Source organism: Pteropus medius, unplaced genomic scaffold (assembly GCF_902729225.1).
Source record: "Pteropus medius unplaced genomic scaffold, Ma_sr-lr_union100, whole genome shotgun sequence".
Classification (NCBI taxonomy): Eukaryota; Metazoa; Chordata; class Mammalia; order Chiroptera; family Pteropodidae; genus Pteropus; species Pteropus medius.
The window spans coordinates 2,028,336-2,172,514 of NW_024349800.1; the positions used below are offsets into that span (position 1 = coordinate 2,028,336).

The following is a 144,179-nucleotide window of genomic DNA, read 5'->3' on the forward strand; positions in this document are numbered from 1 at the left end:
GCAGGAAGCAGCCAAGGGAGATACTCCTTCAAAACTATAAATTCCCTACAATTTCCTACTTGAGACCTCCTCGACCTAGAAAAACAGAACACAGATAACTGTCATCCCATCTGGAGCTATAGATAGCTCGAGGAAAGATCTCACTTTATCTGGCTCTAAGGAAGCCAAGGGAGCAAATGGAAAGGGCAGAATAAACTGTCATAGTCTCCTAGACTGTCCTAGCAGGACGGAGCCTCCGAAGATCATTTGGCCTTTGCTGAGAAGACTGAGGCCCAGAGAAGGAAAATGATTTGCTCTGAATCACACAGGCAAGTTGTAGCAGAGCCTTGCTTATGGCCCAAATTTTCTCTGTCCTATAATCAAACCTTCCATATTTCCTCCTTACCCCACCAACACAACACGTGTGTGTGTATAAACACATACATATATATGTACACAGATACATACACACATATGAAGGATTGTCAATGAATGCACTAATGACAATTTAGAAAATGTAGAAAACAAAGAAGAAAATTAAAATCATCCAAAATATCAAAATTCACAAATTATATTTTGGGGTATTTTCTTTTATTTCTTTATGCATATACATAATACATGAATAGTATACAATAATATGTTTTTAATCATTAAATTTACTAATAGATATAAATTTGCAATCTCTTTTGTTTACCACAGTATCAAGTTATATCTACAAGCATTCTTCCAAAACATTTAATAGCTTTAAAATACATCACGTGCATGCACCATTGTTTATTTAACTATTTATTTAACATAGATGAGCTTGAGATATTTTTATTATTTTGCAATTTAAATATCACGGCAATGGGAAATTTCTACCTCCAGCCAAAGTGAAGTAATAGGGATCAGATTTATTCTCCTACATGCAAAAAAAATTTTTTTTAAATAGTAATTTTTAAGAAATTGGTCCAGGCAATGAAGGACAGTAATCCCTGAGAGATGGGAAACCACCAAAGTGAGCCAGCCCTTCAGTTGCTCCAGATTTCTGCCTTGAGAGAGTGTCCAGGTCACAGTGTGAGGATGGGTAACCCAGGTGGAACTTGATGCATTTCCTGAATTGAGCAGAAGGAGCTGGAAGTCCAGAGAAACCAGGTGACAGAAACACGGAGAGATTTCTGCATAGAGAGCAAACCCTGGAGATCTTCAGAAGGTCTCTCTGGAGTCCTTAGGAGAATGTTGATTAGCACATGTGAGGAAATTAGTGGAGGTTAGGGAAAGAACTATATTTTAAACTAAATAACACATTTATATATAACTCATTTCAAAAGAGAAATCAAAAAAGGAAATTATAAAATATCTTGAACTGAATAAAAATAAAAACAATATATAAGAATTTGTGGAATGCTGTAAAGGCAATGCTTAGGAAGAAATTTATAGCATTAAATGCCTATATTAGAAAAGAAGAAAGGAATCAAATCAATGAGCTAAACTTCCACCTTAAGAAATTACAAGAAAGAAGAGTAATTAAACCCAAAATAGGCATAAGAAAGGAAACAATAAAAATCAGAGTGGCAATCAATCAGATAGAAAATAGCAAAACATTTGAAAGTCAGTGAAACCAACAGCTGGTTTTCTGAAAAGACCAATAAAATTAATAAACTTCTAAACAGTCCGATAAAAAAAAAAAGGGACAGCAAACACAAATTACCAGTAACAGAAATATGAATGGTAACATTACTACAGATTCAATAGATAATAAAAGGACAAAAAGGGAAAATTATGAGCAACTTTTGCCTGTAAATCCAACAATTTAGATGAAATGGATAGACTCCTTGAAGTATACAAGCTATTAAAGTTCACACAAGAGGAAATAGATAACCTAAAGAGCCCTATATACACCAGTAAAGAACTGGAATGTGTGGTTAAAAACCTACAAAGAAAATTCCAGGCTCATATGACTTCACTGGAGAATTCTACTAAGTACTGAAGGAATAAATAATATCAATTATACACAAACTTTTCCAGAAAATTGAAGAGGAGGAAATACTTCCCCTTTGTTCTATGATGCCAGTGTTACCCTACTACCAAAAGATACAGACCTTAAAATAAATGAAAACTATGAATCAATATCAAGGTAAAAATTCTAAATAAAATTCTAGTAAATTAAAACCGACAATATTTAAAAAGATAACACATCCAACTAAGCGGAGTTTCTCCCACTTATGTTTTAACATCTAAAACTCAATCTATACAATTCACAATATTAATCAACTAAAAAAGAACCATATGATCATCTCAGTAGATACAGATAAAGCATTTGACAAAATTCAATATGCATTACTGATTAAAAAAAACTTCTCAGCAAACTAGGAATATAAGTAAATTTCTCCAACCTGATGCAAAGCACCTTGATTGGAAAGTAAGAAATAAAACTGTCTTTATTAGCAGATTTCATGATTCTTCATACAGAAAATCTAATGGAATCTATAAAAATCTACCAACTAAAAAGTAAGTTTAGCAAGATTGCAGAACACAGATTAATATGAAAAAAACAATTCTATATCTAAATACTATCAATTCACAACCAGAAACTGAAATTTAAAATCTGTACAATTAACTCTTATAACTCAATAATAAAAACATAACCAAAGTTAAAAATAGGCAAACAATCTGAATAGATATTTTCCCAAAGAAGACATAGAAATAGCAGATAAGCACATGAAAAGATGTTCAGTGTCATTAGCTACCAGGAAAATGCAAATCAAAACCACAATGTGATACCACTTTATAACCATCAGCATTACTATAATAAAAAAGAAAGATAATCACAAGTGTTAGAAAGGATGTGAAGAAATCGGAGCCCTAATACACTGCTGATGAGAAAGTAAAATCATGCAGCCACTTTGGAAAACAGTTTGACAGTTCCTCAAAATATTAAATATAGCTACCAAATGATCCTAAAGTTCCATTCCTATGTATATACCCAGGAGGAATAAGACACATTCACTCGAAAATTTGTATACGAATGCTCATAGGAGTATTATTCAAAATAGTCATAATGGGTAGAAACAACCGAAATATCCATCAGCTGATGAATGGATGAACAAAATATGGTATATATAATAAATGAAGTACTGTTACATGCTACAAAATGAATGAACATTGTAAACATTATGCTAAGTAAAGGAAGCCAATCACAAAGGACCCCATATTTTATGATTCTATTGATATAAAATGTACAGAATAAGGAAATACAGAAACAGAGAGCAGATTATTTGTTGCCTAGGGCTGGAAGCAATGAGAAGGAATGGATGAGGGATAAGGGGTGATGGTCGTACAACCCTAAATACAATAAAAGCCATTGAACAGTATGTTTAAAATGCATGAATTGTATGTTGAGTGAATTAGATCTCAATAAAGCTGTTAAAATAAATAAGCAAATGAAGTCGGTGTGGTCTCTAAGGGGTAGGATTCCCAGGGATTGGTCCTGGTCCTTGTATGAACTTCATGGAAGTCATGGACGAGCCCCAGTTGATGTTTCTTCCTTCGTTCAACCTCTCCATTCCTCCCGTTCTCTCCATTACAAGCCTCACATGTCTAGATTTTAGTAACCCATCACCTGAGCTCTTGTGTAGGTGCATGGCAGCTATCCTCACCAGAGCCTCGAAGGAATTTGCCAAAGGCTATCATGGAACAGTAGCTGTTTCTGTCCACCCAACAATAAAGCAGGGTTCTCAGACTGGCTAAGGAAATTACATGCATTTCCTTTCCTATGGACCAGTCATCTGGAAGGTGAGTGAGCTGTGCTGGCCACCAAGATTACAGGAAGGGACACCTGCCTCAATTACATACAGCGGAGCACTAGCCTGACCTATGGCTGCCTAGGAGAGGGTATGAGTAGGGCACCAAGAATGAAGATGGGGAGTGTTGTCCCCAATGTGCTGAACACCCAGAGAGAGGAGGCCAAGGTACTTTAGGAAATGAAGGGGTGGCACGCAAGAACCACTGTGGAAAGGAGTAGCAGCTCAGCAGACAGATAGCTCCCTTGAAGCTGGAGCAGGCTGGCCCAACTTACCCAGTTGGCTGCCCGGAATCTTCTAGACCAGAGCTTTGCCCTTGGGTAAGCAGAGAAGAAATCTACCTCCAAAACAGGAATTGTTCCCCAGCCTGAGATGAATTAGCTGACATCTTAAGGGAAAAGAAAAGAGCCCCTTTCTGGGCTTGAGACATTCATGCTACCAAGGTGGACAGAATGTATCTAGAAGGGCGGCTTCCCTCCTCCCTCGGATGCCTGGCATGGGCCTATGGTCAGGGGTCCTCTGAAAAGAGTGGCCTCTTCCTGGATCTCCCCCTTCCTGCCTCAGCTCAGAACAAGAAGGGCAGGGCCAGCAGGCCAGGGAGTGGTCAGTCTCCTCTCAGGGCTTCTGACTGTCCACATGGGCTAATCGGGGACTCTGAGGGGCCTCCTCACAGGAACCATGTTAGTTCTCTTCAGCCCTGAATACCAGGCTCCAGGGAGGAGGCTAACAGAGGGAAGACCCCAGAATGCTGTGTCCTTACTAATCTTCTTCTTTGTGCCAAGCACTGAAAACATTTCCCTTGATTTTAAGGGCCTAATTTTACTTAATGGGAGATCAGAGATACAGGAATGTGTTCATGCCATACAGAGTGCACACAGAAAGAACACCAAGTATCCTCAGAGAGGGCTTTGACTCTTATCCCTGGATTATAATCATATTGCTCTCCATTTATCTGATGAATGCTGTTCTCATCTGCCCACCTGCTTGTCTCCCTACCAGACTGAGCTCCTTATGGGAAAGGACCGTGCCTTAAATATCCTTGTACCCCAAGTGCTAGGAAAGAGTGCAATCCAGAGGACCCTTAGATAAATGTACTAAATACAGAGCTGGGATCCAACTGACCTCACTGTGTCCATGTCTGGTATTTTTCTACTCTGCTGGAAACTCCTGGATAAACAGGGCTACAGGGCCACAGGGCAAGACAAAGTCACACTGAGGTCTGAGGCTCCCGCTACCCAAGCCTCCTCCTGCCTTGCTCCTCACAGATGCCCTGAACAGGGCCTGAGACTCATGTTGCCTATTCCTGTACCCTCACCTTTATCCTTCACAGGTATTCCTTCAGTAAACCTCCGTCTTGGTATCTGCTTCTGGAAGAACCTGAACTGACACGAATGGTGACACAAGGGCTCTAAGAAGGGGAATTTTGCTGGGGGTATTCATAAGGCAGGGTAAGGGAAGCAAGCTCTTTCCAAGGAGCCTTAAGCATCCCATTGACGACTCTCTAAGGAGGCTCGATCAGGCCACTCGACTACCTCGTCTACTTGATGTGGTTACAAAGCTGGAGGTCTGGATTGGATTTTAAGATGAGTCACATTATTCAAGGGGTTAAAGATGTGGTTTTGGTTGGCAGATAAAGTGCAAATGAAGAGTGCTGCCTAGTAGTTCATTCACTTAGAAATACAAAAGAAATTCCGGAGGTGACAAGCAGACAGCACACACTCTGAGGTGACATCAACATTGGTACCTCATCAATTCTGACATTCCCAACTATTACCAGACTGAAATTAGGCACCATCCTGCAGAACTGAAAACAAAAGTCAATCTAAAAGACACAGAGGATGAGAAGGAACCTCATTTGCTATGCTGTTCCAACTGTCCTTCATCCTTTTCCAAAAGAGGAGCATAAAAGGGACCTCGGGAATAAAATCCAAGTCTTGGGACTGGTGCGTGAGTAGCTGAAGAAAGTCAGGAGGGGCTACCACCAGGAGAGCTAGGGCAGTCTCAGGGAGTGAAGGGAGCAACCTGTGAGTCAGGTGAGAGTGTAGGCACAGCTGCCTACTCTCGTCATAGTTCTTCTATGACAGATGACATGCCTGAGGGATGGAGACCAATCACAGAGCCACTCACCTGTGACCATCAAGCCCACTGCTTAGTCTTAAACAAGAGAATGTACAAGTAATATCGACAGGAAATTGGAACTTGAAAACAAAATAACAACTGGGTGTTAACCAGAGAGAATGATGCGTTCCTACACATTTCCCAATTTGCCTTAGTTACTAAGTTACTAAAAAACTAAAAACTTAAAACTAAATTCAGAATTTGAATGCCTTTACCTCTGTTCCTTTGTTCCCTTCTATCAGTTTTGGCCTTAATTTTCAATTACCACTTTATGTTTTTCAACTTTCTAAGTACCAAGGTGAAGGTACAAATGTTTATGTATATAAGAATGGCTAGGCCTAGGGTTGTAACATCGCACCCCCATCCCTCAGGGCAGAAGGAACTGTTAGAAGGGGAAGCTCAGCAAAAGATTCAACAATAATTTGCTTGGTAGTTGTCGTTTTTCTGGGTATGTTTGTCATACGAAAAAAATTGTTTGTGTGTGTGTGTGTAGCTGTTTGATTTGGTCAGCATTGATCAGCATGGGCCCCTCAAAGCATAGCCTACTTGTCACGCTTTTACTGGTAGCACAAGCCTCCAGCTCTGCATTGGACAGGGTCTGAGGAAGTTCTGTGCCGACCCAAACATTCAAAGAAGTAGGTGCTAAGAGAGAGCACACAAAATTAAGTCTAACAATATATTCATTCATCCAATATTGATTGCTGTTTTCATACTAATATTACCATACTCCACTCTGGCATTTATAAAGACAAACCAGATGAAGGATTCAGTTTAGCTCGGGTTCTGTGGGGGGTCCTCTGTGGTCAGTCCTGTGTGGGGAAACTGGCACCACAGGTACAATGCATCTGACAGTGACAGCCTTAATTTCCAAGGCCAAAAACTTCCAAGCACCTTCACATCTATTCCCTCTGAGAGCCTTCCAGGTTGTCGTCCTGGAACTCCCTGTTCCATATTTTTATTATGCTGATAAATGTTCACACCTTTTTCCCCCTTATCTCAGATCTAAAGGGCCAGGGCCTATGGAGTAATCATTCGGAAAGAAGAGGTCGAAAGCAGTATTTAAACCCAAGGCCTTAATGTGGCACAAATTTTCAAAATCTTTAATCTAGTATGTTCACTTTTAAGAATTTATCCTGCTGATATACACACACACATATGACTAATGCATATGTGGTTAATATATATATAATTATTTTAGCAATATGTATAACAGAAAAATATTGGAAATCTAAACATCTCTTAATGGGGAGCTGGTTCATTATGGTACAGGCACGCATGCAACCATATGAAGCTTTTAAAAAGAAAAAGGAAACTATTTAATGATATATAAAAAGATATAATTTTAAAAAGAAAAAAGCAAGGTACGGAACAGTGTATACAGTATGCTACTGCTTCTGTAAAACAGGGGGACCACATATGTGCATGTGTATAAAACGTCTCCAGAGAAATCCACTAGGAGAGCTTGGTTGTCTCCAAGGAGAGAACTCAATAGCTGGAAATGGTGGTAGCAGGAGACTTTCAATTGTATATTCTTTTGTACCCTATGAATAACAAACCATGATAATGTATTACGTAAAAATAAACCATAATTTCAATTTTAAATAAGTTAATTAAAGGTATCATGATATTGCTACTATTCCTGTAAGAGTCAGCACTGTTCCACGTACAACTGGACACTTGATAAAATAATCTTATGATAACTATAATACATATCTGGATTCTTCTCTGGAAAGTAGAAAGGCAGGAATTGGTGTGCTCATTTTACAGATAAAAAACATAAATGAAAGGGTTAGAGACTTCACTCAAGATCCCATAATGAGCTACTAACAGTTTTAACAGTGCACTGTACCCACCCTTCATAGGTTCAGATGGAATTTCAGCTTTTACTCTAACTCTGTATCTCAACTGTGTGACCTTAAGCACTATTTCTCACTGAACTGAGTATTTTCATCTGTAAAATAATGAGGTTGAACTAGGTAGGCTGATTTCAAGCTCCAAAATTTTATGACATCTTGAACTTAGGAACAAGAACCCTAAAACAATATCTCAGGCCTCTTTCATCTGTCCCCTTATGAGAATGAATCAATATGCTCATAAGAGTGGAGTTGTCTCCAGAAAAAAAACCTCTGCTCTTCTCGTCACAAAATCTCCAGAGAAAAGAAATAGCGGTGCTGAACATTTCAACATGACACAGGGACTCTGGGATTCTCTGTTAAACTAAAAGGAAAGCTACCCACAAAATCCTTGTACGTACCCAGGAAGATCGAATGGAAAATAGCCTTTCACATTAGGAGTTGCTTAGCCATCTTCAAATAAAGATTTGTGTGTCTAACATGCAGGTTAACACAAAGGTTCAAAGCATAATTAAGTTTAGGCCCAAAGAAATAAGGCTCTACGTAAGCATTACATGCAGACAGGAAATACTTTCCATGGTTGAGGTCCTCAGTGATGTTCCTTGTCACATTTTTTAGTTGGGAGAGCGTGTCTACACTAGAAAAGTAACTTCATAAAGTTAGAAAAGCATTCAGTGTTGTAATCGATTAAGCTTACAATAAAGATTACCGTACACCTAAGTGAGGATACACATAATTGTTAAGAGCTTTGATGACTTGAAATAACTGGTGAGCAATTCATTTAAATGATATAATGGATTTAATTTTCATCCAGTTGAATCAAGCATTTCTGAGACAGCTGAAAAGCAGGGAGAAGGGAAGATAGAAACTAGGAGGAAATGACTTCAATGGGCCCCTGACTCAATTAACCAGACCTCTGCTTCTCCAGCAAGGATTCATTCAACATCTCTTCAGTGTTCAACCCCTGCTGGGCTATTTTATCAGTGAGGAAGGATCCACTCCTAGGAATGCTGGATTGATCAGATCGGAAGCTCCATTTGGGCGGGGAATGCTTCTTTCTTGTACATCCTTTAGCATTATGTCCTAACACAGTATTAGTAAATATTCATCTAATGACTGTGTTTTCCCTTTACCAAGTGGGGATACTGATGAAAATGAGGAAGGGCTTTGGGGCAAATGAAGGGCAGTATTTAGTGTTGTGTTCCTGAAGGGAAAGGGCCACACCAAGTGTCAGGAAAGAGGCAAAGGTTGGAAAGATTGGCCGAACATGGAAAGCCAACTTCTGCACAGCTAGCCTTTAGTTACTCTCCAGGGACAACCAACGGACATGGGAATAAGTTGAGTATGTCTAAGACGTTCTCTCTACTCTTTTCTGCTAACGCAAATTGTTTCTCTTTTTAAAAGCTAGTCCAAACCTCATCTAGTTCCCTGTGAAATGAAAAAAAAAAAAAAATGCCTATGGCTAATTATTGCTACACTTAACTAGCTTTGCCTGCAATTTCTTATCTTTTTACTTTCTATGTGATTGTTTCTTGTAAACTGCATAAAGCTAGATTATTTTCTGAAAATCCAATCTGAGACATTCTCTCACAGATACTGAGTATGTATTCTGGTCTCAGTTTCCTTAACTAACTATAAAACATTAGGTTGTTATAATGACTAAGTTAATACTGACAAAGCCGTTAAAATAGGGTCTGGCACACACTACACATTCAGTAAACATTAGCTATCATGTATTACACATTCAAACATTAAGTACTAATATGTATATTAAACTCACCTCTTAATTTTATAGATAGAATGAATAAATAGATGTGGGAGGGATATTGTTGATATATTTGGGCTTCTTAAACCATCTTGTTTTGTTTGCTATTCACCATGGTTTTTCTTAGTTGTTTTTTTTTGTTTGTTTGTTTTTTTTAACTTTCTTTTCTGCCTTGTAGTGGTTTGATCAAGGTTGCCTTAATTCCATTTTCTAGTTTGAAAAATACCACTTTGTTACTATTCATTAATAGTTATCCTTAAAACTTAAGAATGGATCCTTAAGGTATAAAGGAGGTCAGTGCCTCCCAAGCAATACCAATGCCTTAATATTCTAATCTTCCTCTCCCATGTCCCATGTTATTGTCTAATATTATATTTCCACCTTGTTTTAACCATATTCCATTAACTATTTTTCTCTTGTAGTCTTATTTAGATTTGCTAATGTGTTTACTCATTACTCAATTCTTTGCTCACAACTTCCTTTTGTATCCATATCATTCTCTTGGGTTCTAGTTCATTCTCATTCAGGAATATCTTCTAGCAAGTACTGTTTGCCTATCAAAATCTAACACTGCGAAGTTGAATCTCTCAATCTAATAACTTGCATGAGGAAAAACCAGACTTAAACACAACTCTCCCCAAATTCATCACTACTATATTCCTTTACTTTGCAAGGAAAACAAAACGAAACAAAACCCTGCCCTGAACAGAGTGTTAGAAACATTAATTTATCTATTTTCTACTTTTGGATAGAAATCAGCAATGATCCAAACTATATGATCTTTAAATAGAGCTAGGCAGAATGTGTTGCTATAAAACCTATATTTCTGTAAAACTGTGACAAGCTGCATTAAGATTTCAGCCTTAAGTTACGCTATCACAGGTTTTATCTTAGCCCCACCTCCTCCTTCAAGCTTTTGACCTGTTTAGATAACTCAACACCATGTACTGAACATGAAATTGCTGTTATGTGGATGCTGTTTCCAGAAATCAATGCTGCCAAATGTTTTCAGCAGATATTCTTCAGACTTCAGTTAATATCAAATAGCTATAACGAACAGTGAACTTGAGGTTACCTAGAAGTGCCTTCTGTAGTTCAGACATGGACTTGGAAAAGGCATGGAAAAGTCAGGGCTGCTCAAAATTGGATGTCACATAAAAGAAATTACAAAATCCTTGTAAGGTTGTGATGTAGTTCTTAGGTGATCCAAATGGAAGTAAACAATGTCATGTGAAGTCTGGAATTTCAATTACGCGCCCCTATAGTTCTAAAGCTATAATATGGAGACCAATAAAAAATTCCCTGCCTGCTGTCACTCCTGAGCCCACCTGGCCCCCTATTCAAATAAAGACATTCATAAGAGAATGTCAATCTTGCCATCTCCTAGTAATCTGGCACCCAGAGCAGCTGGACCCTTCCCTGGCCAGCACTAGAATGATGACAGCTCTACAATCTTGCCATAAAATGTATCCAGCCTAGGTGTGAAATGCTATAAAGGATCCTCTACCTATTCCCCTCAGAGATCTTAAATACAATCAAATTAGAACACCCAAAGTACTTTTGGTCTGTGTTTGCTTATAACCTTGTAGAATTGTCTTTTCTCAGTCCCCTTCAATTTTGGACCAAGTAGCAGCCATACGAAAACTTTTGCACTTGCCGTGAAATTCCCACTAAAGAGTTGCAATTATTTCTTGATGGCCATTATTTTAAAATCCACAGGACGAATTCCCTTTAGAATTTAATTATCCTGGTGTCCTCCATTTTGAAAACTTGTTCATATATTTTATTAGGAGCTCATGTTCCAACAATTTCGTTTTTGTGAATCTAACCCAAAGAAGTAATTCTGTTATTATTTCAAACTGGAAGAAGAAAAACCTGGAATTAAATGTCCAAGAACGAGAGAATTTATGCAAATGTGGCACATGAGCTAGATGGGTTCACAATGCACATTGATAATGTACCATGAAAGCGTTTCGTGACAAAATGATGAAAGCACTGTTAAGAGTGGATTTAGAGTGGAGTTGGCTCTGGCTAAGCCATATGAAATTCTGACTTGTCCAGCTTGTATGACATAGTTGTGAAGTCAGTGGAAACACACTTAAATGAGTTGACTTCCATGACTATTTTAATTTTTACCTTGGACCAAAGGATTCAGAAGATATGGGCACAGGTTCCTGGGAATGGGGAACACAGAGGACAAGGAGGGCATATGGTGATTAGCATTACCGCCTTGGATTGATTTTCAAGCTCCCTACAGAGAGTTTATGGGCAAAAATGAAATCCCATTATTGCATGTTTTCGTAGGGCCATGTACCTCTGATTCGCTGCACTTACCACAACTGTTCATCTTCCTTTTTGTTCTACTAGTTCTATTAGGGCAAGATTTCTCTTAATTTTGCACACTACTTGACACATAGTCATAATAGCTGAGGGAAGGCAGAGAAGGGAAAGAGGAAAAAGAAGGTAAGGGGGAAAGGGATAGAAAAAAGGAGAGAGGAGGAACAGAGGGACGCTGTAGATCCAGGTGACAGTACACTTATCAATCTAGGAAAGCACTCTGTGGCCGCCTGGAACACTGTGAGGCCAAGAACTGGTGAAACCAACAGGAAGGCAGGTATGCCTTGGCACCTGGCAGCTTTGTACCTAGGGGATGTATCAGGACACGTCATCCCAGGCAAGGCAGGATTCTCTGGCAGGACCAGCAGCGGTGCATGTGACAGAACACTACTGAGGCGGGCAGAAGCCCAGCAAGCCTGTCAGGAGGACAGCAACATATTCAGGCATGGACTTGTTTCTGTATTCTCAGTATTCTGAGACCAGGGATACGGGACATATCAGGAAGGGGATGAGAAACACCCGCTAAGTGTAGGCAGAGGTCTGGAGCCAGTAACGTGGAGGTTCGGCCCCAGTGTGATCTGTCTGAGCCTCAGATGGTTATCACTACGGACATCTGAAACACCCTAAGACTAAAACAAAAGTAAGGTTATCAAAATGGTACTAATTTTAATGGCTGTAGTTTCTCCCCTCTAATGTTCTTAATTAATTACTTCTATGATTAAACAAACATGTAATAGGAAAAAATGTACCTTATTTAAAGAACTGCTATTTTCTTTGATCAATTGCTAAGAATTTGTCATCTACTGTTTCTGCCTTTTCCCCAATTGTAAGAAAACTGAGTCAAATTCTGTGTTCATTCACAGTAACTATATCAGTATAGTGGTCTAGATAGTTGCTTTCTTCTCATTCTACACGGCCAAGGGCCATAAGAAAAAAAAATCTCCTGCAAAGCCTTTTCTATTTTGTCTACCCCTGCTGACATGAATCTTTACCATACAAGTTCGTTTTTAAACACATACCATCCTCCCTAATTATGTGTGTGAATTAGTTTTTCAACTAGACCAGTGAGTCTCAATGAGTGGTATAAAGAAGAGAGAAGGAATCAGATGATGAAAGGATAGGTTGACATCAGAACCACTTGGATGTGACCTTTCTAAATTACACACAGCAGCTAACCTGTGCCCTCTCAAACCACAAGCATCACTGCCATTGGGAGATGACAAACCCAAGGTAGGAGAATTAGGAGGTAAAAAGGATTAATAACCAGTGATGAGAATATTTTCACTCAAAGTTTAGAATGAGAAGCTTATCTGTTTTAATCTTACATCTAACACTTACTCTAAAATCTTTATTCTTGAATGACTATAAAAATAACCTTTCTTTCAACATATGAATATTAAATATATGCTAAATGATAACAAATAGAGCTCAGTAAATTTCCTTTAGGTCTTATTTTTCAATTAGACTTGGGAGTTCCTTTACATTGGGAGTTTCTCCACCTCAGCACCAATGACATTTTGAACCAGATAATTATTTATTATGGGGTGTTTAGGCTAAGTTGTGGGTCCCCCCCAACACCACTCATATGTTGGAGTCTTGACCCCAGTTACCTCAGATGTGAATGTATTTGGAGATAGGATCTTTAAAGAAAGTGGTAACTGAGGTAAAATAAGACTAAAAGGATGGGCTCGGATCCTGTATGACTTGTATCCTTATGAGATTAGGACATAGACATGTGAGAGCAAAGAGGAAAGATCATGTGAGGACACAGTAAGAGGGTGGCCATCTGCAAGCCAAGAAGAGAGTTCTCAGAGGAAATGACAACTTGATCTTGGACTGTTACCCTCCAGAACTGTGAGGGGGAAAAAAAAAGTTTCTCTCGTTTAAGCCACCTAGTCCATGGCACTATGTTATGGCAGTCCCAGCACACACTCTATGGGGGTTGACCTGTGTGCTGTAAGATGTTTAGCAGCATCCCTGGCCCTCTACCAAATGATACGCGTGGTAATCCCTCAATTTGACAGTTGTGACATTACCGAATGTCCCATGAGGGGAAAAATCCTCCTCTCCCCACTGAGAACCACTGTTTCAAATGGCCTCTGGTCATTTTTGTACTGCCAGTGCTCAGCACGGTGACTGCTACTTAAACAAGTAGACAGTCAAGTATTTACTGAATGAATTCACTTGCCTGGCTCTCTTTCTTGGTCTCACAGCTTCCTTGCAAACTCCTTTTGCTGCAATTAAAGTAGTAATTACTTTCAGTTTAATTTACAGCAGACTGTGTACTTTTTAATAAATGAGCGGTTTTCATTTTAGTATAATTTTTGGTAACTCAGAGACATAAGTATCACATTAATGTTAAACCCTATGTTGTCTGACATTGCTCAGTCATGGCACATCAGATCCTTTGACAGATTTCAGTGTGTGGTGCTGCTTTTAGTTTCCGTAAGGTGCCACTCGTGATTTCAGATGAAATGACTATGACAAATTCTCACAGAATGATTTGAAGCTTAGGGAACTCATAAAGGAAACAAATAGCCATTTAAGTGTTAAAATGCCTAACTCTAAGTCATAATGAGACTCCACAAACTTTCCAGAAACCCAAGAGCATACCAAAATGCCAAAGTCAATGGAGACAACCTCTGGAAAGGGAAAGTCACAAATATCCTGGCACATTCATAAATCTGTGCCTTAACATTGCCATATTTGCTATCGTGTTATTAAAAGCTGACGTGTTTGGGTTGGGAGGCGGCAGGGGGATGGAGGCTGACTCTGACATGCCAAAGAGAGGCATAAGCAACTCTGGAAGGAACTGGTGGATATTTTGCAGAGATAACAACTTCTGACCAACCCCTTCCAATGAATTGTAGCTTATACTCAACTAGTCACATGACACTGTTTCAAGGACATGGTTTTAAATTGATATAGAGTCTATTCATTTACTAAATTCATTTATTGCATTCTTTTTAATAGCTGGAATTCAAAGTGTTCAAAATCGATTTACCCAAGTGAAAAGAAAGACTAACAATAATAATTTTTAAGTGCCGTTTCCAGAAACTATGCTCAATGTTTTAAAGTTATTGTTTAAATTAACTTTAAATGTAACTTTAAATTATAATACTAACATCCTATTCCGAGTAACGCATAAGACATGGGTCTAACAACTATCTTAAACTTGGGCAACAGCCATCACCTAACTGCTATAACGGGCACGGTGGAATCCAGGCATTGGGTACTTACACACACCAAGGATGTGAGTTATGACATCCTGCCTCTCCAAAAATAAAGAGGCCTTAACTCAACTGTAACTTGTAGTAGGCAGGTTGGAGAATCCTTTTCTGAAGTTGGTTTCTCCATGGAAGAGAAGGAGAATGGCTTAAAGACACTATGAATTCTAGAAATAAAACCAAATAAAACACCTCTGCCAAAAAATCTGTGTACTCTGCAAAGCTGGTGAACTTTGTCAGTTATTTTTAGAGAGATGTTTTAGAGGCAGGGGGTAACTGACCAATTGAGGATGTTTTGTAATTTTTTTTTCTGGAAAGGCAGAAGAGAATGAAAATCAGTTTAAAATAATATTTAGAACTTAAAATCTTCACCTGGGCACTTATAAATATGACATCTATATGGCAACAAAAAGTATCATATTCTGATCACTGCATTGGAAAAGTCAGCCAAAGCCCACACTAATTCCTATTCCGTTTATTTCTAGGCTCGATCTCGGCACTTTCAGCTGATCTTGTGCGACGATTGTGTCCTGGACTTATTTCTGTGTCCTGAAGATCATTTCTGAAAACAGTAAAAAGAGGAAACAGCGTCTTAGAAAATAATGATCATTATTATTCTATAGCGGTTTCTCGTTTGCAAGTGCTTTCACAGGTATTTTCATTTAAACCCCCAATTAGCTCTCTATTCCACTAACAAATCTATTATAATAATTTATTATTATTACTATTCCCACTTTACAAATGAGAAAACAGTAACTTAGCAAAGATTACAGACATGGGTGATAGAAGCCAGGAACTGAACCCCTTTCTTCTGAATCAAAATCTAACAGTTTTACATTTCTGCTTAACATGTAGAAAGATGCAAAAAAATAAAATAAAATAAATCTGCTCTCATCCTAACAAGGCAAAGCCAGACAGTCTAACAAAATCATAACGTTTCTTGATCCTGTCAGAGCTGAGGCTCTGACAAGAAAACAGAATTCCAAAGAGAGATGGACCACAAGAATTCTCTCACTGTTGGCAGAGCGCTGGAGAAAGAGGTTGTCAGGTAACATTTAAATGAATTTTGAAATATGGGCTAGTACTGAAGGCTACTGACACAGGAAAGTTTCACACATACTTGCAAGTTCTTTTCCAGAAGCCTCCGTCAAGTGCTCATGAGAAAAATGGGGAGGGCAGAAGACTGAAGAAAGCCCACTTTGGTGGCATAGGTATAAAGTAGATGACTGGGGGTGACAAGGGTCAGATAGAAAGTCCTACCTCTTCCCTGGACCCTTCTCACCTATGAAACTAAAGCTTTAAGTTGCCGAGGGAAGATCAGGAAACTCACTGCCCATGGGGCTCAGGCAAAGACCCACTGTGCAGAGGGAAAATCTCTCTGCCTGAGGGAGAAGGGTAGGAAATCTTTTGTAAGTACCTAAAGATTCATTATCGTTGGGGAAATGGTAGAAAGAAAAACCTCTACCTCTCCAGGAGGCAGAAAACCCTCTTGGGCTGATGATGATCTAGCACAACACAATACAGAGCAGAGATTAGGTGGCAGCAGTCTGATTACCATGGGAGGAGGGAGGATGGAGAGAGTGCTGAGAAAGCCCCATCCCCCTCCAGGAGTTGAGAAAGCCCCATCCCTCTCCAGGAGCCAGGCAATCAATGAATAAGCAGGAGCAGTGAACAACTGAGGGAGAGAGAGGTACAGACATGGAGAAGGGATACCTCTCTGGAGTGCTAGCATGCAGAGATGGCTGCAAGGTAAGCATGAGCAAAACCTGTGAGCAAAACCCTCTGGCAATCCAGCCCCCATACTAAACACAAGGTACAAGCAGCCCACTGCTAGAGGAATCTGATGCCTGATTCACTGAACATCACGATGGTAATAAGAATACTTCGACCTAGGTCAACTCCCCACACTGCCTGACAGAAGAAGCACACCTGTTTTCCAGGCATAAACACTACTGACCTCAATCTCTATGGTCCTTCACGGTATGTCTAGCATTCAAGCAAAATGTATGATACACAAAGAAAAACAAACAAACAAAAAACCCATTGTCAAGAGATAAATTAATCGACAGAGACAAAATGACCTATATGTTAGAATCGTAAGACCTGGATTTTAGATAACTATAATTACTACACTAAAGGCTTTAGGGAAAAGCTGGACAACACACATCAATAGATGCTACAGGGGTGGCTCTAAAGGCAAAGATCATTACTGTCCCTCTCCATACCTCCCAGAGTCTGCGAGGTTCCCTCCCAAGATGTCAGCATTGTGCTTTTTTCATCTCCAAAAAATCAGTGTGTTCCTTTCCATTAGTTCCTTTCTATTCGCTGTTTTTTCAATCATTCCGTACTCACATCCAGTCCTTTTACCCGGAAGCGTCAGATATGAGAGGGATAAGCGCATTTTTATAAAACTTACAGAGACTCATAATGTTCCCCATTTTGACCTATGTGGGCCGTGGTAAGGAGACTCGGTGAGCAGTGTACCCAGCTGCTTGTTCATTAGCCTTTTGATCTAGGACAGGTGCTGACAAAATTTTTTTTTAAAGGCCAGATACTTGGGACTTTGGGGTCCATATAGTCCCTGTCACAACTATTCAATTCTGCTGTTGTAACATAAAAAGAGTCACAGACAATAGATAAACAAATGTGTCTGGCTGTGTTCCAACAAACTTTATTAACAAAAACAGCAGACTAGACTGGACCAGTTTGCCAACCTGTGACCTAGAACCATGTTGATCTAACAACAGAAACCAGGTGGCTGAAGCAGAATTAAATCTGACCCCTCTTAGCTAAGCTGCCAGTCAGAGGGTATACCAATCTGGACAGTATAGGATAGACTGCTGCTGGGAGAATGAAAGAGGTATAATGTCCAGCAAGTGAAGAAGGAAACCTGAATTTCTGAAAAAGATAAGTATAACCCCAACATTCTTTTTGTCCTGATTGTTATCCAGAAAGTGGCTAAAAGGAGATGATCCCTTTCTGGGGACAGCAGCATTTGGTGATCAAAATATCTTACTAAGGTGTGTGGACCAAGAGGAGGTGAGGGAGTTTTTTTTTTTTTAAGGATAGCCATTCCAGCATCCAGCAATATTAGATGCTTGGCACTGGTAAGGAAGATAAAAGTCCATCAAATCCCTTGACCATCAGCTTATTGCTGATTCCAGTCAATCTCTTTGGAAAATGGCCCTTCCTATTGGTATCTACTTGAGTGACTCTAATGATTTGCTCAGCATCCTCTAGGTTTGCAGAGCCACAGAGGGATGGTGGGGGGTGGGCAGGGGGGGGTCTTTAATCTGCCAATTTGTGACCATTCTGACCATCTCTATGACCTGATTTAACTAGTCACCTCCTCAATCCATATCTTGCACCATTTATAAAAATTAAATTGGTCACAGACCTAAATATAAAACCTAAAATTTCTAAAACATAAGAGAAAATCTTTGTGACCTTGGACTAACAAAACATTTCTTAGGTAGGACACAAAAAGCACAAACTATAAAAGAAAAAATTGATAAATGAGATTTTATCAAAAATTGCGCTCTGAAAAATACTGTCAAGAAAATGAAAACACAAGCCAGAGTGGAAGAAAGCTGCAAAAACACATATCTGATAAAGAACCCTCAAATCTCTATAATTATAATAATAATAACAACAACCACCACCACCCAATTTATAAAATAGGCAAAAGATGAGGGGATACTTCATTAAAACATAAGGAAGGCAAATATACACATGAAAAAAAAATCTACATCATTAATCATTAGGGAAGACCAAATTAAAATAACAATAAAATACTACTATATATCTACCAGAATGGCTTAAAATTTCTTATAGGTTGAAAATACTAGGTAATCCCATAATGCCACTCCTAGAAATTTACCCAAGAGAAATGAAAACTTATGTCCAAGCAAAATACTGTCCTCAAATGCTTATAGCAGTTGTATTCACAACCTCTCAAACCTGAAAACAACCCAAATGTCCAATGACTGTTGAATGGATAAACAACTGTGACACATTCATATAACGGAATACCAGTCAGTAAAAAGGAACTAGTGATACATGCAATAATATGGATGACTCTCAAAAGCATTATGCTAACTGAAAGAAGCCAGACACAAGAGGCTACATTCTTGTACAAGAGAGCAGGGGAAAGAGACTGGCTTGAGCTCTTCATCGTGGTTCATGGGTGGGGTCACAGTGAGTGAGGGCTCCCTCGCACAGATAGGGGCTTGCATAGTTTCCCAGGGCAAAAGGAGGGAGCTGGGATTTCTCATCGGTTGGCCCAGATGTGGGAGAGAAGGGGAAGAGGGAAGGATGAGATTTAAAAGCTGTCAGCAAACAACAAAATAATGGAATCAGACTCTATTACAGGGTATAAACTGATGAAGAACTCAGTCCAGAGAATTGCTTTGTAGTGCTAGTTCACAGCTGTGGCACAGTGGGAAAGGCACTAGACTTGGGCTTTGGAGATTCAAGACAATTTGCCATCCCTCTGGGCTCAGCTTTCTCATAAACCAAAGTGAATAAAGTTTCTTCTGTACCTTGTAATCACAGGGATTAAATAATAAAATGGACATGAAAGTACCTACATAGGTGACTAGCGCATATAAGGAATTTCATAGATGTTAGCTCAATGACATTTGTCTTCTCCGATACTCAGAAATAGTTTTTGCTGATTTTCTTAGTATTCACTTTCTAGAAAATAATGGCACAAAAGATGCAGGCTTCCTTGGGATAAAACTATTTCTGTCTCTAGATAAAAGTCTATTAAAAAGAATGAGTCTCTTTGGTTTTATCAATGGATGATAGAACTCTGGTTTCTTTCGATTTAAACAAAAGGGAAAATCAACATGCTCTGTGACAGAACTGGTGTCCAAAAATTTCTTCACAGGCAAAAGGCATGAGCTAAATTTTAGAAGAGAAAAAGTAGAAAGGATAATAAATGTAAGAACTCATATTTGGGTCCAGAAATGATTTCCCAGATTCAGGATGGGAAGCCATAGTTTAATGGCAGCAGGGGGATAGTAGATTCAAAAAGAATGGACAGTGAGAGATGGTCAACAAGCAAACAGATTAAACTTAAGATTTTGTGAAGTCAAATATGTGATACAAAAACAATCAGTGATAACCCTGGATGTGTTCTGCATGTTAACATTGAATATAATTCTTGGCTTAACACTTTAAAAGAACATGACCCAACAGACTAGAGGCCACAGAACATGCCTGGGACTTGCAGAGTCAGGGAGCTTCCCAAGTTCTTTTGCTTAAGGAATCAGCCTTCTTTCCATTATAGGCTAGGCTGCTGATGAATAAGAAATTGTCTGGAGGCAAGTCTTAAAGTCTATTTTCTGTCTTAAAGTCTATTTTATCTGGTATTAATATAGCCATTCCAGGTCTCCTTTGGTCATTGTTTGCATGGTATATCTTTTTTCTATCCTTTCTCTTTCCACTAATTTGTGTCTTTAAATCTAAAGGACATCTCTTGTAGACAGCATGTAGTTGAATCAGGGTTTTTTAAAAAATCCATTTTGCCAATCTCTGCCTTTTAATGGAATGTTCAATCCATTTATACCTAATGTATTTACTGATAAGGCAGGGTCTATGCATGTCATTTTGCTATTTGTTTTCTACATGGCTTATGTTCTTTTTTTGTTGTTGTCGTCCCTGTATTTACTACTTTCTTTTGTGTTAAATATTTTCTAGTGTACCATTTTAATTCCATTGTCATTTCTTTCACTACATTTTAAATTTTATTTTCTTAGTGGTTACTCTGGGGATTATAATTAACATACTAATCTATAACAACCTACTTCAGATTAACACCGACTTAATTTTAATAGTATACAAAAACATTGCTCCTAAGCAGCTTTGTGCCTTTCTCCTTTCTTTCTGCTATTATGTCATACAAATCATATCTTTATACACTGTATGTCTATCAACATAAATTCATAATTATTGCTTTGTGCAGCTGTCTTTTAAATGAGATGGGGGGAAGAGTTACAACAAAAATGCACTATACTTTCTTTTGTACTTACTTACACTTTTATGTTATCTTTATTGGTGTTCTTTATTTTACTTGGATTCAAGTTACTGTCTACCCTCCTTTCATTTAAGCCTGAAAGACTCTGTTTATATTTCTTGTAGGACAGATTTCCTAGTGACTAATCCTCTCTAATTTTTTCTCTTCTAGAAAAGTTTTAATTTCTCCTTCTCTTTTGAAATAGTTTGCTAGATACAGAATTCTTGGTTGACAGTATTTTTTCTTCTAGCACTTTGAAATGTCATCCCACTACCTCTGGCTGGCCTCCAGCATTTCTGATGAAAAATCACCAGATCTCTTGTAAGTGATGAGTTGCTTGTCTCATGCTTCTTTCAAAATTTTCTGTTTTTGACGAAGTCCACTGAGCATCTTGCATGTGTAGATTAATGTTTTTCATCAAATTTAGGAAGTTTTCAGCCATTGTTTCTTTATGTATTCTTTCTACTCCCTTCTCTTTCTCTCTTTATGGGATTCTCATTATAATATGTTGATATTCTTGTTGTTATCCCACAGGTCTGAGACTGTTCATTACTCTTCATTCTTTTTCCTTTCTGTTCCTCAGACTGAATAATCTCAATTGATCTATCGAAAAATTCACTGATTCTTTCTTCCACCTGCTCGAATCTGCTGTTGAGCCCCTTAGTGAAATTTTCATTTCAGCTATTAAGCATTTTCAACACCAGAATTTTTTAAAAGGTCATTTCTATTTTTATTGGTATTCTCTATTTGGTGAGACATTGTTCTCCTACTTCCCTTTAGTTCTTTAGACACAATTTCCTTTAGTTCTTTGAACATATTACAACAACTGATTTAAATGTTTGTCTAGTAGTCCAATGTCTAAGCTTCCTCTTGGACATTTTTACTGGTTGATTTTTTACTCCCTGCATATGTACTATAGAATCTTGTTTTTTTTGTCTCATAAATTTTTGTTGAAAACTGGACATTTGTAATATACTATGGTAATTCTGGAAATCAGATTCTTCTCCTTCCTTAGGGTTTGTTGATGTTGTTGCTTGCTGTCATTGTTGTTTAGTGACTTTCTCAACTAATCCTGTAAATATGCTGAGCCCTTGGTTGTCCTCTAGTTGGCCTCTTCCCAGGCCTAGATTGGGCTTTTCATAGCAAAGTTGCTGGTCCCAAGATTGAGTGTTCTCCAAGGACAAAGCCCACTGTGCAAACACTCATCAAGCTTCTCTTTCACATCACATGACCAAGCCCAGCATGGACGTGGGCCTCACTGTGTGAACCCTGGGAGGAATGGTTCACAGGGGTGGAGAAGGTGGAGGTGGGGAGACTCCAAAGTAACCCTAACCCCAGGTGTATTCAGTTGTAAAAATTTATCAAGCCGTACACCTAGAATTTGTTCACTTTAAAGTGTGTATATTAATGTTAAACTTCAATAAAGTTAAACCCCCAAAGAAAGACAAACTATTAATAGTCCTCCACTAGAAAATATGACAGGCTCAGAAGCACATACAAATGACTCCTTAAGGGATTAAGATGAAATGCTGATTATCAACAGAGAAAACAAGTCTTCCTTTTCTGATTTTATAAGACTATTAAGAGAAAGCTATTTCCTAACATTTTCTTTTTAAGGCACTATGATATACAAAGTTAAAAAGATTTGTAAGTGGCAATCCTTATCCATTCACAGGTTCCTGAAGCCATGTAAGCACATTCAGATCCAATAAACATTGACTGACACATTCATTCACTCAGATATTTGCTGAGTGCCCACTGTAGGCTACCCAAGCACTGCACTAGGCGCTAGGTAATCAAGATCCAATGAACATACTCTTTGGAAAGAAGGCAGGTATTAGTGCAAGGTGCTGCAGGAGCAGAGTCAGGGCCTTCCGAACAGAGCTATGAAGAAACAATGACAAGTCCTATCTAGATGAAAAAAGAGGAAAAGCAATTTGGGCAGAACAGTAGGTGCAAAGGCACAAAGACAAGACAGCATGACTCTCTGAGGCAATTCTGAGTAGTTCAGATTGGCTGAAACAGAGTGGCAGGGAGGGGAAGGGAAAGGAGGGAATGAAATTCCATGAGCCAGCAGATAGGCTGAGGACATAACGGGGAGAGCTTGGATGCTGGGGAGCCCCTGAAGGACTTTAAAGCATGACAGAGAGAACACAATGTATTTTAGATCTCACTAGCAGAATAAACTGTAATGACTAGAGACAGAGACACAGTTGGATGGCTGTTGCTAAAAGCTGGAGAAGAGTCCACAGCCTGTAGCAGCCTATGGTACACAGGGGGTGACAGACATTACAGAGGTAATCTACTGTAGTGCGGCTCAAAGTGGGAGCCCTAGAAGCAGCATCGCAACACCTGGGAACATGTTAAAAATGCAAACTATCAGGCCTCGCCCCAAATCTACTGAATCGAAATCTCAGAATTGTATAGAGCCGACTAATCTGTGTTTCATGAGTGTTCCGGGTGATTCTGATATATATATAAGTCTGAGAACCACTTACCTATAGGACTTGCAATCTACTCTGTGTGAGAGGTAAGGGAGAGTGAAAAGTTGAAAATGATTCCTACGTTTCTGGCCTGAACAGTGGGGTAGACTGTGATACCACTATTCACTGAAAGAAGGGGCAGCGAGAGAGGGCAGGTCTGGAGAGAAGGGAACTAGACTCTTGGAGGCTGACATATTTTTCCTATACTTTATGTATAAGGAAACATGAAATGACATACCAGGACCAATTCCCTTAGTTTTCATTCCATTCAATGTGAATATATCTTTGTAGCTCAAAACGGTAAGATGAACCAATATTTACAGACAGAAGAACCAAAGACCAGTCTGTAGAAAATAAGGGTTTTTTTGCTGCTTTATATGGAGCACTGTGTTGCTAACAGAACCTCTCAAACATTTAAGGAATTAGAAAAATGTGTTGGAACTAAAATAGTATGTTCTAGAACTAATATTTCAAATATGCTGCTGCAGTACCACCAAATATGCCTATAAGTATAAGATAGGTATTTGTAGAACTGCCAAATTTTGCTTTAACATTTATTATCGCTGAGGATCAGGTGATGGGGTTTGTTTTCTAAGTGCTTTCTTATACTAATAACTTTAAGAGGTCATCATTATCAAGAATGGGCTTGGGCTCAGGAATTCTGGGCCACAGCTTGTCACAGCCATTGGTGTCAGGGTTTTAGTTCAGCATAAACAAGCTAAGTCCTAGTATAAGAGGGCCACCTTTCCCAGAATTCAAAGTTAAATAATACTTAGGTGATAGTAATGCAGCCCAAATCTCAAACTTTCATAAAACACTAGTTTGAGCCACCAAATATCTCATTAGCCTGAAAAAATCTACTCATATGCATTCCCTGAATACAGCACACTTTTCCATTCTCCCAGAAATTCAGCTATGAAACTACAAAATATCAATAGTACAGTAAAACTCTTTGGAAAGCAGTATAGCTTAATGGTCTAAAGTGCTGACTTTTGACACATTAGGCTAGAATCTCAGCTCCATCACTCATCACTTATTTCTAAGTGATGTTGGGCTGGAGATTTACTCCTTTCAACTTGTTTCCTCATTATATAACAGACACAATAGTACATCATAGTGTTGCTTTGTTATTTAAATGAGATCACCTATGTAAAGCATTTATTATAGATTAGAATTGTGTTGACACTGGAGTTACAATGTTGAACCTACAGATCAATAGGAAAGATGGACAAACGGTCATGTCGACGTGCTGGAAAGAGCACAGAGTGATGCAAGAGCCTATAATAGGAGGATATGATCCAGAAGGCAAGGCCAGAGAAGACTTTCATGAGAAGCAGGTTTTAAGTTTAGAACCTAAGGGTGAAAAGGGATAAACCAGGAGAAGAAAGAGAAGAAGACCATTTTGGATGGAGGGACAACACTGTTCAAAGGCCCTGTAGTGGGACATGAAGGAAGGACCTAAGAAGTTGGTATCATTGGAGCAGCAAGAATGCATAATTGTGTAATAAGACATGAGTTTGGAGGAGACCAGATCATCCAGGATGTTTCGGGCATATTAAAGCGTCCCTTCTCAATCCTAAAAGGAATAAGAAGCCACAGACAGTGATCATATTTTCATTTTGAAAAGAGCACTCTAGCTGTAGTATGGAGAGCAGGTTGTAAAGAAGCCAAAGAAAATGAGGAGAGACAAAGACACGATTTACTCTCTAATGAAGACATAATGGTAACATGAATTAGGGTGATGAGAGGGGTAGAAATAAATTAATGGATTTCAGAGATATTTAAGAAGTAAGATCTCTAAGACTGGTCACAGACTAGACACATAGGCAACAGAAGACAAGATGTTAAGAATGACAAGGTTTTTTTTTTTCACCTTAAGAAATTGGCTGAAAAGGAATACTGGAAAAGGATCATGTTTTATTTTGTTTTAAAAACTTGTAGGGGGTGAGTGGAGAGTAGATAAAGTCAAGCGTTCAGCTTTGCACATGTTGATTTTGAGGTGTCTTAAAAATATCTAAGAAAGAGACATCAAATAGGTAGTTGATATATGCACTGGAGCTCAGGAGAAGTACGGGCAGGAGAAATAAATTTATTAGGAGATAAATTTAATCTTGACCAACATCAGCAATTAATGACTTTGTTGAGCAAGAGAAAAACCAGGGTACTGTACCTCATAAGCCAAAGAAGAGAGGCTTTTAAGAAAGGTGAAGAAGTCAACAGTATCAAAGATAGCTCAAAAGTCAAAGATGAAGTCTAAAAAATGTCTTTTGGATTTAGCAACATGGATGTCTTCAATGATTTGAATGAAAGCTATTTCAGAATGATGGGGCTGGCTGAATATGTTAAAGAGCATGTAAGTGGGAGATGAGGAAATGGAAACTGCAGGTAGAGATCACTGTTAAGGACAGCAAGATACGATAGTAGCTACAGGACGAGATTGAGTGAGATGAGAGGTTGAGTGAGGTACTTTTTCTCTGTTGGTTGCTCAGTTGGTTTTAAGATGGCAAAGACATGAGCACGCTGAAGACCCAAAGAAAAAGATACAGTTGAGAGTGAGAGGTTGCCTATGCAAGAGAGAAAGGATAAAGCAAGTTCCTGACAAAAGAATACAAATGAGGTAGGAGGAATCGGCATCCAATAGGAGGCAAGACATCCCTTTATTTACCAAAAAAAAAAAGGATATGAGATTAAAATATGTACAAATATAGACAGATTTATATGGCTTCTATTTTCTCTATAAAGCAAAAGAAGTCTTCAGCTGGGGGTGAAGCCACTGAGAAGAGTTCAGGTTTCAAATAATCCTTGTAAAGAACAGGACAGAGACATGATCACAGAACCATTAAAACTGCTAGGTGGTTTTGAGGGCCCTCTTGAGATATGTGATCATGAAATTGCAGTGGAGCAAATAGGCCCTGTAGTACTATAGATCACTCCCGTAGGCAACGATTAACAAAAATGCATTAGTTTTTGGCACTGTTCCTTTCCTCCTTATCTACCAGTGGAACCAGGAATAGGTCCCCCTCCAACATTCTCATTTCCCAGACTGATTCATAAGTGGTATAGGAGAAGAAGTGAAATTGCATTTATTCTACACTAAACATGTCTTATGACTGGAAACATCTAGAAAAGGATTAAAAGTTTTCTAAAGATTCAAGCCAGTGCTTCAGGCCAAACTATTAACCAATTTGACATTAGGAAAATAGCTTCTGACAAGTAATCAGGGTTATTACACTGGGATTACATTTCTAAGCAGAAATATATAGAAACAAGTAGTAAACTAAAAATCTTTACCTTGATGTGTGTGAATTATTACTTTCTTAAATCAGAAAGTACAAATACTCTTTTGTTTGAAAATCAACTGCACAGAATTATAATTTCTTAGGTCGAAGTATAGGCTTATCTTTTGATGATAAAAACTCACTTATGTGATGCTTCCCAGGCTTCCTCTTCTTCAAGAAGATCTCTTATGATGTCTGAACTGGAACTAAAAGGACACACATCAATATTGCCAGACAATAAAAAGACTGTACAGTTCCATTTATATAAAATTCTAGACAAGGAAACTAATCTATAGTGACAGAAAACAAACCATCAGATCAGTGATTACCTACAAGGGGCAAAGGGTGGGCAAGGAGGGATTACAAAGTGGCAAAAGGAAACTTTGAGAGTGACGAGTAGGTTCATCATCTTGATTGCGGGGATGGTTGATGGTTTCAGAGCTATATACATATGTCAAAACTCATCCCATTGTGTACTTTACATATTTGCAGTTTAGTATACATTAATTTCAATAAAGCTATTTTTAAAAACCTTAATAAATTAGCAATAATAATGAAAAAAATCACTAAATCTTCAATAAATCCCTCAACGTAAAACCTGGATTCAAATGGAACACAGTCATGAGCCTTTTCAATTCCCCAGGGCAACCAAAGATCAAATCGTGTTTTAAAAACTGACTCTAGTTATGAGATTCACAAGAGATACTAAGTTCCTAAGTGGCTTTTAGTCCCTCTGTAAGCAAAGTAAAGTAAAATTTAATTAATTTGAACTGTGCTAATAATGGAATTTGTTAAAATGCAAACTGGCCTAAAGTGCATTGTATTTTTGGTCTATCTGTGCAGGGTAAATAAAATTATAGAGGGCATGTATTATTTCTTTAAAGAAAAACCTGTTTTAAGGTTTTAGCATTTTGTTCCTACCCAAATAATTTCCTACCAAATATTTTTAAAGGATATATGTGTGTGTGTGTGTGTGTGTGTGTGTGTGTGTGTGTGGTATGATACATAAATATGTATACTACGATATAAGTTATTACATATATACATATATATACATATATACACACACACACACACATATATACGTGTGTGTGTGTGTGTGTGTGTATAAATCAAAAAAGCATTTTTTAGACAGCCACAACACAGAGTGTTCATGGGCACTGTATGAGACAACTCAGAAATAGCAGTCACTCTCCCAGGGTGGAGAAGGCTAAAACAAATAATAATTCTCAAGTGAGAAGCAATAGGTCAGAAATGTTAGTGCCAATCATTTTTCTAATGACACTCTAATAGCTAAAAAGAGTTTAAAAACTATGTAGATTTAAAGTGTCAATGAATCATGTTCAACCACTTCTGACAAATCACTTTGAAGCAATGTTTATCTATGATGCCTGAACAAAAAAAGAAAATAACAGTCAATAAAAACAGTTCTGTACCAAATGCTTTGCTCAAGGGATTTCTACCCAAATTCCTGAAACTATCAAGGAGCTCTATGCTGGGCCCCCTCTGACTGTGGTTCATGTGTATAATGGCCTCTGTGTGGGGATTCCAGTCACACTTCAAGTACAGTGACTCTCTAAGATAGCCAGCACAATGGTTCTCAGGCTTTTCAGGATAAGAATCCTAGCATTTGTGACTTGAGAAAATACATAATAATAATGAAGCATTACAAATTCAGTAATATTTTTAGTTTATATTTTATTCATTATAGCAGCACATGCATACATTTTTAAAACAGTAGCACATGCGTTTGTGAGACACTCTATTATGTCTACAGGTAATTCTTGTTGTGCATGTGCTTCTGCAGACCTAATGCAATCACAACTTCAGGTCCCTGGGCTGGTAACCATTGATCCAGCCTGTCAGAGTACCTAAGCATCTACTACTCTTTACACTGAGGGTGCTCAACTGCTCAAATGTAACTGCCCCTGAAAATAATAACATTACTTTACCATTGGTCATTTTCACCTTAGGGTAAACTGGCTTACAACAAGCTTTCCCATTAAACAGACAGCTAAGTGTAGTTTTTATTAGGGGAAAAGAGGGAAAAGCAGGAGGCCTTAAGGAGATCCAATGCAGATTTTATCAACTTTTTTATTTTCCTAAGAGACAAACCCACATAGCCACTCACTAGGGAGAGCACAGACCCACTGCCACCCCTGTTCCCATAGAAGCAGTCTAAACCTTTATGACCCCAACCTTTGTTATTCCTTACTTTGGTGATAATTACTCCAACTTTATAAAGAAAACTGAAGCTCTTTTAACATAACTATGTCATTCCCTTTCTCTACTTCGAGTTCTATCAGTGCCCTCATCCATTCTTCTGTACCTGGCTAGAGCTACAGCAGTATCTCTCAACCTTTTTTCATCATTGCCCCTAATCCCATCCCCACAGCTTTTAGACATTTTGTCCAAATTACGCCCCCCTGAAATTTTAATACCACAAATATAACATATATCTGTTTTTATACTGTATATATATCTGTGCTTTACAGATAAAAAGAGTAAAACATTTTGGCCATCCTCTACCCCTAAGAACCAATTTCTACTCCCTAGGGGATAAAAATGACTCCTCTTGAGAACCTATGAGTTAGGAGAATTGGGATTAGGGGGTGGTCATGTGGCTCTGGGTCCTAGTAGGTATCACATAGCTAAAGAAATAAAGTCAGCTTCTTGCCGATACCCCCAAACACAGACATGAAATTTTTTTTGCCCCATTTCCCGTTTGCCCTGAGAATACTTGCCAGCAGCACTTGTAGCTGCAGCATCAACCCCGACATAACCCACAGATTACAGTCCTAACCTTACTCTCAAAGTTTGCCATGAAATATCTCTTTTATTATTATTTTCGCGTCACGCAAGTGTATCAATAGTCTTTAGAAACAAATTACAACATTCTATTTATATTCTATTACATCATTCTGTTTTTAGTAGTGGTATTTCCATTTACAAAATATAGTAATTCTCGATCGCTGAAAATGTCAAATCCTGGAAAACATACCCTATGCGTGATGTTAAATTAATCCTGGCAGCAAGCTGCACTTCTTTTTTTTTTTTTCTAAACAGGAAAAGGGTTTAAAAAAACACACAGGAAGGTTATGAAGCATCCCTACTATTCCAGCTAAGTAAGCAGAATGGCCAAGCCTGTCAACTAATCTAGTAATCTGTGATCAACTTACCTAGGTGCTTTCAAATCACCAGTACAAATCATTGGTTTGTTAAAGGAAAATATCTGCGGTATGTTAATGACATAAATCTGAGAGATTTTTGCTATGCTGCCTCAGTGAACACAGATCGTAGAAGAGGTTAACAAAAAACACATCTCAAAAGATGTCTGCAATCTCCTCTTCCTCTGTGACTTCAATGCCAATGACCAACCAGGCTCCACAGCTCTACAACTGCCTCAATTCTCATTACCCTTCCTTCTACTCTGGCTCAGTCACTAACATGAATAACCACGTCAATAAACTGAATGATACAATGGGTGGGAGGATTGACACTTACCTAAAATGAAGTTTCAGGATTATCTGCTCTATATGCTGCTTCAATCCTAGTTACCACTGAGAAATGGAAATACTAATACAATTAAAATACCAGACAGAACTGTTCATTCCTTTTTAAAGGTGTATACTTACTATATTCTACTCAAAAGCCACACTTCTGAAATTAAACACACTGTTTCACAGATAGGATTCTACAAACAGAATTAGACTACTGAGCATAAGAGTCAGTGGTACTCTCTTCCTTGTGGACAGAGTAATTAATATTTTTGAAGTCAGTCATTTTAACATGCCTCAGAGATTTAAAAAAAAAATCCTTTAATACGCTTTTATGACATCTAAAAAATCCTCCACAAAAGAAAAGAAATTACTCATTCTTGGGTCAGAGCATACATAAGCCTACACAGCTACAGCATGTAATTCTGGGACAAGAAACATTTCAGAATAAACTTCGGCTTCTTTGTTTTGGTTTGGAACATTCTGGTAGACCAGGCGACAAGCTGGATGAATACAAGGTCTGGTACATTAAAGTTACAGTTCCCTACGGAAGGGTGTTCATATTGTGCTCTCTGATATCGCCATCAGTCCAGGCTAGAATGGATATAATTAAATAGATTAAATACAATTGAAAAAGACTCATAGGCAAAAAAATATATAAATCTATATAAATCTTGAATTCTATAAAATTCCCAACTTCTGTTCAGGAAGATTCTAGTAGGACTAGTAGGTCAACCACAGTTAATATTTCATACCATTTAGACCTCATTTTCAGCTCAAACTTTCAGAATCATAGGATAAATTGGTTTTTGTTGGTTGGTTCGTTAGTTGGTCTTTGGACTAGTCTTCCTAAAATATTTAACTCTTGTCATTCTGACCAAAAGTGTAGCAAAACATCTTATCAGGCAAAGGAAAAAACTATTTTTCCATATTTCTTTTGTAGCATCTCATTTCATTCTACTAGTCAAGATTTTATCCCCAAAACAGAGAAGTAATATGCCAAATATTTCTGGTAAAGGTATGGCTGGTAATGCTATTCGAAGGAAGAAAACAAACATTTTAGTGTTAGTGCTGCTCTGCCACTTATTGTGTAACCTTGGACAAGTTACTTAATCTTTCCAAGTCCCAACAGCCTTACCTATAAAGGAAGGATAATAACACATGTAGTTCACAGGGATATCTTTAAGATTAATCAATAGAAGGAGTTCCAGTCAAGATGGCAGAGTAGGTAAACTCTGTGCTTGTCTCCTCCCTTGACCACATCAAAATTACAACTAAATTATAGAAAATCAAACTGGAGAACCAGCTGAAGAATAGCTGAACAGAAGTCCTATAACTAAGGATATAAAGAGGAGGCAAGGTTGAGACTGTTAATAGGAGTGGAGATTCGAAATGGGCTGGCCCCATACCTACTTGTGGTGGTTGAGAATTGGGAGAGATATCTCAGCTGTAGAGGTTCCCCCTAAGGAACAAGGGGTCCCAGCCACACGTCAGCTCCCCAGCCCAGAGCACCAGTGTCAGAAAAGGAGCCCCCCACAACATCTGACTGTGAAAATCTGCAGGGATTCTGTCCAACCAGGTGAGAGGGAAGTCTGCTGGAAACCAGGTGTCCTCTTAAAGGGCCCACACACAGACTCGCACTGCTTACAGGTACTCACCCTGGGTTCTGGGTGAGGAACTGCAGCTGGGGAGGCTCCAGAGACATACAGGGAGAAACTGAGCTGTGCGGCTTTGGGGCAAGGGCTGGAGGGACAGCCACCATTGTCCCTGCGTGGAGCCTTCCTCCCACACAGCCAGCAGGAGAGTACCATTTTTCCTGTGTTGAGCCTTCCCACCATACAGCAAAATCTGAATCTGCATGAGCCTAGTGAACTCCACTCCCTCCACCCTGATGACTCCCTGAGACCCTGTCCCACCCAAATCACGTACTGCCAAAAGCTCTTTCAGCAACAGGCAGCTGCCCTTACACTCTCTTGCAGTATTTTTTTAATACTCTCAAAGATCCGCTGGTCCCAGGCAGGTGGTGGCTGGCCTAGGTGTGCTCTGTGTGCCTTTTGCTGAGTGGCCCCAGGCTCAGCACTGAAGCCAAATCTGAATCTACATTAACATGATGAACACAACTTGCCCCACCTTGGTGACTCCAAGACCCACCCCTACCCTCCACCTGACTGCCCCTCCTCCTCCCCAATCCGTGTACCACCTGAGGCTCTTTCAGCAGCTGAGCCTCACAGTCAGCTGGTGACAGGCCTCAGGTTGCCCTGGGCCTTTTGCTGAGCTGCCCCAGCTCCAGCCCTGGTGGCAGCAGACCTCGGTTTGCAGTGTGGCTTCTCTCACACACCTCCAAGTCTAGCACAGGCAGCTATCAACCACAGATTGCTTTGTAGCTACTACCATATCACCCCAGGTCAGTCACAGGCAGCAGCTGATCTTGGCCTATACCAGAGCCCCTCCCAAGAGGCCCCAAACCAATATACTTGATGGCTGGCTTCAGACCACAACAGAGCACTACCTAATTAGTCCCACAAGTGACACACCCAAAGGGTGGTCTCAGCAGGCACCAGAGCTCACCGGGGCAAATCCCATTCCATGAGGTCAGCCACCACAGAGCAACTTATACACTGTGGTTCCAACCAATCCTCACAGCCAGTTCGCCTGAGGGTCAATCCTACCCACTGACGTGCCAACAGAAATCTAGGCTCATACTACAACAGTAGGACACACACAACCTACACAAGGGAAATTCCTGGAGAACCTAGCTCAGGGAGACTACACCACTGGGCCCCACAAAACACCTACTACTTAAGGTCACCCTGCCAAAACTGGAAGACATAGCACATCTACCTAATACATTGAAAGAAACATGGAAAGGCAGCCAAAATGAGGAAACAAACAAACAAAAAACTTGTCTCAAATCAAGGAACAAAAGAAAACTCAAAAAAAAAAAAAAAACTAAATAAAATGGAGGCAAGCAATCTACCTGATGAAGTGCAAAATGCTGGTTATACAGATGTTCAAGGAACTTATTAAAAACTTCAACAAAGGAATAGGAAGCATAAAAAAGGACACAGAAACCATAAAAAAGAACCCGTCAGAAATGAAGACTACACTAGAAGGAATCAACATCAGATTAGATAAAGCAGAGGATCGAATTGGCAATTTGGAAGACAAGGTAGCAGAAAACACCCAATTGGAACAGCAAAAGGAAAAAATTTAAAAAGTGAGGATAGTTTAAGGGACATCTGGGACAACATTAAGCATATGAACATTTGCATCATAGGAATACCAGAAGAAGGAGAGAACAGGGATTGAAAACCTATTTGATGAAATAGTGACTAAAAACTTCCCTAACCTGGTGAAGGAAACAGACATACAAGTCCAGGAGGTGCAGAGTCCCAAACAAGACGAACCCAAAGAGGCTCACATCGAGACACATCATAATTAAAATGCCAAAGGTAAAAGACAAAGAGAGAACCTTAAAAGCAACGAGAAACACAGTTAGTTACCTACCAAGGAGCTCCCATAAGACTGTCATCTGATTTCTGAACAGAAACTTTACAGGTCAGAAGAGATTGGCATGGAATATTCGAAGTGATAAAAAGCAAGCAAGGACCTACAAACAATACTACTCTACCTAACAAGGTTATCATTTAAAATTGAAAGACAGAATAAAAAGAAAAAATTAAAGGAGTTCATCATCACCAATCCAGTATTACAAGAAACATTAAAGGAACTTCTTTAAGAAAAAAGGAAGAAAATAACAAATATGAATAACAAAATGGCAATAATTATGTACCTATCAATTAGCACTTTAAATGTAAATAGATTAAATGCTCTAATCAAAAGACAGAGGGTAGCTGAATGGATAAGAAAATGAGACTCATATACACACTGTATATAAAAGACCCATTTTAGGTTGAAAGACACATACAGGCTGGAATAAAGGGACAGAAAAAGATATTTCAGGCAGATGGAAACAAACAAACAAAAAAATTTGGGTAGTTATATCATACGTAGTAGACTTTAAAACAAAGGCTATAATAAAAGACAAAGAACAACATTTCATAATGATAAAGGGATCAATCCAACAAAACTATACAACTCTTGTAAATATTTATGTAACCAACATAAGGGCACCTAAATATATAAAGCAAATATTGACAGACATAAAGTAAGATATCAATATTAATACAGTCATCATAGAGAACTTTAACACTGCATTGATATCAAATGAATAGATCATCCAGACAGAAAATCGACATGGGAACAGTGACCTTAAATGACACATTAGACCAGATGGATTTAATTGATATTTTTAGAATAGTTGACCCTACAGCAACAAAAGTACATTCTTTTCAAGTGCACATAGAACATTTTCCACTACAGAGCACATGTTAGGCCACAAAACAAGTTTCAATAAAATTAAGAGGACTAGAATCATATCAAGAGTCTTCTACCACAATAGTATGAAGCTAGAACTCAATTACAAGAAGAAACAAACACATGAACATATGGAGGCTAAATAACATGCTACTAAACAATGAATGGATTAACATGATCAGGGAATAAATCAAAAGACATCTTAAGATAAATGAAATTGAAAACACGATGACCCCAAGACTATGGAACACAGCAAAAGCAGTCCTAAGAGGAAAACTCATAGCAATACAGGCCTATCTCAAGAAATAAAAAAAAAAAAAAATCTCAAAATTTTTTTTTCATAAAACAGAATTGAGTCTGAATTATCTGAACAATTGCCTCAGCACTATGCTTTAATTTGCTCTTGGAAACCTCGTCACTATGTGTTCTATTTTAATCTTTGATTTCCACTATTTCTATGACACCAGGATGCAAATTCATCAGAACCTGTTATTTATACAGCATGGCAGATGCACGGGGTACTGTGGGGTAGGAAAAATGCAAACAACTGCTATAAAAATCCTGTGGATTAAAGATTACTTACGAGTGGACTTTTTCTAGTAGTTACCTGCCACCCCATCTCTTCTCATAATTGTGGCATTAATTTGAACATGGTTGAGTATATCTAAATTTAAAAAACAAAAAAACAAAAAAACAAAAAAACAAAAAAACCTCCTTAAGGACAGTTCCAGCACTGGAAGATTGATGGAGTGCACACAATGCCCACCCGACAATGATACTTAAGTGCTGCCAGCTACTATGAATCCTTCATCAAACCCCTCTTTTTAGTCAACTGTTCTGTAGGATAAGCTAAAGCTTATATGCCAAATACTTTAGTAGTAGGCTGACAATAACATACAAGGTCAGTAAACATCCTAGGTTCAAAAAAAAAACAAAAAATCACTCAATGACAACTACAAAAATTACCATTTTGTGAGCAACTACTTTCACAAATTGTGATAATTTGTTTAAATACATTACCTTTATTTCATATAAGCATACTAGGTTTTATCCCTATTTGACAGATGAACAAAGGCTTAGAGACATTAAAGTAAAAAAGCAGGGAAGTAAGGCAAAGCTCATTATCTTTCTACTACACCTTGCTGCTTCAACTATTGGTAGCAGAAAATGATATTAATCCAGAAGAGTTAAGAATAGTACTTCTTCCTATACATTCATCAATAAAGTTTCTATCAGAAAACATCAACAGTGTTTATAAAGTATGGCTAAGAGTTTCCCTGCTCTCCAGTAGATCTCAAAAAAAAAAAGATAAAATGAAGAGCTCTTCAAATACAAGAAAAAGGTAATATCAGAACTTATTTATCAAGGAATACATGCTAAATTCTTTAAAAAAAAAAAAGACGAAACCAAAAAACAACTAAGTTTATGTTCCATTTACAAAGCATTAAATATGATCATCTAGTTTGCTTTTTAGAATCACTCACGGAGGTTAGCAGGTTAAACTATTCCATGTTATCAATAAGGAAACTCCAGCCCAAAGAAATTAAGTCAGCGAACATGCCAGGCACCCTTCTAGAAGCAAAGAGCCATGGCTGAGTTGAACTCCCACAATGGAACAAAGAAGACTGACTGTGAAGGAGGAGGATCTCAGGGACACGTATCTATTTCAAGGATTTGATGTAACAGTATCTTAAGTGAAGATACATTCCCCTCCCCCAGAACAATGTCCCATTAATCCAAAGGGCAGCAGATCTCATGTACCACTCAGTTTAAGCTCTTCTGAAAACACAAAAGACATGGAAGAACTATGCCATGTTCCCACATTTTCTCTAAAACATTTTAACAAAATTCACCACCTGAAACAAGATGAACCACATAGCTTTCAGAGATAATCTGAAGTTCATAAATGTTCCCAGACAAAACGCTATAATAAAATGCAAAACAGTAATGATGCATGATAATAGAAAAAGATTTTGTGACAACATTAACTTCATGAAATGTCACATTCTTAACAGTTAAAAAAACAAATGTAATGTGTCAACCATTCAAAAGTAATTATAAAGATTTTTAAAAATTACAAAGCTATTGCTGAATTACAGAAAGATACTTACAACTTAGCTTACTGTTCAGTTACCTGGATGTTTTCTTTACATACTGTTTTCTCTTAATTTGTCGGAAATATAAACATTTAGCAATTTTTCTAATAAATTCAATGTCCCCTAAATTACAAAATCCCATTAATATGTTTCTTACCTAACTGCCTGCATCAACCAAACTTCATTAACCAACTTATAACAATAACGATGAAATTGATAAAGATTGTGATGATTTCCAAAATATTATTTTAAAGCACCTACCCTTTTTTTAAAGTATATCAATATATTTACGTGGTTAAAAATGGAGATGACATAAAAAGATGTATATGAGAAGTTTTATTTCTCCTCTGTTCCCAGCCAACCTGTTCCCCCTTGCCTCCAACAAGTAATCATTTATTAGTTTGTTTATTCTTCTGGTATTTCTTTATGCAAAATAAACATATATAAGTTATACATCATTTCATCCCTTTTTAGAAAAGTAAAACAGAATGCTATCTATGCTGTTCTGAATTCTGGTCTTTTCACTTATAAACATTCTATATCAGTACATAGAAATTTTCCTTTTTTAACAATCACATAACATTTCATTGTGTGGATATACTGGTAGTTTAATCAACCAGCCCTCAGTGATGAAAACTTGAGTAGTTTCCAGTCTTTTGTTATTATAAACAATTACTCAATGAATAACCCTGTGTATAGGTCATTTTGTATATGTGCAGGTATATTTGTAAGAAATTTATCAGAATACTGGATAAAAGGCAAAACAATAGTACTTCTGGTTGATCTTACCAAATTCCTTTCCTTAGGGATTATACCATTTCTCCATGAATTTATGGCACAGTATATTAGCAAATGTTAAGATTTTTGCCAACTTCAACAGGTGAGAAATGGATTTAATTTGCATTTCTCTTTCAGCAAACTGTTCATGATTTTTGCCCATTTTACTACTGGGTTTATGGGTCCTTTCCTTCTCATCTCCAGATGTGCAAAAAGAATATCTATTTTTGATGTTTTAAAAAAGGTTCTACCAAACTCTTATAAATGATAAGAAAATGTATTAGCATGTCTTTCATTGTCAAAACATTTGTACAAAGTTATACCTGATAAGAAAGAATTCTAAAGCAAGTATCTATTTTATTTATCTTAATTTCAATTCTGGTTGCAATTCAAAATCAAATTTGTGTGATTCTTTCTAGCACTCCATATTGTCCTTTGTAATCAATGCAGGAACTCCGACCTTCTCTGAGCTGTACATCAGAAACTAAACATGCTGAGAAAACAAACAAACACTATCATCTATTTATCTGACTTTATCTGCTGACTAATCTCATTTGAAATTCTGGACCACAGATCTCAAATGGGCAATTCTCACTACCAGGCAACTATCCTATAACACTTACCTGGCATATTCTGTTTCCCATTCTCAAAAAGACTCATCCCTTCTCAAATTGCCTACCTGCCATCCTACCCCCATTTCCAGCTGACAATCCTGCCTGAACTACATTAAGAAAATAAAAGCAATCAGGCGGGAACTAACTAGTCATGGCTCAGTCGGATCTCCCACCCATTCTTCACAGCATCTGGAGTCATCCCTTTAAAGCATATAAACCAGACCATATCAAATCAGATTAATATTGAAAAGTCAATCGATCCCCAAATTGATCTATATATTTAATGTAATCTCAACCAAAATTCCAGCAGACTTTTTTTTAACAATTGACAATGTGATTTTAAAGTTTATATGGATATGCAAAGAACCTAGAATAGCCAAAACAATTTTGAAGCCCATGGCGGGCACCTTTGGCCTCCAGCATCATCTCCTTATGACATACATATAGTATCATTTTATATGTGTCAAGGAAAAGGGTTAGAAAACATTGTATTAAAGAGAGAAGCATACCTTTAGATCAATCACTTTAAATTCTTAAAAAAGTAAAGAAGAGTACTGTGTGATTTTCTTTTTAAGAAAGAGAAATAAAAAAAATATTAGGTTAATTCCAAACATTAGAGTCCTCTTGGTTCTCTGGAAAAATTCAATTTTGAAATATAATTAAATATTTGCACTTATGTTTAACTTATAAACTTAAAAAAGAAGACACCAATTCTGAGAGTCTAATGTAAGGGAAAATATTTTTAATTAGCAAAATTTTCACCACTACAACCAGATACTGAATCCAATTCTCAAGTTAAATGGGCAGGGGGACAAAATCATGGTGCTTCATTTTGTTTTCTTTAGACTTTCAGTATAAATGATTGATATGAGATCATAGTAACAATATACAGACCCATAAGGAGAAGCAAAAAAAAAGCAACATCTCGGGGATGAAAATTTCCTCTAGCACTTAAGAAGCTTTCATTTGATTATAAATTTCTTTGATAACAGAGACAGAGAAACTAGGTATGAAGCTCATGATGAGACTAGCATGTCTTCTGCACAGCCAGGTAAACTACATAATCTATACAGCTGCCCATCCTGAGAATGCGCAGGATTCCTGGCCAACAACAGCTTACTCAAACCACAGAAACCCAATAACAAGTAAAACTTAAGACCATAAAGCTGCAGTCTTATGAACTGTTCAGGAAGAGAATTTTAAAACTACCTTATATTGCTGGATTTTAGGCAGTGGACATTGAACCTCCCTGTGACTCAGTTTCCACATAAAATAAAGTATCTGACTAAATGATCTATGTGTATGAGAAAGAATTATCCCTCCCAAACTATATTTATTCCAACTTTTAATGTCCTGACACACATTTTTTTAAGTTTTTATTTGTACTATTACCCATATTCCAATAACAGGTTATAAATGGCTAATAAAACATACATACTAAGGCAAGAGAACCATACCAAAGCATTCATTAATAAAATCTTAAAGGCTTCTACACTGATTTCTGTAAAATTATCTAAAAGAATAAAAAGCCTCTGCATTTGAGGTCGATCATGCTTTAATGCTTGAATCTCTCTGAGATACAAGAACAATGTGCACTACTTATGTGGTAAAATCAATAGGAGTAAGCAAAATCAGCAATTTAGTATATACCCATGTTCCAGAATGTAACTATCTGTGTGAGAGTAAGGAGAACAGAGAATATGTGCAATTTAACACTGCATTTCCTAACAAGGCAACCATAAAACCTATCATCTAATCCCAGACACTTTGGAGAGTAACATATGGCACTATTAATAATGATGACAAGCTAAGAAATAGGAACCAGACCATCTCAGGTTAACCAGAACATATGGCCATTCTATGTCTAACTAATAGTTTTCATAACTCCATTAAAATACTAGTAACAAAGGAAGCAATGGTGCCAATACAAAAATTCTGGTAAAGCTCATGTTGTAATGGGGAAAAATCTGAGCTGAGATTTATTGGCTTCAACTCTATTCACATCACCTCTCTGGGCTTCCATTTCCTTACCGATGATATGAAGTTACTACATTTAGTGACTTCTTGAGGTACTTTCTAACTTGAAAATGTTTGTATTTTATCCTAATGTCCCTTTTCCCACATTCTAAAGGTCTCCAAGGACATCTGTTTCTCTGATTTAAAAGTAAAGGTAGTATGAAATGAGAAAGCAGAAAAAAAGCTGTGATTTTAACTTCCAAGGTGACTATAAGAAATTATAAACTTGATCAAATGATTAAAATACAAAATTCCAATAGCATGATATATAAATCACATATCATTTCTATTTAATTTACCAGAATAAAGCTAAAAGGGTTCTGATTCTGGCCTTTAAACACACACACACACACACACACCTAGAAAAAGCTCTTAACTGGCTGCCTGTGTTTGGGGGTCTGAGTGTGTTGATCCAAAATAACTGATTTCATGTTTAACATTTAGAAGGAACTGGTAGTTCCCTCAAGGTCTCGTATTTATTCTTCTCAAAGCATTCTGAAAAATACACTCTCGGCTACTCCTTTTTTTTTTTTTTTTTTTTTTAATGAAGAACTGAATTCTGAATTAGTCGAGATTATATCTCAGATTTATGAATCAAGCCAAATATATGCAGAAGGATATGGGACAAGATTTTCTATATAGTTTCTAAAATGTCTGAAAACTAAAAAAGGAAAATACACTCTTAAAAATTCAGTCTTAAGGAAGTATTACCATGGCATGCCAACCAAAACTCTCAACACTATGGTCATCACACCAAAACCTCAGGTGATGACCAGCACGACTATAAGCCACGACATGAAGGTATCATTGGATAAGTGTGGACCCTAGAAGAAACTGCCAAATTCTACAAGCGTTTTAGACAAGTAATAATCCACTGTGGAAATTTAAAACTCTCCTGATACAGGAAATTGGAGGGCTTGAATTAATTTTACAGAGGATCTTTATATCATGGCAGTTCATGAATTTGGTAAAAACAAAACTTTTTGCCACCTAGGATTGCCTCAGCATGCTAAAAATCAAGAATTTATTATAAAACAAAAACAAAAAGAGCTATTGTAATGAAGCTCATCAGATAACTCAATTAAAAAGCATAATAATAAAAACCCCAAAACGTGCCAATGTGAACTGCCTAAGAGTAAAAGAAAACTTTATTATCTAACAGCAAATATCTCTTGGCAATGAGTACTGGAGAAAAGATAAAACTATTTGTACTTTCACTATTCAAATTACTTTTGCAAGTATATATTCACTAAGAAAGGCATGCAAACCAAAGGAGATGAGGTATACTGTAAATTGTCTTTATGAAGAAATGTAAAGGTTGGGCCACATCCTCTGAGGTGAAATCATTCTATAAAGTAAAAATATTACCACAAGAAAGCAAAACTGATTTAAAAAAATAAGACAACAAGAAGGAAAATAGAATTCTTCTTCATGCTACATTTGTGGATTAAATTTTAAAATGTACAAGATAATGCATTTTATAGAATGCATTAAAACAGGGTTTATTAATTTATGTGACTAAACGTAACACCCAATATTAAATGAAGGGAAAAAGAATATTCAATAACTAAACTTATTACAACTCAGAAACAGTGTTCAATTTATCACTTAAGAATATAACATTTTGATGACTTTGGTTTTCTACTATTCAACACATTCGTTAAATATTTTCATACCAATATCCCTCTTTGTTTTGATGCTGTAATGTGCTTTCTAGAAAATAATGTTTTTATTTTAGAATAGTTTTATATTTACAGAAAAGTTGCAAAGATAGTGCAGAAGGTTCCCAAATGCCCCACACCCAGTTTCTTCTATTGTTAACATCCTACATTAGTCTGATCTATTATCACAATGAATGAAGCAATAATAATACATTACTATTAACTAAATCCCACATTTTAAATGTATTTCTTTAGTCATGACCTAATGTCCTTTTTCTGTCTCAGGATTCCGTCTCTGATACTACGTTACTTTTAGTCATCATGTCTCTTTAGGCTCCTCAAGATTGTGACAGTTTCTCAGACTTTCATTGTTTTTCATGACCTTGACTGTTTTGAGGAGTGCTGGTCAGGTATTTTGCAGAATGACCCTCATGGAATTTGTCTGATGTTTTTCTCCCAATTTGACTGAGATTTTTGAATTTGGGGAAAGAAGACCGCAAAGGTAAAGCGTCATTCTCACCACAGCATATCATGAGTACATGCCATGAGCAAAACATTGCTGTTGATCTTTATCTCTTGGCTGAGGCAGGGTTCATTAAATTTTTGTTTTCTTTTTCCTTCCTTTTCCTGACCTTCCCCATTCTCTATTCTTTCCCCTTCCTTCCCCTGCTCCCCTCTCTTTCTCTCCATCTTTTTCCAGCACTTCCTGCCTGCCTGCCCTGGAATCATCCATCTCTCCAAGAAGCACTGGTTCCTCCTTTTGGAGAATGTTGTTAGAAACCGAGATCAGTGCACTGTTGAAACTGTGGTGCCCTTGCTTGACCCTGGCAGTTGACTGAGCAAGGGAATACATGTGTGTATACTAGCTAACTTATACACACAGACCTATCAATATTTCTATAGGTATCTATATGAATCTATATTAAGCTAAACATCAGTTCATATTAAGGTCTCCAATTCTAATCCAGTACCACACGGACCATTTTAGCCTTCCTTACTTGTCTGTAATCTCCCACTCCAACAGTGAGAAATCTGACTCCCATTTGCCGTCCATTTTAAGACAAGGACACATAACTAACGTGACAGAAAAAAATTATACTAAGCTACAGATCAGTAGGAATAGAGAAAAGTCACCTGAAATAAGTCATTGAGAAACTTCAGCAAATATATATTTAGAGAAACATTTAAGGTCCACACGTCAGTATAATTCAAACTGTATAGATAAGTACACTTCGAAATACTACTTTCTAATTCTTAAGCATGAAGAACCAATTCTATGTTAAAAAAAAAATTAAAAATAATTACCATTAGATGTGCCCAATAGAAGGTTGGCATTTTTTTTTTTTATGATGTCTAAGGAGGGTTCAAAGTCACACAATACGGTCAGCTATTAATAAGGTACCTCCAAAGACTTCCCCAACAGAGACCGGCAGGCTTACTCTTCCACATCCAGAAGAGTAACTTCAGAAGTGGGATAGGATGTCTACGTACACCACAAGGACAAACAAAGCAGGATGATAAGGAAATATTCCCGATAATCAAAGAACTACGGGTGGTTCTGTGCTTGTGATTTTCTGCCCAAGGCCAAGAGATTTTTATTTAGTATGTTGATAGACTTCAGTTTGATGTGGATTATTTTGTACTTTGGTTTATTATCACACAAGATGAAAAAGTAAATTATTTATCATCACCAAGCACATTTTTTCCCATTTTGTGGACCCATTTGTCTCAGAGCTTTCTAGATAATCTATTCCTTTCTTCCCCAAAATTTGCTTGTCTATCACTTCTTCAACAGCCCCAGACATCCTTATCTTTTCCCGTCCTGGCAGCAATGGGCAAGTGTGTTTGGCAAACAGGTACAAGAGGTGCAATAAGCTCTGCAATGCCCATATACATTCCTACGTTCTCTTGGGATTAATATAACTTTATTAATCCAGGAGACTCCTGTCCAGGCAAAAGCCTACAGCACCCATTTGTATCAATAAAGCATATGTAAAACCAAACCATCTTCTTATCTTCAGTTGGAATCACTGTCTTGGCAGATTCCATTGGTGCTCTGCCCCTACTTCCTTGCCCTTACCCCCTCAGTGTACCAACTGAGGTACACTGTGCCTTTGTCTGATGCGTCCTCTCACATCAGAGCACATGTTGGAATCTGCTCTGTTGCCGGCACAAGAGGCTGGAAGCAGCAGAGAGCAGCCTCCTGTCCGTTGGGTGAGATAATTCAGGTATTTTAAACCAGCTCCCAGTTCCCAGGAGAATTAAACTCCAGCTGCTCACAGTCACATCTGATCTGAAATCATGCCCCCTTAAATGCTGTCTTCTCTTTCCTGTCTCACTTCCCCACTCCCTACAGTGGTTCCTTCACCTTCCAAATTAACCACTTTCACTTAAAACCTTGACTTGGGGTCCACTTCGTAGGAAAACAAACCATTCCAAGAACTGCATATTTCCACTCTTTCAAAAATGTAAGAGCAAGCCAGCTTGGTCATAGGAACAGTATCGGTCAGGAGAACTTGGGCTCTGAGGTCTATCAGACCTGGGTTCAAATCCTTGTATTGCCACATACTGTGCAACTCATTCAACTCCTCTGGCCTTTCATTTCGGCCTCTCTAAAATGGGTTTGCCTGTGGACCGAATGATATATGTAACACTCTAAACACTCAAATAACATTTGTAGAAACCACATACCATACTGCCTACAATAACAGAATTTTACCATACACTGTCTCATCAATATAACTTTATTAATCCAGGAGACTCCTGTCCAGGAAGATAACCATTGAGTCAAAAACTTCTCGAAAGAACCATCAGCTTTTCAATAGAAAGCACAAAAGGACATACTCCTAGCACTCATCTCAAAATTCTCTTCTTGCTGTATCCACCAATTCTGATCTATTAGGTTTACTCAATCCTAACCAAGATCTGCACTGAAAGACTTGCCTGAAACCGAACTCTAAAATCTAAGCACATATCTGAACCTTGCCCTTCTGGCTATTAGAGGCTACTCTGATGATTAAGGCAGGGTTTCCTCTGCCCTTCAATAAGCTATAAATTCAGCTTGGTCCTACCAACAGGCTGATGGTGCCAGTACTCGGTATTCCCTAGATGAATGTCTCAGTAGCACTTTTTGTCTTAAGATTCCCCCATCATTCTCCAATTTACTCAGAACTTAGAAAAGGCTAAAATTTAACTCTACTTAAATTTTCCAACAAATGGCAATTGAGATTTCTTCACATGTTATTGTTTTGTTTTGTTTTGTTTTTGTTTTTGCTCTCTTGCTCTTAAGAATTCTGGACAGAGAGCACTTCCAAAAATGACTGAAAGTCGTACCAAAATATATCAAATGCACGGCCAATGGTTAATTAGCCTTTTTGTCAAAGTGCCTGGTGTTCTGTACCTGTGTCTGTGCTGGACTTCCTATACAAAGTTGCTGCTACTAACAGCATCAGAGAAGAGGTTATCGTTTATGAACCAGGAATAGTCAAAAGTTAAAATGTATTCATTCACACTTTATTTGATTCAAGTTCTTTAATAACCAACACTTGGCATTTACAAGAAGGTTCACAGTAACCAAGCCGTAAAATTAGCTGGTTTTTGTGAGTATTGAAATCACAGTCCCCACCTCATGAGTCCATGCTCTCTAACACACCAAAACAGAAATAACCATGTTGGGTTGGTCCTGAACAGACTGACTGAAATAAATGAAAACTACACTCACCACCTCAATAAACCGTAACCATAAATCTTTCCTTCAGAAAATTTCTTAGTATAAACAAACTCCCTTGATTAAGGACAATAACTGTTTTCAAAGATTTTTTTAAATTTTATTGTAAAACCTACAAAAAATGACTCATAACATTCCCCCAGGTTTTCCAACTGTTATCATATTGCCGTATTTATCACTCTCTCTCTGTGTATACTCACACACATTATTTTTTAACCACTGAGAGTAAGTTGTAGCCATCATTCTCCTTTAACCCTTTAGTGTGCATTCCTTAAGAACAAGTACATGATAAAATTACCAAAATCAGGAATATTGATATAACATTATCTAATTTATAGACCTTATTCAAAGTTCTCCAGTTAACAAGAATATGTATCTTGTACCCCTTTGTTTTATAAATATAATCTTTACAAAATAAAAAAATTTCTCCAGTTGTGCCAAAAAACAATGTCTCTTTTTAACTTCTTTTGTCTAGAAAACTAAAGTGCACAAATATATTTTTTGTAAATAATGATTTAAAGGTTCTTCCAAAGAAAAGCACAACTACTATTCATTGCCGCATGAAGATATAGCTTCCTCTCTAGGGTCATAATCAAAAGTATCTTTTCTTATAACTTAGCACGCAATAAAAATGCAGTTTTCCTGCTTGCCAAAATTGAGGGAACAAAAGCTCTCTCTTCTTGATTAAAAGGAACAATAAGTTAATTTACAGAAATTTGGACAAGTCTCTTGAACTCCTGGAAATCATCTAGTAAGAAATTATAGTATAAAAATATAAAATTCTTGTCAATTTATCATGTCTTCAGGTTAGCAAGTGAGAATCAATATATAATTAATAATTCGTATTCTAAAAGAAGTACTTAAGAGTTAAGAACCACGTTAGCAACAAAACAGTTTCATCCTAAAAATTATTTGAATTGGATATAAAATATTGGATCTTAAAATAAGGATTATTCTTAGTTGTCAGTCTGCCATATTATAAAAAGTTTGAATATTACTCTAACATAAAAAAAAAACCAACATATTTATTCAACAACAGTAATAGCTATATTACAGCATGACTGCATGAATTAAAAAAACAATTCACAATATATCTGTACTCACATTAGACCTAAAACAGCATGACTTTTAAGAGAAAAAAAGGCATAAAAAATGATAGAACAGTTAGACTCTTCTGTTTAAAAAATGTTCATTTATCTATCCATCCATACTTCTATCTTTATAAGAATATACATATAGAAAGTATTAACATGAAGTTATTTCTGGCAGATGAAATTAGGAAATTTTATTTTTTTGTTTACCTAAGTTTTCTAATTTCCACAATAAACATTCATAACATCTAAACTTAAAAGTATTTTTGAAAATGTAGGGCTTTACAATGAAATCAAAAAACGACTATCAAAAGAAAAAAGTGAGAAAATTTTTATAAATAATAAAAGGGATAAAGAGAAATATACTTCACTATACAAGGAATAAATGTAATTTTAGAAGGCTGATTCATGATCTGCAATGGACAAGTGTAAAAGAACACAGATAATTTACCAACTATTACAGCATCAAAAATAACAGGATTATAGAATTTTAGCGTTGGAAAAGATCTCAACAGTCACTAAGTGTAGTGCCCTATCTCCCTTCCTTCGAATGCTTAATGTTGGACCAGAGATAAAAACCACTTATCTCTGATACGCTGATTCTACTAAAAGCATTTGGCTACAATGAGTGAGTCCCTTTTCACTCTGAATTCTCTTTCTGATTCTATGGTGTTAACTACAGTAATCAAGTGGCAATCTCTTTGACTTTTTAGGTTTCAGAGTCACTATATAACACCAGCGACAACCAATGATTGCTAACTTTGAGACAGCCTTCTGCGTGGTTACTACCAACCAGTATTATAAGCTACTTTATGAGTTTTTAGTTAGGGGATGAAATTATGTTTGAAGTGAGTCAGGATCTTATTCATATTCAAATACTGCATTTCAAAAATCTAGAACAATAATGATGGCAAAAGAAACCATTATTTTATGTCACTAAGGGAGAAAATATTGAGGTGAATTTAACTATGATATAATACTTTTTCTCAGAATTTTTAATTTTTATACAGACATCAGTTTTTCTTACACCATTGTTATTTATATATAAAAAAAGAACTGAAATAAACTGATTCAAGTATTCCTAAAATGTCTTCATATTTGGAGCCCAACTCTGCATCATGTTTTGATTCAATATCTATAATGCCTGAGATTTCCCTCACACAGTTATCATCTGTACCACGGAGAGCACTGGAGATACAGCGTTTATCAAAAGTACTTGGCTACTGTCTCAAGAAATTTCATCTAAGTCGCTGAAACCCATTCTGCAAACTGAACTCATAATTTTGTTTCTTTCTTCAATCATGATGCATGTGACTAGAAGGTAAGCAGCTTTGGTTCAAAGACATTAAGAAATTTCTGACAAACTGATGTGTCACACCCTAACAACAGTCCTTTGCAGCAGGTCAATCAGCCAGGCTGCTATTAGTTTGAAATTTCTTCCATCTATTCCGAGGGATTTGGCCATTTCTCCTGCCTTCAATTGATCATGTAATAAATGTTGATTAATAAATGTTCAAATGTAGTGCGTCTTCAGATACTTGTGGATATCTTTTTTTCTTATAAATCACTTGACTGTTTTGCAAGAAAATATGAAATTGTAGTTGTCTATCCAATGATGAATACTACCCTTGCGAACATCAAACTTAAGCTCTGCTGCACTTCCTGTGACTTTTTTCACACATAATAATTTGTTGAAGATATTTTAAAAGACAATCTAATGTAATGTTAACAATTCATGTAACTCAACTAAAATGATGAAAGTCTGGAGAACCATGATGCCCAGGCACTGGCAAGTACATCATGACTACGAACTGGCTGGTAGGAACTATAAGACACCATTGATTATAAGACACATCATAATTTCAGGCAATAAAATGTAAAACAGAAAATGTAATTTTGAATCAAAAAGTCATTCATCTAATAAAGGTCTTATAGTAGACCCTTAGCAGGAGATTTGTTTTTTTAAATGAGTGATAAACTCAATTCTTAAGGATTTGATGAATAATAATAGGAATAAAAAAGACAGTCAAATAACTATAATATAAGATAGGATCTGATTAAGATAAACTGCTATTGAATTCAGATATACTGCTATAGGAATTCAGATACACTGCTACAGGAATTCACAAAGGAGTCGAAATTACTTCCTGCTTACTCAGAATAAGAGAAAATAGAGACCAGAGAAAGGGCTAAAAGAAAGAGGCCAAACAAGAGCGAATTTAAGGCATGATTATGACTGATGAAGCAATGTCTTAGAGGAGGTGGATGAATTCATTTTAAGAAAAAAATGTCTTTAATTATTGATGGGAAAGAAGAGTCTTTAGAAATGTCTTAAGAAATATGTCTTCTCTTACAATTAACAGGAAAGAAGAGGTCAGAAATTACAAGAAACTGTAAGATGGAAAGAAAGATCTGGAAACAGGTTGGATTAGCTGGCCTCAGGGAACTGGGACACAAAGTGTCCACTGAAAGTGAGGGAACAGACACAGGCAACTAGTTTGGAATAGCGCCATGGGAGATGAAACAAGGAGTAAATTAGAAACTGCACCTCAGGAGTAAATACCCAGCTGAGGCCAAATTAAATGAATTTTGAACAGAATTCATCAGCCCAGACTCACAACTTTCTCTAGCAAAGTTCAGAACAGAAGTAGGAGAAAAAAAGATAAATTGTGGGATTTACTTTATGATATTAGATTGAGAATTAGAATGAAGGAATTAGGGCTGCAAAAATTTCTGAAATGTCCAGCCATACTGTCACAAGTTCTGCAGCATTACTGAAGAAAATTTGATTTGGTCTTTATAAAAATAGACTAACGATCATATATTCACCAGACTCTCACACCTATTACCTCATTTCATCTTCCCAACAGATCTGAAATATAAGGTATTTTTATAGATATGGAAACAGACTTAAAAAGACTGAATCCCAAATCACCCATTGGATCCTGACCCAAAGCACTTCAACTATAAGCCTACTACTTTTCCTACTACACCATAGCTGCTTTGCTATACTTACTCCTTGACAGTATACTCTTAAGTCAGTTGCCAAATGGTCTGTCCTGGTATCAAATCAAATACTAGTTAAGGTTCACTTCATTCCCACTCCCCCTTTAGCCTAGTTTCTAGGTCTTATATAAGGAAGAGACTCTGCCTTTTAAACTTAAAAATCTTGGATTGACATACAATAGCCATGATATGGAAGCAACCTAAATGCCCATCAACAGACGATTAGATAAAGAAATTATGGTTCATATATACAATGGAATATTACTCAGCCATTAAAAAAAATGAAATCCTACCATTTGCAACAACATGGATGGACCTAGAGGTTACTATGCTGAATGAAATAAGTCAGACAGAGAAAGATATATATGATTTAACTTATATGCAGAATCTAAAGAACAAAAAGAACAAACTAATCAAAAACAGACTCACAAATAGAGTGGACAATTTGGTGACAGACAGAGGGAACGGAGTTTGGGAGGCTGGGAGAATGGGGTGATGGGTTAAAGAAATACAAATTAGTAGTTGACAGTTGGACATGGGGAGCATGGCAGAGGGAATGCAGTTAGCATTAATATGATGGTGGAAGGCCTGGGGAGGGAGGGAGCAATTGGGGAGATCGTTTTATGAACTATATAGATGTCTAACCAATGTAGTGTATACTTGAAACTAATTTAAATAAATAAATTTTAAAAAAATCTTAGACTGACAAAATGACAGGAAAATGAAAAGATAGGTATAAAAAAGAACCCAGATAAAATAAAAATTTTTAAGATTAATAACATTTTTCACAATGTGTCTCATACTTATTCATACTTAAGATATGAGTAACAGACACTGTCCACTTTCTCAAGGGCAGCCAGGCAAATCCTTATATGTAGTCTCTAAAGCTAAGCTTCCCAAGTATACAAGCAAACTCAGTGACTTTTCCCCTTGTTAAAATTGCAATTAGAAACATCCCAAATGCCCATCAACTAATAAATGAATAAATAAAACATATATCCATACAATGAAATATTATTCCACAATAAAAAGGAATATATTACTAAAACATGACATAACATGGATGAACCTTGAAAACATTATGCTAAGAAAAAAAAGCCAGTTACGAAAGATCACATATTATATGATTCTACTTATACGAAATGTCCAGAATAGGCAAATCTATAGAGACAGAAAGTAGAGTAGTGGTTGCCAGGGGCAAAATGAGGAGTGACTGCTAATAATTATGATGTTTCTTTTTGGGGTGATGAAAATGTTCTAAAATTGCAGTGATGCTTGTACAATTCTGTGAACATATTAAAAACCATGGAATTGTACACTTAAATGACTGAATTGTGTGGAACGTAAATTATATATCAATAAAGCTGTTAAAAAATGGCAATTAGGAGGTAGTTCTACTGGTCATGGGTGGATATGTGTGTGTACAGACATATACACATGGATAACTAATTAAAATGTGAAATAAAATGTAAGAGCTTACTTTTTTTTTAACTTAATGGTTTTATAAGCCTCTCAGTTGAGTGATGCCAATAAGTGTCTGAGGCCAAGACCTCTGACATACTTATTCTATATCCCATATTGTCACCATCAGATAAGTATACTGGCTGCCATGTGTTTCTCCTTTCACTTTTTTCCATTCCCACTCCAACTTCATAAAAATGTCTCATTTTACTCCAGTGTTCTGAAACATTCAGGAATCCTGTGACTATGTTTAAAAAGTAACTTACTCCCCTAGACTCTGGTGTTCCTCCTTTTTTATGCTGTATTCCTATGAGACTTGTGTTTAAAAATAAATACTATCCACTGCACTTGCAAGTATGGCTTTATCTAGAGTAACTGTGCAGCAGTACCACACTCTTGGAGAGAACTCAGGCTACCATGTGCTTTTGCCTTACCCAACATGAGATACAATGTTTTGACCTTGAAAACATTAGGAGTGACTTGATTAGACTTTCTTTTCCTAATACTTGATTTTGAGTAATTTGAAACTAGAGCCTTAGGAAAGCAGAGGGTCTTTGGGTATATTCTTTCTTCTTAATTTAATGATTCAGATTAGACATAATCTATCATTCTAGATAATTTAACAATTTTAAAATATTGAACAAGTAGCAAAGATTATGTAGGGAGAGCTTTTCTATAGCTTTAGGTATTTAAGTAGAACAATGGGGAAAATGTAGATATCCTTTACCTCCTTCCAACAGAAATTAAAGAGTTTGGTCAATCATCATACAGAAACACAAGAAAACACTGCATACACACACAAACACACACAGAGACCAGTTATAAAACGAGGTAGAAACATTGGAAGTATTTGTGATACAAAGTAAATTGCCAGAACATAAAATAGTATATATAATAATGATTTAAAACTTAAAAATACATCATCTTTTTAAAAAATCATTTGGAAAATGATTCACCTCCAAACCTCTCCTTTTTAAAGTTTCCCCATATCTACTTGCTCAATTAAATTTCTCTTTTTTGTTTTAGTCTCCTATGCACTGTCTTTCTGGTCACCACTATTTTCTAGTACAGTTGTCTTTACCTCCTTCACTCATTGCTTAGATGAAAATTTCATTGCCTATCATACATACTCTTTTTTCCAACTCCAGGAAAAATATCTATATATAGGTTACAGAGTAGAAACAAAGCCATGTTGTGATTGCTGCACATACTCTCCCACATCATGCCTTGTTATCACCGTGAAAGTTACAAAGCAGCAAAAGGAGACTGAAATGGAAGATAACTAAGGAACTGTACCATGCCTCAAAGTTATTTTCTAATTATTTGTGCCTATATACCTAGGTGTGCACAGGAAATAGAAATTTAAAACACTCAACTACTATGAGTTTCTTACCTATTGCATGAATCTGATTCTGGTGAAGAAAGAGTTTCTTGAATATCAGTACAACTAGAAGAATCGTCAGGTCTATCAGGCTCCAGTTTCCCCGGAGAGTCCACCTTTGACTGAGGGAAGTGGTTTGTTACCAAGGACATATCTGAGAATTTCATTTTATTATCTTCCTGTCCTAAAAGGGGGGAAAAAAAAAATGAAGAACAGAAAAAAAAAAGAAACATTTAAGAGTATCTTAAAATATACAACCTCTGTATGTTTATTTCAACAACACTTAATACTGCTATTTGTACTTAGTAAAATGGAAGTTTATGTAACATTGATTCCAAAACTCCAGTGACAGAGAATCAGAATCAACACTACAACGGCATCGTCTAATTATACTGTATATCCAGATTAATTAATTTAAAAACAAAATTTCTTTTAAAACCAGGAGTGGGGAGAACCTTGTAATTCTAATGAGGATTCTATTTACAGTATTACTAAAGAATTCTGCATATTCACAGATCAGAGAACACTGATAAACGTAAGCATAACAAAAAAGGATTAACGATTCCATTATTAAAAGAACCACAATATTTGTCACTCACTACTACAGTAGTGAACCACAATATTTGTCACTCACTACTACAGTAGTATCTAGACATTTTTCTAAATCTGTTACACAGAATCTAATACTCACTATGGAAAAGGAAAACCAATCAGACATAACCAGCATTTCTGCTTGATCCAATAAATTTCACATTTCTATGCATCCCTTGTCATATTATAGCCTCAATGTGAGGTCTCTTATTGCAGATAGAGATAAAGGCCCAGGAAAGCTGGAGAGATGCAGACACAAGGTAAGAGTGTGACATGCAGGGATGACCAAATATCTGTAGATATGAGTGCTGAAAATAATATCATCCATGAAGGATTCTTCAGTGCCCAAGACTCTCCTCATGATCTCTTTTCAGGACTCGGCTAGGATTTCAATAGTGCTGTCTTTTAGATTCAGAAACTGAATAAATACTATACTTAACATGCAAGCCATGAGTGCTAATAGTATAGAGCTCCCTTTCATGAGTTTCCTCATAAAGAAGCAGAGCTTTCACACATCATCCAGTGTGTTTATAGAGGCAAGTGGCCCTTAACAAAGGACACTAAACAGAATTGTCAAAATTTTATTATAAAAGAGAAAATTTACAGAAAAAGACATGCAACAAAACAGATGAAGGGTTTACTTGAGAGAACACACATCTTGTTCACCTATACTGGTACTTCAATGAGCAAGTTAATTTTAAAGAGCAAAAATTACACAGTACATATATTTGTATGATGCCAAACAAAGCCCAGCCTTTCAGCCAGTCTGTGCCAGTTATTTGTCTTCCTCTCTCTCACACTGTCCACCTCTCCCAGACATGTATATTCATGCACAGCAATCTCTCAGCAGCATTCATCTGTGAAGCCCAGAGAGAACAAATATTTATGTGCATATACACATATAACACAGAACCTCCGAGTACAAGCAAGCAATCATTTCCAAGCAAGATTCAACCAATGAACAAAAATGTTCTCCTAATCTGAGCTATTAATTTAAGCCAGATTTTCTCAGAAGCTAAACTTTCTAAGAATATGCTTTAATAACTGCATGAACAAATCCAAGTTGTTCACAAAGACCATGAGGTATATATACTCAGGCAGCAGCCTCCTAAATGATACCAGGAGAATTTAGAACAAAAAGATTATAATAGCACCTAAAAGAATAAAATACTTTGGAATAAATCTAACGAAGGCGGTAAAAGACTTGTATGCTGAAAAATGCAAAACTTGTTGAAAGAAATTAAAGAAGACACACATAAATGAAAGACATCCTGTGTTCATGATTGGAAGACAATGTTGTTAAGATGTAAAAACTAATTAAAACAATGTATAGATTCAATGCAATCCCAAAGGCACTTTTTGTAGAAGAAAAATCCATCCTAAAATTCGCATGGAATCACCTGAAACAAATATAAATTAATGCTGAATGTCAACTCTAATGGAAAAATAAAAATTTTAAAAATATATTCACATGGTATCTTAAGGGAGCCTAAGAGCCAGAACAATGCTGAAAAGAAAGAATAAAGTTGAAGGACTCCCACTTCCCAACTTCGAAATTTATTACAAAGCTACAATAATTAAAACAGTATAGTACTGGCATAAGGACAGACATATAGACCACCAGAATAGAACAGAATACAGAAATAAACCCTCATATATACAGTTAATTGATTTTCAACAAGGATGTCAAGAGCATTCAGTGGGGGAAAGCACAGTCTCTTTAACAAATAGTGCTCAGAAGACTGAATTATCTACATACAAAAGAATGAAGTTGGACCCTTCCCTTGCACCATATATATAAAATAACCTGAAATGGACTAGAGACCTAAATGTAAGAGCTAAAACTATAAAACGCTTAGAAAAAAGCAAAGAAAAATCTTCATGACACTGATTTGACAACTTCATTTATCTAATACCAAAAGCGCAGCCAATAAAAGAAAAAAATTGATAAATTGGATTTCATCAAAATTAAGCACCTATGTGCATCACAAGACACTATCAAGAAAGCAAAAAACCTACCCAGAAAATGTTTACAAACATTTGCAAATCATATATATATATGACATTAATATCCAGAACATATAAAGAACTCCTAAAACTAAAGAACAAAAAAATCCAAACCACCCAACTTAAAAAATGGATAAAGGACTTTAACAGACAATTCTCCAAAGAAGATAAAAGACTAATAAACGTATGAAAAAGTGCTCAACATCACCAGGCTCTAGGAAGATGCAAATCAAAACCAATGAGATACCACTTTATACTTACCACAATGGCTAAAGTAAAAAAACAAGTGTTAAAAACAAAAAAAAGCAAGGATATAGAGAATATGGAATTCTCAAGCATTGCTGGTGGGAATGTAAAATGGTATAGCTACTGTAGAAAATAGCTTGGTGGTTTTTCAAAAGGTAAACAAAATTACCAAATGAACCAGAAATTCCGCTCCCAGGTATATATACAAAAGAATGGAAAGCAGAGACTTGAACAGATATTTGAAAACCAATGTTTACAGAAGCACTGTTCACAATAGCCCAAAGATGAAAATAATCCATTATAGATGAATGAATGGATAAACAAAATGTGGTATATACATACAATGGAATATTATTCAGCCATAAATAGTAATAAAATTTTGATACGTACTATAAATTGAGGACCTTGAAAATAACGTGCTTAATGAAATAAGCTAACACAGAGGACAAATATATGATTCCACTTATATGAGGTACCTAGAATAAGCATATTCACAGCTACAGAAAGTAGAATAGAGATTACTAGTGGCTAGGGGTGAGGGGAAAAGAGGGTTATTTAATTGATACAGAGTTTTCATTGGAGATGATGAAAAAGTTTTGGGTGGTGATGGTTACACAACATTATACAACCTTGTGAATGTATTTAATGTCACTGAACTCTACATTTATGAAAAGTTAAAATAATATGGTATATTTTACCATAGTAAAGAAAAAAAATAATAACAGGATTTCCTTGAGCACTTTCCTCCATTATGATTCTGTTTTGTTACTGGCCCAAAGCCCTGGCAATAAAAATATAATCTCAACTTTTAAAATGGGTCAAAATTAAGGAATGTGCCATGTATTGGCATGCCAAGTATATTAGCTTTAGATTTTTATAGCAGAACATTCCATCCAAAATAAATACCTATAAGAAAAATAATTTATTCTCTTTGTAGGATAGCTAAAGATCTGCAACAATAAATCCTACACCTGGAAAACAACCTCAAGCTTAAACAACTAAGAAACTTCTGATTTATCATTAACTGAAAGGAAGACAGGTTTTATAAACTGTCTGCAGGACATTCTCCCAATCCTTTTTCCCATTTCAAATACCTAATAAGTCCAAAGTAAATACCTTTGGTTTAATTTTCTTTGTGTATTAAAAATAGAGAAATTCAATATTATTTGTTTTTAATTAAAGTCTCTTACCCATGCATATGGATAATAGTTTTTCTGTAGATTCATCTTTCTTTGTTACTTTTTTTTTTGACATTCCAACAGTTTTCTTGTATCCTTTTTTGGCCTGATCCACCAGAAGCTGAAATTCATTCTGATGTTTTTTACCTGAAATTCAGAAGATCTTCTCAGTAAAGCAAGGACTACAGAAGTTATATATGTATAATGGACAAACAGTATACAAGCTTGCTCAAGAATAGTGCCCTTGGGAATCACTTGCAATAAGTTTAAAAACTGGTAAGCACAAGAATACAAGAGGCTGGAAGATTGTGGAAGCCTTTCTTTTTTATCATCTCCCTTCTTCAGATACGAACATGGGAATATGGCATTCTTAATTTGCTGCTGCAGGTTTCTTCCCAAAACCCATACTCTTGAAAGGCTTTTGAGCCTGAAAAATATGGCTTTCTTAAATATATCCAAAAGACACAAAAGAGTACTAAGATGAAGAATATTAATAATATATATAAAAGCAGACGCCTCTGGGAAAGTTTGGTTATAAAAACAAAGGATATGATTCAATCCCCCTTTTTCTTTCATATTTCTCGCCTGTTTCCTATCAGAAACTCTTTAATATTTGAAGATCTTACCTCTACCACCAATCTACCTCATCTGAGGATGCTACAATCACATCAATCTGAATTTACTACTACTTTCGCACCTCTGAAAATAATTTATGCCTGACCTCTAGGTCACCATTAGTAATGTATATGAATTTACTTCATAAAGAGTAGCTAGTCATCGTTAGAGCATGACTTGAGGACATCTATTTGTGACTCTGAACCATAGTTCAAATAGCTGAGGTTGCACTTTACTGAAGCCATGGTTCAAAATGATGTTACAAATCCTATAGAAAAATATATTTTAGAAAGAAATCATACTGCACATGGTTAAAACAAAGTTTTGAGGCTGTTTTCAAATAGCGCTTCAAGTGAAAACTATGCATTTTCTAGGGTGACCTTTTCAGGATTCCAGCCATTCACTGCCTTTGAGCTATGCTATGGCTCTATAAATTGTAGGTAACTTGGCAATAGAAAATATTTCCCATTTAGATATGCAAAATCTTGGCTGGTGAACTTCAATTGATTTCCCTCCCCCACTGTGGAAGAAGCCAATTTTGCCTCCATTTGCACATTCATTTCAATATTCCTGATCAATAAATGTGACTGTTCTCTGGACATTAGGGAGACTTCTGCAAATTTCAAAATATTCATGTGTGTGGTATGTGTATGAAAACTCTCAGTGAAACTAATATGTTGGGTTGTAAAATGTCTGGTAAATTTTAAATAATAGACTGGTTAAAATTTCAGCAGAAGAAATATTAGCTGGCCATAAAGATTACTGGGAAAAAGTCAGTTCTTTAGAAACAGTTGAGATCCTATCTAAGATACAAGCTAGGTGATTTCTTTCAAGTCCTATTTAACTCCATGAATTTTAGGATAAGTACTTTGTACTTCTTAAGTTCCCCAGAATCAATGAGCTAACGCCATCACAGTTTCTGTTGGGTAAGGGTAACATAGCACTACGAGATCTCCGTAATTTAGTTAGACCTGGTCTAGGTCGCTTTCCTAGTGAAGCCACTCCACTGTGTACCTATGGATTGTGGATTTAAGAATTACACAAGAAACTTGCTTAAAGTAATCTCATTAACAGTTAAGGAGGTTTAATGACTTTATCTTCTGAAGTAATAAAATCCCAGTTTTAAGAGATTTTCTTTTTTAAATCTAATTACTCCTGCACCTGGGCTGGAAACCAAAAAGTAAATGGCAGCCACTGCTTTGACTTTGGCCCAAGAAGTCCAATAACCTCTGCTCAAAAAAAGAGAACAATTACATAAGATATGTAAATGTCAAATCACTGGGCTATACATCTGAAACTAATATAACATTATATGTCAACTATACTTTACTAAAAAAAAAAGGAAAAAATAACAATGCCAAGAGATTATGACTAATAAATCTGTTCCCACTTATCTCTTCACCTCACTTTAGGAGTTCTGCCATTTGGCAAGGAATACTTTAGAGTTTAAAATCTCAGTTCTACTGGTTAAAAGTTTTAAGTGGCTCAGATAGTTTTGGGAGCTGATGAATAAGCCCACATTCAACCAACTTATATTCTTCAAGATTTTTAATATTTCAATCATACCATCCTTTCTGCCACTCTAAGTTGAAATATCATAATCTTTCTAGTACCAAGGTAAGCCCTTCACTCTCTGACCACTTTAACTACTCTTTTTTGACTAGCTTCTACAGCCAGAGAATCTGTGGGTCTGCCCATGAAGGCACGGGTACATAAGACCAAAACCAGGCTCTCCCAGGAGTGGAATAGACTCAATCCCCTCTACAGAGATGCCCCTGATACTTTTTCATTCACCACTGTGAACAAACTTGACAGCTTCCAAATACTTAACTTTTCTGATGAGATCACTGGTGATATTAAGGAATGCTATTTTTTAGTATTATAATATATAAATGAAATATGCAAACACTTGGAACTCAATGAACCAATATTTTCCAAATAACCAACAAATAATGTTAAGGTTCATTCAAAGGACATGACAGACCAGTGGATTTTAACGTAACAAAGTACAAAAACTTCATTAATATGATCTCAAGTTCCACTGTAACTAATCTTTCTAAAATAACACTACTATATTACAGTGTCCTTTCAAAGAATATGCGCAAGTATCTAAAAAAATCTATTGAAACACTTTTCAATTCTCTATCTCACAGGCTAGATATTTTTCATATACTTTAAGCAAAACAACACATGGAAGTTTAAAAGCAGAAGCTGATATGAGAATCGAGATGTCTTATTAAGCAAACATGAAAGAGATCTGCAAAACAAAAGAATGCCACGCCTCACAAATTTTTTAAAATCAGGCTTATTGAGAAATAATTTACACACAAAAAACTCATCAATTTTAAGTGAACTATTTGATTTTTTTTTTTTAATGTATAGTCGTGTAACTACCAATACAATCTTGAAATAGAAGATTTAAATCGGCCAATAGTTCCTTTATGAACCTTTGTAGTCAGCCCCTCACCCTTTTTTTCCCAACCACAGGCCCTGGCAGTACCAATCTGCTTTCTATTACCATATTTTTGCCTTTTCTAGAACTTCATATACATAGAATCACACAGTATGCTACTTTTTTAGTTTGGCTTTCTCTTAACATAATGTTTCTGAGATTCACCCATGTTACATATGTCAGGAGTTAATTCTTTTTTATTGCTAAGCACTATTTCATTGTATATGGATGGATGGATCACAATGTATTTATGAATATTTAGGCTGTTTTCAGTTTAGGATAATATGAATAAGCTGCTATAAACATTTGCCTGTAATACTCCTTAAACTGTTCATTTACAACTGGTGGATTTTATTTTTGTAAATTATGTCTCAAAACTGATTTAAAAGATCTGTGTAGATATATGCCTTCTTCATTTCTCTTGGGTAAATAGCTAGGAGTACAATGGATGGTAAGTCTATGATTGACTTTATAACAAATTGCTAAACCATTTACTTAAGTGAATGCATCATTTGGCATTTTCACCCGCAATGTATGAGTTCCATTTGTCCTACACCCTAGCCTGCACTTGGACCTGCCCTTTTTTATTTTCTTCCATGAAAATAAGTGTATACTATTGTTTCATTGTCATTTTCATTTATATTGTCCTAAAGACTAATGAGGAATAAGACTAACTGTATCTTTTAATGTGGTTATTTGGTGTCTAAATATCTTCTTTGCTGAAGAATGTTTAAATCTTTTGCCTTTTTAAAAAATATGACATATTATTGAATTGTAAGAGTTCTTTATATAACATAGGTGCTTGTACTTGGACAAATATAAATTTTACAGTATTTTCTTGTAATCTGTGGCTTGCATTTTCATTTTCATATTTGTCTTCTGAAGAAAAAACATTTTTTCTTTTAATGAAGTAATTTATGATTTTCTTTCATCTTTTTCTTTTATGATTCATACCATATATAAAATTTCATGGAAACTTTGGCCTCATAAAATGAGATAGAAAGTATTCCATTTCAATTTTCTAGAAGAATTTGTGTAGAACTGGTATTTTTCTTTCCTTATGTGTTTCATTGAATTTACCAGTGAAGCCATTTAAATCTGGAGTTTTCTTCCTGGGAATGCAAATTTAATTTATTTAATAGATACAAGGCTATTCAGCTTATCTATTTCTTCTTGAGTAAGGTTTCATAATTTGTGTCTTTTAAGAAATTCATCCATTTCGTGTATGTTCTCAAATTTACTGGCATAAAATTATTCATAATATTCCCTTATTATTCTTTTGTGTATGGGTGCTGTTGATTTTATTCAATTTATTGGGGTGACACTGGTTAAAAAAATTACATGTTTCAAAGGTACGATTCAATACGTCATATGCATATTGCACTGTGTGTTCCCCATCCAAAGTTAAATTTCCTTTCACCATATAATTGGCCCCTTTTAACCTTATCTACCTCCTCCCATACTTTCCTTCTAGTAACCCATGCCCATGTCCATGAGTCTGTTTGTCTCGTTTGTGTGTTGCTTTGTTTTATATCCCACGCATGAGTGAAATCACATGGTTCTCAACTTTTTCTGACTTACTTCATTTAGCATAATCTCAAGATCCATCCATGTTGTCTCAAATGGCAGTATTTCATCTTTTCTCATGGCTGAGTAATATGCCATTGTACATGTGTACCACATTTTTAACCAGTCATCGAAGGGCACTTCAATTGTTTCCCTGTCTTGGCCACCATGACTAATGATGCTGCAATGAACACTGGGGTGCATATATCTTTATGGATACATGTTTTCAAATTTTTGAGGTAGATACCCAGAACAGGGATTGCTGGGTCATATGGTAATTCTATTCTTAATTTTTTGAGGAACCTCCATACTATTTTACATAGTAGCTGTATCAATTTACATTCCCACCAGCAGTGTATGAGGGTTCCATTACCCCTACAATCTCTCCAACAGTTATTATTTGTCCTGTTGATGATAGCCATTCTAACAGATGTGAGGTAGGTGGTATCCGCCAGGGAGTTTCTGTGATTTGCATTTCCTAATACATAGCGGAATTGAGACCTTTTTCATAAGGCTCTGCTGGGCCATTTGTGTGGTGTCTCTGGGAGAAATAAGCTCAGGCCTCCAAGCATTTTAGAATTAGAGTGTGTGTTTGTGTGTGTGTGTGTGTGTGTGTGTGTGTGTGGTGTGTGTGTGTAGAAGGTTGAGTTATCTGTGTTGTTCTTTGTGTATTTTGGATATTAGCCCCTTTTTGGAGGCATTACTTGGAAATATCTTCTCCCATTCAACTGATTACCTCTTTGTTTTGCTGATGGTTTCTGTACAGAAGCTTTTTGGTTTGAAATAGTTCCATTCATATGTTTATGCTTTTAATATCAGTAGGATACTTAGTTAAGTTCCCGTCTTTTAATTCTGATATTGGTAGTTTGTATTTTCTTTTTTGGCCTGATCAGGCTTGCTAGAGGCTTATCAATTTTATTTATCTTTATATAGAATTAACTTTTCCTTTCACAGATTTTCTCTATTATTTTTCTGTCTTCAATTTCATTGAATTCTGCTCTTATGTTTAACATTACCTTCCTTTTGCTTATTTTGAGTGGAATTTGCTCTTCTTTTTCAAGTTTCTTAAGGTAAAACCATAGATGACTAATTTAAAACCTCTTTTCTAATATAAGTATTCAGTGTTATATATTTCCCTCTGAGCACTGTTTTAGCTGCATCCCAAACTGATATGAAGTATTTTCATTCAGTTATCTATATATATCCTAATATGTTTCTCCTCATCCAGTGTATTTTTTAATTCAGGTATGTTTGTCATATAAGGAATTCCATTTGAGTCTTTTTTATATCATCCATTTCTACCCTCTGCAGGACCTCACTTTATTCTTTCTTCTTGATGTATGAAGCATATTTGTAAATGCTGTTTTAACATTTCTGTGGACTAAGTTATCTCTGTCATTCCTGGGTCTGATTCTATTAATTGATTTTTCTCCATTCTATGGATCTTATTTTTCTGCTTCTTTGAATTCCTGGTAATTTCAATAGAATACTAAATACTTTTAATTTTATATTCTTCGTTGCTACATTTTGTTTTATCCTTAAACTGCATTGTATTTTGTTCTGGAGGCTATCAGGCTACTTGGAATCAACAGAATCAACAGAATAAAAAGATAAGCCACAGACCAGGAGAAAATACTTGCAAAAGACATATCTGATAAAGGACTAGTATCCAAAATATATGAAGAACTTTTAAAAGTCAATTTAAAAAATGGGCAAAAGTTCTGAACAGACACTTCACTAAAGAAGATATACAGATGGCAAGTAAGTGTATGAAAAGATTCTCAACATGTCATTAGATAATTTTGCACATTAAAACAACAACAAGATATCACTACACACCTATTAGAATGGCAAAAATCCAAAATACTAACGACACCAGATGCTGGTGAGGATATGGAGTAAGCAGCAGGAATGCTCACTCACTGCTGGTGGGAATGCAGAATAGTACAGACATCTTGGAAGATAATTTCTTACAAAATTAAAGACACCTTATCCGGCATTCATATTCCTTAGTATTTACCCAAACTGAAAATTTATGTCTACACAAAAATCTACACATGAATGTTTATAGCAGCTTTTTCCACAATTGTCAAAATAAACAACTAAGGTGTCCTTCAGTAGGTAACTTAATGAATGAACTGTGGTACATCCAGAAAAATGGATTATTCAAGGCTATCAAGCCATGAAAAGACACAGAGGAACCTTAAATACATATTACTAAGTGAAAGAAGACAATCTGAAAAGACTACATACTGTATAATTCCAATTATAGGACATTCTGAAAAAGACAAAACTATGAAAACAGTAAAAAGATAAGTGGTTATCAAGGGGTAGAGAGAAAGGAGAGATGAACAGGTGGAACACAGCAGATTTTTTAGGGCAGTAAAACTACTTTGTATGAAACTATAATGGTAGATACATATCATTATAGATTTGTCAAAACCCACAGAATATATAACACCACGAGTGAACCCTACTGTAAACCAGAACTTTGTGATAATAACGTGTCGATGTAGGTTCGATTGTAACAAATGTACCACTCTAGCAACGGATGTTGACAGTGGGAGAGACTGTGCATGTATGGGATCAGGGGAGATACAGGAACTCTCAGTATTTTCCACTCGGTTTTGCCATGAACCTAAAAGTGCTCCAAAAAATTACTAATTTTTACTATTTTTAAAATCTTTTTATTAGGAAAAATTAGAGTAGCCATTAGTCTAAAGCAAGGTCAGCAAATAAAAGTCAAAGAGCCAAATCTAACCTATGATCTACATTTTTATAAAGAATAGTAAACAAACAAGAACATTTGACAGATACCATATGTAGCCTGAAAAGCCTAAATATTTATTATCTGGCCCTAAGGTTCTTTAGCCCAGCTACTAAAGCAGTAATAGCTTTCTGATGATTCTGCCTGATGCCTTATTCTGCCTGATGAGGTTTTTTCTTCTAGGGCTGGTGGTAGGTAGATTTAAGCTGTTGCCTGCTCTGTCATGTCAGCTCCAGAAATTGTTCGGGAGCTAATCCTTTCAAACAGTCTTTCCCAAGTCTCAGGTACTTTCTCTGACTCATGTGTAGATTGCTAGGCAAGCAAAGGCGTAACAGGATCTTTCTACGAATCTTTACAGAGCTCTCTTCTCTCAGTGGTTCCCTACTCTCTGGTAAGCTATTCAACAAACTCTAGACACCTTGGCCTCTCACAACTTTGATTTGTTTTACCTACACAGTGACACCACCAAATTATTTCCAGTGCCTGAAAACTACCTACAAGCAATAAGTTGATGGAAGTGTGTTATCATCTGCTCAATTATTATGTTATTTATCCATCTGCTACCAGAATGAAAGCTCTTTGAGGAGTGATCTATGTATCTTATTCACTGCTGTATACCAAATATGTAGAATAGCAGCTGGAACATGGATGTTCAATAAATATTTACTGAATTAACGAATGACTAAACAAAGGAATAAATTAACTATACTAAAATGCCTACTTAACAAGATTAAGCTGGTATTCCCAGGAAAAGTTTCAGGAGATAATCAGAGTGCTCCCTGGAGTTTTCTTTTCTGGCAGAGTATAAAACTACAATTCATCAAAGTAAAGGGCATGAAGATCCTAAAAATATGTCTGTCATGTCAGTAATACAAGTAGAGTAACTTTCCATCAGGCCACGATTCCACCTCTTACTAGGCAATTCACAGTCTTCATTAAGAAGATTTATCAAAAGCATCTGATATCTGAACTCAATAAATTCATTTGATTCAATGTCTATATCAATAAATTCATTTGATTCACTAAATTCATTTGATTAAACGTCTATATCAAATATACTCTCTACAGAAAGTTTAAAGTGATTTCACTGTTTCTTTCCTTCACTGAAAGAGGAACTCATGAATATAAGTCCATCCAAAAGACTATTTTTTTTAAAAAAAAAAAGATATATCATCGCAAAACTACCAAAGTAGCCCATTCATAAAATTAACCTTAAAAGCATGGTACAGTGCAAAGGGCTTAGAATTAAGCATCTGGTAAACCTAGGTTTAATTTCTAGCTCTGCTTTTTACTAGCTATATGGGCAATTTATCTAACGTTTCTGAGTCTCAGTTTCTTCCTCTATGAAATAGGATAATACTAGCTTCATAATGTTTTTGGGAGGATTACAAAAATAACATCTATGGAACTCCTGGCACAGAATATATATTCAACAATGTGACCTTCTGCCTTCCTGTCTTTTCTTTGAAAAAGTGACAAAGCATAAATGAGTAGAATAAAAGTTTTCACAAGTCAGAAGATAAGAGATAGCCTGAAGCATGGCTGATACCTTAGCCTGGACATAGAATTATGCTTATAAGCTTCTTCTCAAAAGTAAAGTAAAATAGAACACTGAGAGATGTAGAAAAACATTTGTTTTCTCTTAGCCTATTTTTTATAGGCTTGATAGACTCTGATAAAAATTATGGTGACCCTCCTATCTTCCACCTATTCATTTACTTGGTCAAAAATGTACTGAGACCTAACTATGGTCAAGACCCTAGAGATAAAGCAGTGAGCATGAGAAAAACATGTCCTTCATTGTAGAGCTCTCAGTTTCATAAAGGAAGAAGATACCTTTAAATACTCTTATGGGTTGAATGGTCTCCCCAAATTTCATATGTTGAAGTACTCACCCACCCATACCTCAGAATGTGATCTTATTTGGAGACAAAATTTTATAGAGATTAAATAAAGTTAAAATGAAGTTGTTAGTGTGAGCCCTAATCTAATATGACTAGTGTGTTTATAAAAGGGACACATACATTCATAGAGGGAAGATAATGTGAAAAGTCAAAGAGAGAAGCCAAGGAGAGAGGCGTGGAACAAGTATAAATCAAATTCTCCTGACAGTTTGATTTTTAACTTCCAGCCTCCAGAATTGTGAGACAATAAATTTCTATTGTTTAAGCCTCCCAGTGTGTGGTACTTTGTTATAGAAGCCCTAGCAAACTAAAACACATAATTAGAAATTAATTAGAAATAATTAGAAATTAGGTGCACAATTAATACCATCATTATAATATCATGCCTATGCCGGGAAGTTGATGAATCTAATTGTAACAGACAGAATTCTGGGTAACTGCATGTGCAGTAAGCAGAAAGTTATATATCAGCCAAATGTCAATCAAAATAACCTCAACTAGCGCCACCCCAGTAACCACCCATCATGACCCTAATATAATACAGACCTCCTCACTTCCACAGGGTTATAGCACTCTTCCCTGCAACCCGCCTCTTCCCTGCATACCGTTTACTTCTGCGTGGTTACAGCCCTTTCTGGCATGATCTGTTTCTCTCTTGAAACGTACTTTAATAAGTCTTACTTTTTCTAAATCTCGCTGATCTGTAATTCTTTACTGCAATGGCAAAAAGAACCAAGGACACCCCAGTGTTACTGGGGCAATGCTAGATTTCAGAATGCCCCAACGGTAACATAAGTGCATATAAAAGGGAAACCTTAACTTGTCTGGGAGATCATAGAGAATTTCCCATGGAAACTGAAATGAAGCTGATTAACAGTTGGGAAAGTAGATGGGGCCACAGAGTCAATAGAGGCAACAATTCCAGACAAAGAGAAAAGAGGATATCAAAGGCCCTATAGCAGCAAAAAACTTGATAAAGGAAGCAAAAGATAACCAGAGTGGTCAAAACATAAAGAGTAAGGGAAAGAAATGAGGCTAGAAATACGTTAACTCCAGGTATAGAAAATATAGATTTTATGTACTGAAAAGCGACTGGAAAGTTTTTGATAATAGCAGGAAGGTGGTAAAGCATGAATAGTATGATCAGAAGACTCATCAATTCTAGAAGACAGTCTGGCTTCTGAGTATTAATGAATCAAGAAGGTCAACAGTAGATAGAGGATGACAAGCTAGGAAGCAATTGGGACTAGAATAGTGACAGAGATATAATAAAAAGACATGAAATCAGGAGATATTTAGAAGATAGAGATTGAGAGAACATAATAAACTAAATATAGGTAGGTCAGGAAAGGAAAAAATGTTATATATGAAGGATATAGAACTAGAACGGCAAGACAGTTGATGACGACGATGTTGGAAAGTAGCAGACAGTGAAAAAATACCTTCGAAATATGGAGGGAAAAACCTTTCTAAACTAAATTTATATTCAGTCAAATAATCAAAGGTAGTATTTCCAGTTATGTATTGTTCTCAAAAAAAAATTCCTCCATATATCCTTTTCTTCAGAGAGTCTCCTGAAAAATATATTCCACCAAAACAAGGAAAGAGAAGGGGCAGAGTTATATGCCGAAATAAGTGAACTGTGACAGGAGAGAGGCGTGCCTAACACCTAGAAGGTTGGTGAAAGGAAATCCCAGGATATCAGCCATAGAGGAAGCTCAAAGAGAAACCAGAGCAGAACAGAACTGGACAATAACAACAGAGGCTGGGGGCTGCTTCAGGCAAGATGTTCCTGAGAAAATAATGAGCTGATAAAAATCAATGTGTTTAAATGTATTAGAAAGCGATTTACATTTCTGGTGGAAAGTTAAGAGATATATCAATGCTAGATAGAAAAGAAATGAAGCAAATAAAAGAAAATTATTATTATAGGAAAAACAGAATATTTTTCTGAAAGAAATTATAACCGTGGGAGAGGAAAAAATAATTTTCCCTCCAACCTTCTTAGCTTTTTGTTGGGGCTCCTATAACAAAAGACAGATTAACAAGATTAAAAAAAAAAACAAAAAAAAAAACGTAAGTTTATTAACATGTATACCTTATGTGTACATGGAAGATATTCAGAGAAAAATGAGTAATTTTCAGAGGTGGCTTAGAACATCTGCTTAAATACCACCTTCAGGTAGACCAAAAAAAAAAAAGGTGTCATGGAGGCCAGGTATGGAGAGGTGACTAGGAAAAACAGGGAAAACAAGAGTAAGGTTTGTTATGCAGATTTAAGTCAGTGTCTTCTCCATTGATATGAAGATTAATTTTTCTCTCCTGATAGAGAGGAGGAAGGACAGGCACCTTTGTAAATTTATGTCCTGCTATTATTAGGCAAAGGGGAAGGGAGAGAGTATTTTTATAGCTGCTTCTTCTCAACTGCCTTCAGCTGAAAGTAATTAATACTTATGCCACAGTGGCATATTTTGGGGGTGGCATATTCTGCTACTCTTCATAACCGTAATATGTATGTTGCCTGTTTCAAACTGTAAACCATGTATCTAACTAAATATTAAACTTATAAAAAATTATGACTAATGAGATAAGAGGGAGGCAAGACAGGAGTCAGGATGTAGAAAAGAGCTAAATCTTTGTTTTTCATACTAGGATGTCAATCAATAGTTAACATGAAAAACTGAAACACTGCAAGAAATAGCAGAAAGGACGATCTTTTCATAAAAGAAAGGCAATTACCAAAACATCGAAACAAAAGCCAAAAGACTTGACAGTTGTTATCTCCAGGGAATGGGAATAGAGACAGGCTGGAGGTAGAGGAGGCAGATTTTTGTTTTTTTTATAATAAGCTTTGTAAAAATGTGATTTTTTAAATTGCATGCATGTAAAACATTAATAAAAATATTTAAAAGAAGAGATATCAAAAGTATATTTGGAGCCGACACTAAATCAAAATGTATGACTAAACTACAATGCGCTTAAGCTTTAGGAAGTACCTGAAAAGTTTTTTGTGTTTTTTTTAAAGTATATACTGAAATTTTAGAGCTAATTAATTTAACATGACTTATTTAGTAAAGTTAAGGGTTTTTTTTTTATATGTTTAAATGATGGGCAATAGATATTTGCATATTTTCTTGCCTGTATCCAATCTACTTTTCCCTGAGTGTGTCATCATGGTTAGATACCATCCTTTTAGTGATTTAAAGTACTTTTTCTCCATACAAATTTTCTGGATTCCTTACTGCAACAGGCCTCGGTTTTGCCAATTCAGGGATCATCTGATATTCCTTATTCCTGTCTCAAAAAATATCACTTTGGCTTCCCAAAAGTTGATCAAAAAGAATTACACCACACTCATCTTTCTAGCAACAGAGTTGTGATTTTTGATGTTCAGCCTATGGTACATGGAATACTCCATTTCCTACTCTAGTAAGGTACAGGCCATCACACCTACACCTAATGCTTATGTATTTCATCCTTCCTTCCCAAATAGATCACTGCTGAATCTGCCCATTCGAAGCTTAAGAACTAAAAAAAATAAAAAAAAAAAAAAAAACAAGAAAATTCTCTTAGCACAACTAAAACACATCATGAATGGGATATTCATTCAATCAACATTTATTAACTATCAACTACTTAAATTTAAATTTAAACTAAAAACAAACCAAACAATGAGTAACAGCCACCTAATTGACAAAACAAATATGTGCTAGCCCTGGAAAAGATATATACAAAAGCCATTTAAGGAAAAAGAAGTGATCGAGTTGAGAAGTTGGTAATGAAACTATTTTTGGCACAAATTTGCAAGTTATAAAAGTGCTAAAATTCTTTACAGAAGTATTGTCATTGAGAGGACTGACCACAGGATGTAAAGTAAGAAATGTTTACATCTTAATCCCATTTTCTTCTCAGAGATGCTTTGAGAGCAACTAATATTTGCAAAGTGCTTAGTGATAAGCCCAAAGTAGAATGTTAGTCACAAATCAAAAAGTAGGCACATAGACTTATAAAAAAGGTCACCGTCTCAGTAAACACAACTAAAATTAAGTCTCTGTAGTAATATAACAAGAAAAGTTTGTATCAAACATTAATATAAAAAATGTATTTTAAAAATTTACTTATGATGAAAATTGCAACCCACATTCTTTGCAAATAAAGAAAACATTGCACAACTTACGATATTTACTGTGAATTTCATCTATTTCCTTTTCTGTTTGGTCCTTTGTAAAAACCATTACCTAAAACAATCCAAAAATTCTTAATTAAAAATTTAATAAAATGATAAAAGTAGAAATCAGTACTATAAATAACTCCTGTGTACTTCCCTTGAATATCATAATTAGTACACATTTTACTAATTACTTATTTCTCATCAGTAGAAAATGCAACACTAATTCCATTAGAATATATACAGTATTAATACAACAATCAAATTTTGTATTTTCAATATTTAATTTTTCACATTCATTAATACAACAGATAACACTTGAAACTACAAGACTGGAGGCATTTAATAGATCATTAATAAGGCAGGTCTTCTTGTTTGCCTTCTATCTTTTCCAATCTAACTTCCTCAAGTTTATAACAAATGTAACAATAGAGAAAATGCAATAATACAAGATTTATGTTAAATTGTTTCTAGTCTTATTTTTTAAAATCCTAGACTTAAAAGATCAGAAATCTACTTACATGATTCATTACAGTTTCCATCTTATAGTTAGCACACAGGTAATAATAAAGTCAATGAAAATCTCATTTTTTCTACTATCTGATTATAAACTTCCTTCTCCCTAAAGTTGCTTTTTCCTTATAATCACATTATCAGTGGTCTAAGGGAAAAAAGGTCTAGCTGGGAGAGGCCAAAACACTTCCTTCAGTGTCACAGGACACAATGACTATTTGCTTCTTTGGTATCCTTTCCCCAAGTTTTGGACCATCAAGCTAGAGGAAGACAATAGCGCAGAACTTTAGGTCTTTGATTCCCTCAATAAGCTCAACAGATATTCAGTCCTCATAAACTCTTATAATTACCTAATTCTTGATCTGTTAATCATAGAACTGCAGAATGTCAGAGCTAAAAGGGGATCTAAGAGATCAGAGAGTTCAACACCTGAGTTTTACAGATGAAGATGGTAAGGGCTATAGCGATTGAATGGCTTATCAAATGCAACCAGCAGGGAAAAGATCAATATCAAGTCTACCTGATGTATAGGCATATGCTTTTTTTTACAGGACTACAACTCATCAATAAACTACTTTAGATTACATTTTGTGCTAGAAGACTGCAAAATATGATGAAAATTTGTGCTAAAAATGAGATGCTAGTAAACCATAATACATTAAATAGAAATGTATTCCAGCACATTTCCCACTGAACAGATTTAGTATTGGCTTGCTTTAATTTTAGTAGAGTATTCAACTTTTCTTTCCTTTCTTTCCACCCAGATACTGAAATAGACCATAACATACACTTTCATTGAGTTTACTAGCTTCAAGACGCATCCTAGTCTTCTCCATATTTTCAATTTCTTGAACTATTTCAGCAGCTGTTAAAATAAAGACATGCAGCCAAAGTTAATTACATGGTTTTTCTCACTGAACTATGCTTATGTAAGTTGTTAATAATGAAGCCGCGAGACGGGTATATATGAACTCTGTCCCATTTTTATTATTTTTCTATAAGTGTAAAGTTATTTCAAAATAAAAGGTTAAAAAAATAAGTTAAAACACTGAAGTCTTACACATGCAAACAGTTTAAAATATAACTAGAAAAGTACAGTAAAGTATACTCTTTCCTTTGAGTATATAGGTATAAACAGTAGTCTCAATGGAATATGAAAATTAATGTTAGTGTGAATTCAATTCTTAGGGGATATCCACTCAAAATCCAAAATATTAAATGTAGTATAACAGGCTACTTTTCAAGGGGAGACAGAGGTCTACAAATACCAGAGGGAAAATGGCCTTGCCTCCAGAACTTTTGTTAGTAGGTGTAGGTGTAGTTACCAATCACGAACATTAAGATCTGAAATACATTGTCACATACATCAAATGCCTTTGATTGCAAATAGCATGGACTTTGCAAATGTTATCTTTCTGCCTCCAAAGTCAACATATTAAAACTAAAAAACATATGGTACAGAATAAAAATCTACAATCCTCTATACATATTTATACACAAAAAGATACTATGTCTGAAATTTACTTCAAAATAATCCACGGGAGAGAGGAATGTATATGACAGATGACACACATAGGGCATGGGTCAGTAAGCTGGATAATAGGTATATGAGCGGAGTCACATCCTTCACTCTACTTCTATATAAATTTGATATCTCCTTTTAAAGATTTTTATAAAACCCAATATCCTCAAGAGGATCATTTAAGAATGCAATTACCTTAATTTAAAGTTTATGTTGTACCTTTTGCCATCCTAATAGTATAAAACCAGTATATAAATACTGTAAATAGTTTCTCTCTGTGTGTAAGCATGAACAGCTAGCATAAATTAAGTGGATCATGGTATAACAGGACACCAAAGGGACCGCTTGTATTCCACCCAATCCTTTAACATGAGTATCAGTCAAGATAGAGAACATCTGGCATACTCTCTTCTAAGGTATTAGGAAACTATACTAGGAACAGATACAATTTAAGGGCTTAAACCTGTCAGGGAGACTTTTGATGTAGAGAGCTGGATATAATATCACTCCCACCCTAACAACAAGAAAAGGCTAGGTAATCTATAAAACTAACTATTCTTGAATCCATCAGAGCTAAAGTCACAGGGCAAATAAACTAGTCTGAAATTTAAGGAAAGACAGGTGCCTTAGAGCAGGGGTCCCCAACTCTCGGGCCACAAACCAGTACCAGTCCGGGGCCTGTTAGAAACTGGGCTGCACAGCAGGAAGTGAGCAGTGGATGAAAGAAGCTTCATCTGTATTTGCAGCTGCTCCCTAGCGCTAGCATCATTGCCTCGGTTCCACCTCAGATCATCGGGCATTAGATTTTCATAGCAGCACCAGTCCCCGGTGCCAAAAAGGTTGAGAACCACTGCCTTAGAGGACAGAGAGGGACATGAAAACTGGCTGACACTGGGCAGAGGAGACTGACACAGGAGAAAGATTGGGACCACTCTAGCTCTGAGTAAGAAGAGTTCAGCTAAACTTTTTGATGAATTACAGTAGGCCAAGGGTGAACCATCAAGAAAGTATAAAAATCCTGGGAAGCTTAGACTCAAGAGGAGTCACACCTATTCCAAGGCTATTTTCTATAGACTTTACTAGACATTCACAAGAACTATTGAGGGAAGAACAGGAAATTAGAAAAGGTATCCCTTCAGATCCAGGCCTGAGAAAGGAGAATAATCTCCACTGCAGAAAACACATGAAGCCCCACCAGATCTTTAACTCTTATGAAAGAAAAGCATTAAGCCACTGAAGGATGGTCAGCAAAACTGAAGTCCCCAGAGCACAGGTAAATGGCCCGCCGCTTCTGAGAGAAGGAAACAAAGAAAACCTGCAAGAGGTTCAGGAAGTCACCCCAGGCCCAGACCACTAGAAGACCCCTGCTACTTGGAAAGGAGAAGGACCACTGAGAGAGCCACACCCTGAGAGCCAGGATCAAAGAGCCCGCCTAAGACCGAGGCTAAAACAGAATAACAGAGAATCACCCCATGTTCCCTACTTGTGAGCTAACGCGCTCCACGGACAAGTAACAGTAATCTACCAGGAGACAAGAGAGCATGGAGAGACTCTATGAGGTAAGGCTCACAAGGAAATCCTACATGTCAGTGATACAGGTCCACTAGAAAACAAATAAATTTCTGGCAAACTCAGCCACCGACCTAAAACACAAGGTATATGAAACTGGTGGTAAACTGAGGGCTATCACAGCAACAACAAAACTTAACGCAAGTCAACCCCACACAATAATAAAGACCTAGCAGCAGAGAAGACAAGTCCATTTTTTTGGACACAAACACTATTTCCATGCTTAGAGTCTCACATATAAAGTCTGGCTTTCGACCAAAATTTACAAGATCTAAGACCAAGCGATCAAACAAACAATAACAAAACCAAACTCAGATATCACCCAGATTTTAGAACTATCAGATATGGAATTTTAAATAACTATAATTAATACACTAAACTATCTAGTGGAATAAATGAACAACACGCATGAATAGATGAGGCATTACAGGTGAGAGATGAAACCATCAAGAAGAATAAAATAGAAATGTTAGATTTTTTTTTTTTAAATTAACAGATATTACTTGATCCAGCTAAGGAAAGAATCAGTGAACTTGAAATGGGACTGACTGTATTACCCAAATAGAAACAGAGGGATGAAAGAAAGGAAAAAAAGCAGAACAGAACATCTAAGAGTTGTGAGACATTATCATAAATGTAACAGATACACGAGAAGACGACGACGAAAGGGAGAAGACCTAATGGCCAGAATTTGCCAAATATAATGAAAGAAATCAGACTACAAAAGCAAGAAGCTCAGAGAACAACAAGCAGGATAAAAACAAAACAATACACATACACAAAGACACAGAAAAAATCCTGAAGCCAGTCAGAGAATAGGGGCCTGGCCACCCTCACACACACGAAATCAAGCATTATACATGCTTCTCATCAAAAACTATTCAAGCCAGAAGACAAAGGAGAGACAAATTTAAAATGTTGGGATAAAAACCCTGCCAATCTAGAATTCTATACCAAGGGAAATATTTTTTCAAAAGTAAAAGAAATAAAAATTTCTGAGACAAACAAAAACTGAGAGAATGTATTATTAGCAGACCTATACTACAAAAAGTGTTAAAGAAAATTCTTCAGCCAGAACTATAAAACCAGAATCTCGTCTCTATAAGAAATGAAGAGTTCTAGAAATGAATGTAAATATAAAACATATTTTTCTTATTTTTACCTACTATAAAAGGTAATTGTTTAAAGGAAAAAAATATCAATGCATTGTGTTAACAGCCTACGTAAAAATGTAAAATTTATGACAATACTATAAAGAATTAGGGATTGGAAGTATACTGTTGTAAGGTTCTTATGCTACAATTGAAGCAGTATATTATTTGAAGGTAGACTGTGACTAATTAAAGGTGCGTATTACAAACCTGAGGGCAACCACAAAAACTTTTTGAAAAAGAGGTGAAATAATAAACCAATAGTAGAAATAAAATGTAATAAAAATACTCAATCCAAGAGACAGCAAAAGAAAGGATAAAAGGAACAAAAAGCATATACAACAAACAGAAAACAGCTAGCAATATGTTATAGTAAAGGTCAACTGTATCATAATTACATTAAATGTAGATGTTCTAAAAGCACCAATAAGAGAGAATGAAGACTAGATACAAAAGGAAAGACCGAACTATATGCTTTCAATAAGTAATCATTTTAAATAAAAGACATAGGTTCAAAATAAAGTAGAGAGACGTATCATATAAACAGTAATGAAAAAAAATCTATAATAGCTGTATTAATATGAGGCACAAGAGACTTCAGAACAATAAATGTTATCAAGGATAAAGGGGGATAAATTATATAAAGTGGTCAATTCACCAAGAAGACATAATAATCCCAAATGTGTTTGCACCTAAAACAGAAATTAAAAATACAAAAACAAGAACTTCTGGTTCCAAATAAGATGGACCAGACTCATTTCTCTTCCTGTTTCTCATATTCTTCCCCACTAAGTATGACCAAACACCATGGACATAATATAATAGACAATGATAAGAGAACTCCGTAGGGTGGAAGGAGAAAAATGGACTAAGGACCTCAAAATTTGAGAATTTGAGAAACAACACTGTGCTGTGTTCCTTGAATTTTCTTTTATCGTCTATACATCCCAGACTGGGATCTGGTGAAGCCTGCAACCCAGAATCACCAACAGACACAGGGAGAAGCAAAAGCCACAGGAAACCTTATTCTCTCTAAGCAAAGGACTGTGAAAGGGGGAGATCAGAAATCTTTTTGACAACACCTGACTTACTCCAGCTAAACATTGTTGATGCTTCCAATCTCCTGCAGTTTCAGAGAATAAGTAAGTGTGGACTTCCACACCACCTACCCCCAACCCCCCAGCAGTAGCAGGACCCTTGGGGCCAGATTTCCTCTCCTGCCAACACAGTATCAGTGGAGACCTAGACTTTTACCCCTCGCCCTGTGGTAGCAGATAGCACCCTCAACCTCTTAGCTACTGACTGGAGGAAGGATCTCAAAGAGAAGAACCCTAGAGAAAATTCTTTACACCTGCACAGGTAATCCTATACATACCCATGACCAATTGTCTATAATTAATATGACAAAAGTTTGAGAGCTAAACCACAAATACCAGTTTTTCAGAGTGGCTTCCAGGTGCAATTAAATGTTGCAGACCAGAATAACACTGCATGGGCTCTGAAAATTAAGTTGTCATTAGAACCACAGCCCACAAAAGTAGGTCAGGCTCTGCATGCTATACCTAAACAGGATGACTGCCTGCTAAAATGAAATATTTGAAGATGATCTAAAATCTCATAATATTACACTCAAAATGTCTAGGATACAATAAAAACACTTGTCATAGTAAGAAGCAGGAAAACCACAACTTGAATGAGAAAAGACAATCAACAGATACCAACACTGAGATGATTCAGATGCTGGAATTATCTGACAAGAATTTTAAAGCTACCATCATAAAAGTACTTCAAAAAGCAAGTAGGAAAACAAAGCAAACAAAACTGCTACTGTATGTAATACTTTTATGACAGCAATAGGTTCATCATAAAAATGTTTTTAAAGTTACTTTAAATGTTACATTTGCTATTAATTTCCTATGTTTAAAAGAGGGTTACTAAATAACAAAAGTTAGAAGCAAAGTAAATCAAATGAACCCTACTGTATTTCAAATAAATAACATAACCACAATGAAGGAAGAAAAAAAAGGAACTTATGAACACAATATCTGACTAAGTGCCTTCAGTCCAGGCCCAGGGGGAGGAGAGAGGAGAGGCTAGCTAGAGAGGACTAAAAAAATTCCAGAATACTTTCTTACAAGTAGGTCTGTTTTGCAGTGGTGTAGTAGTATAGATGGAGCAATTCTGAAAGTATTTTAGATTATAGAATTGAACAAATGTGCTGATGCTACTGGGAGAGAAGGTTCTCCTTGTAGAAGGGAAATGCAAATATAGAATAAAATTAATGAAGAATCTCATGGGGCTGGATTGAAAGTCGAGGTATTGGTATAGTCTCATGATTTCTAATACATTTAAGTGTAAATGGATGTACATGTGCTTGTATATATGTAGTTTGTATGCACATATGCACATGTACATGCATGCATATATTCCTGAGCTCTAGCTGCTTAGAGTCTGGAAGCAAAGGCACCATATCTTGGTTCCCCCCAGGGAAAATGGCTGATTGCAGGGCTGAGGCAGGGAAGGACAAGATGAGCCCGCCCTACGTTGCTACATGGTAGAAGAGAAAGATAAATACCACATGATTTTACTTATATGTGGAATCTAAGGAACAAAAAGAACAAACTAATCACAAACTGACTCAAATATAGAGAAAAATTTGGTGACGGAGAGGGAATGGGGGTTGGGGAGCTGAGAGAATGGAGTGAAGGGTTAAAGAAATACAAATGAGTAGTTGACAGATGGTCACAGGGATGGGGAGCACGGCATAGGGAATGCAGTTAGCATTAATATATTGGCTAAGTGGAAAACCAGAAGAGAGAAGGAGCAACTAGGGGGATCGTTTCATAAACTATGTAAATGTCTAACCAATGTACTGTATACTTGAAACTAATAAAAAAAAAATAGTAAAAAATTTAATAAAAATAGTAAAAAATTTAATAAAAATAATGGGGGGCATGTCACAAGGACCAGGAACCAGCACAAAGAAGCTCCCATTGGCCGAATCTGGAAAAACATAAACATCAAAACAAATAAGGGTGGAATAAGTTACAAATCTGTGAATTTACACTGATAATAGACAAAGAGAAAAAAACAAGAGTGGGCTCTTGTTTTCAGAATCCTAAAAGTGGCAACTGGCAAATGTGGAAGGAGTGCTGAAGTTAGAAAATCATTTCGCAAATATCGCAGAAAAGATTAGTTCAAGTAGAATTACCAAACAATGTTAAATATAGGGGTGAATTTTTAATGAGGTTTAGGATATTTACATGGTATTAAAGTGTCTCTTTACAGATTTCTTATTAGTAGTAAGGGGGAAACTATACAATGGAGAAATTGACAAGGTGATCAAACCTGCCATCACGAATGAGGGGCACAGATGTCAAATACCTCTGAATGTAACTGATGTATTGAGAGGGACAAAACATCACTTATATAATATTCTCTCTAGGAATATACGACATGAATGTTATTATAGGAGAACATTAGACAGAGTCAAAATGAGAAACATTCTATTTGGAGTAAAACAACAAAGATTGCATTCTTTTAAAATGCCAATGTCATTAAAAAAAAAAAAAAAGGAAGGCTGAGGAATTGTTCCAGATTGAAAGAGATTAAAAGAGATTGAAAGGATATTACAACTAAATGCAGTATGTGATCCAAAACTGGATCATGTACTAGAGGGGGAAAAGATCTATAAAGGCCATTATAAGTTAGAAAAAAAAAGAGCAAATTAAACCTAAAAGAAAGTAGATTAGAAATAATAAAGGTAACAGTGGAATTCAATGGAATACAAATCAGACAGAAAAAAATTAAGAAAAAAAATCAGTGAAACTGAAAGCTGGTTCCTTGGAAAAATCAATAAAATTGATAACCTGTAGATAAACCAATTAAGAAAAAAAGAGAGAGAGAGAAGGCACATTTCTAATATCAAAAGTGAAAGACAGGACATCACTACAGTTCCCAAAGAAATTACAAAGCTAATGAAAGAATGTTTTTAAAAAAAAAAGTCAGTAAATTATAAATTCATCACATTACATAAAATGGATACATTACTTGCTAAAGATAAATGGTGGGTTTAATACTACAAGACTAAAAACAGTAATGCAAATCAAAATCACAATGACACACCGAATAACATCCACAAGGATGTCTATAATAGAAACAACAAAATAACAAGTGCTGGCAACGATGCAGAGAAACTGGAACCCTCACACACTACTAGTGGGATGTAAAATGTTGTAACCACAGTGTCAAACAGTCCGGCAGTTCCCCACAATATTCAAAGAGAGTTACTAGCTGACCCAGCAACTCCACTACTAGGTACATACCCACAAAAGATGAAAACGTATGTCCACACAAAAACATGTACCCGATTGTTTGTTTATAGCAGTATTATTCCTAAAAGCCAGAAAGTGGAAAAATCCCAGATGTCAATCAATTGATGAATGGGGAAAAAAAGTGGCATGTCCATACAATGGAATACTATTTGACAATAAAAAGGAATGAGGTACTGACCATGGATAAAACTTGAAAATTTGCTCAGTGAAAGAAGTCAATCATAAAAGGTCACATATTGTATGATTTCATTAAAATGAAACAGATTTCCACTTTCCAGCTCCACTTGTAAAGAGCTCTGAAGTTGCCTAAACTCAGTCCTAAAAACAAATTGAAGACTGAACAGAATAAATGGACCTCTCATAGAATACAACATGGTGTAGCCATTTGAAAAGCAGTTTGGCAATTTCTTATATGTTTAAACATACACTGGCCATATGACCCAGCAATTCTACTCCTGGGTATTTTATCCAAGAGAAATAAAAACATATGGCTATACGAAAATCTGTGAGCCCATGTTCATAGTAGCTTTATCCATAACAGCCAAAAATTGGAGACAGTCCAGTTACCCATAAATATGTGAATGGATACACAAATTATAGTATAGCCATAATGTAGAATACTGCTCAGCAATAAAAATGAATGAACTACTGATAAATGCAACGACATGGACAAATATCAAAAGCATTGTGCTAAGTGAAAGAAGACAGATACAAAGAACTACATACTGTATAATTTGTATAACTCCATTTATCTGGCATTTTAGAAAAGGCAAAACTTTATGGACATAAAAGAGATTGGTATTTCCCAGGGCCTTAGGGTAAAGGGGAAATAATTTACTACAAAGAGGCAGAGGAACTTTTGGGGGTGAAGAAAATGTTCTATATATTGACTGGAGTCATGGCTAAGTGACTATATACACGTTTGTCAAAACTCATTAAACTGTACACTTTAAGGATGAATTATGTCATAAGTAAATTATATCTCAATTTTTAAAATGTACACAAAGTCAATATAACAAGTCACTGGATACAAGGACAATATATTTAAATCAGTTGCATTTTTATATACCAGCAACAAATAAATACAAATTGACATTTTAAAATAGGACACCACTGAGGGGAAAAAAAAAAATGGCATAGATGATAGAGGCTCTGTTCATCCCCCTGGCAACCAAATCGAAGTTGTGACAAGGAGCAAACAGCAAGGAAAATTGCGTGGGATCTAGATGAACAAGCCACACAGCTAGGGAGAAATCTAAGAAATCACGCTACAACGGCAGAAGGTAGGAAGGCGCAAGGAACTGGGCTGCCTGGTCCCAAGCTGCTGAGACGGAGGCTGCAGCAGCGGCAGACGCCTCTTAAAGGGGCCGCGTCCGCGAGTGGATTTTCCTGGTGACGGACCTGCTCACACTGAGCACCAGTGCTGATTCGGCTGTGCACAGGGGGCACCAGGGACTTACAGGGAGACATTGTTGGAGTGAGGGCCGAGGAGAGACTCACTTTGTACAGAAGTGCCGGCCATATCCATTGTTCCCTGTTGAGCCCTCCCGGCTACCAGGGCGCCAGACACAGCGCTGCCATAGCCGGGATGTCATCAAACTGGATAACAGAGGTAGCTCTGCCCAGGGGATGCCCTGAAACCCCACCTCCCCCAACTCGCAGCCCCACCTGAGCCACATCCAGGTGTATCCTCAGCGAGTCAGGTGCTCCTTGCTGAGCAGCGCCTAGACTCACACTGGAGGCAGCTGGCCATGGTTTCTGGTGTGGCCTTTTGAGGCAACTATAAGCACAGCATCTGTGGATTGCTTGCTGAATCATAACAGGTGGCCCCAGAGGGGTAGAGGCTTGAGCTAAGTTTGGCCTGTAGCTGAACCCCTCAGGACTGTGCCACTGGACACCTACTTCACAAATCCACACTTATAAGACTGGGAGACTTAGGAGCTTTGCTTAGTACATAGAAACAGACACGAAAAGGCAGCCAAAATGGGAAGACAAAGAAGCAGAAACCATATGACAGAATAGAAAAGAACAGAGATCCAGAAATAATGGAGTCAAGTAACGTAACAAATGCAGAATTCAAAACACTAGTTATAAAGATACTCAATGAACTTTTGGGAAGTGTAGAGAACTTCAACAAAAAGAAAAAGAACATAAAAATGGAAATAGGAATTATAAAAGGGAACCAGTCTGAAACGAAGAACACATTATCTGAAATGAGAAGTTTATTAAATGGAATAAACAAAGGAACAAAGTGAATAAAGAAAAGAATCAAATGCCCTATATAGAAGATGGGAAAGCCAAGGACATGTAAGCAGAATGGCAAGAAAAAAGATGCCGAAACTATAAAAATAATTTAAGGAGCATATGGGACACTATTAAGGGTCCAAATATCTTCCTGATCACCGTAACTGAAGAAAATCAAGATGTTGAACAGCTGTTTGAAGAAATAATGTTGGAAAACTTCCCTAACCTGGTGAAAGAAATGGACATAAAACCACAAGAAGCTCAGAGGATTCCAAAAATCAAAGATTCAAAGAGGCCCACACCAAGACATAGCATAATTAAAATGCCAAAGGTTAAATAAAAGAAAGAATATTAAAAGCAATGAGAGAAAAATAGATAATTACTTATAAGGGAATACCCAAAAGACTGGCAGCTGATTTCTCAAAAGAAACTATGCAGGACAGAAGGGACTAGCAAAAAATATTCAACAGGATGAAGACCCAGGATCTACAACCAAGGATACTTTATCCAACAAAGCTATCATTTAGAGTTGAAGGACAGATAAAGAGCTTCCCAGACAAAAATAAGCTAAAGGAATTATCACCAAGCCAGTATTACAGGAAATGTTGGAGGGACTTCTTTAAGAAGAAAAAAGCAAGCACCAGAAACAGGAATAAAGAAGGATAACAACTACAATCCTATCAATACATACCTCAGATGGAAAAGAATTAAGTGCTCCAACTAAAAGATAGAGTGGATGAATGGATAAGAAAACAAGACCCCTACATGTTGCCTACAAGAGACTCACTTCAGATTAAAAGACACACACAGATTAAAAGGAGAGAATGGAAAAAGATATTGCTTTGATGGACCTAGAAGATATTTACGTCAGACAGAGAAAGATAAACACTATATGATTTCACTTATATGTGGAATCTAAGGAATAAAAAGAACAAACTAACCAAAACCAGACTCACAAATATAGTGGACAATTTGGTGATAGATAGAGGGGAGGGGGATTAGGAGGCTGGGAGAATGAGGTGAAGGGTTAAAGAAATACAAATTAGTAGCTGATAGATGGTCACGGGGATGGAGAGCGTGGCATAGGGAATGCATTTAGCATTAATGTTAACTAGGTGGAGGGTCAGGGGAGGGATCGTTTTATGAACTATATAGATGTCTAACCAATGTACTGTATACTTGAAACTAATTAAAATAAATAAATAAAAATAAATAAAATAAAATCACACACCATACACACCCATAAATAAATAAGACACCACTTAAATTGTACTGAAAACATTAAATACCTATGAATAAGTACTTAAAAATATAAAACCTTCATACTGAAAACTATAAAACATTACTGACAGAAATTAAAAATAAAGGAATAAACTAAATTCATGGATGGAAAAATTCAAATACTGAATAGATACCAACTTTCCCCAAACTGATCTATAGACTCAAATCATAATTCAAGCAGGTTTTTGTTACTTGTTGGAAATTTGTAAGCTTATTCCAAAATTTATATGTAAATACAAAGGACCTAGAAAAACAAAAGCAATCTCAATAAACAACAAAGCTGGAGGAACTCCATTACCAGACAGCAGGATCTATTATAAATTACTTATGAAGTAAATAAGACAGTACACCACTGATAAATGACCGAATGAATATAATAATGTCCAGACCTACACATATACAATTAGCTGATTCTCAATCAAGACATACTGACAATTCAGTGAGGAAAGAATGGTTTTTCAATAAATAGTGCTGCATCGGTTGGTTATCCATATAGACAAAACAAAAGCATCTCGCCCATATGCTAAAATCAATTCCAGATAAATTGTAGTTCAAAATGTATAAGTAAAAATGATAAAACTTTTAGAAGAAAACTAGAGAAGATCCTCATGATCTTGTGGTAGGCAAGGACATAAAAAGAACATAAAAAGCACTAACCAAAAGGAAAAATGCAACAGATTGGATTATATTAAAATTCATAACTTCTTCTCAAATAAAGCCATTAAGAGTGAAAAGTTAAAATGAAAGAAGAGATTAAACATATATACATCCACAAAAATACAAGATCTGTATTCAGAAAATTTCATGTACTCCCACAAATAAATAAGAATAGATCCACAGCAAAGAAAAATTTGGCATAAAACTGAAACGTGTATTTCACCAAAGAGGATATCCCAAGGGCCAAGAGCATATAAAAATGTGCTGAAAATTTTAAGTCATTAGGAAAATGCAAATTAAAACCATAATTAAATACTAACACAGATCCACTAAAATAGTCAAAATGGAAAACTGACTATACTAACACTGTCAAGGATGTGGACAAACTGTAACTCTAATAAGAGTATACAATGGTACTGAGTTTTTGGCTATATCAATGAAAGATGAACATGTGCAAATATATAACATAACAATTACACTCCTAGGTATATAATATCCAAAAAAAAAGTGTGCCTATATGCACAAAGAGACATGCAAAAGACTATTCACAGCAGCATAATTCTTAAGAGCCACAGAGTGAAAAAATCCAGATATCCATCAACCACTGAATGGACAGCGAAATATATTTATACATTAGAATATTCTTATAGCAACAAAAATGAAAAAAAAATCACAATTGTACACAAAAATATGGATGAATCATAAACATAACATTGCACAAATAAAGCCAGACTCAAAAGTTATTTATTATTCCATTTACATAAAGATCAAATATAGGCAAATGAATACACAGTGTTACAAGTCACCTGCGAGAATGAAGGCAGTAGTGATTGGGAGTGGGGAGGACAGGGGCTTCTAGGATGCTGGCAGTGCTCTGAATAGTGGTTACAAAGGCATAGCCTCTCTGTGAAATTTACTTTGTGATAATTTACCAAACAATATGCTTATAATTTGTATACTTTTGTTTGCATATTATACTTAAATTTTCAAAAAATTAGGCAATTCTATATATACTAATAATTGAAGGAACACCAAAATACGCGTGTGGTTAAATGTGAACGCCAAAATACGCGTGTGGTTAAAAAGGACAAATTATTAGTGTGTAGTCATGCGCTGCTTAACTACAGGGATACATTTTGAGAAATGTGTCATTAGGCAATTTTGTCCTTGTGCGAACATGATAGAGTACACTTTCACAAACCTAAATGATATAACCTACTGTACACCTATATGGTATATACAGCCTATTGACCCTAGGCTACAAGTCTGTACAGTATGTTACTGTACTAAATACTCTAGGCAACTGTAACTAACATGATAGTAAGTATATGTGTAGCATGTTCTACTATAATTTTACAATGATGAATAGGACATCACTAGATAATGGGAACTTTTCACCTCCATTATAATCTTACAGGACCACTGTCCTATCTGTAATCTGTTGTTGACTGACAGTCATTATGCAGCATACAACTATATAATACTAATAATTTTATAAAAACAATGATAAAGGACTATGTGTATAAAAATCATACTGGAACATTTATTGAAAGCTCAGCTACTTGCTCAAGTATTGTACTAGGCACTTTACATGCATTTTATCATTTATTCCTCTCAAAAACATTATAAAGTAGATAATATTATAACTCTTATTTTATGGATGAGAAAACTGAGATAATAAGGAACTTGCCCAAAGTCACCCAATAATACAGCTGCAGAATTGGGATTATAAACCAGGCTCTAGGTCAACTCTTCATCCCACACTAAGTCTGGAAAGACATATAAGAAACTGGCAGCTGTGACTGCTTCTAAGAAGGGAATGGGGACTAAGAGATTGGCTGAGAGAAAGGCTGGCTTATCATAGTAGACTCAAGGTATCTTTTGAATGAATACATTTGCACGTCTTACCTATTATCAAAATGTATTTATTTAAAAACTTTTTTCCTATGGTTTATAATCCCTGAGTTAAACAAAACTGCTTTATCCAGATAACAAGCATAACTCATTGTTTTATTACTTTACCTGATTTAGGATGCAAAGCATCACACTGGGCATTGTACATGTGTACAAATTCTTGGTGCCTTTTAATGAGCTGTTGTTTATTTCCTTGAATAGATAATCCATATTGTTTTAGCTTTTTCTTTAAATCGCGATCTGAGAGCAAGTTATAGACAGTTTTGGGCAGCGGTTTCCTTTTGTGAACAGAACTGAAAAGGAAAAGGGATCATTGAGGGTTATTGTGAATTAGCAAATGCTTTTCATGTAAAACAGTAATTTATCTTCTGACTCAATACCAGGATGACTGGGAGAACAGAACCATTAATATAAAAATGGGAAAGAAAAGAATGAAACTGACAGATAAAACTGACAGTGTTCAACATGATGCATGTGAGGTGCCAGTGGGGCATTAGAGGTATCTCGGTGGAAGCCAAAACTTAAGAGAAACTGAGGTCTCAGAAAGTGGTCAGTCCTAAAGAAGCAGACTTAGAACTCACACAGAAGGTTTGTGGACTAAATACTATGAGAACTTCACTTAGAATCACACTTATGTAAATTTTTTATGGAGCACTTTTATGGTCTATTGTAATTCAATTCTCCACCTCTTTAAAGCATGCTTTTTCTAAAATTTGCCCATGGTTTCCACGCAAAATCTCTGTCAAAACCAGTTATCTCAGATGGTTAGAAAACAAATGCTACTGAGTGTTAAGCTATAGACTTAATATTATCATATATAGCTTCTCTAGAAAAAGTTGATCCACGGGCAAAACTGCCTCCTCAAACCCAAGGTAATCATTCTGCAAAAGCACTAGATGAAATAAAAGACCTGTTAGGATGATTAGCTTTACCAAACTCATTACCATCAATGAAAAAAGAATTCAGAAAGTTGACAGATACATGGTATTCTTGTGGCATCACCTTCAAAGAATACAATTGAAGACAATACCAAAAAACTCAACAGTATTTTGTTCTCTTCAATTTTAATTAATTATATTAACAAATATATACGACATTAAAAGAAATGTATTAGCAAAATCACCACCTGGCTCTTCAATCTATTTACATAATTAATATACTGATAAACACTAAGCTATAATTATAAGTAAACAAAGTCCTATTAAATGACTTTCTTCTACTCCTTCGAAAACACCAGTTAATAAACATTATTTGTTAAAATGGAAGAAAAGTCAGATACCTAAGGGTATCAATGACTTGAGACAATTTATAACAGAAACTCTTTACTGAGTGTATCACCTGACTCAATGCTATGGCAATTGGGTGCTTAATAAGTAATTATTCAAGGTATTCTTTACAATTATAATAATTCTAAAATGAAAATATCAAAGGTTCAGGTAAAAATTAATAAAAATTTGAAAGCAATAGGCTTATCCAAAAAGCAACATTTTATAAAAGACTTCCATATAACTGTTCACAAAAGGCCAGGCTACTCAGACTTTAGTATATTTCAGAATCTCCTGGAGAACTTATTTAAAATGCAGATTCTCAGTCACTTCTCCACACCATCCCCTAACTCTGATTCTGTTCTGAAGTGGAGACCTAAAATCTATATTAACAGGGTAAATCTGATGAAAATGATAAAGACCATACTGAGAGAAATAGTACAGCTGAATACAGGCTGGGGAAAAAACCAGACATTTCTCTATTAACCACTAATGCCATTCCATGGCTAAATTTTTTCTTTTATGCTCTATTAATAAAGTCTAAAGGCCAGAGATAACTATTTAACTACAGAAAGACCTGCAAACCCTCAATAGATTACATTTTTCTGAAAATTGCTCTTCTTATAATGACATTGAACTCAGCAAGACTGAGAAGGTTATAGCTAAATAAAATCACAGTAGGTAGCCAGAGCTAAAACATTTTGTAGGAGTTTATACAAGCATATTGCAAGGAACAATTCATTAAGTTTGTATGTCTAAAACGTTTATTTTATCAAGGACAGATGACTATGAAGTTCTAATGGAAAACTGTACTGGTCACTGCATTTACAATGAAAAGCACCAGCAGAAATCAGTAATTTCTATCAAAAATTTTAAACTATAAAAGCCTGATAAATGTTTCCCAAAACACGAAAATTACATTGATCTTTCTTCCATGATTTAGTGAAACTGAGTAATACCATTAAGGTCTTCAAAATCTGAAGATATCAAAAGGGAGAGTATTCTGTGAATCAACTCTGATATGAATCTATATATAATGCGTTAAGGGTTGTCATCCATATAGAGGAAATAGCCTATTAAGGTGCTGTGACGAAAATTTTTGTAAATGTCAGAGACTCTTTTAGGTGACCAGACCCCAGGAACAGGATATAACTTCTTTATAGAGAAATATAGTTCAATGTTTCCCTAAATGTTATCTTCACGAACACTAGTTTTACAAAATGTGAGTTATGAGGACAAAAGATTTTGGAGTCAAATTTAGAGATTACTGAATTAAAGAAAATCCAACAATTATCTTTAATGTAGGGCTTTCAGAGCCGAGTTTTCAATACATTAATTTGTATAGTCAATCTTTCCCTAAGAGATACATACAGTATGCAGTGCTTCTAAGTCGTGCAATAGAGAAACTGACAGGACTATAGCATTCCGTGGAGTATGATTTGGAACCACTACTGGAACTTGAACTTAATTATACATGAAGGAGTATATCTCTAGAGTAATTGATAGAATTAAATGTGTCAGAAGAAATATAATGAATGCATCTAGAAAAAGAGCAGTCCACGCAAGATATCAGTGCTGATTTCTTACTCTTCAAGGAGAAAATGCTCAGCTTCTATATACCCAACTTTTTCTTTAGAAAGAAACATTTCTAAAGAGAAATGCAGGTCATCAGATTCTCATGGCTTATGGAAAATAATCCTCAGGATGATCTAGTTTCATTTATTCCAAAATTCAACTAAGCAACCTAAAAAAATCTAAATTTTATTCTCATCAACAAATTTTCCCACTAGAAGAGAGTGCTGTATACACAAGACTCCACAGGGATCTGTTGCAGGGATCTGTGGAGGCATCTTGGGGCCTAAAGGCCCTATGGATAATAGGCAGGGACAAAGAGGGAGTGGGGAGGTCAGGCAGAGCAGCATTATCCCCATGTCCTCCATCTCTACTTTCATGCAACAGAGCCAATTTTATCTATTTTATATGTTATGCTTCACTATACAATTTCACTTGAAAAAAAAAAGGTTTGCTAGAAGAAAAATGTTAACTCTCAAGCTAAAAGTACTATGATAAGAATGGTCAATACTCCCCACTGTAAATTAATAAAGCATCATTGTTCTTTACATGTTAGCTTTTGTAAGTTATAACAGCACAATTCTGTCTCTCAAAACCTGAATTCACTCCAAATTTATTCATAAAAATTAAGTGACACCATTTTATCTTTAATCACAAAAATAATAATAATAATAAAAGGCCCTGCCTTATTATCATGGTTTTTAGAAAATACTCTTTGAAATCCTTCAAAACAGACCAAACATAAGAGCCAACCATTCTATGCATCTCCACTTTCCAGATACCAGTTTCTCTCCTCTCCTTTGTGAAATCTCTCTGATTATCACCTGTTCTCTCCCTCTCCCCTTCTGCTTCAGAAGAAGGGTTCCTTCTACACGTCAAGGATAACTTCATTACTGGACTCTTCATCTCTTACACTCCCAACCTTGTTCCATCTATTATTTGCTCTCTCCCTGGAGACAGTAGAAGGAGAAAGATGGAAGGCTTAAACAATTTGTTCTAAAAAATAAAATCTTCCTTGATTTTGATGCTTACTTCTTCCCCAAACTACCATCTCATCTCTCTTCTTTCCTTCATCACCAGACTCCTCTAATTTGGGGCTTCTGCTTCTTTATTATCTTCATTAACCACAGATTCCTTAACACTCTGCAATTTAACTTTGACAAAAATTTCATTCCTAAACAACTTATATGTATAACAATAATGGCCACTGTAATAAATGACTTTGATGTATACGGGATGCAAAATAGAAGTCTGGGAGCAAACACTGAGTTGACGACTTAGTTCTGTCACCTGGGTGGTTGAGGGCTGTGGGCGAGGCCATTCCATTTCATACGTACCCTTTGGTACCTTTTAATGTCATATGTATGTAATTGCCTATTCGGAAAAAAATTTTTTGAAAAAGCTTGACTTAAAATTTGTAAAAACTTTATTTTAAATGTCTGAGCATCTTAAGAACCAAAGAAAGATGTGATATGTTCTATACTCAGTCTAACCTTACGTTCTTTGGCCAAGGGTCTTTATCATAGCTCTAAAATTCTAAGAGAAGAAAACAAGTTAAAAAAGAATCCTAAATCACTATTTTTTTGTTAAGTCAAACTTTATTAGTAGTTAAATTCAATACAGTTAATTATATTTGGCAAAGTGGGAGGTGAGGAAAGAACAAGGAGAGGGAATGGAAGAGTTGATTATCAAGATTTAAGGAATGAGCAAGTGGGAGAGAGATTCTGACAACTGATCACTAAGATAAAAGGAATATATTTTTTTGCCTCAAGTTTATCAAGCACAAGAGGCACCTAACTAAAGTAGCTCAATGGTTATGCTTAACTTTCTTACCTTCTGAGGCTTTCCTTCTTCTCTTCACGTGATAAACAGTTGTCTAAGTGCGTATTAATGTGATTTTCTGGAATGTTAACCCCGCAAACAGGACAGTCCACTGTATTTTTTTAAAAAAAGAGAGATTTTATTGTTTGTAGAATGGGCAAAAATAATGTAACATGACATCTTTCAGAAATTAAGGTAAAAAATAGAATCCCAAACTTAACATGCACTTAGGAAAGCAGAAGAGAAAAATGATGACACTTGAGGGCACAATGAGTAGGACAAATTGGTTACTGGACAATGACTAAATTGTAGGAAGTCACATAATTCAAATCCTGGGCCTAGAGGAAGAGATTGCAAAGAAGTCTTGAAATTTGTTTATTAGAAAAAGCTTTGGTAAAGTCTTTTTCCACCAACATGTGACTAAACTCTAAAGCTAATCTTAGGTTTTCCCAAGTCTTAGGAGCCACCCACCCATGTTTAGTGCGAAAGCGATCATAACAACCTGAGTAAGGCCTACTCGGCTGGGAGCAGGGTGGAGGAGGTGGTAGTGGTGTAGCTAGATCAAAGCGTTTATTAATTTGGGCCGGTTAAAGCTCAATTTTTCAATAATTACAAATTTGTTAATTTAGCTCTTGTTTATAATTATAAATGTAGTGTTAAAATTAGGAAACTCAATCATTCTCAAACTGTTTCATGTAATTGCAGGGATCTGTGGAGGTATCTTGGGGCCTAGAGGCCACCATGGATAATAAGCAGGAACAGAACGGTAGAGCAACACAATCCCCAGGCCCACCGTTTCTAATGCAGCAGGGCCTATTTCATCTCTTTTATATGTTCATTGTAAGATTTCATTTGAAAAATGGTTCTGTTAAGGGAAAAATTTTAACTATCAAGCTAAAAACACTACAATAAGAACTGTGAATTAATAGATTGACCAAAGATAAGGTATAGTAGGAAATGCAAGTAAACTCTACACATCCTTATGAAATTTAAACACTTGAATACTAATAAACTTATTTCTATCTAAATTTAATAACTATTAATAGTCTTGTACTGTGTGTGGTATGAGTATACCAACGATATCTAAGACACAGTTTCTGCCTAAAAGGTGCTCTGAACTTCACCGGCAGAAAAAGACATGAAACAAAAAGTTAAACGATCTGACCTACTTATCAAAAAGTTAAACACATTGCACACAAATAGTCCAGAAAACAAATGTTGTACCATTTTAATGATGTGAGCTACCAACATTACCTAACATAACCAAAGAGTGGTTAGAATCTGGATAGTTTAAAAGGCAGAACACAGGTCATCAAATATTGTAAGAAAAGGGCTAGGTAGTAAAGGTTTTAGGCTTTGTGGGCCAGATAATCTCTATCATAATTATTCAACTCTGCTATGTGGTATTAAAGCAGCCATGACAACATGTAATGTTCCAGGGAACCCTTATTTTCAAAAATAGGGGACAAGCCAAACTTGGCCTGCAAGTTGTAGGTTTCCAATCCCTGGGTGTGTTGAAGGCATAGTGGGAAGATCAGCTTGGCTAGAGCAGAAGGACTTTTGAGAAGGAGAGGTGAGAAATAAGTTTGGACAGCTAGAGTAGGGGTCAAATTGTCTTAGGATGTAAATGTCAGTCAGAACAGCTTGGAAGTTTTCAAATAGTACAATAAGACACAAAGAGCTCGTTAAGATTAAACTAGAACTAATATGAAGGATGAGGGGGGAAATTAAAAGCTGAAAAATAGAAAGCTACTGTCATACTCAAAATATAAACTATTTAAAATTACTTCATTTTTGCAGCAATCAGCCTGAATTCCCATTCTATGTGAGAAAACAAACATATCTAGAAGCACTGCCTACATCAATCTCTGAGACTGCTATAAGGTAAAATCTGGTTTACCCTTTCCTAAAGCCCTCCCCTCTCATAGATACTGCTTATTTATCCTGATGTCATGTGGGATGAGAGGATAACCATTAAGTAAGGAAATACACATGTGAAAATACTCTCCTACCTTTAGCAACTTGTTTCAAAGTTGATGTAGAGGGTGCCTCAGGAACCTTAGCATTGGCGATGCCTGGAGCTGTCTTTAATACAGAAGGTGTCTCTTTGGTCTTTACAGAAGTGCTGACCTCTTTTCGAGGGCTGAATTTGCTTTCATTCTCTTTTAGCAAAAACTGTGATGTAGAACCATCAGTTTCTCTGATCAAGAAATTCTCCATTAACTTGCTTCCTTGCTGTAAAGAATGTCTGAAGGCTACAGGACTGTGTACTTTGGCAGCAAGGTTCTTTGAAGAGGATGAAGCAGGAGAAATGGGTGATGACTCTAAGGCAAACTGCAACAAATGATTCCTTGAAGAACAAAACACATAACAGACAAGTAAGATATCAAGTTATGTATAATATCAAGTTAACTGACACAAGCTGTTTATTACTCAATTAACGCTTAATTCTATGAAATACAGAACTTATTCCATACTGACAACCAAACCAAAGTGTTTCTTCTAGAATAAAATACAAAGCAATATATCTGACTTTAAAAAGCAGTTAATTTGTTTATAGAAGAAAATGGAGAAACTTCAGATTCTGGTGATAGAGAACAAGTGGGATGAGATTTACTCTCCAATCATAAATAACTTTAAAATCTGGACAAAATATACATTTTGTAGGCATGGGTTATAATTAACACAAGGCAGCGATCCCTGAGAGAGAAGAGAAACATGAAGTGATCCAATATTCTCCCAAGAATTTCCCCTAAAAGAATTTTCAGGGAGTTGGGTATTGAACTGAAGTCAAAACAGAGACCAGTGATCTCAGTTGGCAGAGGGAAAAGAGATCAGAGTCTAGGCAAAGGTGGCTACGATTGGAAGGACAAGGTGCTGGACAGGGGGTAGCCACAAAGAGGAAACCCCAGAAGTCTGCTTAGAAAATCTCGTCAATTCCTGATCATCTCCAGGACTGTACAAGCATAAAACAAAAATAGGAGACCTGGTAGGAGGCAGATTCCTGGGAAGCTGAGATTCCAAAGATGAGTGCTAAAAAAATGCTGGGAGTTTGAGCCCAGCCAAAGCTGAGAAACCTTGGTGAAGACCCTAGATATTCAGCTGTAACCTCACAAAGGCCACACTTTTGGAAGAAGAATCATACTCTAGAAATATAAACAAAACTGAAAAAATCAAACCTAATAAAACATTAAACCAGGCCAAGACAGAATAAAAATGAAGAGCTGGTAATCATCAGAACAAAACTGTCTATCATCAGAACAAAATTCAACATCTTTCAAAGAAAAGATAATTCACAGCCCCTATAATATTTTTCATAATGTTCAATGCATAATTAAAAATTACTAGACATGCAAAGAAGAAAAAGTAGCCACTAATCAAGAGATAAAATAGTCAATGAAAGTAGATCCAGAGGTGATCCAAAGAGTGGCATTAGAAGATAACTATGATGAATGTTAAAGAAAAAAGATGAAAATCCAGACAAATCGATAAAAAGATAGTGTAGTAAAAGAGGGAATTAAAAACCATCCAAAGAAGGATAAAGCAAAGCAAATGTAACCTAGTCATATCTTAATCAAACTGCTGAAAAATCAAAAATAAAGAGAAAATCTTATGAACGACCATGTCTTACTACCTCTAAGACATGGTTTCTCAATCTTGGCACTACTGACACTTTAAGTCTGATAATTTTTTGTAAGAAACTGTTCTGTGCATTGTAGAAAGCTTAGAAGAAACTACAGCACCTGTCAAATGGGATTATTGAAAAATAAGATACAATTATATACTGTTTAAAAGAAAATACTTTAAATACAAAGACCTAGGAAGGTTGAAAATAAAACAATGGGAAAAGATGTACCATGCAAACACTAACCAAAAGAAAGCTAATGGGGCAACATTAACAGCAGACAAAATAGATTTTAAGGCAAAATGTACTATGAGAGAAAAAGAAGGACATCTCATTTTGGCAAAATGACTAATTTACTTAGAAGCCATAAAAATCATAAATTATATTCACTTAATAACACAGCTTCAAAATATATAAGGCAAAACCGGATAAAACTAAAATAGCCAATCCACAATATTTGGTGTAAATAACGGTGCATATAAATATAAACACATCTCTCTAACAGAATAGACAGAAATCAGTAAGGACACAGAAGATCTGAACTAACTCAATTAATTAAACTGATGTAATTAACAAATAAAAAGATTACATCTAACAAATGTAGAATACACATTCTTTTCGAGTATACATGGCACATTTACCAACATAGACCATGTTCTGGGCCATAAAGCAAGCTTCAACAAACTTTCATTGACTGAAATAATTCAATGTATCTTTTCTGACCATTGTGAATTCACATTAAACTCAATAACAGAAAAGTAACTAGACTATCTCCAAATGTTAAAAAATTAAGCATCATATCACACTTCTAAATAACCCCACAGGTCAAATAACAATGAAGATTGGAAAATATTCTGAGTTGAATGATAGCATGAGCGTTTGCTAAAACAATCCTAGAGACCAAATTATAACTTAATAGAAAAACTGAAAATCAACATTCTAAGCTTTCAACTTATAAGGTTAAGAAATGAACAGCAAATTAATTATACCCAAATAAGTAAATAAATAACAACAGACATTAGTGAAATAGAAAATAGGCATAAAAAAGAAAATGTACATAGCAAAAAGCTGGTTCTCTGAAAAAAATTCAAAAAAATTAGTAAACTCTACCAAGACTGAAAAAAAAATGAGTGAAAATACAAATTACAAAAACAAAGAATTAAAAGAAGACATCATTACAAATCTTACAGAAAATAAAAGATAATAAAAAGATATCATGAATACTTTATACCAATAAATTTGAAATTTTAGAGAAAATAGATAAACTCCTTGAAAAACACTACTCATCAACACCAACAAAGAAAGAAACAGAAAACCTGAAGAGTAGTATTATTAAAGAAATTGAGCTGTAATTAAAAACTTTCCAAAAAGACAGATAGTTTTGCTGGCAAACTCCACCAAATATTTAAGAAAGACGTAATAACAATGTTACACAAACACATCCAGAAAATAGAAAAAGAGGAATGTTTCCCAACTCATACTAAAGCCAGCATAACTATGATAACAAAATCTGACAAGCACGTTACCAAAAAAAAATTCTAGTCCAATATCTCATAACTAAAATAGAAAAATTCTTAATAAAATAATAACAAATAAAATCGAGAGACAAATTAAAAAATATAATGCACCATGACCAAATGATATTTATTTCCGGAATGAAAAGTTATTTTGCTATTTGAAAAATCAATGTAATCCACCATATTAGCCAAAAAAAAAAAAAAAAAAAAAAACCCAGGAGAAAAACTATATAATCATCTCAATACATGCAAAAAAAGCATTTGATAAAACTCAACACCCATTCATTATAAAAACACCCAGAAAATCAGTAATAGAAGGAAACTTCCTTAATCTGATAAAAGACACCTTCAAAGTCTAATATCATAGTCACCAATGAAACACTGAATATCTCCTCCTAAGATTGAACACAAGACAAGGATATCTACTACCATCACTTCTCTTCAAATTGTACTGGAGGTCCTAGCTTTTGTGGTAAGGTAAAGAGATATAAAAGGTACAAATGTTGGAAAGAAAGAAAGCTTTTTATTTGCAGATAACATGATTACTTCCATGGAAAATCCAAACAAAAAAATCTACAAGCAGCTAGAATAAGTGAATTTTTACAAGGTCACTGGATATGTCAATAAACAAAAATTAATGCTGCAGCTATTTACCAGCAAACAGAAAATGAATTTTTAAATACCATTTGAAATACTATCAAAAATATTAAATACCTGAGAATAAACTTAAGTGAATCTGTCAAGAAAAAAATAAATCTTGACCCTTATCTCTATCATACACAAAAATTAACTTGAATAGATTGGTAGACAGAAATATAAAATCTAAAACTATAACAATTCTAGAAGAAAACATGAAACAATCTTTATGAACTGAGGTAAGTAAAGATTTCTAAGGTGGGGGGGGGAAAAAAAGCAGTAATCATTTACGAAGAGAGAGAGATAAACTAGACTTCACCAAAACGAAAACATTTGTTCATCAAAACACATCTTTTATAAAACAAAAAGGCAAGTCACAGACAGGGAAAAAAATAAAATACATATATTTAATCAAAATACATAAAGAACTACAAATCAGTACGAAAAAGACAAACAATACAATTTTTACACACTGGATAAGAAATAGAACAAAGACTTTACCACAAATATAAGAAGAATCAACAAGCATAAGAAATGCATCAGGCAACAAGCATCAGGAAATGCAAATTAAAACCACAATGAGTCACCATTCCACACCCAACAAATGCTTACAACTAAAAGGACTAACGTACCAAATATTAAAAAAGATGTGGAGCAACTGAAACTCTAATACATTCCTAGTGGGTATGGTCCAACCCAACTGGAAAACTGTTTGCAAATATCTTATAAAGTTCAATTATACATATATCCTATAAACTAACAATTTCATTCCTAGATATATAACCAAAAGAAATGAAAATAGATGCCTACACAAAGATTGTACACAAATGTTCACAGCAGCTATTATCATACTGGCCATAAACTTGAAACAATCCAAATCCATCAATAGATGAATAGATAATGAAATCGTGTATATTCACACAATGGACACCTCTGGCAATAAAAAAGCATGAATAGTGATATAAGCAACAACATAGACAAATAAAAGCAACAGTATGTCAAGGAAAGGAAAGAATAAATATATACTGTATGACTCCATTTATATGAAGTTTAAGAACTATCTGTGAGGACAGAAACCTGAATGGTGATTGTCTATTGGCGTAGGGATTGACTAGAAGCAGAAAAAGGGTGCTATGGTTCTAGAAATGTTCTACACCCTGGCTGTAATCATAATTACACAGATGTATGCATTTATCAAAATTCGATGGTCAAAATTCAAACTTCCTGTATGTATTTCACTATATATAATTTTACCACAGTTTAAAAGAATCAAAGACTAGTAAAAATAAATATAAACATAATTTCAAAAATCGAGGACTAGTAAAAATAAATATAAACATAATTTGAAAAATCTCACTGATATATACTAATCAGAAAGGCTAAAATTAGACGCTGAATACCAACAGGATTTACTGATGAAATGACAGATTAAGTATTAGAGGAGTCAAGGACGACTCCAAGGTTTTTGGCCTGGGCAACTGAAAGGATAGAGCTGCTATTTACTGAAATGAGTAAAACTCGGAGCAGCAGATTTTGAGGGGGTTTGGGGGCAGCATAGGGAATGAGGAGTTTAGTTTTGGCCATGTTAAGCAAGAGCTGCTTTTAAGAGGTCCAAGTAAAGATGTGAGATAAGCAGGTGGATATACGAGGTTGAGGTTTTAAGAAGAGATCTAGCTGAAGATATAAATTTGAAAGCCATGCATGTACAAGTGGTATTTAAAACCAAGAGACTGTTTACGGCAATTCATGTACATTAAAAATCAGCTGTGTAAAAATATTAATTCCCAAACTGATACTTAGAGGTAAACTGAATTGGTAATTTTCCCTGTAATTCCCATGACTCCTATGAATTTATATTAAACTGAGTTGGTATTACAATGCCTAACAGTACCCATTACAAACACTCATATTTTTTTTGGATAAACTATAGATTTTCAAAATATTGTGACTCAATAAAGTATAGGAAAATCTTGCCCACTTGTTAACTTTACAATAACCTTACCTCTTCAGAATGCAACTAAGAAGCAAGAGTCAAACAGGTCTCCGAATAGACAGGGGCAGTCCTACAATCCATGCAATCAAGTCCATGGACTTCAGTAATTAGTAAAACTCCCTACAAATGCTTGCGCTGTTCTGAAACATGCAAACAGCAATCTTGGACCATTTGGTTGAACAGGCAGGGGCCCACCAAAGCACAAATTCTTATTAGCTCCATAGGGCATCAACATATAACAGGGCAGCATAATATAAATATAGGTAAAATATTTAGATAATAATATAATATAAGAGGGATCCTTTTTTTAGGTTCCTTTGGTTCCAGGTACTATGCTGGGTTATCTTTTAGTACAACTCTTCGTTTCTAATCCTTAACAATCCCTTTAAATATCAACAATATCACTCCCATTTTTCAGATGTGGAACACAAGCCACAGAGGTTTAATATCTTGACTACACTCACATCAGAACCCAATTCTGCCTGAATCTGAAGCCAGTATTCTTTAAACTATACCATAAGAAAAGGTGAAATTAGTCTACAGCCATGCTACCCTGAACAAGCCTGATCCTGTCTGATCTCGGAAGCTAAGCAGGGTTGGGCCTGGTTAGTACTTGGATAGGAGACCACCTAGGAAGACTAGGTGCTGTAGGCAAAAAATAAAAAATAAAAAATAAGGGGTTGTGTAAGCTGACAAGGTCCTTGAAATCTGTGAGGTCAACCAAGGGTTGCCTCGTCTAAAAAAAAAAGGTGAAATTATAATCTATGTACTCTTGTGAAATACTAAGAGAATTATCTATTATAATTATCATCTAAAATGTTTAAATTCTTAAACACGGAGTAAGTACATGGAGAAAAATTCATACCTCCATGGTAAATAAACAAAGCAGTAAAGGATGCTCCATACTCTCAATTCATAAAAATAATGATATAGATGTAGACTAGCTGCTACGCAAAAATTTAGAAACAATATTTTCTTACTTAAGTCAAGAATGATGTTCCACTAAGACAAACATACTCATTAAATTCTGTTTAATGCAAGTTTCTTAAGAACATTATTTTAAATAAAACTGAGTCCATTTTTTAAATAAAAAATAAAAATATTTATTTTTCAAATAAAAGGCAAAGTTAGAAGAAAATGTAAGATCTACCTGTCAGCCTATGTCTGAAAACCTCTAGATTTTCAATATCCTTTTGTTATTCCATTTAGAATATTAATTTTTTTAACCATGTCATAAAATGGCAATGGAAAGACAGGGAGAAACGAAATCAATAAACTATACAAACATCTTACATTTTGTCATAAAATTAAACCTCCACCCTCATCAATCTTAAACTAGATTTTAAGTGAGCAATGAAACTGATTAGCTTGAATTTCATTCCTAATTTTGCAAATGAGAAACGACAGTAGTTTAGATATGACAAACGTTCAAGAAATGTTCACCATAAGGCAATTTCGTGAAGAACAGCAATTCTAAGAAGGCAAACACAAGGAGAAGCAAATGATAAAATCCACCCCACCACACTCACTATAATGAATAATTAAATAGCCTATTCCTTTTGAGAGGAAGGGGGAAGAGTTCAATCTCTCCAAGGCCTCCCCTTAAGTTACCAAAAGATCTGTGAACCCAAAGATACTGATCACTTCCCTTTAACAAACAGATGTTCTTTTGTAACGCTCCTTTTTTCCTAGCAGGGAGGCTGTTATGCTTTCAGTTATAGCTGAAGAAAAAAATAAGCCTTGACATATAATTTTACTCTCAGAGAAAATCAAACAGCCAAAAAATTCCTTTCTAAAGACATGGCTCTATCTTTTCTCATAGACTTCAAGATTTAACTAGTGACAAACTTTAAAATAAAAAAAAAGCAATAACTTTGAGAATCAGAGAATCTGTTTCTTAGTCTAGGAAAACATACCACCTTTTTATGACTTTGCTTAGGGAAATAACTAACCGGCCAGTTGCTAGAATGTCGTATTAGGTAAGTTCAGAGTACTAAATCTGATGATTTTTAGAATGCAAACCAATGAATAATGTGCAATTCCACTGGAAGAAATCTCTTTACATTTTTAGAAGCAATGCAATGTACCTCCAAGAATGCCCCAACAAGCCTGGAAGTCAAACACTTAAGTAGGTAGGCATCTAACTATTAACTTAATACAGCATATTCCTAATAAAAATTCTTGCTTGACTTGCATGATTAAAACTGAAAATAATTCAAGATACTGTTTGGCAAAACATGCCTTTTTATATTCGTTTAGGTGACCAAATTCATTTTCATCATCATGCATTTGACACTTAAGAAGTAAAACTACATTTCTGAGCTTTATAAAGTGCCAATCACATATTTCACATGGCATATCATTTTATGCATGCTGAGTAAGTCAGAATAAGAATTAATGGATTAATATGTAACACACAATATGTAACAAGCAATTATGGACATGTGTATACACATATGTACACACACGTTACCCAGCCTTGTCTACTGAGAGGGCCTAGAAGCAATGACACCTTAGTGACAATGAGCATAGTCAGCTCCAGATCCTGATTTCTAAATACCATTCTCCAATAAAAGGAACCAGGGCTCCTTGGGAAAATAGCTGACTGTAGGGCTGCGACAGGAAAAATAACAAACGAAGCTGAGAGTATTTCTGTAGTACCCAAAAGTAAGTAAGTACTCAAATTTGCATTTTAACTCTTCTTTTTCATAACAGAATTTCTGTTAAGGAAGAAAATCCTATTACCATTAGACTGTCAATATGTGATTAATGACTACTGTCACTTCCTTGCTTTACCCTAAATATGCAACCCTGCAGTCCCTAATCCCCAAAAGGGCACAGAGCAAAGAAGGGACACATATAAAAGGTAAAAGTAGTTAGGGGTTAGTCACAATATTAAATCATACCGTGCAAAATTCAAGCTTTTTACCAGATCATCTAATACACGGTTATTTTTCAGGTCCGGTTCTGTGACTGTCTAGAAAAGAAAAACAACAGATGGGAAAGGTTAGAAACAATAATTTACTTGTCATAACCTTGTTTTTGAAAATATATGACCATCCTCCTGAGACTCCCCATCCCACTAAATCTTCCAGGAAAGCCTTAAAATAAAGTTAATTTATCTCATACTAATATGGAATTTAAAAATAGTGAATCAGTATCAGCTGACTAGAAGTCTGATAAAAGCTCTCCAAAGCATCTGGTAAAATCATATATACTCTGTACTAAGATCAAGCCTAATGTAAGAAAGAATCCTTCAAAAGCCAGCACTCTGCTTTCCTAAAACTTTCTCCTGAAAAACAAAACAGAGACACTCTTTCAACATTGGAATATAACACTGGAAAAGACATTAGGTTTTCAAAGACAGCTGAAAAACAAGACTGGTTTTAAGGAATGCAAGAGAAAAATGATAAATCCAGTAGTTATTTAAGAGTTTATCTCCATGATGATACCATCTTGACAAAGTGTGCTTAAGTTGTAAAGAGCTTAGATTCAAGAAAGAAACTATCATTTTCTTACGTAGGGTTTTTACATACTAGGACAGAGAAGTTCAATGACATCCTGATACTATGTACCTACCAGAGGCATCAAAGTGGAACCCAAGCCCTTTAACTAGTCTGAGTGTCCTTTTGCTAGGCCTTACTGTCTCCTTTTTGTCTTTTACACCTACTTATGTTTACTTTCCCTTTTAATCTACATTTTCATCTATTTCCACTACTTGAAAAGCTTCATAACAACAAATTCCTAGTGTCGTCTCTGAAAGTCTGTTCTGAAAAAGAGGTAAGAGACCAGTTAGGCAAGGTTCGGTCCAATGGCCATGAACCTCTGCCTTCTGCACAAATACTTAGTCATTTGCAAATGAATAATCCTACCATCAGATTTTCTATCCAACCTGAAAAATTATAAAAAATGATGAGCCACAAAAACATGGGTCATAAGATTTTAAGAGTGCTACATCCTGATCTTAACATTAGTTTTTACCTTATAAAATACATTTAGATTATCAGAAATCTCCATGAAATATTGAACAAAGCCCAATTCTCCACATATGTATTTTAGAGTTCCTTTCTGAAAATGTTTTTTTATATAGCTTAATTCAATAATTACATATCTTCCCTTGGGCTTTTGTGTACACATGAAGCAGAAATATTTGCACCAATAAATAAGTTTTTTAAAACCAAAAAAGGAAAGAAAAACTCACCACACAACAAGTTGGACACTGTGTTTTATAGGACAAAAATTTTCTTATACAGAGAGAACAGTCTGCAAAAATATAAATGCAACATAATAAATTAGTTAAGCTATATTAATAATGCAGGAATCTGACTTCTAACAAAATCTGACTTAAGCCATTGAATATTTCTATCATCTAATGTATATCATTATAATCTTGAAGTTCTAGTATCTCTACTCTACCTATGCATATTTGCAAATGTAGTTAAATAGCATTTTTAGGAGAAATATCAAATAATAATAATCATGAGTCCCTAGGATGTCACAACTCCATAAGCAATGTATACCACTCTTTATATCCTCCATCTGTAAAAAGTAAGAAATACACACATGTAAGATCTGGGATAGATACTGTATAAACATGTCAGATACTTCTACTGACTAAATTCTAAAAATATAAATTTTGAAATAAGATATATACACATGTTAAAAAATAATATACACTCTGGTTATCGAATTAGAAATTTCTACATCCTAACTCTGTAATGATGCCCATCATTTCACAGTATTTTTTGGGTCAAGCACTAAGAAAAGAACAATATACAGTGGAAGGTTCTTGACCTCAAGAAGCAATTACAGCATAATAAGTCCTAACGATTTACACAGGAAATCGACTTTAACTAAATTCTTCAAACCCAAGGCAGTGTAAAATGACCTATCAAAGGAAAAAATAGATGTGACTAATAGAATGGTACCTTACTGGTAGATAATTTGCTATTAACCCAAATTCAGCTTAGTGAAAGAGCCTCATTTAAAAATGGATTCAGTTTAGTTAAGGAGGAGGAACAGTATGATTTCAAGTAAAGATATCCAGTAAATGAACAAGTTGTGCCAGCTTCAGTAAGAGCACACAGGAGGGAAAATGAAAGAACAAGTTATAAAATACACAAAACAGGAAAAGTTAACTTCTTTGGGAAACAAAGATGAATAAAAGGAAATTTCTGGTTTCCATTTTGGCTTGTAAGGAGCTTAGATATAATCTAACAACATGAAAAAAGCTGAAAAGACAGAAAAATCAACAACTTTTCTTAGATCTCTCAGAGAAGTGAGGTCACAGGGCAAACTGCTGGCCGTAAAAGGAGAGACAGACAAGCTAGATACAGAGAATCAACACTTATCAGAATAGAAACCCATTAACAGAAACTTCCATGGAAACCAGAGAAGAAACTGCTAGAACCAGAGCTGGGGTAGGAAAACCTGGACTGTAGTTGACAAATTGCTAGAGGCTCATTGTAGACTAGTCTGAGATAAAATCTCCATTGCTGACCTAGACATTGGGGCAAGAGGGAGGGGGGACACACACTTAGGTAAGTTTTAACTCTAAGAGTTCTACTATGTTCTTAAAGTGACTATCAGAGAAAAATCCCCCAGTCCTTGCAGCCAGGGAGCGGCAGGGAAGGTGGACGGTAATTATTTTGAAATACACCCTCGAGAGAAAAAATATTGCCAGAGCCTATATCCTATTGGGGTTTTATCAGAGCCCAGCTAACCTGGGGGAAAGGGAATAATCAACTTCAGCTACCTATAGGCATCCTGTCCACTTAAGGTAGAAGGGTGGAGTAGGCAGGGACTGAGAAGCACTTGTGAAATGCACAGTTCAAGGTTACAGGCTAACTAAAAGGCTGAGACCTAATCATAGGACTATAGAACACTTTTCCTCCCACACCTCACCACATTACTAAAGGACTATTTACCTAGTATATCATATCCTGCAATTAGGAAAAAATGTAAGGCATACCAAAAGGCAAAATACACAGTTTGAAGAAACTGCAAGCAAGCATCAGAATCAGAATCGAACATGGCAGGGATGTTGGAATTATCGGACTCAGAATTTAAAACCACCATGATTAATATGCTAAGGGCTCTAATGGACAAAGTAGATAACAATGCAAGAACAGACAGGTAACATAAGCAGAAAAATGTAAATCTTAAGAAAGACTCAAAAAAGAGCTAGAGATTAAAAATGCTGTACCAGAAATAAAGATCGCCTTTGATGGGCTCATTAGTACACTGGACGCAGCTGAGAAAAAAATCTCTGCGTTTGAGGATATCTGTACAGAAACTTCTAAACTGAAAAGTAAAAATAAAGAAAAAAGACAAAAAAAAAAAAAAAAAAGAAGAGTATCCAAAAACTGTGAGACAACTACAAAAGGTATAACATATGTACAATGGCAATATCAAAAGAAGAAACAAAAAACTATTTAAAGCAATAATGACAGAATTTCCCCCAAATTAATGTCAGGCACCAAACCACAGATCAAGGAGACCCAGAGAACACAAAGCAGAATAAATTCAAAAAATTCCTATGGCTTGGTATATCGTATTTAAACTACGGAAAACCAAAGATAAGGAAAAATTTTTTGAAAGAAACCTGTGGGAAAAAAACACCTTAGCTACAGAGAAGCAAAGATAAGAATTAAATCTAACTTGTCAGAAACCATGCAAGCAAGAAAAGAATGAAGTGAAATATTTAGTGTTGAGAGGAAAAAAACACCAGCCTAGAATTCCGTATCTTGAGAAAGTATCTTGCAAAAGTAAAAGAGAAATAAAGACTTTCTCAGACAAACAAAAATTTGAAGGTGTTTGCTTCCAGTGGACCTGCTTTGCAAGAATGTTAAGAAGTTCTTCAGAGAGAAGGAAAATGATATAGATCAGAAACTTGAGCTAGATAAAGAGGATAGCAATGCAGAAGGAATAAGTGAAGGTAAAATAAAACCTTTTATTTTCCTTATTTTTAGTTGAACAGGTAGGTAACTGTTCAAAAATAATTATAGCAACAAAGTATTTATGCTTATGTACATGTATATGCTTATGTATGAGAAATGAATGACGACAATGATTCAAAGGACTGGAAAGAGAAATTAGGTAGGTGTCTTAGTCAACTCAGGCTGCCATAACAAAATACTAAAGACTAATTATTTAAATAACAGAATTTTATTTTCTCACAGTTATGGAGGATAGAAGTCCAAGATCAAGGTGCCACTATAGTCAATTTCTGATGGGAATTATTTTTCTGGCTTATAGATGGCTGCCTACTCACTGTATCCTCACATGGCAGGGGAAAAGAGAACAAGCTCTCTGGTTTCTTCTTATAAGGGCACTAATCTCACCATGAGGACCCCACTCTCATGATCTTATCTAAACCGAATTATCTCCCAAAGGCCCCATCTCCAAATAGCATCACTTTGGGGATTAGGGCTTCAACACATGAATCTAGGAGGGGACAGAATTCAGACCATAGCATTCCACCACTTGCCCTCAAAATTCCATGTCTTTCTCACATGCAAAATACATTCATCCCATCTCACCAGTCCCAAAAGTCTTAACTCATTCCAGCACCAACTCTAACATCTAAAGTTTAAAGTCTCACCTATAGCACCTAAATCAGATATGGATGAGATGTGGAGTATGATTCATTCTGAGGCAAAATTCCTCTCCAGACTCATGCTCTTGACTATTGTGATTCACTTCACACTATAAGAAGGCTCCTGTGCAATAGTGTAACTCAAGAATTCCTAAACCTGGCTGTTCATCTGGGTCACCTGGGGACATTATCATTGATTTTAATTTAGTTTCCTAGGCCCTAACCGCAGTCATACTGATTCACTGGATTTTGGTCGGTAAATCGCATCCATGTGATTCTGACTGAACAACAATTATTATCTTTTAAAAATTACTATGATTTTGCTATTAGGTTGAACCACATGAAAGTTATTTTGGGGAAGTCAAAAGAGGACAAATATTGGCAATTTCTTATGGTTTAACATAACACTGTGTACTCGCTGTGTGCTCTGTTTTAAGCACATTACATGTATTCACTCTTTTGATCTTTACCACTGATCGGCACCACTGAGATTAGTACTAATATTAGTCCTATTTTACAAGGAAGAAAATGCAGCACAAGGTTTGGCCAGCTTGCCCAAGATCACAGAGCTAATAGGTAGCAAAGGCATGTACCAGGGCCCATATTTATAATTTTCTTACAAAATGTATTTATTATATAGAGCGACATAAGTAATATTTAACTAATAGGATCACAGTATAATGAGGCTACTGTTTTTTCTTCTGCATAATTGCGTTTGTGTTTTATTTTGAAATATGGAGAACCAGATGCTAGTCCAAAGTAGATTGGTCCACAAGTCTAGTATGTACTGAACTGAAGACCAACATAATTTATTCTCTAGTGAGCAACCATGACATTCCACCAGAGATAAAGCAGTTGAAGGGCTTTGATCCCCTGTGTTCCTAGGTGGCTTTACTTAAATCGCCTGCAAAGTTTGTTTTTCCACCCTGAGCAGTGTGGACAGGGTAGGGGATAGAATAAAACAATAACAAAGGATAGCCTCACAGAAACATCCAAGCCTTGGGAGAGGAGGCATTTCTAATCTCAAACAGGATACCGCCACCTGCTGGCTTTCAAATATCAAAATAGCCTAACAACCTAACAGTAAAATCAAATCTCTAAAACTTAAACCACTCTATTTTACACGATCTTAAGGATTTTATCAGAAAACGATTGAGGCGTTCAGTTAAAACCAGAAAATCCAGTTCTGAGTTTGAAAGGAATAGGACAGGACGGTCCTGGGTAGCTGAGAAGGCTGTCCTCTGCCTCCACTTTTAGTGTTAAGTGATTGGTTAGCTTGTAACACAATATCCCTCAACTAACAATCAGCATTCCAGAATTTCCATATGTGCAGTTCTGCTTAATTATATGTCTCTGCTGTATGTATAGCTATCTCTCTTCCCTGTCTTGTTTCACAGTGCTGCCTCAAGAGAATATAAAAGAAGAAAAACACATTATTTGCCCAAAAGAATCTTATATTGCCTCTTAATTTAGCAAAGGTCAGTAAATGGAACATTTCATATTTCATTTTAAAAAAATGAAATTAAGTTGCTTTTTATTCCGACACAAGCCTCAAACCAATTTTGTGAGTCGAAATCCACAAAAGGAAAAGAAAAATAATTGCTGGTCCCTCTTTAAAACAGGGGTAATTTAACAGTATCTACATGCCAATGATTTCATTTAGGAGGAAATATTCTGAGCATGGCTTCCATTACCAAGTCAGAAAAACTGCAAGTGCAAAGAAAATTAGCACTTGAGAATAACAGTCTATTGGTGAGAATATTTCTCACTTAATGGTGTTTTATGGACTGGAGTAAGTCCATTCCCTCTCCCCCCCAAAAGTAGTCTTTAATAGCATAAATTTGGACCAGTTTAATTGACCTTTGTCTGCCAATGCACTCCACTCAAATCTTAATAACAGAACTGCAAATGTAGTGTTCACTACCTATATCCAAAAACTAAAAAGTGCAAAAAAGAATAAAGTGATTTAAAATGATAAATCCTGAAAGGTTTAAGGAGCAGCAACAATTGGCTAGGATTCTGGAGTCACCAATTCTGGTAAATCTGGATGACAGCAGAACATGATAGTATAACTAGCTTCTACTAAGCTCTGGGAGGCTTTTGTGTCATTAAAACACTACTACAAGACCGAAAGCAATGTTTTGTCTTGAGCAAACCTGTGACAACTGGTTTTAAGGAGAAAAGGCCTACCAAATCATGAGAAGTACGACATGAAAAATAAGTGCTCATAAAATAAATTAACATTATTGAAAGTACCCTCCACCAATTTCCTCTTAAAGAATGACATCAGTGACAAAGAAAGAAAAAGGAATAAAAGGCTAATTTTTCAGCTAAGTAGAGTTCATTGAATTCATAAAATATAAAGTCTTTCTTCCCTCAAATGACATAATTGAATCTATAGATGGGACTTCCATCTCTGTCCATGAGAAAGTAACAGGGTCCGAAATTACCCTCCGTCCATAAACAACTAAAACACTGGGAGAACCTATGAAACAGCTATTTTCAAACTTTGGACAATGGCAGAAATGATAGGAGTTCTATTAGAGCCCAAACTTTTTGCCTGCAGGTAATTTCTTGACCACAGTGCAAGGAGGAGAGCCAAAAAGCCCATCGGTCTGTTTAAAGATCTGAAATCAAACACCTTACTATGTTCCTAAAATAGATATATTTTATTATGTGTAAATTATACCCAAATAAAGATGTTTTTAACACATATTTAGAAACAATCCCTAAAACTTACCTTGGTTATTAATATGAATCTGGCCTAGATAAGAAACTAAAATTTATTAAGATCCTATGACATACCAGACACTGGGCTCTGCACATTTAATTCTCACAACCATCTTCTAAGGTAGAAATTACTCACCAGGTGAAGAAATGTTGGACATTTGGAAACTCATCTACCTAGTAAGTGGGGAGTTAAGAGTCAAGCCTAAGCATATCTCTAATGCCTATGTTGCTACCACCGCCATCCTCGTATTATGTCTTCTCTATAGAAACTTTTCACCAAAGCTACCTACTATCCACAAAAACCATTTTTAAGCCTAATTTGCTGGGTTTTCTTTTTTTAAAAAATAGAGGACAGAAAGATCATGAACCAAGATAATCCATAATCTGCATAGCCAGTTTCTGAACAATGACAGGCTCACCCCTATGTGTTAAATACCTCAAGTACAAAAAATACTTACATATAGACTCAAATAGAGAAGTACAAGCCAATTTCAACATGAGTCTTTCCAGAATTACACAAAAAGTTCAGTGATAAAACTGTCTGTAATACTCTTCAGTGGTAGAATTCTCCCACTGGGATTTTTAAACTTTGAAACCCTATATAAAGAACTACTTGGTTGAACCACTTACCTGCTATACAGCTAAAAACAAAAATTCTGAAATTTAACATCTAAAAGTGCTTGGCAAATAAAGAACCATATACTGTAACCAAAACATTTATTGCTATAAATGCTATAAAAGGCATAAAAATATCTAAGAGAAGTGGTCGAACATATAGGAGGCCTTGTAAAAACTTCAATATTCAAGAGAAAGATAGTGGAAAAGACCTGAAAACTTCAAGATAGAGTAGTTAAAGGTGAGAAATAAATATGTGTACTTATCTTTGATGTTAAATGAACACTATCTTTTATAAAAATCACATTTTTACTAATTCACAGAAACAGTACATACTTACAGTTATGTGAACACTGAGGAATCATCATTGCAATGTTGAAATATTCAAAGCAAATTCCACACCGCAACAAATCATCTACTGTCTGAAATGAAAATACACATATATTCGTATCAGAAAGACATCAAGATTGGAATGTCTGTCACAGAACTCTTTCTCCATCCCTTAAAAAATAATTTAATAATACTTTTTGTCAAACATACAAACTCAATAGCAAACTCCACATAAACTGCAGGGGATCTTGACAAACAGAGAACCCTCCACTCCCCTATGACTCTTACACATTCAAATCTCCAGTTTCCCAAAATGTATTAGACAGATAAAAATGACACTGAACAGATTCCTATGCAATACTGTCAACCCTTTACAAAAGGACGACTGTATTCCTGCTCCATTTCCCACGTGTTTTTAGCTCTTACTACAAGCCACCCTCTCTACAGACCCTTTTCCCTGGCCTACAGTCACTGTTGGGTGAAAGGTACCAGTAGCCAGCCAGTCACCACACAAGAACAAATCAGAAGACATTAAAGCCAAACATTAGAAGTTATCTAGTTAAAACTTGTTTCACACGTAAGGAAACTTGTATCCAGAGCTGGCACACATATAGGGCATGAGTCAGTCCAGGACTAAACTTCCTATCTCCCTACTGGCAGTCAGCCCAGTGCTTTCTACCTGGTGAAGCCAAAGGAGGAAGCCCTGGAAAGAGCGGGAACCAGTGACAGCAGAGGGAGATGAAAAAGTGGACAATCTAGAAAGTGAGATAGATGTGTGTCAAGAAATGCAAACTAAACAGTAAAGGATCTATTCTTGCAACCCAAAATCTTTTAACTCATTTAAAATAAAATGTTATTCCATTTAATAGAATGCTGAGCAGGTATATAAGGAAAAAAAAAGAAGGAGCTCTCTTATGCACTGACATGGAAAGATTTCCAAGATAAGTGAAAAAAAAAACAGTACATATGGTATGCTAACTTTAGTTTAAAAGAGAGGGGAGAATAACAATGTATTCTATGTTTAAAATACAAATAAAAGATAAATGTCACTAATAGTCCATATGATGAATATTATGTAGCCATTAAAACATACTTTCAAAGAATAATTAACACCATAGGAAAATAATACATAATAAAAGAACTATGTAGTTTAATCTCTATAACTATCTTATGAAGTCTATAGCATCTGTGTGTATCCCAGTTTACAGGTAAAGACTAAAGAGCTTAAAAGGAGTTGGGTCAAACTCAAGAAGGTGACTCCAAAGTGATCCCAAACTTTAAATGCATATATACATTGTGGGTTTGTGTATGCATGAGCACACACAAGAAAAACTGAAGAAAAATAAGAGAAAACATTAAACAGTGTTTATCTCTAGATGGTATGATAGGTAACTTTCATTTACTCCTTTTTCTTACTCTGAATTTTAATTTTTTTCTACTACATACAAATACATTTATAACCTATCAAAAAGAGAAATTTTTGTTATGGCTAAACCAGGGAAATAAACATTAAAATGCCAACATCTTTCATTATTTTGGATGGTAAGCTCCCATTGACACAAAAAGCTAGAAGACTGTTGAAAATCAGTTAAGAGCAGTGGCAGGACTGGAAGACAGAGCCCTGGCATCTACTGTACTTCTATTGTACATCTATAGTCTATTGTACTTTCTTGCATATAACCATCCTCTTCTGGAGGAACAGTGGTCCTGACAGATCTGCTGAGCAAGATATGTGGAAGGTGACATCACATCAGATGAACTATAACATACTTGTACAAATTTCCAGTTATGACATTTCAGGAGAGTAACATACACATCACATGTGCCTCAACCCAAATAGAGAGTGGTCAAGTGGATGCCCCAGGATTTCTTAGAGAAAGAAAGTGGAAAGGGAAAGTAGGGAATGAGTAAATAGACAAAAATTAGAGTAAAGGTGTTTAAGTTTTTTGAAAAATGGATTAAAACTATGGACTCTCTTTTCGGAAAAGCATATATACAGATAAAAATTTTATAAATAATCCAGATACCAAAGTCTTTCCATGGATTCTATGTTAGGAACCATGGATGTGGAATCATTTATATTCAACATAAAAAAAAAAAAAAAGAACTTCAAACAGAGCTAATTCTAGGAGCAGCTAATTCTTTGTTCCTGGAGGAGTTCAAGCAATAGCTAGATGAGAAACTGGCAGATACATTATAAATGAGATTAACATACTGGAGAGGGGCTGGCTTTCCAACTTTAAGATTTCATGATTCTTCAACATTGTTAAAATAGCCATACTACCCAAAGCAATCTATAGATTCAATACAATCCATTTTTCAGAGAGCTAGAACAAATAATCCTATAACTTATATGGAGCCATAAGAAAACCCGAACAGCCACGGCAATCTTGAGAAAGAAGAACAAAGTTGGAGGTATCACACTATCTGATATCAAACTATACTACAAAGCTACAGTAATCAAAACAGCATGGTACCGGCATAAAATCAGATATATTGATCAATGGAACAGAATAGAGAGCCCAGAAATAAATCCACACCTATATGCTCACTTAAAATATGACAAAAGAGGTAAGAATATACAATGGGGTAAAGACAGTCTCTTCAATAAATGGTGCTGGGAAAATTGGACAGATACATGCAAAAAAAAGAAGCTGGACCACCTTCTTATACCATATACAAGAATAGACTCAAAGTGGATTAAAGACTTAAATGTAAGACCCGAAACCATAAAACTTCTAGAAGAAAACATAGGCAGTAAACTCTCTGATATTACCAACAGGGATTTCTTTTCAGATATATCTCCTCGGGCAAGGGAAATGAAAGAAAAAATAAATAGGACTACATCAAACTAAAAAGTTTTTGTACAGCAAAGGAAACCACCAATAAAACAAAATGACAACCGACTGTTTGGGAGAAGATATTCGCTAATGATACATCTGATAAAGGGTTAATATCCAAAATACATAAAGAACTTATTAAACCCGACAACCAAAAAAAAAACAACCAACCAATTAAAAATGGGCAGAAGACCTGAACAGGTACTTCTCCAAAGAGGAAATACAGATGGCTAATAGACATATGAAAAGATACTCAAGGTCGCTAACCATCAGAGAAATGCAAATTAAAACCACAATGACATATCACTTCACACCTGTCAGAATGGCTATCATCAATAAATCAAAAAACTACAAGTGTTGGCGAGGATGCAGAGTAAATGTATGAGAATCCCTCATACATTGTTGGTGGGATTGCAAATTGGTACAGCCGCTATAGAAAGCAGTATGGAGGTTTCTCAAAAAATTAAAAATGGATATACCTTTTGACCCAGCAAATGCACTTTTGGGTATCTATCCAAAGAAAACCAAAACAATAATTCGTAAAGATCTATGCACTCCAATATTCATGGCAGCACAATTTACAACAGCCAAGATATGTAAGTAACTTAAATGCCCATCAACAGACAATTGGATAAAGAAATTATGGTTCATATAAGCAATGGAATATTACTCAGCCATTAAAAAAAATGAAATCCTACCATTTGCAATGACATGGATGGACCTAGAGGTTATTACGCTGAGTGAAATAAGTCAGAGAGAGTAAGATATATACCATATATAATTTCATTTATATGCAGTATCTAAGGAACAAAAAGAACTAATCAAAAACAGACTCACAAATATAGTGGACAATTTGGTGACGGACAGAGGGGAGGGAGGGTTAGTTTGCTGGGAAAATGGGGTGAAGGGTTAAAGAAGTACAAATTAGTAGTTGATAGTTGGTCACGGGGATGGGGAGCACAGCTAGGTGGAAGGCCAGGGGAGGGAGGGAGCAATTGGGGGAGATTGTTTTATGAACTATGTAGATGTCTAACCAATGTATTGTATACTTGAAACTAATTTAAATAAATAAATTTTAAAAAAAAAAAAAAGAAAGAAAAAGATTTCTTGGTTCTACTATGGGCTCAATCAACTCCCTCATTGAACAGTCCGGTGCCAAACCCTCAATTCACTGCTGTGGTGAAATATCAAAGCCAGAGAAGACATGGAACCTGCCTGTAGAGAACACTGTGGAAGTTGTGAGAATATATAAAATATGCTTAAATCTATAAACAGGTAGCTTTATAAGTTACAGAACTTCACCTCCTTTATCCAATTCAATCTTCACAACAAATAAAAAGGGGATTGAAAGAGTTAACATATGTGCTAATGATAAATTAATTTAATGTTTACTACCCTCCAGGTACTGTCAATAAATTAGCAAATAATTTTTGAGCACCCACTACCTGCCATACATTATTATACACAGTTAATATGCCAGACAGGATCCCTATCCACACACATTATAATTCATTTAACCAACCTATAAACTATTTTTGTCTCCAGTTTATAGCTGGGGAAATTAAGGCACAGAGAGGTAAAGTAACTGACTCAAAGTCAAACAGTTAAATAAGAGGTAGAGGCCAGACTTAACTCAGGACCATCAGAACTCAAATCTATGCTCTACTCCACTGCATCTTGGTGCCAAGACCACCACAACTTCAAATCCAGTTTTCCTAGATTCTTCCACAACATCAGCATTTCACCACGGGGCTATATCTCAAGTCCCCAAGAACTGTTCATAACACAGAAGATGACAGGAAGCCTCATATCTACTTTAACCTCTCCTAAGTCCCTTTACTGAATCCTCAGAGTCAGCCTTATGAGTCAGTGGCACAGATACAATAATCTTCAAGTTTACAAAATTGAGGAATAGAATGAGAAAAGTGATCTTGCCCACAAAACAAAAATGATCCCAGTGCAAGGAGAAAAACCAAGAAACTGATTCTTAGCTAGCACATTTGCTCTTGACCAAATATGGCAGGAATCCTGAAATCACCACTATGTAAATGGAAACTAGAATGACTTGCCAAAAACCAAGTAGCCACAAAATCAATGTTATTTAAGTGAAATAATTCAATGAAATGAAAGGCTAGTGCTGAGCCTGAGTCCTGATCTCTCTGTTTAAAAGAGAGACATGCACAACTGTTAGGAGTTAGGACACATTAGGAAGTTGTTAGGCAAACCAGCACTAGGCTTTTTGAGGGTAATTAGAAGAAATAAAAGAGAACGGAAAGGAGACTACCTGCTTCGCTAGGTGATTAGTTTTCTGATGCAGGTCCACCTAAAATCGTGTTCGATGTCAGTTTGAGAAATTCTCAACTAATGTAACGCAAGAGTTTACTAAATGCCTGGCTCCAGTACCACTCGTAGTAAGTCCTCAGAAAGGGCTGTCACTGTCGTTTTCACTGTTTAGAGTAACCGCTTTTCTCGAAGTCATTGTTACTGTTGTGACTGAACTGCAGAATACCCAGTTCCATAAGACAGCTAACCTCAGCTCACCATAAGGGACCCAGGCCTGTCCCCATCCCTTCTCAGGTAGGAAACTGAGACCCAGAACAACACGCAGATGGCAAATGACAGAGCAGGGCCGGGTACCACGGCCCAGCTCGCCGTTCGCGCCTCGTCCTTTCTCCTCTTCAAGGCGGAGCTGGCTTCCCGCTGACACCCCGGAGCCCCCAACCTCCCCAGATCACTCACCTTCATGACTGCCAGGGCCGGAGGCCACCGAGGCTCGACTAGGGAGTCCATGATCCCCCCCAAGGAGTATGGGGGGTCCACCACCCACTGGCCTCCCGCGCTCCAGTACCACTCGAAATTCCCCGCGCTACGGAGGGCTACGACAGCAGTCGGCGACGCCCGCGGCGCGAGCGGGGCTACAGGGAGTTGTAGTACGTGGGCGGAGCGCTGCCAAAGAGGCTCTTATTGCGCACGCGCCAGACGTCTGCTTTACCTTTCACCGCAGAAGTTAAAAAACCCACATCCGGTTTTTTTACCCGACCCTTAATAAATAAATGCCTGTTGAATATCAGGAAAAGATAGCCAGGACTCAAATGAAATCCGGACTCTGCCGAATCTTTCAAGGTGTAGACTAGTGCCTCCTCCTTCGGATCACCCTCCGTGATTACTGTAATTATCTGTCCCTGCTCTGAACAGGGTTTTTTATATCTATTATTTCATCTAACCCCATCACAATACTGAGAGGTAGGAATTATTATTGTCAGTTTACACAAAAGGAAGCTTTGGCTCAAAAAAGTGAATAGAGTTTCCTCGAGTCGCAGTTTCACTGACCAGAATATATAAATAGGATCTCTGGACTTTAAACGGGAGCTCCTTCTTTCATCAACTTAAAATTTTAAATTTAAGTTACTTCTTTTCTTGACCGCCTTAGCTTTGGGTAGCCTTCCAGATACGGTTTTTCCCTGCCAATGTTATTACATTAAATGCTTAGCTCCGTCAACTTGAATTTTTCTGTTTGCTTTACCATACATCTTGAGACTTCTCCATGTTAATACATATAGCTTTACTTCATTCTTTTTAATACCTATGAAGTCCATAATATAGATGTACCACAACTTATTTACTCCCGTACTGAGGAACATTTAGGTTGTTTCCAATTTTTTACTATTACAAAGAGTTGTAATGAATGCACTATCTATATAAATCTTGTCACATCAGGATATCCGGTGGATGATTTCCTATAAATGGAACTCTAGTAGTCAATTTGTGTGCTCTTTTAAAATAGTGATGGCTAGTATTATGTGAATTTCCTTTAAAAAGCTGTACTAATACACTTACACTTTCATCAAGACAGGATGAGTGCCCATTAACCAAATGCAAAGTGCTAACCAGCACACCACCGAGCCTGTCCACTCAGCTTATCCACTCATCCAGGGCCTCCATTGCATCAGGCCTCATGGGCAGCAAGTTTGCATAGCTTTGTTGCTCAGGGCAGACCCCTGCAGTTTGCCACTGCTGCCTGGCATAGTCCATGCATTCATTCATTCAACAAATTTTTTCTAAGTGTTTACCATTGGCCAGGCACTTAAACTAACGTGTGAAGTAGGCAGAGGTAGACTGTTATTGCCACTTTACAGAAGACACTGAGGCTCAAAAAAGTTAAGGCTTCACTCCTTTGGGCTCTTTTCCTAAGGAACCTCTGGCCCCTGAGCCAGAGCTGTACTCAATTGAATTTTCCCAAATACTCATAATACAGCACTGAGACAATGGACTTTAATATCCATTACAATAATATTGACATTTATTAGGCACATGTATGCAAAGCACTTTTGTAGGTGTTTTTATACATATTGACTTCTTTCAGACTCACTCTAACCAAATGAGAAAAAGGAAGTACCTAGGAAGCTTGCTTAGGGCACACTGCTGGTAAGTGAAAGAGGAAGTATTTGAACTTGGGCAGTCTGGCTTAAGAGTCTGTATTAACCACTACAGAATATCCCCATAAGGACCTCATCATGAGAATTATTTCCATATCATAGATGTGGAAACTGAGTTTCAGAGAAGCAAAGGAATTCATTCAAGATCACACAGCTTGTCAGTGGTAAAGTCCAGCCTTGAGTGTTGGTCTTTTAATCCCATACCAAAAGGGATCACCCACTGACACTTTATTAAGGAATAATTGAGCAGACAAAGCCACAGGGCAGAGGTCCGAGGATCCCAGAATGCTGGACCTAGTGGGGCTTCGAAAGGAAGGTGTGGAGTGGCAGGGAAGGGTGGAGGCTGCAATAGGTTTGTATCCGCCAATCAGAGAAGGGCATGCAAATGAACTCCGAGCTGAGTTAAAAGGAATTGCCTACCTGGATTTGGATGCAGGGAGAGTGGGTAGGCTTAGAGAGAAAAAGAATTGAGAGGAAGACCAGTTTCCCCATCTGAGTACACCATCTGAGTAATTGTTCCTTCATGGTACAAGTTGGTGATAAGGTTTAAGATGACAAATGGCTGGAAGGTGAGACAAGAGATAGGAGATGAGAAAAGAAGGAGAAAAAATGGGGAATGAAGGAGAGAGAGAGAACAGAGACAGAAATACACTCTTCCCATTCGACTATGAAGACATATTTGGAAGTAGGCATCACTTGTTGGTCCTGGGGTCCGAGTCTGAAGAGCCTCCAGGCAGCACTCATTGCTAGTGGTCTCTAAGTTCCTGCCACCAGTTGCTCAATGAGACTGAATGAATGGATCATCAGAATAAGCCCACATTTCGTGAATCTTTTCCTCTCAAGTTGAGCGATTCTTTTCCTGCTCTCTTCAACAGCACCCACTCAAACCCACCTCTGAGCCCAGGAAGCAAAGTCACAGAGTATATGCAGGTTTGAAGGCCCGCCTTGAGTCAGGACAAGGCATCTACCTGTCTTGCCTTTCCTGTGGTATTTATCCACCCCTGGGAGCCAATTTCCTTGAATAAGCTGCTGTTTCCATGGATATTCTCCTTCTGTTAGATCAATAAAAAGATTTGTTCTTCCTTATCTAAGGGTTAAGACAAAATGTTCCATACAAAAAAAGCAGGCTAGTACTCAGTGGAATCTTCAGTGGCACTTAGCACAAAGTGAGGACCTGGGATAGAGCCACGAGGTAAAATACAGGATTCCCAGGAAATTTGAATTTTGGATAAATAGCAATTTTTTAATATAGGTATAGCCCAAATATTGCATATACCATATTAAAAATTATTCACTGTTTATTCCAAATTCAAATTTAACTGAACATCCTGTAGTTTTATTTCCCAAATCTGACAATCCTAATCAGGTAAACATTCTCCCAGCTGAGTGTGGGGCCTGGCCTGGATGCACCTTGAGGAATTCCAGGACCTCAAGTTCCTTTCCAGGGTCTCTCTTCCTCTCTGTCCTCCATTTTTTCTTTCTGGAGGACCCACACTCATTTTAGTCATGAGAGGGAGGTTCAGGCCTTATCCCTTCCTTTCTCCCTTCCTCCCTTCCTCTGCTCCTCCCTCCATTTTAACAAATGTTTAGTGACCTGCTATCTATCTATGCCAGGTGTTGGAATACAATGGTGAACAAGAGTCTTAGTCCCTGTTCTCAAGGAGCTGACATCCTGGGGCTAGTATAGAAACAAGTCAGTATGTAAGAAAGTGAAAAAATAATTTAATAAAATGGTAAGTGATGTGAAAACAAAAGAGGATAATGTAATAGAGAGTGGGGAGACATTATAAATTGAATGATCTGGGAAGTCCTCCCTGAGAAGGTGACATTTGTACTAAGTTTCAATTGATAAGATAGAGGCAGCCATGCAAAGACCTGAGGGTAGAGAGTTCCAGGTCATGATGAAGAGTTTGGATTTTAATCCATGTTAATGCTGACAAGTTATTGAACCTCTCTGTGCCTCAGTTTTCTCATCTGTAAAATGGAGATGATAATAATAGTGTTTGTCTTTACAAGGATGTTGTGAGAATTAGATGAGTTATTGTAAATAAAGTGCCTAGAACAGTGCCTGGCACCTAACAAGCACAGTGTAAGTGTCAGTTGTCATTGTTATTATGTTGCTATAAACACAAGAGGAGGGTTTCAGGCAGGGAGGTGAGATGACCTGACTTACAGTTTCAAAATGTTATTTTAGCTGCTGGTTGAAGAAAGGATTTTAGCGGAGAAAAAGTACAAGTACCAATCAGGGGGCAGTGACAATGGACTGGACCAGGTTGACAGCAGTCAGGAGGAAGTGAAGTGCTATGGGCCCCATGCTTCTTGTGGACTCCACAGTAAGGCCTTGCTTTGTCCCTACTCCAGGCCCCATCCTAATTCCTCTTAAGTGTGGACTCCGCCTTGTTCTCACCAGTCCCTCTACCTTGGAGTCCCAGCCTCAGGGCCAGCAAAGCCTAGTTTACAATGACAGACTGTGTTTATTACCTGTTCTACCTGCCTGTTAGATCACCACCTCTGGGAGCTTCTTCCTAAGACTGATTATATGCCTATCATCACAGCCTTTTCTTGGAAGGGGTCCCAACCTCTCCCATTGGTGCTTTCAACTATATGGGGTGACAAACAGTAAACTAGACAAAGAATATCCATCCAAATCAAAGTCTACAGATGGGAAAAACTTTGCGATCAGAGAGGAAGAAATTTTAAGGGAGGGAGTTGTATTAGTCAAGATTCTTTTGGTTATAAGCGTTGAGTTAGAAAGCCAATTCAAAATGGCCTAAACAAAAAGGAAATGTATTAGCTCAAATAACTGAAAAGTCCAGGAGTAGAGATATTCCAAGTCTGGCTTGATCCAGGTGTCATACAATTGGTCTCTTTTTCTTCCCTTCAATCTCTCTTTCTTAATGCCTTATATCTGCTTTCCTCAGGACTGGCTCAGTGCTAAAACATAGCCTTCAAGATATCCAGGCCTTCATTCTACTAGCCGTATTGCCTCAGCAGAAAGAAAGCACTTCATTCCAATAGCCCCCAGCAAAAGTACCAGAGCTGAATCTCATTGGCCAAAATTGAGTCACATGTCTACCCTTGAACCAATCACCGTGCCTCAGATTGTCTAGATCTGAGTTTGTGTGTAAGAGTGGATGTCCCAAATGAACACTGGAATGCTTTATATAGTAAAAAAGGGAATGGATGCCTGTAAGCATGCAGACTGCAAAAATAGTTGCAAATCCTTCCCCTTCCTATCTCCACACCTCTCTATGACTTGATTCCTTTCATCAAGAAATGGAGGTAATTCTCCACTCCTTGAATCTGGGCTTGGCCATATGACTTGCTTTGGTCAATGCAATATTAACAGAGGTGATGCAAGCAGAGGCTTGAAAAGTGCCAGTACACTGGAGCTTGTCCTCTCTCTTGCTGCTCTTAGGAACCTTTTAACCACCACCATGTGAACGAACCCTAACAATCCTCCTGGATGATGAGAGACAGGTAGCCAAGTCATCTTGGTCACTCAGCTGTTATTGAGCCACCTATAAGATATGTGAGTGAGGCCATCCTTGATCATCCAGTCCCAGCCAAGCCACTTCCTTACCATGAAGATCAGTTGAGTCAGCCCTGACCAGAAAACTGGACATGGTCAATAATAATTGATTATCTTAAGCCACCCAATTTGGGAGTGGTTTGTTGTACAGCAATGGATAAATGCTATGGTGATAAAATACCACAGTGACCCTGCACAGGAGTGTTCTGCCTGCCTGGAGCCTGGCTTGGGAGCCCCCAGACACAGAATTGCTGGAGCCCCAGTCCTCTTGGTCCTTCCTCTCCCCCGTAGCATCTTCTGCTCACTTTGATCCCAATACTTATCTCTACTCCACTTCCAATTTGGTGCTAGATTTTATGGGTGCCAGAGACAGGACCATCCTTCTTGTGCAGAGCAATTCTTGTGCAACTCTTCTTGTCTCTGTAGGCTCCCAGGCATTTCTCCTTACAAGGAGGCAGCCATTCAAGGAGGCAGCCATCTACCTGGAATTAACTGAAGGGTGTGTAGCCAAGTTTTGTGCCAGGAAATCTCCACCATCTGTCGTGATGCCTGGACACCTGTCCCCTATTCAAGCTCCAATTCTTTGGTTCTCAAAGGCTGTTTAGATCCTCAGAGCCCTCCGGAAGAGTTGAATGTTCCTCTGTGGATGTTAAAGCAAGTTACACTTCTTACATTATAGCACAAACACACTATATGGCCGTTACTTAGTCTCCCTGACCAGACACTCTGTGCCCTAGCACAACTGCAAATGTAGTAGGGGTCCAACAAATGCTCACTGGATGGGTCACCTGGACAGATATCAAATAATGTCTGGCCCTGGGGCTCTGGGGCCTTGTCTGGATTCTGATTTGAACACACCAACCTTTAAAAGACATTTTTGGGAATAATCAATGAAATTCTCAACAGTATGACATTATACTGACAAATTGTTATTAATTTTATTATATGTAATAGTGGAATTGTCATGTAGAAAAATGTCATTTTTAGAGATGCACGCTGATGTATTTATTATTTCAGGGTAAAAATGTCATCATGATGTCGGTGATTTATTCGACATTTTAAAAAGATAAAGCAAATTTGGAAAAATATAAATTATTAAATCTAGATGATAGACATACTGGGTTATACTATTCTCCATATTCTGTAAGTTTGAAATTTTTCACCATAAAAGTTGGAGATAACTCATCCCACCTGCCATTTTACAAATGGCCACATGGGGACAGTAGAGTATTGGGCTGATTGTGGGCCTGGGCTTTGAGAAAGAAAAGCAGAAGAGCAATCACCCCTCATCCTTTATTCATTTATTTCCTCTCATCCTTGCATTTGACTTTCTAAAGGGCCCTGAGCTGGACCTATAAGGGACACAGAGTCAAATTCATCCCTATACCTGCCCTCTTCAGCCACATGTGTAAATATTATATCTGAGAGTCAAGAAGGGGCAGTCTTTGTGGGTTCACGTGACAAGGGTCTCTATGTTTGACGTCACTAGACTGGAGACTTTGGTTGGGCATATCAGAAAAAAATAAATTAATATGAGGGGCCAGGGTGAAGGCAGGGGGTGGGGAGCAGCAGTTGTGTGAGTTGACTTCTAGCTCAAAAATGGGCCAATAGCCAGATCTGATCAATGACAGTAAGACTTACTCTCTATTCAGTAATCGGTTTACAGTAAGCTTGTGACTCTCAAGCCAGATCAGTTAGAAGAAATCCTGGGACTTTTACTTATCTGTTGGGAAAGAATATATTCTTTTTCTGCTGGTTTAGCTAAGTGCTAGGATGTAAGCCTGGAATTGCTTTGGGCTATCTTTATCATCACGTGGAAAGAGTCAGCCTGGAGTGGAGACCATGTGCAGGGAAGCAGAGCTGAGAGGTGGAGAGACAGAAATTCGTTGACGTTATTGGAACACCTGGATCCAATCCTTTCTGAATTGCCTTTTATTTTCATTCAGATGGGGCAAAAATTACTCCTTTTTAGTTAAGACAGACTGAGTTGGAATTTTGAGTTCTGACAATGCATTCTCAAGAGCATCAAGTAAAACAGAAAGAGCCAAGCTATTTATCAGGGCACCAAGGACTTATGAACACTGGTCTAGGTTCAATTAAAAGAATGGGCATTTGAAAAAGGAAAATCTTGTTCCATAGATGACAGGACTCTGTAAGTTGCCTGTAAAGAAGGTCTACAGGTCTGCTTCATGCGTGGTCCATTGATAGCCATATCAGGAAGAGTTCAAATAAGCCTCTTGAGAGATGAGATGGGTGGCAGGTAAATGTGTGGGTGGAAGGGAACAGAGCTGGAAGTCCAGAAACAAAATGGGGTGGGGATGCTTGAGGCCCATAAACAACAACAACAATAAAAAAAATCCTTCACCTCCTTTATCAGACCTCAGGTAAAGAGAAGCAGGTTCGTTATCATCTGGGGTTCACGACACTGTGTCATGGCCCCAGGCAATATATAAATCCTCAATCATCACCCAAGTCCTCCATTGTTAAAAAGTAGCTGTGATCTAGAAGCCAGAGATCATTTTTTTAACAGCAGCAAATAGGATCAAGTAATGCCCCTATTAGAACCTTTCAAGGGCTTCTTATTGCTCATAGAATAAAATTCTCACTGTGGTTCAAAAGGGCACTGCATATACCTTAGTCCTAGTCAGCCTATTTTCACATCTCTTATTCCCACAGCTCCAGCCACACTGGGCTTCTCTATTCTCACACACCAAGCTCTTTCTCACCTCAGAGAATTTGCCCATGATGTTTGCCTGCTTGGTACCCTCTCCAACCCCATCCTCCCCCCTTCACATGGTAAGCGCTTTCTCAGGCTTCTGTTCCCAGTTTAAACTTCTCCTCAGAGGGGCTGTCCCAAGCTCCTTGTCTAAAGTGGGACCCAATATCCTTCCTCCCCACACCCTTGGTGTTTACTGTTTTGTTGTTGTCATTGTTAGATCTCCAGCATTTGTGCATAAAACTCAATAGAGATTTTGGTCTGCTTTGCTCATGGCTGCACCCCCAGTACCCACCTGAAGCTTGGCACACAGTAGATGCTCAAGAACAATTTGTTAAATAAGTGAGTGACAGCCAAAGATGTGATTTTATTTAAGTATGTAGCCCGTCTCACTAAGAAATGGCATTTCCCCACTAGTTATGGGTGAATATTCATTTCGTTCATAAGTATTTAATGAGCACTTACTATGCTAGGTACCAAACCATCTGGAGATAGTGCAGATAAGATAGACAGAAACCCAGCTTTTCTGGAGCTTACTTACATTCTAGTTTTGGGGAGAGAAACAATGCATAAGTAAATAAATAAGCGAAATAAATTCCAATGATGATAAATGCAATGAGGAAAATAAAGCAAACTAACCCAGTGGTGACTGGGGGTTGGGGCACCTCTAAACAAGGTGATCAGAGAAAGCCCTTCTGAGCCAATGACATTTGAACAGACACTGAGAGGGAGAGAAGGAGGCAGCAGGGAGAAGAGGCTAAGGAGGTAGGGGACTGAAGCCCTGAGGTAGGAAGCCCTCAGTGGGCTTCAGGAGGAGGAGATGAGCTGGGTGAGATGGGCAGGGCCAGGTCCTGGGGGCTTTGTGGGCCACAGGGAGGGGTTCAGAGATCTGATTCCAGGCCCTCTGGGGCAGCTGAGGAATGTTGCTAGCGAGGCCCAGTGCTGGTTTTGTAAGACGTCTTTCTCTCACCATTTGCTTTTCTAATCCCAGGCTGGACTTCCTGGGGTGGCTCAAAAGGCCTAGGGAGTTCTCATCCTCTGTCCACCTCTTCTTAGTGCCCCTTATTTAAACACAGCCTTCCCTCTCACTGCCGAAAGGAAATCTGCCACTTATGCTGCTGTTGGTGGTCTCTTTTGCTCACCTACCCTCCCCCATCCTTCTTCACAACCCTCCACTGGGAAAGCTTCTCTTAAGGCCTCAGTGCTGCACACACTGAGACAGCAGTGGGGCAACTTCTAGGCTCCTCCCACTACCTTCCCACATCCTTTCCCTAGGGAATTGCCCAACATAAAATGCTCACTCATGTCAGAGGTAGGATGGCCTGGGAGAACATTGAATCCATCCTAGTTCCTTCTTTCGAGGCTGTCTGAGCAGCAGCGAGCAGCAGTGGACCACTCATCCCTACCACAGCTGTCTCATGCACCAGTTTTCCCTGGAGGAGGTATCTTGGGTCAAACACACCCATACTGGCGAAGCTAACAGTTATACACTGTTTTTTGTTCCAAATCATGCCCAGGGTCCTGTTCCATCCTCAGACCTGGGTGGGGGTGGCCAAGACCTGGCTCTAAAGTGAGAACCTAAGTGGGAACCCCAGCTCCAAACTCCTAGTAGCGTGTGTCCTTCAGCAAGTTACTTGATCTCGCTGTGCTATTTCCTCATACATAAACTAGGAACACCAGTAGTACCTACTTTAGAGTGTGGTCAAGAGGATTAATTAGTTGGCATTTACATGTGAAAGGGCTTAGAAGAATGCCTGGAACATAGTATGCACTCAAAACATGTTGGCTATTATTATTCTTTCCTCTTTTTCCAGATAACAAGAAATGGAAACCTACTCAATTTGTACCCAGTAAAGGCATTAAGTGTAAAGTCTCCCAAAGAGGAAGAGGTACTGGGGCAGGTACACAACATTGGGTATGGAATTAGCCAGAGGCTGCCACTGAGTGTCAAGTGGTTACAATGGGAATAACAATTCCCTGAGGCTGGCAGAAGTCCTCCTTCTCTTCTGCAAAGAGGCTCCTGCATGAAGATTCACCAGAGGGTTCATTAGAAAGGAAAGGCCCCAGAGTCTTCCTTGACTGCAGCAGGTAGTAAACTACCTTAATCATGAAATCTTGCTGCCAATCCTGGCATAATGAACATGCTCAATGACAGACAGTATAATGAACTGTAAAGAGAACGTGTAATGGCTTTGGAGTCTGATGACTGGGCTCAAATTTCGGCTTCTTCACTTCCTAGCCTAACCTTGGGTGAGCCACTTAATCTCTTACAGCCGCAGTTTCCTCATCCGCAGAATGGGGTTTAAGAAGGGTACTTACCTTCAATAGCTGTTTTGAGAATTTGATGAGAAAATGTATATAAAGGGCTTAATCTAGTACCTGGGACAACAATAAGTGATCAGTAAACACTTCTCAGACAGACACACACACACACACACACACACACACCCCTAGAGGCTGTATCATATATGTGTAGACAATGAATGCTAAAATGTTGCATCTGTTTTCACACTGAAAAACAGTATCCTGTGGCCTCTGGCCATATGTCTTAAACTTTTAAAGGCACTCTCGGCAAACAGCTCCTCCTCCCACTTGCCTTTGCTCTGATATTTCCAGCTCCTGCTTGCCCGTGGGCACGCAACAGTTACCTTCTTCAGTTAACTCCACAGTTACAGCAGTCCTCCTTGGAATCTTGGACCTTCGCCTTGTTGGAACTGAGCTAAAGGACATTTCGGAGACAGTTCCTGGGGGAAACGCACAGTGTACACTGGAGGGCAGGAACCTCCCCACCCACGATGGGCCACCTCGCTCTTTCAAAAAGCCACCAGAGCACGTTTGAGAAAAGTTAAGCTGTTTTATTTCACAGGATAGCTCCACGTCAAACCAGCAGGCACCATCAGAATACGCGACAGAGGATCCAATCAGACACTCTATAGGACGGGCGTTTGGTTGTAAGGTAGAGAAACGATATCCAGAAGAGGACAGCACTTCTCATCACATGGGGACAGGCAACCAGCAATTTCCGAGGGTGGTTTGGGTTTGTTTTTTTCCGGACACAGTTTGGGGCAGAAGGAAACCAAAGGAAACAAAATAGACCAGCCACTCTGAAGCAATCAGAACCAAACCTATTGCCAAACCGTGTAAACAGTCACACTGCTGGAAACTAGAGCCCGAGCAGAAACTCTAGCAGAACCTATTTCCTTCTAAGGAAGGCAAAGTGCGCTCTGGTTGTTCTGATTCAAGGAACAGCTTTGTTATTTGCCTGGGACAGATCATACAGAAAGGAGGTGTCGGCAAGGGGCAGCGTTGGCCATTCGGCCGGTCCCAGAGGATGGGACAGCGGGACATTGGCAGATCAACCTCAGAGAGGCCAGGGGGACTCCGACCTGACAGCCAAGTCCCTTCTCTCAGCTCCCCTGGGCAGCTTTGAGTATGTGAGGAATTCCCTACATGGCTGCTCAGAAGAGAGGAGACCCCAGAGAACCGGGGAAGTTGACATGAAACGTCAGCATTAGCTCTGCATGGCAGAAAATCAGCTAAGCAACACTTCGGCTCGCCCCTTCCTGCCTTTTCCTCCCTGCCGTCCCCGCTAAGCCCAACGGGGTCTCCATCATGGTTGTGAGACAGCCATTCTTCTCTCCGGGTTTCTCAGGAAAATGAGGCATTGGCTCTAGTGTGGAACCATCTGGATGTGTGAAAAGTTAGGAGTAGAAAGACTTAGAGAAAGAACCATGACATTAGTCTTTGTGGTTTTCCATCAGCTGTGTCACGTGTGCTGAGTGCCAAGTAACAACCAGGTCACAGGAAGTCCTCTGCATTCATGCCTCCTGAATGAGAAAGAAATACACCCAACAAGGCACTCCAACGGCCTCCAACAGAGAAGCCAGCTCCACATCAGGGCCCTTTCCCACACTGGCTCCCTCTGTGTACCACAAACCAGTTCTGAAGGGTTTATAAGGCAGATCTCCAAACTGCTGGTTCCGGCTGGTGGCCAAAGGATGGCTCCATTTTCCTGTGTCTCTTCCCACTCGGATATATCTTCGTCCCTTGGGAATCCATTTCTCTCCTGCCCCGTGGCCTGGTGACCTCAGAGGACAGACTCCCAAGTCTAATGCCCAAGCTTACGAGTCCCTCCCATTGTGTGCTCTGTCCGGGTTCAAAGGCGCTTCAAGGTGAGAAATCGTTAGCACTGAAAACAAGGAAAGGCAAGAATTTTTCATAGAATCCCACAGCTCAGAGCAGCTCTTTAAGAGGAAAGGAGAATACAGGGAGAGAGGGAGAGCAGGGTAGGAAGCACGGCTTGTTCTCAATTTTATCCGAGAATGGTCTTAAGCGGCGGATGGGCCCTTGAGGCCCAGGAAACTAGACCAGGAAGGAATTGTCTTTGGTCAGTTTTAAATGAACATCTTGCTGGTTCATTCCTAAAACAGACTGAACATCGGTTACACATAAAGACAAAAGGCTTGACCTCAAGGTAAGTCGAAGGTTAAGAAATCATTTTGTGAAGCAAAAAAGAAAGAAAGAAAAATGCCCGTTATCGACAAACTGATCAGTACAGCTTTCAGTAATGGTGATGAACAAGTAGGTAAACACCACTTCCCCTTGTACAATTGGTTATATTGAGGACTACTAACTAGGTTACTATGTTTCCCCCACACTCACTGTACAGTTAGGGTTCTGGTATTTGTTTTTTACATCGATCTATCTACTAGGTGCAAAGATTTGGTGAGTGGCGTTGCCTATAATTTAATTGTCGCTTTTTTAAAAATTACAATTTCACATTTTAACAGTTACTTTCCAGCATTTAAGCAAATACAGCAATATATAGTGGACTAACACAGGCAGGAGTCAGGAAAAGAATGCCAATGCTTGGTGACCATGGGTGGGACTGGGTGCCTGTGGAGAGGGACTGAGGACATGCAGAGTGCCCGATGAGGAAGCGGCGGGATGGTGGGGGGAGGGGGCAGGAAAGTAGTTTTCCATTTGGTTCTGCATGGAGGCTCAGATGTAGGGCTGGATGAGTGAGGTGAGCGTCTCTAAATGTGAACTCATCCGCCTTTTCCCAATGGAAAAACAGGTGCTTAAAGAAAACAGGTATGGCTCTGCCTTCAGGTAGTTCTGTGAAAGGCAAGTCCATTTTCAAGAAAGAAAAATGAAGTTAGTCATTTCAGAGGAAAAGCCACATGGTCTGACTGGTGTTGTGTATATCAGGCAATACATATCTCAACTCAGATTTTCTCTTTTCATCTTGTAGTCGTGGAAGAGAATGTTACATTTTGTGCAGGAGGCTACAACATTTAAGGTCTGGGAGGAATCGTTGGGTAGAAATGGGATGTCTTGTATCCTGGCTGGACAGCATAGCATCCTTGCAAACAAATGACTTTACAAGCTTGACACGACCCACTCTCAGCTAAATATTAAATCTTGGGCAAGTCACAGCACATCCCAAGGCCTTGCTTTCTTTCTCAAACTATAAAATGAGGATATCTTTATGTGCTCAAAGGCAGAGGGCTCCTACCTAGTTCTGAGGCACTTTCATTTCCAGGAGCTAAAAGAGAATAGTTGGTTCTAGGCCAAACGAAGAAGGTCAAGTTTGTCATTGGCCTCTTCCTGGCATTCTCTTTTTGCGTCCTTTGATTCTTCCTTCTACTGTGTGCTCTCAACGCCAGTCCTCAGATGAGGCAGAATGGTTTACCACACACCCAGGTGTTAGTGACTCAATAGGTCCCTCCCTCTGGGGTGTATTCACCTTTTTACGGAGTACCAGAGGAGAAGGCAAAATTTCATCCAATCGGATGAAATGGTAATGATGGAATCTGAAGCATCAGCAGGCAGTATATCTGTAGGGCCATGCTTCAGGGATCTTATGAATCTGGTAGGAAAATTCCACTGCCCACTTCTCAAATACCATTTGATTTCAAAAAGAAGGCGTTGGATGGTTTTTGAGCTAAAAAGACTTACTTTACTAATGACAATGAAAAGAACAACCATGTTGGCACAGTGCTTTCTAGTTTAAATAGCTTGCTCTTTTATCTTTATTATCTTCATTTTATGGAGCAGGAAACCGAGGCTCGGTGAGATGCAGTGATATCCCCAGTGTCCCACAGCTCCCTAGCGATGGGGGCTGGGACTCAAACACAGGACTTTTGACCCCAAATCACAGCTATGGACACACTCAGAAGCCTTGAGAAAAAGAGCTGAAGCTTGAGAACAACAGAGAGGAAACCCTTCGCTTGGGTGAGTGAAAGTGGTCCCATTAGAATCTGATTTGCCTATGTTCCATTATCCAGAAACAGCCATGTCTGGAAAAGGAAGAGATCCAAAGAGGAAGTAAAACAAAATTAAACAAGGATGATCCAGAAGGCTTTCTGTCAGCCAACAGGTGAAAGCCTTGCTCACAATACTTGAAGATCAACCACCCCAATCCTAATATCATATTTTCAATTACATTAAATGCTCTGGAGAAGGCAGGTGAAAGGGAAGGGAAGGGAGAGAGAGGTAAGCTATTTCACTGGCATAAACTCAACTGAAGCATTCTCTAGGCCAGAAAGTGCCAAGGATCACCCCTCCTCAGCCCCTGGTCTGAGCTGGGCACTTATGGTTCATGCACTTCGTGCAAGAGGGCACCAGCCAAAGTGCGTTGTGGCCTAATTTTAAATTAAAAAGATGTGACTCAAAGCCTCCTTGCCTGTTTAGTTCCAAATCTGACACAGTATAATTAGTAGAAAGAGGAAAAGAAAAAATTAAATACTTTGAAAATTGTATAAGTTAAACCTATATAGTTACCAGAATGATTCCTACAGCATTTCTAGGTTTTGAAGTGTTCCACACCATTGTGGGTTTGTTTTTTTTTTTCCTTTTTCCTTTTCCCCGACCAACACATACTGTGTTATGATGGGTCTATGTTCTCACTATCCCCTTTTTCTACGTACAAACACGAGGATGCTGTGGTCAGGGGTCTTCTTGCCAATGTCCTCCCATGCCTTCGGGGGTCATGGTTGGCACTTGGCCTTCAGGTGGAAAGGCAGGGTCTCTGGGGTGGATGAGGGGGGTTCTGTGAAGGGTTCCCCATCTCTAGGAGCAGCTTGCTTGGGGTACTGCCTGCTCCACCCTTTGTTTAGGGGAAGAATGTTCTGGAAGGCCACGACTTCTGGAGACAGTGGGAGACTGTTTTTGTTTTTCTGCAGGTTAGTGGTATATTGCTTCATTTGCAGTTACTGTGGGCCTCTAAATTCTCCCAGAAAAGTCCCTGCAAATCCCACCAAATAACTCAGCGGGAGATGTTTGGTGGCACGGGTCTGAGGTAAATCTAAGTTTCATAAAAAGAAAAAGGAGATCCTATATACATTTAGTATGTGTGTCCAGATCTAGTATATGTATATAGATGCATAAATATATATATACACACCTACAGACACATACATACATATATATGTGTATATATGCACACATATATATACACACATATTTATGCATGTAGAGAGAATGTCGAGAGAATAATTTTCCAGTGACGATATGCAGGCGAAGCCATTTAACATTTTGCCACAATCTTAGGAAACACTCTAGTTGGGGCTGCTCCTGCTCCTGCACTCCTCTGAGCCTCCGTTTACACACTCGAGGCCTGTGCGATTCACATGGCTGAATGCGAGCTGTGGCTAGCGCCTGGGCCTCAGCTCTGCACAGACACTCTTTCAGGCTGAACTTCCGTTCCTGCCCGACAAGGCCAGGAGCATTGGGAAGGGCGTGGAAGTCACGGAGGCCACCCTTGGTCATGATGTGCCAGTGGGCCAGGGCAGTGCCACCCCATCCTGTAGGTCACATGGTGCCTGACTTGTCCGCTGAGCTGTTGGGGAACATCTTCTCAGTGGGCGTCACGGCTGGGCTGCCCACACCCGAGCTGCTGCTGCTGCTGGACCGATGCTGGACCACAGGCCGCACGGGCCGCATTGGGGGTGGGCGCAGCTGGGCACCAGCCAGGCGGGCGGACAGGGCAGGCTTGAAGGTGGTCATCATCTCGGTGGAGGAGCTACTGCTGCGGCGCATGGCGGCATCGGGGTCTCGGATGACAATGGTGTGCAGGGGACTGGCGGGCTCTGAGCTGATGGGGCCTGGTGGGTTCTTCAGGGGCTCCAGGGTGTCCAGCACCACATCTGGCGCCTGCTTGACTGTGTTCTGTCTCTCGAGTTCCCGCAACTCATGCAAAGCCGTGCTCATGGTCTTCTCGATGTCCTGGGGATAGAGAGAGCTCTCATCAGCACAGAGTCTGGAGGCCTGGGGTCCATTCTTTCCTCGGCAGCTTGTGGGCTTCTAAGAGAGGTTTCCCCAGGGGCCTCATGGCTGGGATGAAGATTAAATACCCAGGGTGTTGTATGACGAACTAAGGGAGTCCACGTGGTTATGGCCTGCACACTGCACTACCTGTACGGGAATCAGACTTAATGAGGGCTGGTCAGACTACTGGTTAAGAAGGCAAGCTCTGGAGTCAGACAGACATGGGTTCAAATTCTGGCTCTGCCACTTCCTTGCTCTGTGACTTGGGCAAGTCACCTCACAGCTCTGAACCTCGGAATCCTCATTTGTAAATTACAGATCTTTAGAATATAGACTTCAGGGGCTTGATGAGTGTATTAAATGGTATGGCCACTGTGAAGAGCTTGGCATGACATCTGGCACACAACAAGCTCACAGGCCATAAGGACAATCACAGCGGCAGTAAGAATTAACATCGAGCACCAAGCCAAGCCCTTTCTAAAGATAATTCATTCAATTCTCACACTTATAAGGTAGGAACTACCACTAAGCTCATCTTACACATGAAGAATGGAAGCTCAGATGGGTTAAGTAACTTGCCCAAGGTCACACAGCTAATTAGTAGCACAGTCCAAGTCTCAACCCAGGCAGTCTGTCTCCAGAGTCCATGCCCCTAAACCATTTTTATTATTTTTTAAAATGTTTGCCCATAGAAAAATTACTTAGAGGTTACATATCAGAATGCTCACAATGTTCACCCCGAATGATGGGACGGTTACTTTCTTCTCTGTGTTATAATCAGAAATTTTTGGTGTTTTAAAAATGGAAATCTTAAAAATTTATAACAAAAATCCTTAGCTGCCTCTGGAACTCCCGGGGAAGTTGTAACATTTAAACTCATCAGGATGAGAGTGCTTCGAATGACACGCAGAGAGATACAGAGCCCCAGAACCTCCTGATGACCAGAGGAGTTGCCCTGTCAGCCTGGCATTTGTTCATTTTTCCATCTTCCCAAGGCCTCCATTCCCCTTCATGCCAGGAGGGGGTGCAGGAGGTGGAAGTCAGCATTTAACCCAAGAGCCCTTGGCTAGGGTGTGGGGCGAGAGTTCTGAGTGAAGACTCCTCTGTCACTTGCAAGTCTCCGTCGCTCTGCACCATACTTTGTTCATCTGTTGGAAGCCCACATGTTTACTGTGAAGATGGAATGAGATAATGGATGTGATGAAGCTTTGTAAACTGCCAGACAGTGGTTTTTAAAGACCCTTTAGTCAGAGTCCTTGGTTCACACAGGGATTTCCAGAAACATATCCACATCGAACAGATGCAAGAGGATCTGCTCAGACTAAGCTTGGCCAGAGCCCAGTGGGCTCGGCCATTGAGGGGACAATTAGGGATGCTGCTTAAAACCACTGTTGGAAGGTCTGTGCACAATCTCAGTGACAGTGACAATGATGACTATTAAGACACACTGCTCTTCTGTCCTGAGGCAAATCTGGAAAATTTGCAAGTCTGATCAGACTGATGGGGTTGCAGTTCTAGCTGCCCCTCTCCATACCCAATTCTTCTTTTACCTCTTCACCTCCCCGTGCTGCCCTGGGCCCCATGACAGGCTCCAAACTGGCCACGGTCCCCCTATCATTTTTGTTTTATTAAGAGACTTGATAATTAGCTATTGGCTAATTAGCCAACATTAGCTAATATTCGCGTTTATGACTCCTCATGACATTTTATCCTTTGTCCCATAATATCGGCTACTTTAAGAAGGGGACTTATGTGACTTTACCTAAAAGGCTTAGCTGTGGGGGGATTTTCTACATGATGGGAGAGACGGCAGTCCTCTCACCACTTTTCCTATATCCCAACCCTGCAGCAGCAAAGCCTGCTTTCCACACCCACTCTGCTCAGATTAAGTCCTCTACTGACATCACAACTCTCTTCGTTTGCTCTATTCCAGCACGAGCTGAAAGGTAAGACTTTTATAAATAAAATGCAATTATTACCCCTCCACCACCATCCCCACCACCACTACCACCCTACCCTGGCAGAGTGTGAGCCAAAAGACAGGAAGCTCAGAGGAAGGTCAGCTGAGTAGTTTAGGCATGAGCCTGGCATTAGTCTGAGAGGCGAGGCTGTAATATTAAGTAGAGTTGCAGAGAGGCGTGCTGGGAGAGGACAGACGGTGGGGAAAGTGAGCACTTTTCATCTCTTCTCAAATTAGATCTCCCCACTTTGGATGGCAGTGTAACAAACAGCCTCTTCACTTGGTTCAAGTCTAAGTCCTAAAGGATATTTTGAGACCAGAGAATTTCAGGTAACTTCATCGACTACTCGGGATTTCCCCACCACAGCTCCCCTTTGTAACCTGCAAAGTCAGTGCCCCTCAGAGCCGATGCTCAGCAGGCTGGAGGCCATCCAGTGTCCCCCTCTGGCTATTTACATACTGTCTAACATGCATTCTTATTTTACCTTTGTCACAAAAGGAGCTCTTGAGTGGCAGCTATCAAATTAGAGAGTGTATAGATATGTTTGCAAATGAAAAACTCAGGCAGCATTCCCCAAGTGTATTCTTTAGGCTGGTCTTATAAAATACTCTGTAATAAAGCTCAAAGTCATCTGGGTAATAGGGTGTGCCCTGTTCTTCCTTAGAGATTCACAATGCACTCAAAATTTTTAAAAAGTCTTGCAGACAAGCCATTCAACTTTCTCAGATCAGTTGACCACTGAATCTTTTTCCCCTCATTAACATCCTGTGGAACTAGAGCTACTTTTCGAAATACCGGCCTAGGCTGTATTTGATTCCTTATGTAATGGGCTCTGGGCTAGGCCTCAGGGGGTTCGCACCCCATCATTGCCCTTGGTAGAGCTTCCAGGTGAAGGTAGATGCTAGGGTGATGTTCCCCAAGAGGATGCTAGGGTGATGTTCCCCAAGAGGATGGCATAGGTCTCTCAGAAAGTTGCCCCACTCCTCTGAGAGACCTATGCCAAGCTGCTGATCTTCAGGGACCACTCAGGAGTGAGCATTAGGACATAGGGCCAACCTAGACCTGCAGGGGTGAACAGGTGTTCTAGTTGCTGGGTGAGTTGTCTCTGTGTTCGTAATCCACTGGAACCTTTCCTCGCCTCCTCTACAACACAGGCCCCAAGCTCACAACTTTCTCCTTCCCATTTACCAGGGATTCGAACACTGCTCTCCAAAATAGAATTCTCATAGACAAGAAGGTTCTGGTTCTATCTCTTACCTTAATGAGAGATAACCCTGGGGAGGGGATGCATAATAGGTACCCGCCCCAAATTCCAGAACGAGAAAAATAGAAACTTTTGGAAATACGACAGAACTGTCAAAAATACATGAAACCAGTTGTGCAAACTATTAAACTTAAACAAATTGTTTCATAATTTGTTAACGAAATTTGGTTTGATTAATAAGTGTAAAAATCACACAAATTTCTCATCCAAATTTCTAAACAAGTACGGAAAAAAAAAAAAAAGCGACGACTCTAAGCTCTTTGGAAGAGCCTGGAACATTCTTCCCTTCCAGCATCAGCTACTTCGCCCTATCTATCCTTTGTATCTATGGCCATGTTCTCACCAGGTCATATCCTCACTGCCTAGGAACAATCCCCACATTGTGGGCTCTCAAAAGACCGTGTGCCACTCCTTCAAAGCACCTGACCCAACTGCCATTTCACAGCTGTGTGTGTTATCGGTTGATGTCTCTCTCCTCTAAACTGTAATCTTTACATGGGCAGGGACTGGATCCATTTTAGGTCATCATTGTACTCTCAGTATCTAGCACAGTGATTGTCACACAATAGATGCTCAATCAATATTTGTCAATGAATGAAATGAATGAAAGAACAGATGAATGAATGAATGAATGAACTCAGGCATGCCATCTTGTGGAGACATCTGCCATTACTACCTCCCATCAGCCTTCCCCCAGGGCAAGAATCTCCTCTCCAGCTCTGGAGGCTGGGGATCTCCAGGCTTCCTAAGATTCTTAGCCAGAAGCTGCCCTCATCCAGATTCCACTCCCAGGGGAGATCAGCAGGCAGACAGGAAGCCAACTCCCTATCCAGCTTGTGTTCTGGCTTAGCCTTGAGCCTGGCACGAAGGGCAAAGTAACCTCCCAGCCAGCAGGTTCCCACCCTGTTGCCCCTTTGGGGTTCTCCACTGGCCCAGCCTGCCTTCCCACTGGGCCTTACTTCTGCCAGGGCCTCGGCCTCCAGGGACTTGTGGTCCCCCAGGCTGCTGTGCCTGGTGGAGCCGCACGTCGACCTCATTGAGAGCCCTTCTGAGAGCGCTTTCTTGTCAGGGTAGTTGATGCTGCCGGCACTCCCGAACGTTGCCATCCTCCGCTTCTCAGGGCTCTCGATCCTGCCCCGGGTGAGGGGGATTTTGTGGGGGCTGCTGGGGCAGGCGGCGGCCCGGGGCGGCGTGTCTATGCTGGGGCCCAGGCCCCGAGGAGGGCTGTGTGTGTCGCCCCCGCTTCGTCGCCTGGGGATGGCTGCTCCATCAGATCGTAACCGCACTCTGCAAAGGAGCCAGGGGGTGGGGCATGGGGCAGAGGTCAACCCTGGCAAGTCTCAGAATGGTTCAATCAACCCCCAGGCCACGCACTCACTATACGCTAGTCTAGGGAACGGTAGAGTAAAGCCTCCTTCAGCCAGACTGGCAATTCCACAATGAAAGCACTGGCTGAGCACAGACCTCAGCGGCAGGGGGCAGGCTTAATCTGCACAGGTGAAGAAATCAGAGCATTCTGCTTCCAAGCTGCAGATGGTGGTGATGCTGATTACAAAATCAACCTTGACTTTGGGTTAAGTCAAGGCCAGGAGGATTTCAACCCGAGAGCGCTTTGGTGATTGGTGATGGTTAGCTGGGCTCCTGATACGTTCTTAAGCAGTTCGGACATTTCTGTGATGCCAAAGGGCGTCTAATTGGTCTGAAGCATTGAGGCTTGACTGTACCAAAAACTTACCAGCTCCCTGCAAGCACAGGAGGGGCCCCTGGGAACTGAACACAGTACAGTATTGTTACCCACCCCAATCTCCCCAGCAAAGGGCTACTTCTATGAAAGAGGAAAAAGTGTATCATTGGACATGTCTTCCGTGCTTCTGGACACCTTTCACCCCTAATGGAGGATCTGATGGAGTGAAAAGGGAACTAGAATCTCTATCAGGAGGGCGAGTCCTTATCCTGTCCGCCACAGACTTTCCTGTGTCTTCTTTCAGATCCACTTCATTAATATTTAATGGGCATAATATTCCTTGCCCACCTTCGAAGGAGGTTCAGTGGGCGTGAAAGCACTCTGAAGATCAAAGGTTCTACTCATAGGAGATTATGCTACAACTTATGAAAGTCACCAAAGATTCTAAGATACCGGTGAGGGGAGGGAAAGCTGCAAGTAGCGAGGGGGTGGGGAGGAGGGACAGAGTGTAGAATGGATTGTGACCAGGGGATCAAGTTCAATGTAGTAAGCAGCACTTTAGATCTCAATGCCACCAGCCAAGCTAAGCACTGCCTGTGGGTACCCCAACAGGACCAAAGCAGAGGTGATGGAGAGTAAGGAGTACCGAGAAAGACAGAAGAAGAAATTAGATGAGGGAGGGAAAAGGAAGAGGAAAATCAAGGCAGGAGAAAATATGGCCCCTCTAGAAGGCAAGGGACCATGACTTTGTCATCTACCTACCCCAGCCTTCCTCTCTGCCCACCCCAACCCAATTCTATCTTCTATCACAGTGACCCAAACAGTTTGCTGAACTGAACAGAATATGTTGAAAAGAGGCATTGAGATTTCTGAAATTCATAAATGTATGTTCCCACTGGGACTAATTTTTTTGGCTCTATCTCCAAGTACCCATATGTGTGGGTTGATCCCATGACCTCTCCACTGAGAAAATGAAGAATATGACATTTTGAGAATCTGATTAAGAAAGCAGTGAGAAACTGTCAGCTTTTTTTTTTTCTTTTCTTTTTCTCATTTTATTTTTTAAACAATCACACACTTTGAACTATACCTGTACGCTGAATAAGGAGCACAGCTCCTTGCCTGGTAGAAAGGTCATGTGACACAGCCCAGCCCACATACTGGGAGTGAAGAAATAGGCAAATGTGCTCCCACCAGATGACTGGGTGGAGTTGAGTGTCAATTTCCCCCACAACTGAGGGGGTGTAAGTTTTCTGTTTATGTAGCACACTTCAGGGAGTATGTGAGCTTTAAATTTTTAAATATAACAACTTGGGTCTTCAACAGAAAGTGGAGGAGGTGCAAGAACCAGAGAGAGGTTGGAAAAATACTTGCCAATTTGGAACCCTCTCTCATTTATTATTACTTTAAATAAAAAGCACTGATTTGCCAATATGTATTTCCTCTTCCTCCACCTTACCCCTACCTCAAGCTGGATTGTTTTACACTCAGCATTCTTGGGCCAGATCTAGCTGGCCCACCCAGGTATGCCCAATGTTACATCACATGGGGAACAAGGGGCCACGGCAGCTGACTCCTCTCCCGCCTGCCCCCTCGCATCTCCCAAATCAGATATGCATAAGCATGACACTAGAAGAAGAAAATGAATCCGTGTTTCCTACCGGCCCATCACCCCCCCAAAGCCATAATCCGAGATGTGCTCCGTGGGGGACTGGAGGTCGTTTTTGGAGGAGGCCTTGTCATCCAGCAGCGGCCCACTGCTGGCCTCACTGTCCGCCTTTTGGCTCAGGCTGTCCGAGAAGGCATCATCCCTGGGGAGAAGGAGACATGTGAATTGGGAGTGCCACACTCCAGAGGACCCAGGATGTGCAGGGCTCCTCAAGACCTGTCTGAGAGGCTGGATCAACATACACCTTATGGTTAATTTAAGCCCACAGCTCAGGGTGAGCCACTTCCCACTCCTGGCCTCACCACCACACATGCCCACTGCCACACTCCTAAGTTTCTTCAGTGGGACCCTATCCTCTGCCCCACCACTCCATGCCTACCTTCTCCTCTCCCTTCCTCTAGGTTCTTCTTTTCTCCGAGGCTGCTCCAGGGGGAGGATAAGCTAAATGCCGGAGTGGGGGGCAGGGGAGGGGGAGGTGTTGAAGAAGTGTGGGGAGGAGCCTGCAAGCTGGGCCTTGAGTGCTGAGTCTCCACATGGCTCCATGATAAGTGGTTTAGGGCTAAGCAAGGGAAGAAGGAAGTGCCGCCATCCCTCACCTCCCCACCCAGGGCTTTGGATAACTGTGAGGTGGCTCAAGCTTGTTGGGGTACCTTGCCAGCCTCCTTCCACTGCCCTCTCCCTTCCAGTGCCCTGTTCCTGCCTACACAGACTTGGGGATATCAGAGTACCAGGGGCCATTTGCTGTGGCATTCCTCTTGGAGTCTGCTTGTTCCTAGACTTTTTTTCTGGCTTCAGACCATCCCCTCTGCAATCAAAACTTATGCCTTTGGCTCCTTCCCTAGAGTTCTAGCTTGGCGGATGCTTTCTAGGTAAATCAGTTCCACATGAGGCTAACTAGAGCTCAGAGGAAGTGTGCGTGCACATAGGAACATTCTATGGCTTTCAAGGAATGTAAGGTGTAGATTTCTGGGCCTTTTAACAGGGCTACTATTTGGGATACGGGGCTTTTTTTAATGCCTAAAATTGTTTAAAAGAAAAGAGTACCTATAGATACAGTTTGGTGGTTGCTGGAGGCAGGCAGTGCGGGGGCGGGGGGGCGAACTGGGTAAAAGTGGTCAAAAGGTAAAAACTTACAGTTATAAAATAAATAAATCATGGATTTCTAATGTACAACATGGCGACGATAGTTAATAATGCCGTATTGCATATTTGAAAGTTGCTAAAAGAGGTCTTAAATGTTCTCATCACACACAAAAAAATTATCACTATGTGTTGATTGATGTTAACTAGACTCATTGTAGTGTGGTAATCGTTTTGCAATGTATAAAAATATCAAATCATTATGTTGTATACCTAAAACTAACATTATGTTATATGTCAATTATACCTCAAAAAATAGTAGTACCCTATTAACTTGAAATGAGGGGAGGGTTGTTTCTGCCCATCCCCTAAGAGAGCCACCTTGGAGGGGGAGAATGGTGGGCAGTTAAGGGGGTAGTGAGTCAGCCATTGGCCATAGGGAAGGCCAGGAAGGTAGAGGTATGTGGCAAGATCCACTGGACACCGAGAACCATGGTAGGTGATGAATGCCCTGTAAGCTGTCAGGTAAGTTATGATGGTGAGCCAAGGGCACCAAACATAGTCTCTGTGTAATCTGAAGCATGAGCAATTGGCTTATTTGTTAAAAGGATCACCATTTAAGAGGAAGTGAGAAGTAATCCATTCTTACAGAAGACCAAGGGTAGTATACCAGGGAGAGCACATCCCCGGTATACAACTCAGCACTCCCCTTCCTGCGCCCATTCTAGACATCATTAATCGATCACAGCATTCTTCACGGTAGGGTCCAGCTCCCACTCACATGTCCTGTACGACTATGTACTGATGTGGGATGAGTCCGTCCACGCCATTGTGACGACCCTCCCACCAGTCCTCTGAGGCGCGGTGGTACAAGAGCAGCGAGGCCCCCTTCTTGAAGGACAGCTCACGTGGGGACCGCCCCACGTAGTCAAACTTGGCAATGGCCTCGATCTGTTCCACTTCTGGAAGGAAAGTAAGAAGACAGAATATCCATACGGTCAACAGAAGCCTTGCTCAGATGGCCCTGGCTTCTATGGGGCGGCACAGACAGCCTGGTGAAAACAAGTGTGGGCCGGGGTTCAGGACACTGGGACTCTAGTCTCAGATCTGCTCCCTCATGCTGTGACCTCAGGCAGACCATCTAACTTCTCATAATGGAAAGTGGAGGTTGACATACCATATCCTTATTTTCCACTGCCCTTTTTGTTCACTTTTTAAACATCTATTCAAACAATATAAGAAATTTCTTTTTCTTCTACCCCTTTTCTATTTTCCCATGAACTGTTTTCTTCTTTGTCCACTTATATAATACTTTTAGTGGTTCTTACCTTTTGAGCAGTCAAATAGATGCTGTATGTGGACTCCATCTATGCAAAATGTTGTACACAATTTTTACGGACTCCTCAAAGCTCACAGTTGTGGACTGAATTGTGTTCCCTGTTGAAGCTCTAATGAGATCAAAAGGGTAGGGCCCTAATCTGATAGGACTGGTGTCCCTCTAAGAAGAGGAAGAGGCACCAGAGATCTATCTTTCTCTACAGAGGAAAGGCCATTTGAGGACTCAGAGAGCAGGCAGCTGTCTACAAGCCAAGAAGACAGGCTTCCTCAGAAACCAACCCTAATGGCTTCTTGATCTTGAACTTCTAAAGCCTCCAGAACTGTGAAGAAATTAATTTGTGTTCTTTGGGCCACCCAGTCGGAGGTATTCTGTTATGGCAGCCAGAAGTGACTAATACACTCATCTATAGACTGAATTTTGAGGGAAAGAAAACTCTTACTAGGGCTACAGCTCAAGGATATCTCTTTGCACCACATTTTAACCCATTAAACATTTACTCTTCTCTGGTCAGTGACAGGTCCTGACTGAGTTAAGCAACGAAGATATGGCTCTTGCCCTTGAGGCACTCCTACTGCCCACCTCTGTCATCTCTTGTCTGTGCAACCTCAGGCAGGTTACATAACCTCTGTACACCTCAGCTGCCTTATCTTTAAGGGTTGTTAGGGGGACTAAAATATAATGCATGAAAGTGCACTGCATAGTACAGATATACATTAGGTATTCATTCACTTGATAGCAGCTCTCATGATTATGATTATAATTACCAATAGCTTCAGCCTATGGGGTAAGTCAGACAAAAAAATCTAAGCTGCAGAGAGTTTAAATGGTTTGCCAAAGACCATACAGCTAATGATGTTTGGGGAGGAGACTTTCTGAAGAGTAGTGGGGTTATGCCTACGATTTATTTAACCTGTGTTATAGTTTATACCCTAAGAGGTACCGGTCCTAGGTAGAAAACTGATTGTGTATAGGTATTAATGTATTTATATTTTAAAACAAGCACAAAGAGGTTTAACATTATAAAAATATGTATGGTTTTAGATATATTAAATTCTAATAGAATAAAAGAGTAACATAAGCAAACCTTGTTCTCTCTAGCTTGCAGATGCTTTCCCTATATTGAGTGTCCATGGGACTCCCTGTCTGCTCCATTCCTGGTGGATTACCATGAGTCTGTCCATCCAGCCATCCACCTGCCCATCATGAAATTTAGGCCAGAACACCTGGCTTTGCTGCTTTTTAGCTGTGTGACCTTAGGTAACTTAGCTCTCCTTTCTAAGCCTCAGTTTCCTCATCTATAAAATGGGAAAGACTCTGGGTGGTGAACACACAATGCAATACATATACAACTTACTGTTGAATGATAGACTTGAAACTTATTTGATTTTGTTAATCAATGTCACCCCAATAATTTTTAATAAATACAATGAAGATGAATAATAATAGTACCTATCCTTATTGGGTTGTTATGAGAATTGAAGGAGTTACTATACGTGAAGTGCTTGCAAAAGTGCTGGGTACATAGTTAGCTCCATATGAGAGTTAGTTGTTACCAGGGCTGATGCACTCCTAAGGTCCAGAGGCAGCATGGAAAATCAAAGGGTGGAGGGAGGAGCCCTCTTGATTCATCTCTCCCACTGATCCCCCCATGCACATGCACTGGGACTCCCTCTGTAAGCAGCTGGCTCAGGACGACTGTGCCGGTGGCCTCGTGAGATGCAGTGGTCTTCAGATGCACTCAGTCCTCCGTGCGTGGGACAGCCTTCTCTGAGGGAGCAGGCCTCAGACAGTTAAGTCAGCTTTTCCCAGCTGACATCCTGACAAATGTCTTAAAATGCGATCCTAATGCCACTGATGCAAAATGACAGCACAGCCAAATGGGTCAAATTAGCTCAAATCTTGACTCAGAGTCACCTTCTCAGCAAAAAGGGGAGATATCTGTCCTTCTCTCTGCTGCATTTTTGACTCTGCCGCCTAGCCATGTGCTAGCACTACACGCCAGCCTAGTTACAGAGACAGAAAGGCCAGAGGGTTTGCAAGACTAGGAGATGAACCCAGCTGGCTGCATGCTCTCACCTCAGGGCTGCCTTGGAGCAAATTCAACTAGTAAAGGAGCTGACCTGAGCAGAGGTTTGCTCATGCTAGGAGGAGCATGGAAAGGCTGGGTTCCTGCCTTCCCCATCTCCAGCACCTCCAGCAATCCCTAGGGTATTCTGGTGCTGGGGGGTGAGGAGGGAGTTGTGGGGGGACGCCAAGAAGAATGGAAAATGTAAGGGAAAGAAAAGAAGAAATGGGAGGAACAGAGCTGAGCCACAAGCTTAATGCGAACACGTGTGTTTGCAGATGTCATTATGTAAGTGTGTGTGGTAGAACCAGTAATAACAGCTACATTTATTAAGAAATACATTATTTGGGTTTATCATACCTAAAATAGGATCTGTGATTCTCCCCCTTACCACTCTCCCACACAGCCCTCCCGAACTTACTTAAATTCCCTCATCTTCCCCATTAGGAAATAGAACCACCTTGCTCGTTGGCTCAGGCCAAAGTCTGCAGCTGCTCTTGAGTGTCCCACATCTAATCCACTGGCAGGCCTTTCAAACTGTCTCCTGAATCTGACCAGTCTCACCACCTCCACTGCCACCATCGTTCGCTCTACCTGGCCTCCTTGCTTTCATTCTTACTTGGGGGGCAATTTCTTTCCACAATGACCAGAGGAATCCTTTAAAATAAAAAGTCAGATCATAAAACTCTCCTGTTCAAATCTCTCTGAAGGCTTCCTATTGTGCTCGAAACAAAACCCAAATGTCTTCTCATGGTTCAGACCCTGGATAACTCTGCAGCCTCATCTCTCCCTCACTCAGTCAGCTCTGGCTCCACCAGCCTTCTCGATGTTTCTCCTCCCACATCACATTATGATATTTTTCAAACACAAAGTAAAGCTGAAAGAATTTTACAGTGAACATACATATACCCACCACCTAAATTCTACTATTAACATTTTACTGTACTAGCTTTATCACATATCTTATCTATCCCTTTATCTATTCATTCATATATCCATCTTATTTTTTAATGAAGTCTAAAGTATGTTACAGACAGCAGTACATGTTACCCCTAATCACGACAGCAGACACATTCACAGAGCCTTCTTAATGCTTTTAAAACAGGCCCAGCTTTTGCCTGTCACAGGGCCTTTGCACTTGTTACTGCCTCTTTCTGGGAAGCTTTGCACACATTCACATTCGACAAATATTTATTGAACACTGTGTGTGTGCCATTTCCTAATTGATTCAGGTCTGTACTCAAATGTCACTGCCTCAGCAAGGCCTTTCCTGACGACCCACAACTATGCAAGCACCAGCTGTCAAATCACTCAAACACCTCTTGCTTTATTCTTCTTCACAGCACAACCTGAACTTGCAAGCGTGCGTGCGTGCACGTGTCATTTTGCAATTTATTTACTGTCAATCTTTCCTACTAAAATGTAAGCTCTATTAGGACAGGGATTTATTTTATTTCCTGCTATTTTCCCACTTGTAGAACAGTCCCTGGGATGAGTAGGCACTCAATGCATATTTGTTACTTGTATGAACAAATTAAGCTCTTACTATGTGCCAAGTGTTCTTCTTACATTATCACATTTAATCTTCACAATATCTGCAGCACTATCCTCATTTTACAAATGAAGAAACTGGGGCTGAGTTGAAATGATGTTTCATACAAAGGGCGAGTCAAACAAGTAGAATACGATGGGCTAAAATCTAAGCTCAGGCCCCAGGTATCATTAATAGAGCCTTCTCGATGCTTTTAAAATATGCTAAGTTGATTTCTGGCCAGGAGCTTTAATATACAGTAAAAACATGAATATACATCTATACCATGCTGTATGTTTGATATTCAATTCAACTTCTGCTAATAGAGGGGGTAATTTTGCCAGGCAGGCACCCTATGGGCTCTGCGGTGAGTAGAGAGATAGAGAGGCCAGCCCTAGAGCTGAAGGAGAGGTTGGGGACTGTCCCAGTAGGCGCCTGGCTGAAGTCACACTTTAGGGAAGTCACTCTGAGAGCACAGCAGTTGCAGAGTTGGGGAAGGACTGGAGGGAGGAGGCTGGAGGCAACAGCAGTTCAGTGGCTGTTACAATAGTCCATGATCTGACATGGAGATGAAAAGAACTATTGGAGCTATCCTTTAATTTCAGAATGTGAAGGCTGGTCATTTTACAAGTCTCATACTCATTATCCTTCTCTACCTATCACCCAATAGGAAGCTCAAATTCTCTTTTCTAATGATGTCACACTAGAGAATACTTTTTTAGATCACAAACTCTGCTTGTAGGGGAGAGCAAATGGCTCCATTCCTTTCAATAGCACCTCACTGCTCTGCCCAACCCCTCCACCAGCCCCGCTCCCCTGCCCCGGCTCCTTGTCACCCACCCCCTCCTCTGAGGAGAGAATACTAA

At 37.9% G+C, this 144,179-nt stretch overlaps 2 protein-coding genes and 1 pseudogene across 5 annotated transcripts in view; 1 reads left to right on the top strand and 2 right to left on the bottom strand.

Annotated features, from left to right (window-relative positions):
* Positions 1–14,768: 14,768 nt before the first annotated feature.
* On the bottom strand, positions 14,769–114,687 carry RAD18 (RAD18 E3 ubiquitin protein ligase). The gene is made up of 13 exons (XM_039886608.1): positions 114,505–114,687; positions 108,936–109,017; positions 101,855–101,916; positions 100,560–100,630; positions 91,895–92,232; positions 89,895–89,994; positions 85,333–85,517; positions 71,341–71,417; positions 70,049–70,109; positions 56,580–56,714; positions 52,558–52,729; positions 26,985–27,047; positions 14,769–15,623 (listed from the first exon to the last, which is right to left on the bottom strand). The coding sequence occupies exons 1-13, from the start codon at positions 114,553–114,555 to the stop codon at positions 15,521–15,523; spliced, it is 1,500 nt and encodes a 499-aa protein (XP_039742542.1). The 5' UTR covers positions 114,556–114,687; the 3' UTR covers positions 14,769–15,520.
* LOC120622270 (uncharacterized) lies at positions 98,189–98,307 on the top strand (annotated as a pseudogene).
* A 10,601-nt stretch (positions 114,688–125,288) lies between the features above and the next one.
* The window catches only part of SRGAP3 (SLIT-ROBO Rho GTPase activating protein 3), a 239,674-nt gene continuing 220,783 nt past the window's right edge, over positions 125,289–144,179 (bottom strand). Inside the window, exons 19-22 of one of the 4 annotated variants that reach the window (XM_039886636.1) lie at positions 139,160–139,340; positions 137,291–137,440; positions 134,905–135,232; positions 125,289–130,678 (exon numbers count right to left, since the gene is read on the bottom strand). In XM_039886636.1, the coding sequence (XP_039742570.1) occupies positions 130,265–130,678; positions 134,905–135,232; positions 137,291–137,440; positions 139,160–139,340 (1,073 nt within the window). In that variant the 3' untranslated portion in view covers positions 125,289–130,264. Of the gene's footprint in view, positions 130,679–134,904; positions 135,233–136,425; positions 137,441–139,159; positions 139,341–144,179 lie in introns of those variants that run through there. The other 3 variants (XM_039886638.1, XM_039886639.1, XM_039886640.1) reach the window with 3 other exon arrangements.

Excerpts from the sequence above, each read along its gene's own strand:
- RAD18 (XM_039886608.1), bottom strand. The coding sequence starts at position 114,555 with ATGGACTCCCTAGTCGAGCCTCGGTGGCCTCCGGCCCTGGCAGTCATG. Across the intron at positions 56,715-70,048 it reads TGAAATTCACAGTAAATATC|GTAAAAAACATCAGAATGAA; the intron begins GTAAGTTGTGCA and ends TCTGAATTTCAG. Across the intron at positions 15,624-26,984 it reads GCCTGGGAAGCATCACATAA|AAATGATCTTCAGGACACAG; the intron begins GTGAGTTTTTAT and ends TACTGTTTTCAG.